The 124,240-nt window shown below is 46.1% G+C and overlaps 1 protein-coding gene and 3 long non-coding RNA genes across 4 annotated transcripts; 1 reads left to right on the forward strand and 3 right to left on the reverse strand.

The window, feature by feature from the left end:
• The first annotated feature begins 21,846 nt into the window (after positions 1-21,846).
• CDHR3 (cadherin related family member 3) lies at positions 21,847-79,471 on the forward strand. Its single transcript, XM_027123885.1, has 18 exons — positions 21,847-22,677; positions 28,772-28,937; positions 32,353-32,450; positions 41,879-41,973; positions 42,750-42,854; positions 47,551-47,699; positions 49,619-49,808; positions 59,351-59,522; positions 60,776-60,878; positions 62,101-62,199; positions 63,644-63,870; positions 66,176-66,347; positions 67,897-68,147; positions 69,864-70,045; positions 72,105-72,118; positions 73,306-73,337; positions 75,071-75,119; positions 76,642-79,471. Exons 1-18 carry the CDS (start codon positions 22,447-22,449, stop codon positions 76,944-76,946), a joined length of 2,640 nt encoding a protein of 879 aa, XP_026979686.1. The 5' UTR covers positions 21,847-22,446; the 3' UTR covers positions 76,947-79,471.
• On the reverse strand, positions 26,914-72,284 carry LOC113629459 (uncharacterized). Its single transcript, XR_003436551.1, has 6 exons — positions 72,139-72,284; positions 69,879-70,023; positions 35,912-35,949; positions 35,719-35,827; positions 28,868-28,991; positions 26,914-28,405 (listed from the first exon to the last, which is right to left on the reverse strand). It is a non-coding gene; the product is annotated as an uncharacterized LOC113629459 (long non-coding RNA).
• Positions 79,472-79,613: 142 nt separating the features above from the next.
• On the reverse strand, positions 79,614-105,546 carry LOC113629460 (uncharacterized). Its single transcript, XR_003436552.1, has 3 exons — positions 105,204-105,546; positions 89,355-89,522; positions 79,614-80,165 (listed from the first exon to the last, which is right to left on the reverse strand). It is a non-coding gene; the product is annotated as an uncharacterized LOC113629460 (long non-coding RNA).
• Positions 105,547-106,071: 525 nt separating this feature from the next.
• On the reverse strand, positions 106,072-117,867 carry LOC113629462 (uncharacterized). Its single transcript, XR_003436553.1, has 2 exons — positions 109,581-117,867; positions 106,072-106,377 (listed from the first exon to the last, which is right to left on the reverse strand). It is a non-coding gene; the product is annotated as an uncharacterized LOC113629462 (long non-coding RNA).
• Positions 117,868-124,240: the final 6,373 nt, after the last annotated feature.

The following is a 124,240-nucleotide window of genomic DNA, read 5'->3' on the forward strand; positions in this document are numbered from 1 at the left end:
TTGCCCACTGACTGTAACTGAAAGAACTACTAAAGGATATAAATAAGAAGGAAAATGCATCTAGAAAAAAAGAACTGAGATGCCAGAAGCAAAGATAGGCAAAGCAATCTGCAAAACATCTTGGTAAATATAAATATCGACAATGTTTATGGTTAAAAATCCAACCCTTTTTGATGTTTCAAACAAGGAGGAACTTAATTGTAAATAACGTGGAAAACACAGAAAATGGGAGGAGGAGTTTCAGATGGAAGTTAAAAACTAACCAAGGTCTCTGTTTTGGGAGGAGGAAAATAAAAATAATAATGATCTTAACATCTTTTTGAAAAATATGAAGTTATGTTTTCTGTTAAAAAATGTATATTACAGGGCTTCCCTGGTGGCGCAGTGGTTGAGAGTCCGCCTGCCGGTGCAGGGGGCGTGGGTTCGTGCCCCGGTCCGGGAGGATCCCGCGTGCCGCGGAGCGGCTGGGCCCGTGGGCCATGGCCGCTGGGCCTGCGCGTCCGGAGCCTGTGCTCCGCGGCGGGAGAGGCCACAGCAGTGAGAGGCCCGCGTGCCACAAAAAAAAAAAAAAAAAAAAAAAAAAATGTATATTACAAAAACAATAGAAATGGAATGTGTATCTTCCAAGTTGATAGAGAGAAGATAAAGGAAAATAAAGAGAAGAGTGTTAGAAAAAGAGAAAGAAGTAAAGGTTTGGTTAATAGTAAAAAAAGAAATGAGTAGAAATGAGACTAAATATCTCGTCAACCAAAATAAATGTAACTGTAATTATTTGTTAAAAAGAAAGGGACTTTTAGGTTGAATTTTAAAAATCAAGGTATAACCTATCAATCAAGAATCATACCTAAAAATTTACATAGAAAGTTTGAAATAGATAAAGACACACGAGGATAATTCTTATCAAAGCATATTTTGTTTTCCTCCTCCATAGCAGGACAGATTTGCATTGGGAGCTTATATCAGAGACTCTAAGCTAGTTTGTTAGCATCTCGAGAGCTTTTTCATTCAAGCACCTCCACGACCAGCACAGTGCCTTACACATAGTAGGTATCCAGTAAATGCTCACAGAAAGGGCAGATAGGAAATTTTGGAAAAGCATTTGAAATGATCTATCCCACCACTTAATTTTACATGTATTATGGGACATGTGTTAGTTTACATGTATTAGTTGACTTTCCCAAAGGTACACAGGTATTCCTACTACCTCTAGTAAATAAACATCCTATGCCCTACCGTTTACAATGGGCTTTTAACATTTTTTATTTAGGTATATTCATGTAAAAATGGACTGTGTACAACTTGACGAATTTTGACAACTGTATATGCCCCTGAAACCACCACAATCAGGATGCAGAACATTTCTATTACCCCAGGCCCTCTGAAGTTTACCCCTCCGTCCACCCCCATCCCTAGGTAACCACGGATCTGCCTTTTGACATTATAGATTGGCTTGCATTTTCTAGACTTTTATGTAAATGGAGTCAAACAATACGTGCTCTTTTGTGTCTGGCTTCTTTTGCTGAGCGTGACTTTGAGATTCATCCATGTTGTTGAATGTATCCGTAGTTCTTTTCTCCTTCTTCCTTCTTCTCCTCCTTCTTTTTTTTTGGCTGAGCAGTATTCCATTTTACGGATGCACCACAATGTCTTTATCCATTTGCCAATTGATGAACATTTGGGTGGTTTCTAGCTTGGGGTTGCTGTGAATTAAGCTCTAGGAACATTTATGTGGACAAGTCTTTATGTACACATGGGTTCTCATTTCTTTTGGGTAAATACTTAGAAGTAGAATGGCTGTACAGTAGGTTTACTTTTTTTTTTTTTTTTACCATTTTTATGGAGATATAATTCACATACCACACAACTCACCCATTTAAAGCGTACAATTCAATGGTTTTTAGTACATTTAGAGAGCTGTGCAGCCATCATCACACTGAATTCTAGAACATTTTCATCACCTGAAAAAAAGCCCTCTTAGCTATTATCCTTCCACCACGTCATTTCCCACACCCCCAACCACTAATCTACTTTCCATCACTAAAGATTCCCCTATTTTGGACTTTCATATGAACGGAACTGTATGACTTGTGGGTTTTTTGTGATGGCTTATTTCACTTACCATAATGTTTTCGTTGGTTCATATATCCTGTAGCAGATATCTTAATTCTTTTCTTTTTGACATTTTTTTTTTAGAGCAGTTTTAGGTTCAGAGCAAAATTGAGAGGAAGCTATAGAGATCTCCCATATACCACCCCGACACACACCACACATGCATAGCCTCCCCCATTACTGACATCCCCCACCAGATGGTACGTTTGTTATAGCTGATGAACCTACATTGATACATCATTATCACCAAAGTCCACAGTTTACCTTAGGGTTCACACTTGGTGTTTTTATGTCTGCATGGTATTTCATCATATGTGTACATCACATTTATCGATCAGTTCATCAGTTGAACATTTGGGTAGTAGGTTTATTTTTAAGAAACTGCTGAACTGTTCCCTGAAGTGGTCGTACCATGTTATATTCCCACCAGCAGTATATGAGAGCTCTGGTTGCTCCATATCCATGCCAACACTTGTTATTTTCAGCCATTCCTGCTGTTGAGAAGCAGTTCATAGCCAGAATCGCTAACTAGAGGGCTGTGGGTATAAATTAGGTCATCAGGCTCTCTGGTCTCTGGGCAGGTAAGGGTAATAAGGACATAGCTTCATGCTTAGGCAAAGGCAGGGACAGTAGAACTGTGTACTTGAGCCTCAAGAATGAGTCTCACTTTTGGTGCCCACAGGGAGTTAGTGACACTGATGACATAGTCTCTGTCTATTCAGCCCAGTGCTTTGTGTGGGACGGGATTACTATATACACAGCTGACAGGCACGGGACATTCAGTCGCCTGCCTCCATGCAAATGTGGGGAACGAGGCCAGGAAAAGCAAGTCATGGCCTGATTCTTTCATGCAGGGGGAAGTCCCAGTTCTTTCTTGAATGGCCTGTTCTGGGCTGGGGGAAAATCCCTCCCTCTTTTCTACCAGGTACAGTGAGGAACAGGCTAGAGGCACATTTTCTTGGCTTAATTGTTCTATCCTAAGCTTAACCACCCATTTGGAGATGAAGAAAAAACATTATTCCACTGTCCCCAATCTTGGAGCTGATCAGGACGGTTCTGGCTAAGCTGGTTAAAGAGAACTCTGAGACAGCTGCTGGAAAGCGGAGTTCCCACTGGATCCTACCTCATACCTGAAGGAATGTCTCCAAAGAAATCAGAGGCCCCCATTGGAAATAAAATCATAAAAGTATGTTTTAGTCTAACCAGGCTGCTGTAACAAAATGCCACAAACTGGGTGCCTTATAAAAAACAGAAATTTATTTCTCACAGTTCTGAAGGCTGGAAGTCTGAGATCAGGATGTCAGCAATGGTCAGGTGAGAACCCTTTTCCCATTGCATCTTCACATGGTGGACGGGGAGCTAGCTCTCTGGGGCCTCTGTGGTGTCTCATTTATAAGGGCACTAAGGGCTTTCCATGGGAGCTCCATCTTCATGACCTAATCAACTCCCAAAGGTGCCATCTCCTAATACCATCACATTGGGATGTCAACATATGAATTTTAGGGAGCTACAAACATCCAGACCATAGCAAAGTACTAGAAGAAAATATGAAATTTAAAAAATTATCTCAGAGAGAAGGTTTTGTGTGCTACTTAGCCATGGAATACAAGATGATAAATTTGACTATATAAGAATTAAAAATTTTTTACATGGCCAAAATTCCTATAAACAAAGTCAAAAATAAAATGATAAGCTGGGAAAATATTTGCAATGCCTATTACAGACAAAGTGTTAATTTCCTTAACATATCAAGACTTCCCACAAGCCAGCAAGAAATGTACCAAAAATGCAGTAGAAAAATGGTAGAAATGAACAGAAAAGCCACAGAAAAGGAAACAGTATTGATTCCTTAATATTGGGGAAAGATGTTCAACTCTACTCATGAGAAGGGAAATGCAAATAGAAAAGAGATACTGTTTTTTGCCTGGAGGTGGACACCACATCCAGACAAACTCTGTCACGAACAATCACACCTCCTCTCTATTCTTCTAAGGGCCCTTTCATCTTTCCTAAAAATCACTTTCTCTCCCCTAAGATCATGTACATCCCCCTTCCCCTTCCCCTATTAAGATGGTGTTTAAACCTGAATTCTAAGCCACCGTGGGATTCACTCACTTTCCCCTGGCTATCTCCCCTGTATCCATGAGGTATACATGTTAAAACTTCTCTTGTTAATCTGTCTTTTATTACAGGGGTCTCAGCTAAGGACTTAGAAGGGCAGAGGGAAATTATTTTTCCTCTCCTACAGGGCCTTGGCTTCAGAGGACCCCATCCGGGGATGTTCAGGACCAGTCAGGGAGTGAGTGTTCCTGAGGTTCCGGAAGGGAGGAAGGCTGTGGAACTTTATTTCCTTCTCTGAAAGAGCAGAGGGTCTCTCACTGGTTGGGTGTTCTGGGTGGGGGAGAGAGTGGCACAGGGCAAGGGAGTGGAAAGTAAATTTAGTAAGTTCGCAATATTTTGCTCAGTGTTACACGTGAAGCAACCAGGATGCAATGAATATGAGCTTCTCTGGCCTGGAAAGGCTTGCCAAGACTGGCTGGAGACAAATACGTGGGAGAACCATGGGAGTGGGGTGCTAAAGCCATGTGCGTGCTGGTCCAGTGGCCCACAGGGGAGCCACTGTAGAGAGCTGCAAGAAGCTTCATGCCATCAGCATGGCCGCTGCCGCTGGGAGCGTGAGCCGGGGCCCTGAGTGCTTTCTGCCCAAGGCGGGCCTGCAATGTACAGGTGCTTGAGTGGTGCGACCTGGGTGTCCCATCCTAGGGTTTGGATCCTAGAAGCCCATGGTTCCAGTACTGGATGAACAGGGACCATGGACAGAGCTTCCCCACAGACATAAAGATGGCTGGGTTTGTTGGCTCTCCCCTCACTGCCCATGGACCCGCTGAAGGAGCTGGACTCTGGAACATTCACAGCAATGCTTCTTCTCATCTTAAGTCTGTCGTGTTTCAAGTACATTATCGATAACGTAAGCGTTTGTAGGCTGCAAGCAGTCCATCCGTAGCTAAGCGTGTTCCAAGGTCCAACTTAACACAGCTTCAGAACATGATTCCTTTGCTAGCAAATTAGACACTTGCAGTAGCTGGATGCCAGGAAAGTCCCTTTAAATACTTTAAGGGCCTGAACCATTGCTGATGTGGGAGAAGACTCCCCGGGTCTTTCATGTGAAGCTGGAGGGGTGCCTGCCGCAAAGATTCTGGCCCTGCCCTCCAGCTACCTGATCCATCTCACCTGGCTGAGACCTAGGTGGAACCAGGATTCAGCATCTCAGAGGTCAGGAACAAGACAGCAAGGGGCATCCGGGTCCCTTTCAGGCTCTGTGTGATTCTGGCCCAGTTGGGTCCTTGGTGCCAGGACCACAGGCTTTCAGAAGGAGATTTGAGCTGACAAACGGACAACAGAACATCATAATGGCAGAAACAACCTCAGGGCTGGAAACAGACGCTGTAATCACAGGAGAAAAAACCCACAACAAATTCCAAAATCTGACCCTTAAGATCCCTGGATCAGGGAGGGGAAGGACGGGGAGATTCCCCTTATGGTAGAAACAGGGCAACATGAAGAACGTTGTGCAGTCAAGCTGAAAATTAAACAGACGTGAGTTTCTTTAATTCAAAGCCTTAATTATTCTGACGTCTTCCATAACTTAATCTAAGCCATCACTTCAGCTTTAATTATGCATAATGAAATGGATTACTTACAGTAACTAATACGATAGGAAAAACTGAGAGGTGAGAATTGGTAACTTAGCAACTGTTTATTCATCTTTTTCTTCAGCCCATGTTTATTGACTACCTACTATGTTGCAGCCTTTACTACAGTCCTATTAGGAAAAATATAGCATATACTATGGGCCAGTTTCTTTTCCTTCATTAGCTCATGGACTGCTTGTAATAATACTGCATCACAGGTATTATTCTCCCTGATTTATAGAAGTGGAACTGAGATTCTGAAAGGGTAAGTAATTTGCCTAAGGTCACACAGGAAAAACTTTTTTTTTTTTTTTTGCCATTTACCTATTTTAGAGAGAAACATACAGACTGACATTTTGAATCTTAACTCCTGGCTTTGTTTTTGATTTGGTCGCACCGCACAGCTTGTGGGATCTCAGTTCCCCAACCCAGGATTGAACCTGGGCTGTGGCGGTGAAAGCCTGGAATCCCAACCACTAGGCCACCAGGGAACTCCCTTAACTCCTGTTTTACACAGGAAAAGTCAACTTTCCCTAAGGGAAAAATGAGTGACCAAAATTGTCCTTTTGGGAAATTAACCTGACAGTTGCCTGTAGGATGCATCGGATGCTACAGAGACAGTCCAGGTCAGAGGCCAGGACCTAAGTCAGAGAGGTGGCAGCCAAACTAGAAAAAGAAGCTACATGGGGCACTGTGGAGGCTAGAAGGGGCTTGATGAAGATTTGGACATGATGGGCAAGTTACTCATCCTCTCCGAGCCTTAGTTTCCTTGTGCCCAGAAGGGGCTGTAACCGGTTTATTTAGCAGTTTCAATCCAGGGGCATATAAACAGAAATGGTTTTATTTTTCCTCCAGTCATCGTTTTTAATCTGCCTCTATTACATCTCCCTTTCTTGTTTCTTAATAGCTTGCTTCCTGGTCACTTGCAGTTAGTCATCGTCCTTGATAGTCACAGCTTCCATCTCAAACTCAGTTCTCATTTCCAGCCTCTCCCCTGCTGCACCCTTGGCGCCTGGGCGTGGGGTGTGGTCCGGCTCCCTTGCCCTGGGGGGGAAGGTGGAAAGGAGGGAGAGGAAAGGGGATGAGCGTGGCTCCCTAGCTGGCCGTCCTTGCTGTCTCCCTCCATTGGTTGTGGTAGCTCTCTGGGTTCATACAGACTAACTAGCCAGGGGTGACCTCTGTGTATCCAAATGCTGGTTCACTAGTGGGGCACACGTGCTCTTCAGAGCACCTGGGGGTCTCCCCGCGGCTCATGTCCCTGGTGGGGAGGAACAATGCCCCCATCCATCCCCTGCCACCAGCCTTGGGCTGCTGGGCACCCCTCTCCCAGCAGGCAGTTCTCGAGTGAAAGGAGCAGGAGAGAGGGTCCAAGTCCTGCTTCCTTCCACTCTGTCCACTGTCTTCCTCCTGCACCATGTTGAGGGCAGGGGCTGCTCCACCACCACCTTCCCTCTGCACGGCCACCGCTCCTTGTCTGGGTGGAGGCTGGACTCGAGCTGTGGTTCACTCACCGGGTCTTGTAGCCTGGCACAGGGCTGCATGAGGCATGAAAGCACTGCACAGGGCAACACCTGGCCCCAAGGGATAGGCCACATCACCCTGCAGTGGGCAGAAGCTTCCTCCAAAATCTTCCTCCACTGACATCTTTGAGGGCTGGAGGGGCGGTGGATGGAGTCAAAGGGCAGTGTCTACAGTTGCAGATCTGCCTTGAGGAGGGGTCTGGCCCTTGGTTCCTCTCTATATTTTATTTTTATTTTTATTTATTTTTATTTTTTGGCTCCTCTCTTTGGAATGAGTGCTTTAGTCTCCAACTCTGAGTCTGACTCATCAATTCAGGAGAGCAGAAAAATTCCTACTCGCCTACCCCTGTTTCCGAGAATGACAACGTGCCTGGTAACAGGGAGCCCATCATGGATGACTCTGTTTATGTCCAGCTTTTACCATCCACTCTTTCTTTGCTCTTTTGACTTTTATCCTGGGGCTCTCTGTACAGATGCATGGTGGGTGTGGACTTTTTTTTTTTTTTTTTTTGCAGTACGCGGGCCTCTCACTGTTGTGGCCTCTCCCGTTACGGAGCACAGGCTCCAGACGCGCAGGCTCAGCGGCCATGGCTCACGGGCCCAGCCGCTCCGCGGCACATGGGATCTTCCCGGACCGCGGCACGAACCCGTCTCCCCTGCATCGGCAGGCGGACTCTCAACCACTGCGCCACCAGGGAAGCCCGGGTGTGGACTTTTAAGATGGACTCCTAGCTGACCAGGGCTGGCTGGCTGGCCTCTTGGTACCATGCGGTCACAGAAGGGGGGAGTCAAAGAACAAACAGTCCTGTGGTGTTTGGAGTCTCCCTTAGTGACACTAAAGCCTCTGTTTGATTTCTCGCATGGTAACAAAACCAGGAGGGGAAGGTGAGTGGCACCTGGAATAGACTCTGTGTGTAAGGCGGGTTTCAGGTCCTGGATAACACGCTGGAAGGGTGCACAGAAGTGAACTAAAGATGCAGGAGGCCATCCTCTTCCTGCTTCTCCTGGGCGCCCTGTCAGGTAGGAACTCTGTTTTGCCACCTGTCTTGGCCCATTCAGTTTGCTTGATATCATTGTGTAATAAAGCCCCCAAAGAGGAAATTGCCTCTGGGAGGCTTTATTCAGGTGTGGGCTTCTCAGCATCAGGGAGCCCTGAGAGTCTGGGATGGTGTATCTGGAGAAGAGGGTACCCAAAAAGCCACCATCTAATCAATGTTCATACAGACTTCACTTCCCCTCTTGTGCTAACTGGCCTGTGTGGTCCTTTCAACACCTAAAACTGGGAAAAGAATTTTCCTAGTAGGGCTTTTTATGTACGTCAGCCAGTCTTTGTGGAGATTCTGGCCTTACTCTGGAGCCTTCTGGGGGCAAACTGAGGTTGCAAATCACCCTGTGGGAAAACCGAGGTACTGAGGGGCTAGTGTCTCAAGTCTTGAGCAAAGAAAATTTCAGATAGAAGCCAAAGATTCACCTCGTGCTTCTGGCACTCCCTCTTCCTAACTCAAGAGCTTCAAGAATCTTGGATGATTTTTCAGTGTTGTCAGCTTGGATTACTTAAATTGAGCCTTTTAAATTAAATCTTATTTTTGAATAGGTAGTATATGCATTATGTATGGAATTCAATCATGTTAAATTTGCAGATTAATTTAGGGATAATTTACATCTTTGATGAGTTATATAGTAAAAAATGCTTAGAGGAGTGTCTGGTACCTAGTAAATGCTTAGTAAATGTTAGTGATTATTATGTACGACACTGAGTCTTCCTATCCAAGAACAGGGCTCTAGAAACTTGTTCAAGTCTTCATTTGTTTTCTCAGGAGTATTTTGAGATTTTTTTCTTTCATATAGATCTTGCACATTCTGATTGTTTATTTCTAGTTCTTTTTCTTTTTAGCAGCTGTAAATGGAATTTTCTCTTCCCTCTTATCTTTCAGTTGATTGTTATATAATGTACGGAAGTTTTTTGATGAATTATCTTATTATTTGTAATGATGTTTCAGTTGATTCTCATGCATTTTCCAGGTTTGAAGATGATAAATATTTGTTCTTTTCCTCGTTTGTTTTTTTTTTTAATCTCTTATTTCTTTCTCTTATCCAACTACTGGGCCTGTATCTTCAGATTGCTGTTCAATAATGATGAGTGTATACTCTTGTCTTGTTCTCCATGAAGCATGATGTTAGCTTTTGGTATGAAATAGCTTTGGGTATGTTTTATATGTTAAGGAGATAGCTTTTATTCTTATTTAGGCTATTTGCTTGTAAGTCAAAATGGATTTTTAAATCAGATGTTTTTTCAAGATCTATAGAAAGGACCACTTGATTTTCCTCTTTGATCTGTTAATAACATAAATAAATCACGGTTTCCTAATAATATTGAAATGTCTTTAACCTTGGGCTTTTAGAGGGCAGGAGGAACTGTGAGTGTGAAGCTGGGCCTTGAGCTTCTCAGACTCTCACTTGAAGTAAACATTGGAGATTTTCCCAGAAATATAGGCTTTTAGGGTCATAATCATTTGAGTTAAGAGGTGACATTTATTGTCATTGGGGGAAGAGTGAGGTTAGGAAGAATCCAGCATCTTATACTGAAACATTATCACTTGGAACCTTCTCATCAGATGTGTGAAAGGAACAGATCACAAAAGTTTGCAAGAAATACTTGAGATTCTTTATAAAAACCACACTCCAATCCCTCCCTCTCCAAAAGACCATGCACTGTACTGCACTTTTGCTTCCATAGGTCAAATCCTACTTTTTGGAAGGTCTACTGTGACGCAGACTGTTTCTCTCTCACCTTCTTAGGTGAGTCTGAGAACCTGATCCTTACCCTTGATCTCAGAAACATCAGGGTCACAGAGGATTGGGGGAGGGGAACAGCCACACCAGTCCCTGCCTTTGGGGAATTGGAAACACGCATCACCAAAATAATCTCAAACAAAGTAACATTCTCCAGTATCCTTTTTCCTCTCATTTGGTCTAACTCCTATGCATCCTCCAAGGCCCAATCAGGCCCAACCTCCTCCATGGAGCCTTCCCAGATTGCCCTAGCTCTTGGTGCACACTCTCCCTGCTGCACCCTGGAGCTCCTTTTGTCTGCACATGGAATGCATTTTAAGGGTTTAGTACAGAGCCTAACACAGAGTAAGTGCTCAGTGAAAGGTAGCAGGAGTTATACTATAATTCATCCGTTATGTGTCTGCCCTGTCTCCTCAAGTGGAACGTCAGCCCTACAATAAGAGGTTTCACGTTTCTTCTTGCTCTGTGGTCCCTGAGTGCCAACACATATAGCGTAGCTAATAAATGTTGTTTTTGTTGATCATTATCCCTTTGGGGACCTGTTTTTTCCCCCACATTTACTGATATCCCCTAAATGCAGAAATTTAGATCATCTGCCTACTTAATATTGGAATTGAGATTGGCTTCTGTCTTTTTCACCTCCTATTAAGATGAGGGAAAGAAAACATTTTCTCTTTGGGATGCTAAAGTGTCCCATTCCAGTGACAACTTAGAAAGGAAGGCCCTAAAAGAACATAAACTACACAAGACTCCCAACTGTAGCAGGGGAAAGAGTTGAGATGAAACAATCTCTGGCTCCATCCGTACCAAAGGACCATGTGTCATTCGTGGGAGATAGAGGACTTAGCAAAGGCCCCTTGGTGTATTTAAATCCACTGCACACTGAAGTTGTCTCCACTTTGAGAAAGTCTCCAGGGAACTAGCTTTTGTCTGAGTCTCAGGGAAATGAAAAGTACCAGTGTGTTTAATGGAAGAAGGGCTCCTTGGTAGCTGGAAGACCCACAGGAACATGAAAAAGTTACCAGGCCCACTGACCTGAGTTTTGTCCACGGAGCACCAGGTGTGAGGCCATCTTGGTCTCTCTAGGACAATCCCCAAGTCTGCCATCTGGACCTAGACCCCTGCTAGGTGGTGTCAGGAATCAAAAGAGGCCCCAGGCTCAGTGTATTTTGCTGCTGAGGAAGCAGGTGCAACCCCTCCTGAATGCTCTTATTAATTTGAAAAGGCAGGAAGGTATAGTCCATTTCCAGAAAGTCTTTCTGTGGGTGATTAATCCTTTGTATGGGATCCAAAGAACATTATAAAAAGTTTCTACTTTTTCTCTCATGTCACTTTCCTATTCAGACAACCTCAGAGAAGCAAAAGGCCATCCCTCCTCTCAGTCCTCCCTCCCTCTTCCTTTTCCATGGCAACCCAGTTGTCTCCCCCTCACCTCCAGCTGAAACACTCACTTCCTGGAGTCTGCCTGCTTTTCCACCTCCAAGGAGCCGCAGGAGGTTTGCGAGAAGCCAGCCCCCCTCAGGCCAGCACCAGAGTGACGTGGCAAGACAAACAACCCCCTCTCTCGCTAATGATGACCTAGTGCCATTTACACTGTAGGTGTAAGTGCAGATTTCACAGAATCATTACAAGACTCACCATCCTTTCTTCTGTGTCCTACTAAGGGCTCTCTTCTATTAGCCTTTGCGGGGTAAAGAATCAGCCCCCCAAAGTGGGTGGGTGAGCATCCCATCCAGGAAGGCATACACTGTGGAAATGAAAGACATAGGATAGGAAGACATTGCATATAGTGAAACAACACTGTATAATGTTTTCTAGTATGTTGAGTGTATGCATTTTCTTATACAGTACCTGTGACAGTGAATTCCAGTAGGGCTGCAGTTAGTCTGAGTGGCTTTGGTAAAGTTCCTGCACAGAGCTGACTCCCGTTCGAGGCAGGAAGTCTGCTGATTAATAGCACTGCTTTGTAACCACGGCTTCCGGGAGTTTGGGGACAGTTTGCAGCGGCCTGGAAGCATTGTTATTGATGACGGTGAGACTGATGATTGGCACCTGGCCTCGGTGAGCTCCTCAGAGGGCTCTGCTCTTGGCGCTGGTTATGTAACAGGATGGTACCTACATAAGCATCAAAATAGAAACAGTTCCAGCAGAGACTCTAACTTGGGCTCACTGTTTCCAGGGTATCAGTGACTATGTTGGTGGTTCCTGATCTGAGCAAGTGCACTTTGCTCTGGCTCTTAGGGACAAGAGGACAGCAGGAGCTGGCACCGGGCCTCTCCCGTCCTCTTGCTACGAGGCAGTGTTCAGCTGGGATGCACATCCTTACTTTAATGTTGTTGCTATACTGTATCCTTTTTCTGTAATCAACTATAGATGTGGAACCATTCTCATTTGGGTCCTGTGTGTCTTCTTGAACAATTGAACAATTAGAAGTGTTTAATGGCTACTGTCAGTGTAGCAACACAGCCCTGAGAGATAGAGTTGACAGAGGGCCCAACAGAAGTTAAGGGATCAGCCTAAGGTCACATAGTCAAGTAGCAGCAAGGCACAAAGCAGCTCTGATTCCAAATACCTTTCTCTTTTCACAACACTCCTCTGACTTCTTTCACTACCATTTGGATTGGTTAATAGAGAGAATGAAGAGGTATTTATCACCTCAGGTGAGACCTGCCCTGTGTACCAAAAGCAGAGCTGTAAGTAAGAGCTGCTGCATCCCCGGAGGGAGAAGATGGCATTGCCCCACACTTCCTGGACCACGTCATCAACTTTGGTGTCCGAGATCCACATGGTCAGCTTCCTCCCCTGGAACTGAGGCTGCGGAGGCCTTCATTATCCCCACACGTGCTCCAGGGAGGGGGCCTCCTTGGTTCCTTTCTGGCAAGGCAGTGGTTTTGCTCATTTGGAAACAAGCGAGCCCATCATCCAGCCAGCTCTCAACCACAAGCTAGATGTTTCAGGGGGCTCAGTGACTGATACTAAACCTTTTTTTGTGCTTTTTCTTTTTCAAAGTGTACCCGTCAAGCAAGTATAATTTGCTTCTTAATTAAGATGCATGTGTAAGTCAAATTCCATTAAAGCCTCTTTCTTGCTCTCAAGCACTCAGACCACCAGAGAAAATTTGGAACATCAGTCTCAAAAGGAAAGTGCATGATGTCTTAGGGAGAGTGGGCCCCTGGCTCCCAACCTTCCCTCTGCCACCGATTAGGTGGGTGCCTTTGGACACATACCTTAAAAAAAAAAAAAAAGAAAAGAAAAAAAAGTTTAAAGTCTTTACTGGAGTATAACTGCTTTACAATGGTGTTAGTTTCTGCTGTATAACAAAGTGAATCAGCTATACGTACACATACATCCCCCTCTTGCATCTCCCTCTAACCCTCCCTATCCCACCCCTCTAGGTGGTCACAAAGCACCAAGCTGATCTCCCTGTGCTATGCGGCTGCTTCCCACTAGCTATCTATTTTACATTTGGTAGTGTATATATGTCCATGCCACTCTCTCACTTCGTCCCAGCTTATACTTCCCCCTCCCCATGTCAAGTCCATTCTCTACATCTGCATCTTTATTCCTGTCTTGCCCCTAGGTTCTTCAGAACCTTTTTTTTTCTTTTAGATTCCATATATATGTGTTAGCATACAGCATTTGTTTTTCTCTTTCTGACTTACTTCACTTTGTATGACAGACTCTAGGTCCATCCATCTCACTACAAATAACTCAATTTTGTTTCTTTTTATGGCTGAGTAATAGTCCATTATATATATGTGCCACATCTTCTTTATGCATTCATCTGTGAATGGACACTTAGGCTGCTTCTATGTCCTGGCTATTGTAAATAGAGCTGCAATGAACATCGTGGTACATGACTCTTCTTGAATTACGGTTTTCTCAGGGTATATGCCCAGTAGTGGGAATGCTGGGTCACATGGTAGTTCTATTTTTAGTTTTCTAAGGAACCTCCATACTGTTCTCCATAGTGGCTGTATCAATTTACATTCCCACCAACAGGGCAAGAGGGCTCCCTTTTCACCACACCCTCTCCAGCATTTATTGTTTGTAGATTTTTTGATGATGGCCATTCTGACAGGTGTGAGGTGATACCTCACTGTAGTTTTGATTTGCATTTCTCTAATGATTAGTGATGTTGAGCATTCTTTCATGTGTTTGTTGGCAATCTGTATATCTTCTTTGGAGAAATATCTATTTAGGTCTTCTGCCCATTTTTGGTTTGGGTTGTTTGTTTTTTGTTATTGAGCTGCATGAGCTGCTTATAAATTTTGGAGATTAATCCTTTGTCAGTTGCTTCGTTTACAAATATTTCATCCCATTCTGAGGGTTGTCTTTTCATCTTGTTTATGATTTCCTTTGCTGTACAAAAGCTTTTATGCTTCATTAGGTCCCATTTGTTTATTTTTGTTTTTATTTCCATTTCTCTAGGAGATGGGTCGAAAAGGATCTTGCTGTGATTTATGTCATAGAGTGTTCTGCCTATGTTTTCCTCTAAGAGTTTGATAGTGTCTGGCCTTACATTTAGGTCTTTAATCCATTTTGAGTTTATTTTTGTGTATGGTGTTATGGAGTGTTCTAATTTCATTCTTTTACATGTAGCTGTCCAGTTTTCCCAGCACCACTTATTGCAGAGGCTGTCTTTTCTCCAGTGTATATTCTTGCCTCCTTTATCAAAGATAAGGTGACCATATGTGCATGGGCTTATCTCTGGGCTTTCTAATCTGTTCCATGGATCTATATTTCTGTTTCTGTGCCAGTACCATACTGTCTTTATTACTGTAGCTTTGTAGTATAGTCTGAAGTCCGGGAGCCTGATTCTTACAGCTCTATTTTTCGATCTCAAGATTGCTTTGGCTATTCGGGGTCTTTTGTGTTTCCATACAAATTGTGAAATTTTTTGCTCTAGCTCTGTGAAAAATGCCATTGGTAGTTTGACAGGGATTGCATTGAATCTGTAGATTGCTTTGGGTAGTATAGTCATTTTCACAATGTTGATTCTTCCCATCCAAGAACATGGTATATCTCTCCATTTGTTTGTATCATCTTTAATTTCTTTCATCAGTGTCTTATAGTTTTCTGCATACAGGTCTTTTGTCTCCTTAGGTAGGTTTAACCCTAGGTATTTTATTCTTTTTGTTGCAGTGGTAAATGGGAGTGTTTCCTTAATTTCTCTTTCAGATTTTTTCATCATTAGTGTACAGGAATGCAAGAGATTTCTGTGCATTAATTTTGTATCCTGCAACTTTACCAAATTCATTGATCAGCTCTAGTAGTTTCCTGGTAGCATCTTTAGGATTCTCTATGTATAGTATCATGTCATCTGCAAACAGTGACACTTTCATTTCTTCTTTTCCAATTTGGATTCCTTTTAGTTCTTTTTCTTCTCTGATTGCTGTGGCTAAAACTTCCAAAACTATGTTGAATAATAGTGATGAGAGTGGGCAACCTTGTCTTGTTCCTGATTTTAGTGGAGATGCTTTCAGATTTTCACCATTGGGAATGATGTTGGCTGTGGGTTTGTCATATATGGCCTTTATTATGTTGAGGTAGGTTCCCTCTATGCCCACTGTCTGGAGAGTTTTTATCATAAATGGGTGTTGAATTTGGTCAGAAGCTTTTCTGCATTTATTGAGACAATCATATGGTTTTTCTCCTTCAATTTGTTAATATGGTGTATCGCATTGATTGATTTGCAGATATTGAAGAATCCTTGCATTCTTGGGATAAACCCCACTTGATCATGGTGTATGATCCTTTTAATGTGCTGTTGGATTCTGTTTGCTAGTATTTTGTTGAGGATGTTTGCATCTATGTTTATCAGTGATATTGGCCTGTAGTTTTCTTTTTTTGTGACATCTTTGTCTGGTTTTGGTATCAGGGTGATGGTGGCCTCGTAGAATAAGCTTGGGAGTGTTCCTCCCCCTGCTATAATTTGTAAGAGTTTGAGAAGGATAGGTGTTAGCTCTTCTCTAAATGTTTTATAGATTTCGTCTGTGAAGCCATCTGGTCGTGGGCTTTTGTTTGTTGGAAGATTTTTAATCACAGTTTCAATTTCAGTGCTTGTGATTGGTCTGTTTACATTTTCTGTTTCTTCCTGTTTCAGTCTTGGAAGGTTGTACCTTTCTAAGAATTTGTCCATTTCTTCCAGGTTGTCCATTTTATTGGCATAGAGTTGCTTGTAGTAATCTCTCATGACCCTTTGTATTTCTGCAGTGTCAGTTGTTACCTCTCCTTTTTAATTTCTAATTCTATTGATTTGAGTCTTCTCCCTCTTTTTCTTGATGAGTCTGGCTAATGGTTTATCATTTTGCTTATCTTCTGAAAGAACCAGCTTTGAGTTTTATTGATCTTTGTTATTGTTTCCTTCATTTCTTTTTCATTTATATCTGATCTGATCTTTATGATGTCTTTCCTTCTGCTAACTTTGGGGTTTTTATTGTTCTTCTTTCACTAATTGCTTTAGGTGTAAGGTTAGGTTGTTTATTTGAGATGTCTCTTTTTTCTTGAGGTAGGATTGCATTGCTATAAACTTTCCTCTTAGAACTGCTTTTGCTGCATTCCATAGGTTTTGGGTTGCTGTGTTTTCATTGTCATTTGTTTCTAGGTATATTTTGATTTCCTCTTTGATTTCTTCAGTGATCTCTTGGTTATTTAGTAGTGTATTATTTAGCCTCCATGTGTTTGTATTTTTTACAGATTTTTTCCTGTAACTGATATCTAGTCTCATAGCATTGTGGTTGGAAAAGATACTTGATATTATTTCAATTTTCTTAAATTTACCAAGGCTTGATTTGTGACCTAAGATATGATCTATCCTGGAGAATGTTCCATGAACACTGGAGAAGAAAGTGTATTCTGTTGTTTGTGGATGGAATGTCCTATAAATGTCAGTTAAGTCCATCCTGTTTAATGTATCATTTAAAGCTTGTGTTTCCTTATTTATTTTCATTTTGGATGATCTGTCCATTGGTGAAAGTGGGGTGTTAAAGTCCCCTACTATGATTGTGTTACTGTCGACTTCCCCTTTTATGGTTGTTAGCATTTGCCTTATGTATTGAGGTGCTCCTATGTTGGGTGCATGAATACTTACAATTGTTATATCTTCTTCTTGGATTGATCCCTTGATCATTATGTAATGTCTTTCTTTGTCTCTTGTAATTGTCTTTATTTTAAAGTCTATTTTGTCTGATATGAGAATTGCTACTCCAGCTTTCTTTTGATTTCCATTTGCATGGAATATCTTATTCCATCCCCTCACTTTCAGTCTGTAGGTGTCCCTAGGTCTGCAGTGGGTCTCTTGTAGACAGCATATATACGGGTCTTGTTTTTGTAACCATTCAGCCCGTCTATGTCTTTTGGTTGGAGCATTTAATCCATTTACATTTAAGGTAGTTATCGATATGTATGTTCCTATTCCCATTTTCTTAATTGTTTTGGGTTTGTTATTTTAGGTCTTTTCCTTCTCTTGTGTTTCCTGCCTAGAGAAGTTCCTTTAGCACTTGTTGTAAAGCTGTTTTGGTGGTGCTGAATTCTCTTAGCTTTTGTTTGTCTGTGAAGGTTTTATTTCTCCATCAAATCTGAATGAGATCCTTGCTGGGTAGAGTAATCTTGGTTGTAGTTTTTTGTACCCTTTTTTTTTTTTTTTTTCTTTTGTGGTACGCTGGCCTCTCACTGTTGTGGCCTCTCCCATTGTGGAGCACAGGCTCCAGATGCACAGGCTCAGCAGCCATGGTTCACGGGCCCAGCCGCTCCGTGGCATGTGGGATCTTCCTGGACCAGGGCAAGAACCCATGTCCCCTGCATCGGCAGGCAGACTCTCAACCACTGCGCCACCAGGGAAGCCCCTTGGTTGTAGTTTTTTCCCTTTCATCACTTTAAATATGTCCTGCCACTACCTTCTGGTTTGCAGAGTTTCTGCTGAAAGATCAGCTGTTATCTTTATGGGGAATGCCTTGTATGTTATTTGTTTCTTTTCCTTTGCTGCTTTTAATATTTTTTCTTTGTATTTAATTTTTGATAGTTTAATTAATATGTGTCTTGGCACGTTTCTCCTTGGATTTATTGTGTATGAGAGTCCCTCCACTTCCTGGACTTGAGTGGCTACCTCCTTTCCCAAATTAGGGAAATTTTCAAATATAATCTCTTCAAATATTTTCTCAGTCCCTTTTTTTTTTCCTCTTCTTTCTTCTGGGACCCCTATAATTCAAATGTTGGTGTGTTTAATGTTGTCCCAGAAGTCTTGAGACTGTCCTCAATTCTTTTCATTCTTTTTACTTTATTCTGCTCTGCGGTAGTTATTGTCACTATTTTATCTTCCAGGTCACTTATCCGTTTTTCTGCCTCAGTTATTCTGCTATTGATTCCTTCTAGAGAATTTTTAATTTCATTTATTGTGTTGTTCATCTTTGTTTGTTTGCTCTTTAGTTCTTCTAGGTCCTTGTTAAACGTTTCTTGTATTTTCTCCATTCTATTTCCAAGATTTGGGATCATCTTTACTATCATTATTCTGAATTCTTTTTCAGGTAGACTGCCTATTTCCTCTTCATTTGTTTGGTCTGGTGGGTTTTTACCTTGCTCCTTCATCTGCTGTGTATTTCTCTGTCTTCTCATTTTAGTTAACTTACTGTGTTTGGGGTCTCCTTTTCGCAGGCTGTAAGTTCATAGTTCCCATTGTTTTTGGTGAATGCCCCCAGTGGGTAAGGTTGGTTCAGTGGGTTGTGTAGGCTTCCTGGTGGAGGGGACTGGTGCCTGTGTTCTGGTGGATGGGGCTGGATCTTGTCTTTCTGGTGACATCCCTTACACTTATCTGTAGAATGAATGAACTGAATATTTGGTGAATTTTATATCTTATTAATTGCTCTATTTTTAGGGTGTGGACCCTAGCCACTAATTATTATTATTACTATTGCTTTAATACTGCTACTACTGCTTTTAACAGCAAGGAAGCTGGAGAAAGTGGGTGTTGGACTAAGAGTTGGGAGATCCAAGCTTGGCCACCTTTCTTATCAGTGTCCCTGGAGTGTCTGCCTCAAAGTTTTTAGGGTTCAGTTACATGACCCTGGCATACATAACTTTTTCCTGGGAAGAGAGGCCTCCAGATGAAGAGCAGAACAGCTCTGGCAAGAATGTCAGCAGAAAGGGCATATTCAAAGACACAGCCTGGTTTTATCCATACATGGAATAGGTAGTTCTCAACACAAAGTGCTTAAGGGCCACTGGATAGATCCACTTTTCCCTCTGAAATATTTCCCTCACTGCTATGTGAAATAGGACCACTCAGGGAAGAGCACAACAAGCTCTATAAGTGTAAGGAGGCAGCACGGAGCCATGCAAAGGAGTCCTGTCCTTGGAGTCAAAGACTTGGATTGGAAGGTTGGTTCTTCCATAGAATTAGCCTCTCAAACCTAGGGCTTATCCAAGTTATAATTAACGCAACAAGATCAATGGATACACTCCCCACGAAGCAAACTAGGAGCTTCGGCTGGAGATATCTGGGGAGCACGGCCTCTCCAGTTTGCCACAGGACCCGCAGCAAGGTTGGTGGCTGTGGTAATCTATCTGTTCAAGGTAGGCTGTGGGGAGCCCTGAGTAGGGCTTAGCAAGCCTCTCATAGCTGAGCCCATATCAAGCTAATACCCAGCACCATGCCTTATGCTGTTCCCCCAAATGGCCTCTTACAGATCACATCACTCAAAGCTAACATCTTGGTCATGTGTCCAATCTCTTACCAGCACCCAGCACCATCTTGTTACGCTGCTACCAGGTCATAGAATAACCACAGTGCATCCCACATGCAGGGTCACCTGATGAGCATGGAGCAACAGACTGTCCGTAGTGGGGGACATGCAGTCTGTTATATACAGACCCAGATGCATGAGCCAGAGCCCCCCATGGCCACTTACCGGGTGTGTAGTCTCAGGTGTGTGAAATCGTGGCAGCAATACCTACATCCAGGGACCACGGTTAAAATGGATGAAATCAGGCGCACCTAGCATGATGCCCAGTGAGTAGGTGCCCAGTGAAGGTGAGTGGTTACTAGTTTCAGTCTGTTCCTTTGGGTCGGGCACTACCTTACCCCAGGCTATTCTTGAGAAAAATGTAGTGAGTTACATCTTTGTTTAAACATGCTCAGAGGCCTCCTTCCTCGTTGGCTAGAGGGGCACGAATCACTGGAGTGAGTGGGAGGGGGCAAGATCAGGTCGGGGGTGGGGCCCTTGGAGACAAACTGCCAACCTTTCATTTTGCTCATGACCATCTTGCCCTGCTGAGCTGGGAGGGAACACACTTGTGAACAGCTTGGGGGAGTGGGGTGGAGATTCCAGTGGTGGGAAAGGAGGGCTTGAGGGAATTATACCCACAAAACCCAACCCACCACAGCAGTTGATTATTTTTCCCATTTTGAAAAACTATTTTGGGGAACTTTTTGCCTCTAAATACTCCAGGCATACTATTTTGCTGCTGGTTTTTTAATCACAAGGATGCTCTAATATTAAAGTCAATTTTAATAGATTAAAAAAATCCATTTGTATTCACATCACCCTAAACCTCAGCTGTTTTGACATTTCTGAGTCCTTGCACAGTCCTTGCCCATAAAATCGGGTAATGCCGCCAGCAAAAAATAACTTATGCATAATGCATTTTAGTCTCTAAACGAAATCAGATGATTTTAGATTTAGGAAAGCTTGTATCGGTGAATGTGTTTATATTTCACTTTCTCCTGCATTTCTACCTACCTCTCTGCATCCCCTCCCCCAAATTTGAAATAAAAACATTCTCTTATACAAGCCAACATTTTCCCATGGCTTGTGTGTTTCTAGAAATTTTGCACCTTTCAGATCTTTCTACTGTTCCCCCCTACCTCCTCCCATTCCAGGAATTTTTGTCCCCAGTGGCTAACGGTGGGCAAGGTTGGAAGCTGGCTGAGAAGCAAGACCTCAGTGTAAATTTTGGCTTCATTACTTATTATTCACCATGTGTCCTTCAGCTTGGTTTCCTCATCTGTAAAATGATGACACTAATATTTATCTGAGAGGATTATTCTGAGGAGTAAATGAGAGAAAGTATTTTACATGATGCATTTATTTGGACCGTTGGTTAAGTGGTAATTGTATTAATTTCCTAGGGATGCCGTAACAAATTACCATAAACTGAACAGCTTAAAGCAGCAGAAATTTATTCTCTCACAGTTAAGGAGCCCAGAAGTCTGAAATCAAGGTGTCAACAGGATTGGTTCCTTCCAGAGACTCTGAGGGAGAAGCTGCTCCAGGCCTACCTCCTGGTTTCTGGGGGTTGCTTGCCATGCCTTGGCTTGTAGCTACATCACTTCAGTTTGTGCCTCTTTCCTAACATGGGCTTCTTCCTTCTGTGTGTGTCTCTGTGTCCTATCCTGTTCTCATAAGGACACCACTCACTACATTTGGGGCCCACTCTAACCCAGCACGACCTCCTCTTAACTAATTACATTTACAAAGACTCTATTTGCAGATAAGCTACATTCTGAGGTTCTGGGTGGCCATGAATTGCGGGGGGGGGCACTATTCAACCCCTACAGGAACCATCATTATGGAAGCATAAAGAATATGACCCACTGCTCTCCTCTGTGCTGGCAAAATCCTGCAGAGTGTCAAGGAGACCTTAGAGTGTCCTAAGGCTTTCCTGGAAGAAACACATTTTCTCTGACATCATAACATTCCCTGTTTGTAATGCAGCCCAAGGTAATTCACGGGCCTGCCCTGAGTCTCTCACTACCTTCTCTGTGAAATGGGAGTCACTCTATCGAGCATGATGTACTGATCGACCCTCTCCATGATGCCCACAGCATCCAGTAATAATAAATCATTGTCCGTGAGATTCCTTAGGGATGTGGGGAGAGCTGGCATGATTTTGGAGTTCTCATGCACACTCCATTCTCAATGGCCTCTGAATCAAACACTGACATGGAGAAGGAAAATAAATTCTTAGAGACTCCCTGGCCCTTGTAAGACAGAGGATGCCATGGCCAGACTGGGTCCTCCAAGGGGTGTCTGTCTTCTAAGGCATCACATTTCCCTCTCCCTGGCTCTTCACAAAGGCTGGGAGAAACCAGAAAGGAAGCAGAGAGACAAAAGAAAGACAGCAGCGTTATTTCCAGAATGACAGAAGCAGATTTCATGGTTGTTTGCTGGTGGTTGTTTTCTTGGCTTTGAGATGATCTCGCATTCCTGTTTCCAGCTCTTGGCAAGAGTCTTCATTCTTGGGGAGTGACCGGGTTCCAGTGTTGCCCTGAGCTACGAGTTGAAGCCACAGATCAAGCTGCTAAGTCCTTGTTTCCAGCACAAGGCTTTGTGCTCATGTCATTTTGCATCCTTTTTAAATCCGCAGTGGGACATGCACTACACCTAATCCACTTACCTGCTACAAGCAACGTGGCAGAGAATTCTCCACCTGAGACTTCAGTGCACAAGTTTTCTGTGACATTATCAGCATCACTGTCACCTGTGATCCCAGGGTTTCCCCTAATCAACTCAAGTCCCCTCACTGAGGCCTTCAGGGTGAACTGGCTGTCAGACACTGACTTTGAGGTAAGCACCACCTTACTCCCAAAGCTGCTCACAAAGAGGGGTCCTGAAGATGGGGTGGATGGGATTCTGGATCAGTGATCATTTCCTCCTCTTTCCCTGGTTTAATCTCCCCTCTTGTAAGATCCGGGCATTCTGTTTGGGGTATTCTACAGCCCTCTGTGCTAGATGCCCCTATAGCTTTGGACTTTTTCTCCATTTAATTCAGTCCAAATGAACAGTATGTTCAATTTGCTACAAACAAAAGGTTTGTTTCTTATTGCCAACCACCCTCACACGATAACAGGTGTTAGAGGTGCTGACAGTAACTGAATTCTTTGGGTGGCACAGTTTGTGTGATGATCTCCTTAAAAACGAGGCCCTGATGAACTTGTACCTGGTGATTCTTCTTGTCTATGATTCTGTAATTTTTCAGAAGGAAATTTATGAGGAGACATTTCATATGGAAGAATGCACCCTTAACAAAAATATAAGTCTGGATGCCCAGCCATACTATGGGAATGTTTCCTCTTGGACAATCCAATCATTCACATTCAAGAGCCATGCCACTGCTGCTGTTTTCTCGTTTGTCATTTGGGTCTTTTCCAAAGTTTTCACTTCTCCTTAGGCAGGACAAACCTGCTGATTGCATGTCTACTGGTAACCTCAAAGGCCTTCTAAGGATGTCTTTAGGGTCTAGGTGTCTGGACCCGCTTGAACTGCATTATCCCTCAGGCCTACCTCATTCCTCAATGGGCGTAGGGACCTCCCACAGTCATCATCAGCTTTGCCCCTGCTCCCACCTGCCACTGCTCTGGGTTTCTGGTGGGACCCAGTGGGCCTGCTTGGTCTAGGCTCGGTTGCCTCTCTGAGATACATAAGGTGTTCTTAAACCCAGCTGATGATTAGAGCCACTAGGGGAGCTTTCAGAAAGTGTGCATATCTGGGCCCCAGAGCAGACCTGTGGAGCCCAGGACTTGAAGGCAAGAGCCCAGCATCTGGTATTCTCTGCACCCCAGGGGTGGGCCCTCTGGTATGCAAGGAGCACACATTCAGGAAGACTTCAACTCACCATCCAGGGTACATTCCCAGGGCCCACATACTGTTTCTGTGACTTCCCTGCCTATCTACCTGCTCCCTTGACTTCCGGTTCATCTTTAACAGCTGTTGCTTATCTGTGCCTCTAAGCCTTGCCAGTTGCTTACACTTACAGAGCACGTAGTATACACCGGACACTGTGGAAAGTGCTTGACATGTGTTTACTCTTGTAATATTCACAACAAGCCAACGATGTTATTTGTATGATTATCTCCTTTGTACAGGTGGGGGAAATGATGCAAAATTTAACAGAGAGGTGAGATAACGTGCCCTGGGTTGTACAGCTACTGCTGTGCTGAAACTGGAAGGCAGGTAGTCTGGTTTTAGAGCTCTCATTATTTTTTTAAACAGCTCTATTGAGACATAATACACATAGCATATAATTCACCCGTCTAAAGTACGCAAGTCAGTGGTTTTTACTCTATTCACATACCATCACCACGATCTAATTGTGGAATGTTTTCATCACCCCAAAACAAAACCCCAAGTCCATTAGCAGCCGCTCCCCTGTCTCCTATCCTCCCAGGCCCTGGGAACCACTAAACTACTTTCTGTCTTAATGGATTTACCTATTCTGAACCCCTTCATATGAATGGAATCATATTGTATTTGGTTTTTAATGACTGGCTTCTTTTCACTTAAGCATAAAATTTCAAAGGTCACACGTGTTGTAGCACGGATCAGTACTTCAGTCCTTTTAATGGCTGAATAATATTCCACTGAATGGATATACTACATTTTGTCTATTTGTTCATCAGTTGACAGATATTTGGGTTATTTCCACTTGAGAGCCCTCATTCTCAGCCTCTCATAGTCTATAGCCTTTAATGATGAGGATGACCAAGCTATTTCAGATTTTCAGATGTTCTAAAGCACATTCAGTGGCTTCCCTTGTGGTCCAGTGGTTAAGAAGCCACCTTCCAATGCAGGGGACTTGGGTTTGATCCCTGGTCGGGGAACTAATATCCCACATGTCACAGGGCAACTAAGCCCACACATCACAACTACTGAGCCTGTGCGCTCTAGAGCCTGTGCCACAACTAGAGAGCCCACGTGCTGCAGCTACTGAGCCTGCATGCTCTGGAGCCCGCACACCACAACTAGAGAGAAGACCATGCGCTGCAATGAAGAGCCCGTGTGCTACAGTGAAAGATCTCGCATGCCACAACTAAGACCTGACACAGCCAAATACATACATACATACATAAACATTAATTTAAAAAATGAGGGCTGTTTAAAAAAAAAAAAGCACGTCCACATCCTGGTCTCTTAATTGTTACTACTAACACTGATATTATCACTATTAAAATTGCAAATCCCTATTCTAGAAATAACATCACAAAGAGACAGCAAGGTTAACTGCTGATTTGTCTGAGATCACAGAGCCAGAAAGGATGAAATAAGAACTTGACTCAGGTCTTCCCGTTCCCAGTGTCAGGCTCTGTCCCCTACACTGCCCTGCACATCTACTCCTGCTTGCATGAGCCCCCAAATCCTCCGCTATCATACCTGCCCTTCCCACATTCCATGTGTGATTCAAGCAGGGCTGTCAGTCAAGGAGGAGTTCCATCCTGTTCCTGACCTCTAGAAATGGAGGATTTCTGAGCCTCTCCACTGATCTAGGTCACGTGTTCAGTGTACAGTCCCAGTCCTGGTGCCCTCCTGGCACCACAGCCAACAGCTGCCCAGGACCCCGTGTCGGTACTAGGATGGGCCACAGGTTCACACGTCCTGAAGCTGTTCTCAAGAATTTGTTGCTGCTCTCCAGAAACTACCCAGTATTATCAACCGTCCCCTGCAAGAAGTCGCTATTCTCCAACCCAAACTGCTCACAAGGGCTGTTCCCACAGAACACAGCAATGCCATCTCTGTGGCAGAACCTGGCTCCTCCTTGACCCTCTCTGCAGGGTGACCTAGCCATAAGGTTCTGGGGTCTCTGGCCCAGAGGTCTGGTCACTGTTGGCCTTGGGACTCAGTCATGCAGGGCTTTCTGAGGGTGACGTCCAATCATGCCAGAGGCAGGCTGCCCTACTTTTAGACAGAGCTGCTGAGACTTCAGGGGTGGGGGGTTAGGTGGATTAATAACGCTGATGGTGATGATGATGACGACAAGTCACATCTATGGCGCATTTACCATATGCCAGGAATTCCCCTAAACATTTTGTGAACGCGTTCATTTAATCCTCATAACAATGCTATGAAGTGGTACGCTATTATTACTTACATGTTAAAGGTGGGGAAACTGAGGCATAGAGAGGTTGAGCAACTCGCTCAAGTTCACACAGCTAACTGGTGGCAGACTTGAGATTTGAGGTCAGGCAGGCTGGCCCCAAGAACACTTGCTCATCGCCCCCAAGCCGCTCTGCCTCACTGTTGCCTCCCAAGAGGGATATCCAAGCCTCATCCAGCAGCGCATGTGGCTCACCTCTGGAGCAGCACCAAGAAGGAGAGCTCCGAGGAGTCAGGGAGGCGGGACTAACGGACATCCACGAGAGCTGTAAGGGCAGGCGCTCTCTGAGGCTGCGTGGCGGCCGCGCTTGCCCCCCTGCCATTGGCCCATCTCTGAGCTTAACACCACTCTGTCCTCATCTGCTGTCGTGAGCTCTGTGGACCTTGTAAATTTGGTCAGCCTTGTCCAGAACAACCTCAAACTTAACACACCTAAAACTAAACTTATCGTCTTTTAGCAAAACTCTGCAGCCAGATTGCCCACCATCAGAGAGACTCCACCACTCCCAGCTGTGATCTTTGGAGTTCCTTCTCCTCCCTGCTCTGGTCTCCTGATGTGTGAAAGGGGGAAGTTTTTCCAACCTATGGTTATTGCGATGATTAAATAAAATACTCCACAAAATGTCTTGGCCAGAGCCTTGCACATGAACATTTAATTAATGCTGGTAAAGACAACAGCAAAAGCAACTTTTCCATGTGTTGGCAGCAACCTAATTCCTTTGGTTCCAAGATATAACATTTTAGACCTTTTTTTTTTGATGGTACGCAGGCCTCTCACTGTTGTGGCTTCTCCCCTTGCGGAGCACAGGCTCCCAATGCGCAGGCTCAGCGGCCATGGCTCACGGGCCCAGCCGCTCTGTGGCATGTGGGATCTTCCTGGACCGGGGCACTAATCCATGTCCCCTGCATCGGCAGGCGGCCTCTCAACCACTGTGCCACCAGGGAAGCCCTAGACCTTTTTTTGACTGTTCTATTTTCTTCCTCTAGGGTGTTAGAGCCAGGCCCCAAGGAGAAAGGCTGTCAATAGGTAACATTGGGGTGAAGGATCTGCAAGCATGGAGTTCAGGAGAGGACTCCAGGCTTAGGTAGCTGGAAGCTAGGGTGTAAATCAGGAAGCACAGAGGACCGTTGTGACGGGGGCAGCTCTGGTGGATACACATTCACTGAACAGTTTTTGACATCTAATGATAATAAAACTCAGCATTTGCTGGGTGCTCGCTCAGCACCAGACAGGGATCAAAGTATTCCATGGATTAGCTCATGGAGTCCTCCCAGCAACTGCAGAAAGCAGATGCCATTAGTATCCCCACTTTACAGATGGTAAAATTGAGGCACGGAAAGGTTAAGTAATGGGAAGGCTGAGCTTTGAAGCCAGTCAGTCTGGCTCCAGAGTCTACACTCTTGACTCCTATGTTATGCTGCCTCTCACCTCCCATGTGCCAAGCAGAGAGACAGGTCATCTCCACTTGTGTGGAGCCCAGGCTGACCCTGTTCATTGGTGGTGACAAGATTACTGTGTTTTCCCCTCTCAACCCTCCTCCATACGTGCCCCCTCCACTGCATGTGCTCATTCACATCTGTGGCCATCCTCTCCTCTCATAATCAATCCAGATCGTACAAAGTCAAACACAATGCCCACCACCTCCTCCATGAAGTCCTCCTTGACTAAACACATCTCACAACGAACTTTTTTCCCCATGATTTTCCATAGTACCGTGGTCTAGCTCTTTGTTATAATACCTTGTATTATACTTCAGTTGTTTAACTAGGGCGAGAATTATTTACCTAATGATAGTCGTGTGGAAACAAAATCAGGGAAAGGTCAGGTAACTTTCCCAAGGTCACAAAGAAGTCCAGTGGTGGAAACTGGATAGGAGCGAAGTGCTTTTCTCAGTAGAGGATACTGAATGCCTCCCTGCCTGGCCCCAGTTGTATTAATAACCAAAAGGTTCTTCTATGAGCATAAATTAAGATATTTATGAAATTTAGTCCTTGATATCTCAAAGGGCTCTGGGCCTTCTGGGAGCTCCACAGGCTAAGCTGGTGGCAGGGATGTGCATATAGATGTGCAAGGTCACAGACTGGCCTCCAGTTAACCTCAGCAGGGCCCTTCTACCATGGACCACAGGGGTTCCTGCTGGCAACAGTCTAGATTCTGGTGATATGTCTCTGGCCCTGGTGCTTGGTGCCCCTTCCACATCTCCACTCCAAAACACTTGTCTTGCACAGGACACATTTCTGACAGTGGAAGAATGTGTGGAAATGTACCAAAAACCCAAAGAGCCTGTTGGTGTAAGTAAATATCATTTCTTATTTCTGCAGATGTATCCTTCTCTTGTTTATTCTTAGATGTGGCCTTGGGAAACTTACAGGGGAATGATGAGTCAAGACGTAACTTAACAGCAATCCCAGGGAAGTGCAGCATCTTAAAGACAAGAAAATCAAACTGTATTCAGGGTAGCTAAGGGACTTGCCTAGGAGCCTACCCCAAGTAGTGACAGGTTTTAAATTTTTCGGGCTTTCCATCTCCAGTAGATGGAACTAGGATGTCTCCTGAGTATTTGTCTTTCCTAGGAAGAGCAGTAGCCCACAGAGGAGTCCATTTAGTGAAGTGTCACGGGGTTTATGTCGGAAAGACACAGGCAAAACAACCAGTTCCCCTGACAGTGAGTGAAAGATGGTTTCCAGGGTGCTGGTTGCCTCCTTCCTAGTAATATCCCTCTGCAAAACGTGTGCATACAAAACAGATCTTCTTTCACATGGTTACTAAGAATTGTGCATTTGCTTTTAGGTTGTCACCACCGGGAAGGAACAACTAGATTTTGAAACAGGACCACACATATTTGATTTGCAGATTTGTGTGAAGGATGACATGGGTGTCACTGACCTGCAGGTCCTGACGGTCCAGGTAACAGATGTGAATGAGCCGCCTGAGTTTCAAGGCAACTTGGCAACAGGTAAGACACACTGGGGTGTGCGATGCAGCCCAGACGGTGGCATCAGGCAGGACGCTGGGTGACAGAGTGAAATAGAAAAGTAAATAAACAAGCAGCTGTTTCCCTGGAAAAGGCAACTGCTTAATGAGTGGGGAATAAGTGAAACGTCCGCCAGCCCAGGACTCCCAATAGCAACACCCAATAATTTACAAAGCCCTTTCCATCCATGGCTTGGGCCTCTCCTGGGGAGGAACCTGGGGCTCAAGGACCTCAAGTGGATCATGCTGGAGGAAACTGGGCTGAGCCCGTTTACAGGCTTAGCACTGGATACCGGCCATTGACTGACTGGTTCATTCTCCGCATGGATGCTGACCCCTCGAGGGGACTGTGTATTTGGGGTCTGCTACAGGGTAGGGACAATACAGGGGACCGGAGCATAGGGTAACATCCTGCGTGATCTCTCCCTGGCTCATGGCTTTGAAGGCCATCCATACACTGACAACTCCCAAGTCCACTGTTATTTTTGTTTGTTTCCTATTTTTTGGACTCAATCATCTTTATTAACCTATCAATGTCACATTTTATATCAGTACACACTACCTTGTTATTTTTTCAAAGAAATCTACTTTAGTACATCATATTAATAGTAAAAACTCAAATAAGATGGCTAAACATCAACCTAGCGTATTAATGTCCTCTGGACAAGGCAAGCTAGAAACGCGTTCACTTTACACACATGTAAGGGTAGTGTTCCAAATTAACTAAGAAGCTGCTACACCAGCTTCACCCTTGAACTCCTGACTCAGATAAAAACTGTCCTACCCAACATCTCCATTTGGATGTCTAATGGACATCCATGATATTGTGATTTATAATAAGAAACATATCTTTTGTCTTTGTCCCCTCCTGGCACAGATCCTAAAATCGTTGGAATGTCCTAAGTGATGAGTGATAAAGGTGTTTTTTCTTACATTAATGAGGTGACTTTTGGACCCCACCTAAGGATGGGTGTTGCCCACTAGAGAAACCAACCATACGATTAGAAGGTTGGACAGTAGAGGGGGGGGAGGGGCTGGAGATTGAGTTAAATTGGGTTCAGTCACTAATGGCCAATGATTTAATCAGTCGTGCCTACGCAATGAAGCTTCCATAAAAGCCCAAAAGCACAGGGCTCAGAGAGCTTCCGGGTTAGTGAACACGTGGAACCTGGGGAGAGTGGGTGCCTGGGGAGGACGTGGGAACTCTCTGCCCCTTTCCCATACTGTGCCCTACGCATCTCTTCCATCTGGCTGATCCTGACTTATACCCTTTTATAATAACCCAATAATCTAGTAAGTAAAATGTTTCCCTGTGTTCACTAGACAGCAAACCCCTCTAGCAAATTATTGGAACCCGAGGAGGGGGTTGTGGGAACCTCCCATCTAGAGTCGGTTGGTCAGAAGCACAGGTGACCACCTGGACGTGTGATTGGCATCTGAAGGGGCAGGGGCTGTCTTGTATGATGGAGCCCTGCAGCTGTGGAATCTGACGCTATCTCTGGGTAGACAGTGTCAGAATCGAGTTGAGTTGTGGGACACGCAGCTGGTGTTGGAGAATTGCTTGGTCGTGTGGGAACCCCCCTAGACACACACTGGAACTGGTGTTAGAATCTGACACCTCAGACTTAATGTGCCCCCAAACCACTCTTGACTCCCGTCTCCCTCCCCACCATCCCAGCCCAAATCTGCCTCTCTCATCTTTCCCATTTTAGTTACTGGCAACTCCATCTTTCCAGTTTCATGGGCCAAAACCTCGCAGTTACCCTTGATTCCCCTCTGTCTTTCACACCCAACATCAAACCCATTAGGAAATCCTGCCAGCTTCTAAGTTTATGCAGAATCCAACCTCTGCCCAGCAACCCCAGCATGGCTCGCCGGGATCACGGCAGTGGCCACCTAATCGGTCTCCTGCTCTGCCCTTGCCCCCTCTAGTTGATTCTTCTTACGACAGCCAGAGGGATATTCTTAAACATCGGTTAAATCAAGGCACTCCTCTGCTTAAAACCCTGCAAGAACCTCCCATCTCCCTCACAAGGAGAACCAGAGTCTCCCTAAGGTCCTATCAGATCCGATGAGCCCCTTCCAAACCCCATCTCCTCTCCAACACATCTCCCCTTCACTCCTCTGCTGCCGCAGTCCCGGCCTTCTCACCCGTCTGTGAATATCCCAGGCACGCCCTACCCCGGTATCTTTGCATCCACCGTTTCCTCTGCCCCTTCCCCTGCATCTCTGTCTCCTCCTTTAAGAATCTTGACTCCAATGTCAGTGAACCTTCCAGAAGCACTCTATTTAACATGGTAACCCAACTCACCACATGCCTTATCCCTGATTCGTCTCCGTAACATTGCTCAGTAACATTCATGTATTTCATTCATTTATTTTATTTTCTATATCTCCCCACTAAAATGCAGGCTTCATGACAGCAGGGTTTTGTGTTTTGTGAATGGCTGTACTCCCAACATGTAGATCCGCGTTTGGTACATAGTGAGAACTCAGTCAATATTTTTTTGAATGAAAGCCTGAGCAGTGATCAAAGCAAATGTACGCTGGAGCTTGGATGTAAGATGGCCTGGGTTTGAATTGTGATTCTATTACTTAGAAGCTGAGACAACCTCACAAATTCTCTGAGCCTGTGTCCTTGTTTGTAAAGTGGAGATAACTACAATACCTACTTTACAGGGCTGTTGTGAAGACGAAAGGAGGAAACATAAGTCCTCAGCATAGTGTCTCCAAAAGAGTGAGTTAATGTTAACGTTCTCAGTCATCTCTCAGAAAGCTTCTCAGAAAGAGATGCCAGGACAGAGCATGGCGGTCCCTCGGGCAAGGCTGGTGGTGCTAGTGACCCTGTCTGCTCCCTCTTCACCCTGCCGGCCGAGAACTCTGAAGTAGACGGAATCCACGTGTGGTCCCTTTCCTGAACCTTGGTAGCCCTCCCTCTCCTTTTTTCCATATTCTCTCTGTTCCACTATAAGGCCTCTCACTTCAGGGACTCATTTCTGCTGAGATGCTAAGTGCACTTGAGGGGTGACCTAGGCTCGGTTTAGGAGGAATTTGCACGTGAAAGTGGATCTGGAACTCACACTGGAGGTTCCCACTGGGTTACTTTCCACCTCTCTGTCCTTATCACTCCCCTCCCCCACAAACAACAGTACCCTAGTTACCTCTCAACCCGGGAGATACATAAAGACTTGACACCAGCTTGGTCAATCCTAGCTCTTTCTTAATTCCCATAAATGGATCCACCCATGCAAGCTGGTCAGTGGTCTTACTCATGGCCTTAATCACTGCTTTCTTCTTTCCCCCAGTGCTTGGCTCGATATGGCTGTCTTGGTTTGGGAATTCCTTGTTTGTTTTATTTAATAAAATGTTTCTTTTTTCCCCTTGGCATGCTGGTATAGGTCTAGACCTCTACATAGTGGAAGGAGCAAAGCCTGGATTCATTTACCAGGTGGAGGCCTTCGATCCAGAAGACACAAGGCAAAACACACCCCTCGGTGTAAGTCTCCTTGCTAAACTGCAGAGGGGCTTTTCTGGGTGGTCTTTGACACAGGAGCCTGGAGTCTCAGCGGGGTGGGCTGGGTGGGGGCAGTGGGAGGAATCTGCTGTCCACTGCCAGGCACAGAGCCCCGGGGAGGCTGGAATGGGTGAGGGGCTTCTGGGGACAGACACCCCACATTGGATCCATGGCTCTGTGTGATCCTGGACAAGTTCTTAATCTCTCTGAGCTTCAATTTCTCCATCTATAAAATGGAAGAATACTAGTATAGCACCTACCATAGTAGGGGGATGGTTAGTATTAGATAACACACATAAAGCCACTTAGTCCAGTGCCTGGTGTATCAAAATTGTTCAATATTTTTTTTAATTCTAAGGTGATAAAAAACCAGCTATATTATTCTAAAAATAAGCATAAAATGTATACCTCAAAGGCAGGCATTAACACTTCCTTTTCAAGGGATGAAGACAAGCTGCTTGCAGCCTAGTTTTAAAAGAAAATTAGAGGACAGTCCCAGGAGTTCCGAAGAAAAGGAGGATTTCCACAGAGAAAAGCAGGAGACTGAGTCCTGCAGCATTGCCTCGTGGTTCAGTCTGAGACTGCTGATCCCCACCTTTTTAATCAGTTTCCTTAAGGGGGCTGCCAGTGGAGCTCTTGTAACCACTAACACTCAGGCCAAGAAGCCGCTTAGCTTACCCCTGGGCAAGGATGCCTCAGCTCCCAGCTCTGCCCACCGATGGGTGGGTGCACAGCTCCCAGCTTGTGTACCCAACGCAGCTGGTCAGCCCAGGCTGGAGAGGAAAAAACCAAAGCTAACGCCACCTGTCTAATCTTGGAGCAGACGAAACTCCAGCAAACCCACCGTGCAGAGAAGAGACTTCTTGAACTATGACACCTGGGGAATCGGCAACGCCAGGAGGCTGTCTCTGCCTTTGCTGCATGGTTTGCAGCTTCAACTGGACTACTTTCTCTAACAGGAGGGAGCTTTGGGAATGAACTCCAGAACCAATAGAATATGGTTCTACAGGGTTCGCAACAAAGCTGTTTTAAGATTATTGAACATATCTTAAGTTAGGGAATAATCTGTTATCATTGGAAGACAATCCTTCTGTCAAAAAAACAACCAATCAACCCATTCGTTCATCCAAGATTCTATCTGCATGAATAAGTGATTAATATGTAGACACTTAGTGGGTCCCTACTACCTGCTAAGAGCAATACTAGGTGCTTTAAATGCGCACTTATTAATAACACACTTGTTCTATAACTTACAAATGTGTTTGTCTGAAAGTAACAGAAAACTTAACCACAGTGGTGGATATGAGATTTGTTTTCCTTCCATAACAAGAAGACCAGAGGCAGGCACGCAAGCAGTCCAGGGCTGGCACAGCTGCTACTCTCAGCAACCTTGGCTCTTCCTATCTTTCTGCTATTTCATCCAGTGTATGTTGGCTTTGTTCTCCCTTTGTTAACCTCATGATTACAAGATGGCTGCTGTACCTCCAGGCTTTACCTCTAAGTTCCAGGCAGGAAGAAGAGAAAAAGAAAGCAGGATGGGGTACAGGATAAAGGAGGCAGGCCAACCCAGTTTGTCCCTTTTTTGGTGGGGAAACCAAGACCCTCCTGGAAACCCTACCCAGGGGTCTTCTGCTTACTTCTCAATGGCCAGAACTGTGTCTTATGGCCACTGTTGCTTGGTGGTGACCAGGGGAAAAGGGATTCTGGATGGACATTAAGTCAGCAACCCAAAGCACAGTACCACACTTATACATTTAATTCATTTCAACATTTACCAAGAATCCACTATGTGCCAGGCTTTCTATTAGATGCTTTGGATACAAAGACGAATAAGACACATCTTTGTACCTCAAGAAGTTTACAGTCTGGATGGGAGACATTCATGCATACACCAAATAATGATAATTCAATAAGATCATTACTATAAAGTTTGTACAAGATGCAGTGGGGGCAGAGTGGAAGGAATCTCAGCTGTGAAGAAAAATATTTATTTTTAAATCTCCATTTTAATATATATTTCGAAAATTAGGCAGAAGGAACAAGGTCATGGCCCTTTCAAAAATACCTCCTAAGTCAGGTTGTTACCCTTTCAGATGAAGGGAAGCAGCCCAGGTGGGGAGCAAATACAGTAGGTGTTGCTCCCTTAAAAGAAAATGTAATGCCATCCAAAGATATCGGAGAGCAGCTGCAGGCCCTTGGAACCTGGAGCCGGGTGGCTGCAACTGTGGCTTCTGCAGTGAGTTTAGGATTGTTTGGGGAGGGGGCACTGCAGCAGAAATCGTTAATGAAGTATTTAACACCTGTGCTGGAACTGACAGCTGCACAGAAAGTCAACAGCCAGCCCTCAGGAGCAGTGAACATAACCTAGAAGGAACCTTTCTCAGACTAGCAAAAGGTAATAACAGTTCAGGAAGTAACATGCCACGGCCTTTGTACATAGACATTTTATTCTGCCCGCTTGGTGGTACTAAATGATATATTTTGCTCCCTACAAGGAGAAAGGAGATGGGTTAATTTGCTATTGACCAAACCTGTGCTTCTCAACCTTGGCTGTAAATTGAAACCACCAGAGGAACTTGCAAAAGCACAGAGATCTGGGTCCCACACCCTAAGAGTCTGATGTGATTGACCTGGGGTGTGGCCAGGTTTTTAAAGCACCCCACCCAGTGATCTCTTGTGCTGCCAGGGTTGAGAACCGCTGCTTTTTTTTTTTTAATCGAAGTATAGCTGATGTACAATATTATAGGTTACAGGTGTCCAATATAGTGAATCACCATTTTTAAAGGTTATACTCTGTTTAGAGTTATTATAAAATATCAGCTACATTCCCCGTGTTGTACAATATCTCCTTGTAGCTTATTTAATACCTAATAGTTTGTACCTCTTAACTCCCTCCCCCTAAATCGCCCGCTCTTCCCTCTGCCCACTGGTAACCACTAGTTTCTTCTCTATATCTGTGAGTCTGCTTCTTTTTTGTTATATTCACTAGTTTGTTGTATTTTTTAGATTCCACACTAAGTGATATCATCCATTACGTGTCTTTCTCTGACTTATTTTACGGCTTTAAGACACAGTTTCCCACACTCCCCAGGTCTCTCCCTCGGAGTTTTGGATTCTGTGGGTCTGAGATGGGGCCAGGAATCTACAGATTTGCCAGATACCTTGGGTGACTGTTCTGGTCAGAAAGGCTGGGAACACTGGTTTATGAGTGCTTCTCACTGGGTGTTCAAGCCCCTGCATGAGAACATACCTAGGATGCTTCAAAAACGCAGATTCCTAGACTCTGCATCGGAATGCTGAATTGGACCACAAACTTCCCAGGTGATTCTGACGCATTCTGCCCTTGGAGAACCACTGACCTGAGTAAACAAGCACAGACTTTAATAAGATACCAAAGCATGTGCAGGAAGCCACCTGGGCTTGGTTTGTGCCTGTCATCTTACCTGGTGGGTTCCAGGAGTCACCTTGCTCATGGCAGCGACTAGAGGAGGAAGGATAAATTAAATATTAGCTCTAGGACACCTCCGGAACCTGCAACTCTTTTACAACAAATCCTCCACCCTCATCCAGCTTAATAAAGTGAAACTGTGTTTGTCACAGATTGTGCAAAATTGGGGCTAATACAGAAACCACTGGTATTTGCTCCCTCCCTTTTAAAGAAAGTTCTAAAGCATGTGGTTGTACATTGTTTGGACCCGCACTGACCCATAGAGCTAGACTGTGAGCCAGAAATTAGTGCTGTGCCTTTAAATGTTCTAGTAGGCCCATCAAGAAGGTAAAACAAAACAGGTGAAATTCATTTTAATAGAGTTGAACTCCATATATCCAAACTATTATCATTTCAACAATCATCAACATAAAAATGACTCGTGAGATACTATACATCCTTTTTTTCATAGTATCTCTTCGGACTCGTGTATTTTACACTTAAAGCTCATCTCCTTTTGGACCAGCCACAGTGCAGATGCTCTGCGGTCACAGGTGCCCGTCGCTGGTGGCCTCTGTGCTGGACGGTGTGGCTGGGGCCCAGCATTCGCTCCCCTGCCGGTGCACCTTCTGTGCTGTGATGGGTGCAGATGGAGGAGGCTCAGAGGCAAAGCATCAGGACACAGAGACGCGCAGGACGGTCCCTGTGTGAATAATTAGATTTACTGGCATTTCTGCCTGCCCTTTCTCCACCTCCTGAAGGAGGCTCTCTGGGGCCCACTCCCTCCCACCCAACTCCCACACTCCCCGCCCCTCATGCTTGGAAATGGCCACCGTGACTGCAGCAGAGCTTCCTTGGAGACTCGAAGGACGTTAATCAGTTTCGCAGCTGGAGGCAAAGTGATCTAGTGCAGCAATTCTTCCATTAAGGGGCTTTCTCTTGGCCTTTCCATTAGGGAAGGACTTTTGCATAAAGTGAAATGTGCTTTGTCTCCACCAGGGTAGACAAAGGATGAAATTAAAAGAGCAATAACCTTGCTACCAGCTGGGCTACCAGGAGGGCAGCAGGGGAAGCAATTCTCTCTCCACCTCCATCTTGCTCATGGCTCTGAGAAGTGGCATCACCTTGCAGTCTTCCTGAGAGTAGAGTGATCAGCAGATGACTGTCAGTCCCACTGGATGGAAGTTTTCAGGTCCCCTGAGCAGCCCCCTATTTCCTGGCGAGGGAAGGATCTGAGGCCCTCGCCTGGGCCAGGTAATGCCAGTGAAAATCAAGGGATTCTCCTCATCGTCTTCCACCCACCCACCCACACCCCTACTATTCACTGCCCCCCAGGCATCTGCCTAACTCAGGAGTCTCCGCTGGAAGTCTTTACAAAACGCTTTATACTCCAGGTCCTCGTGAGAATGCTTGAGAAGGGAACAAGCAGTGCTATTTGAAAATTCCCACTCCAAATACACCACCACTGATGATTGTTCATACGTCGGGAGAAATACTTCCTCAAATAGAAGGGCATCATTGTTCTTAAGATTAGTGACGCCTGAATCAAAGAACAGGACCCAGGCTGATCACGGAAAAAGACTGACAGAATACAGGAAGATCTGCAGCTTCCTCAGTAAAGGATTGCATCCTTTACATATCTATAGCATGTTGCATTTATACATGTGGCTCTTCTTAAAAACAAATATTTGTCTATAACCCATCTAGCTCACCCTCATGATAATAACACACACAAGCAGAGCCCAGTTGAGTTAAGGGCTTGCAGTAGGTTTTTTTATGGTAGCTGTTTTTTTCCTCCTAGGCGCCCTTCCCTCCCACTCCCGTCCCCCACCTCCCACCTCTGAGCTGCTTTGGGGTGGAATAGGGCGAAAAGAGAGGAATTGAGGCTTTTATAAAACATTCAGCTTACACTGAAAAATAATTGGACCGTGGCATCATCTTTATAACTTGCCCTGGCCCAGTAGAGAGATGCTGCCTGTCTGGGCCCTCTGGGTGGGCTTGGGGGCATGTTCTCAGTGGCTGGTAGGGTCATTGGCACTCCCCGGACTTGGGAGGAATAAAGGTCCTGCTTCCCCCTGGAAACTTGGCCCCTGGAAATTGACTGCTCTCTTCCTATGAGCTGGGAGGCTGAATTCTTGTCGCTTGATTCCACTGCAGGCCCGAAAGCAACCGAGGGCTGCAAATCAGCACAGGTTGGATCATTATTCGCCCGTGACTCCAGCTGTAGCGGCGGGGGCGGGTGCCGGCCCGGAGGTGGCGTGCCCTCCCCAGGGAGCCTGACATTTCAGGAAACTGGGCCAGCTCCCTCGCAGCCTTTTTTCTCTCCGCACCGGTGGCACAATAAAGGATGAATGGGGCAGGAAGCCTGCTCATCGTTCTCCACCCCGAAGCTCTGTGTCCGTGAGCAAAACATTGCCGCCAAGGGGCTGCAAAGAGAGAAACCTGGGGTGACGGTAAAGGAATATTCCCTGCGGGGACGCTCGAGAGCTTGTCTGACAAGCATTTGTTCACAGAATTGATCTGATTACTCAGGACTTTTCTTAGCCAGTATTGGAGCAGAGAGGGGCTGCCGTTGCTTTTCATCCTATTTAATTTCTGTTTTCCAAGAACGAATATCAAGGGAGCAGCTTTGATTAAACAAGCCTTTAAAAAGGGAAGAGAATGCCAGGTTTTACAGAAAGCTTTGCTGAGTCGCTGGCAAATGGCCACATGACATAATATTTTTAGTCTATGGATATTATCTCCTTTCTAAGTACCAAACTGCTATTCCCATTAACAGAAGCTCGTAGGTTCAGGGATAAAGGAAATTAGCCTGGCTCTAAAAGAAAAAATAAATCGGGATTCCAGGAAATCAGCCTCTTAATAAAAATTTAAAAGAAATTCCCCGTGTTCTAATCCTACAGCTCTCTCCCCTTTCTGTCTGCTGCTGTTGCTTTTTTCTTGCTTGCTGAGACTGGAGGACGATTTCATACCCAAGCCCAGCATTACCAAATTGAAACAGACTTTTTATAAAGGTTGGCAACGTTTTTGTTGTTGTTGCCTTTTTAAGATCCTTTAAGGTGGGAATGGGGGTCTCAGATGGGAAATACGCGAGAAGAAAGCCCCAATATTGAACATTTAACAAATATTTATTGAGCACCTAGTATGTGTTAGGCATAGGGATAGAGCAGTGAATAAAATGAAGCCCCTTCCCTCATGGATCTCACATTCTAACTGGACAGTAGTAGTTAACATACATGGACAGCTTCCCTCTGCTAGGCACTGTTCTAGAACTTTACGTGATCTCCCCATGGGGCATGCCTTATTATTATTCCTCTTTGTTGCACAAGCTCTCATAAAATGGTAGAACCAGGATTCAGATTCAGCAGTCTGGCTCCAGCCTGGATCCAGAGCCACTTCACGACTCAACTGCCCCAATGTGTGACTCATGTTCCGGATGGGTCTAAGAGGCTGCCTTCTCTGTTGCCCTAATATCCTATATTTATCCCTTGTGGAGCACCTGTCCCACATCTTCTCTGTATGTTCCTTCGATTGACCATCATCTTTGGCAGAGCAGGGCTGTCTGTCATCTCCATATCCCAAGACCTTGCACTGTTTGGGAAACAACCAGCTCCTATCTCCTATCTCCTAGAGCATTTTAAAACACATGTGGAAAGGCATCCCGATTCAGGTGCATATAGTAAATGCCTTGCCGGGGTCTCTGAACTCTGCCATTCCAGCACATCCAGCTTGAGCCTCTGACATGTGGATATGTGAGGATTCTCTGCAGGAAAGGCTCTGCTCACAGAGCCAGGACAGCTCCACACGCTGCCAGCTGCAGGCCCGGGCAGTGAGCTGGAGAGTTGGTGGGGGGCTTGGGATTTAAACATCACACCTCTGAGTGCTGTCAAGGTGCTTATACAATTTGGAGGGCGGGGTAGCTGGGAGAAGGGCACTTCTTGGCATTGGCCAAATATTTCCTCTTAAAAATGGGTTGGAAGCACCTAAGTAACCAGCAAGAAAGACTTAGTAAAATAAGCCCTTACAGTAGAAGGCCATATCATCATTAACCAACCAGTCTATAAAATGAGACAAGAATATGGGCCAATGCTCAAGCTATAAATAAAAAGAACAAAATATTATAATTGTGGTTAGAACATCATCTCAATTTTTTGGAGGGCGTATGTTTGCATAGAAAAGAACAGAAGACTTCATGAAAACGATGAGATTTTACAGGTGATTAATATTTTCTTTTTTAGACTTTTCGGTCCCAGTTTTTTGGTTAAAAATATGTTCATTACAATTAGAAAAATGTTATTAAATAATAAACGGACAGTAAACACTTTAAAAAATCGTTTAAAAATCTTTCATTGGCCCCAAAGGAGAGCTTTCATCTATTTTCTGTGCGTTCTCTCTCCTCTACGGGGAGCTCAGCTGCGATCACAACACAGCAAATCACTGGGTTGGAAAGCTCGGCTGACGTTTCCTTTGATTCTAGACTTCAGGGGCTGTGGCTCTGGTTGCATAACCTCCACTTATGATCTGATCCAGAGATCATCCCTCACCCTAGTGGGAAATAATGAAACCTTCTGCCCTTAAAGCCCTTTGGAACAGATGGCTATAAATACGTAAGCCTCACGTGTTGCCGCGCAGCCCTTCACATTTTCCAGTGTGCCTTCCGATTTAATCCTTACCATAATGCGGACGAGCTGTTGGTGGACTCAGCCCTAAGTTACAGGCAAGGAAGGGACTTGTCCCAGGTCCTGAGGTGAGAACCAGAGCTTGGACTCAGCTCTTCTGATCCAGGGTCTTCCCCTGCTTCTTGACTCCACGATGGGAGCAAGGAAGCTATTCTGACAAGCGCCCGTGGACGGACAGGGGTGGGCCTCCTATGGGCTGGCCCTCAGTGGGATGTGCAAAGAAGCCTGTGTCCTTATCAGAGCAACTGGTGCTGGGCAAGGGGTCCTCAAGACAGCTGGGCTGAGCACTGGGAACCAAGGAGGACAGACCCTCAACTCCCCAGGATGTGCAAAGGCTTGACCAGAGGCCATAGCCCTGAGATGGGATGTTAAAAAACGCGTCTACATCCCAAACCAGCTTCCAACTTGGACTCTAGTACCTGCTAAGGTTCATTCTCTCTAACACTTGTCTCTTTCCTTTTCCCTGCCATCATTGTAATGAATGATGCTTTGTGAACATTTTCACACCGCACCGTATCCTGAGTTCTTTTAAGGAAAGAGACCAGATCGTATTTGCTTTAGTACTGTCCTATTTCCTAATGCATGGGAGCTGTGTTGAAAGAGTGTTGGTTAAAGCCAAGACACCAAATCAAAGCCAGAAGTTGTCCTGGGAAGCAGAAGTGAGAATACAGTGATGGGGATAAGTATGCTGGACTCAGAAGCAGGGAGCTGTTTATGTGTATTTTCTGTAATTGAAGCAGGATCCAGTGACCAGCTTCTCAGGGTGTAGCCGATCAGGGTCAGAGGCTCAGACCAACTGATCCAGAGCCTTCTTGAATCAAGAACCATTAAGCCTGAGAACTGCCCATTTGGGCCTCATCCTGATACATCAAAAATGTTGCGCGAGGGTTTCCCTGGTAGCGCAGTGGTTGAGAATCTGCCTGCCAATGCAGGGGACACGGGTTCGAGCCCTGGTCTGGGAAGATCCCACATGCCACGGAGCAACTAGGCCCGTGAGCCACAACTACTGAGCCTGTGTGTCTGGAGCTTGTGCTCCACAACAAGAGAGGCTGCGACAGTGAGAGGCCCACGCACCGCAATGAAGAGTGGCCCCCGCTCGCCGCAACTAGAGAAAGCCCACACACAGAAACGAAGACCCAACACAGCCAAAAATAAATAAATAAATAAATAAATAGCGTGCCCTTTAAAAAAAAAAAAAGAAAAAGTTGCACGGGCCAAGAATATAAAATGGGAAGTGAACAAACTCATCTCTTGGGGAAAGCTACGTAGGTGTGCTCAGTAATATTTTTTTCCTTGTTTTTTAGTATTTCCTGATTTCCCCTTCAAAGAGTTTCAGAATGTCTGCTAATGGGACCCTCTTCTCCACAACAGAATTTGACTTTGAAGCAGGACACAGCAGGTAGCCTTTGCCAATGACTTTGCTTGAAGTACCTTTTATCTGAGTGTCTAAGGAACAGGCCTAGTGCAGACTGAGGGCAGCTGCGGAGGCCCTGAGTGGTCTGTTGCCTTGCTGCTAGGTTCAGAGGGTAGTGAGCTCCAAAGAGGGATCAGGAGTAAGGCCATTATCTGAAGGCCTCCTTCCCACCCAAAATCTACATCTCTGGATCACAAGATCGAAGGTGTGGGAGGGGGCCCCTGAAGCATCCGGAGGACTGCCTCAGATGCCCTTCTGGCTCTGGAGAGGCAGCTGTCAGAGCTGTTCGCCGACATCAGAGCAGAATGGTGGAGGTGAGCAGGCCTCTGGGGAAAGAGATGAGGAGTAGCCAGGGCTTGAGGGTGAAAACACACAGGCCTTGGGGTCCACACAGGTTTGGCTCTGGGATTTGCAGCAGGTGTGAGAAGCAGGGCTAGTTATCTAATCCATGGCAGCCTCAGTTTCCTTATGTGGGTGGATGAGGCACTTTGCCAAGATAACGGGAGCGAGGATGGAGAAAGGGTGTGCAACGTGGCGGGCAGGAGAAGGCAGCCGTCAGTAATAACTATAGGATGAGAAATGGAGGGGTGGGGTTTTAGAGATGAGGAAAGAAGGGTAGACCCAGCAGATCTGACTCTGCAGGGGGATATGGAGGGGGGTGGCCAGAAAGGGGACGGACACTTTCCTCCCTCCCTCCCCCTACCCCATTTGCAGTCATGTCAGCAAAGCTTGACTCCCTGACTTGGGCTGTTTCCTGACAGGTACCATCTCATCGTGGAAGTGAGAGATAGCCAAGGGCTCAGAGCCTCCATGGAGCTGCAGGTGAACATTGTGAATATCAATGATGAGATCCCTCGCTTTACCAGGTAGGCCTGAGGGCTTGGGAGGGGGTCTCCGTGGGCCGGGGGGTACCATGTCTCTTAAGTGGCTGAGCTGCCTCAGACACACTTCATGCAAGGCAGAGGGCTGCCCTTTGCTCTGGCCTGGAGGAGAGGTAAGAGGCTCATTTACCTGGACCTCCAGACTTAACATCTTCCACCTCTGTTCCCCCCGTCTCCACACCCCACAGACGTGTGCACCATGGGATTCTGGGTATGGTGGAGAAGGGGTGGAGGCCAGACACCACGCCCCTGGTGCAAGGCTTGCCACTGGGCACATGCAGAAGGCAGAAGGCGGGTACTCGTAGGATAGGAGGCTCACCACTAATAACGGCAGAATCCTAGAGCACGTCATCAGTCCAGGCTCCATAAAGCCCACTGTCAGGAGGTCATCCTCTCCGACTGAGGAAAGGGCTGTCTCGATGGTGCCTAAGGGGCCTGCCCACTGCTGGGTGCTCTAAGTTTCCTCCTGTTGTGGTGGATTCAGAAAGGAGATCTGCCTTGTCTGGCAGCTCCTCCCTCCAACAGATGTGAGGAAGGTAAGTGAATCTGGTAGAGGCAGCCTGTGGGAATGTGCCCGGCACCAGCCCAGGCACAAAGGCGAGACCAGAGCCTGTCACAGACAAGGATTTAGGAGGGGGAGATGGGATTCTGAGCTGGCATGTGACCCTGCAAACAGCCTGGTTACTGGTTACAAGACTCCACCCCCCACTGTACCCCACAGTTGCTGAGCCAGGCTCAGGAACCAGCCACAAGAAAACTGGCAAACTCCCCTGCCTGGGTTCACTGTATTCATGGAATACATTCAGCTCGGGAGACTCCACCAACGAAAAGCCACTGGGCCCCAGACCTATGTAGAATGCTTGCAAAAGTATTCCGAGATTGAGGTATTAAAGCAACTCCACTCACAGGCTAACCAAGTGCCTTTTGGCAAAACGCACCACAATTGTGAAACTTCTGGACGTTATCACAGTCTACAGCCCAGTTGCTGAGTGTCAACATGGAGGGAGCAGCAGCAGAGGCACTCCCACAAAATGCTTGTTGCCAGGTTAAGCTCAGCAGGACGGTGCAGTGCATTTCTGCTGACGGGCTCTTCCAGGAACACAGTACAGGCAGTTTATAAATAATTGTGACATCCCAGCCTGGATTCGGACTCAAGTATTGGCCAACACAGCAATGCGGATTCATCAGCGATCCCCCAGAGGAAGGCGATGGCGGTGGGGCTAGAGCTGACACGTTCTGCGATGCCCTCTCCACACCCCCAGTCTGTGAGGTGGGAAAGCAGACTAATGGGCCTGCAAAGGGGAAAATAATCAGTTCGCCCAAGGGGCAGAACGTGTAGGCCATCTGGTTTGGACTACATCTTCCAAAATAAAGCAATTGGCCTCAGCAGAAAGGGAACATGACCCTGGCTGTTTATTGGGGTCCCCCAGAGATTGCTCTGGAACTCTGGTTCTCATTTTTGGTTTGAGAGATGAACCTCCATCCCAGACAAGGAAGCATGACCTCTGTGACTGTCTAACCATTTTTAAAAAAAACAGTCGACTTAATTTCAAACAGTGTTCCCTGGATGTTGGTAAGGATGGGTCTGGGAAAGCCTGTGATCTAGAAGGATGTGAGGCAGGATTTGGGGCAGGATGGCTGCCCTACTTTGCCAGGGCTGCTCAATTAGAGCCAAGCTAGTCCCTCAGCCATCCTCACTTTCAACAAGTTTGCTCAGTTTCAAACTAGGTACTAACTTTGAGGGTTTCCTGGTTCCCTTGAACCATCATCCTTCTTTTCTCCCAAATCAGTGCTAGGACTAACCATAAGTTATTTAATTCAGGATGAACAAAATTAAATCCTCAAATGGACTCAAGTAGACTGAGTTTGAGTGTGAAGTTAGAAATGCAAAATGTGGAAACAACTCTTCTATCTCTACTATTTGTTAAGGTCCTGCAATGAAATACAACCAAAGCAAGTACTATTTCTGCTGTTGAAAATGCCTCACCATTTTTCTCCCGGGTGGTGACAAATGCTGAACGTTTCATGTTCTCGTGATGTGCACTCCAGGATGCTGCCATTATGAAAGTCGGGCAGTTTATTATAAGAGTACCCGACTTACATTCACCCTCTACCTCGCAAACAGTGCTCACTATTCTTGCAAAGAACTTTGTTTTAGAGTCAGGCAGGTGGGTCTTTCTCCCCTTCTGCCCATTTCTTTTGCATTCATTCACAGTCCTTTTCAACCTGGCGCGAGGCAGTGTAGACACACTTTATGGACTTACAGAAGCCATCCCAGGTCATCCTGGATTCACACCCTTTCCCCGGAGTGTGGCCCTGGGTCCAGGCTCTGGTGAGCCAGTGTCAAGGGGAGAAGAGTGTGGGAATTAGTGATATCAGAGCTTTCCCCTGTCGGGGGGGCTGCAGGGGTCCTGGCTTCACCGCATTTGAACAGATTTCTACTGTGGTTTGAGGATAACACTTCTAAGTTAAGTGATATTTTATACATACTTGGGTCTTGGATCCCCAAACCAAATAAACCACAGATTTTATCTTCTGCCAGGCTCAATATCAAGTCAGCCAAGGACAGGATGTTGTAGCCGGGGAGTTGTGTCTTCACCAACAGCCTGATCAGTCCTCTTCACGAGGACCTGATTTCCCGGAGCGCCCAGTGTGGACTGGAGGAGCCCGCAGATGAGGGTCCTAAACAGCTGCACTCCTGACGTTTGCAGCGGGATACTTCCTACGGTGGGGCTGTCCTGGGCATCATAGGCTGTTTAGCAGCATCCCTGGCCTCGACTCACTACACGCCGATAGCAGCCTGCTCCTCTAGTTGTGACAAACAACATAATCATCTGCAGCTGAGAACCACTGTCTTCGAAGGGAAGAAGGAGGGTGGGAGGGAGGGAATTTCTCTCCCAAGGTGTCCTCTGTCTGTCCTATGAGAGGCTGGGAGCCTCTGGCTGTCACCTCTGGTGACTCCTCATAATAGTCCTTCTCAAACTTTAAAGTGCTACCCCGCCCCCGACCCCGCACATCTGGTGAAACTCTGGCTCCTGATTCAGTGGTCTGGAGTGGCCGGAGGACCCAGCATGCTCAGGAAGGCAGTTAGGAATGCGGGGACAACCCCTGGGGTAGCAAAGGCGAGGCTGTGAAGGTCGCACAGTGTCTTAGTGTCTCTGTTGGAAATTAACGGAAGCCCCTCAATGCAGCCAAAGGAAAAAATCCAATACGTGAGAAAAAGGGTCTCTCACACAGTGGAATAAGGGCTTAGTCCAGCCTGGGGAGCCAGGGCTGTCCCCCTCTCTCCTCTGGCTCTGCTTTTGGTTCCTGCCACCCCGCCTCCTCGGCTGCCTCCCACTTTGTCCATCCCTGGACCCACTGGTGGGCGGCACGGATTCCCTGACAACGGTGTGTGCCAGGTAAGTAAATGGACAAACGGCAGCTTCTGTGGGACCCCTGGTAGTGAGAGGTCCAGAGCACTGAGGTGGCTTCTTGGCCTGAACAAGATTACTGTCCCCCATCAATGGAGCGAGCCTACAGGAGGTCGCCCCAGGGGTGGGGGCCGGCCCAGGATCCCGAGAGCAGCCTGGCTGGGCAGGCCCTGGTTCCAGCTGTTCTCAGCCTGCCTCTGACTCCCCCGGAGGTCCCCGCCCCTTTCTCCTCCCTCTGGCCCTACAGATGATGGGACAGAACCGCAGAGACCTTCTGAGCTCATGAAATGAACGCAATCCTTTAGATCCGAGGTAGAGTATTCATTCCCCTCTTAAAGACAATCCCACATGGGAAAACCCAAATTTAGGAAACTGGTAAATTAAAGATGACTATTTGTCCCACTGAAGTGATTTTCCCTCCACAAAAGGACTTCCTGCAGAGTTATTTTAAACAATAAGCTTCCTTTGGTACATTCAAAATTATTCAATTTACGCAGGTTGTGCAGTTAAAACCTCAAACATATCTGTCTGGTTTCGGGCCTTTTCCAAGGCAGCAGAGGTCTGAGGAAGGTGCGTAAGTTAGCAGTTTGGGCTTACTTTGTAAGAAGTCATCCTTGGAGGGCAGCACGCTGACCTTAGCTTCTGCCAGTGGGGCTCATTTCTCCCTTCAGAGAGCTGACCTCACGGTTAACGCAACTTGGAAAGGCATACACGTTCTGTGTGTAAATTCTGCCTCCTCAGAACAAAAAAATAAGGGGGGGGGGAAGAAATAAAAAGTGAGCAGAGGCCCTGGGATAGAGAAGGTTCACAATGTAATCAGCTTCTGGGGGCAGCCATGGTGTGGGCATCAGGAAGTTATAGTTTTGGATATTGTGTCCAGAGGGATTTTTAAAAGAATTCAGGAAAATTCTGCACACAAACTGGGAGAAGAGAAGACAGCTGGACAGGCCGACTATCCTTATTTTAAAAGATGTTAATGCCAAGGCTGACCTGAAATGGCATCAGGCCTGCGTGGAGTCAGGGACCGTGGCTGGTATAAATCGTTGCCATCGCAGCATGGCAACTTCTTTGCATCCACAGGGATGTGATCTGTGGCAACACAAAAGCCAGTCACCCCTCCTTTCAGCTGCTGAGCTCTCCCTCCCCAACACATTGATGCAACTCCAACAGCTCCGCGCTATATTTAGCACGAACTAAAATACCCACCTCCCAGACTCCACCCTCCTGTGCCCCTGAAATGAGCTGTGTCTGCTGTATTTCTGTTCCAGCCCAACGCACGTGTACATGATTCCCGAGGAGCTGGGTCCAGGAGCAATTGTGGCCAATATCACAGCTGAGGACCCTGATGATAAAGGTTTTACCAGCTTCCTCTTCTACAGCATCACTACTGTCAACAGCTATTTCATGATCAATCAGTGTAAGTCACACACACACACACACACACACACACACACACACACACATCCTTATGTGCATCCTTTAATTCAGCCATTTGGATTGTTTTACAAATATTTTCTCTGTCTTCTGGTCTGGGGCATGCCTTTCCGTCTAGACTATCGTAAGTTATCGGGGTAACAGGTGTATTTTTTCTTTTGGCTGCACCTCATGGCTTTGGAGATCTTAGTTCCCTGACCAGGGATTGAACCCAGGCCCCGGCAGTGAAAGCATGGACTCCTAACCACTGGACCACCAGGGAATTTCCTGTAATAGGTGCATTAAAAGCAGCTGGCATAAGGTTTGGGGACATTGAACAGGGCCCTGTGTCGACAGCTGTATCACCACTCCACCTTTGAGGCAGGTGGCCATCTAAGGATGGATGAGTTCACTATCCTGAGGGTACCTTGAAGTCTCCTGAACAGAGGATTCAGACCAGCACTGTCCAGAAGAAATACAGTGGAAGCCACACATGTAATTTTAAAGTGGCCACAAAAAGTAGAAACAGGTGAAATTAATCTTAACAAGGCATTTTATTTAGCCCAATATATCCAAAATATTATCACTTTAACTTGTAATCAAGATTTTAAAGTTACTCATGAGATATTAATTCTTTGAAATCCGTTGTGTGTTATACTTACTGCATCTCAATTTGGCCTAGCCACATTTCAAGAGCTAAAGAGCCACGTGTGGCTAGTGGTTACCATATTGGATTGCGTCAATCTATTGATACATCCATCTGCTGGATTCCTGGGAGATTTTCCCATCTAAGTATCTTGGTGCAGAGAAGGAGAGTTTCTCCCTCTTAATGACCATCTTTTAGTCCATACCAGGCAGGATGCTGCGTGATCCACATGCATTCTATCTTAAGTACCCAGCAGAACAACCCAATGAACTACCATAATCCACATTTTACAGATGAGGAAACTGAGGCTTGGAGAGAAACTCGGACAGGTTAAGTGACTCATCCAAGGTCTCACAGCTTGTAGGCTGTGAAGCAGCGATACAAATCAAAGCTGCCCGACTCCAAAGGCTGCGCTCTTCCCTACTCCTAGACTATACACCTCATAAATCCCTGTCACATCACCCAAAAGGACTTAACTTTACATAATGATTTTGTGGAGGCCAGCACTGGACAATCCCAAAAAGACAATGTGTTACTCGTCCCATAGGCTTTAGGGCAAAGTTTACCTGTGCCCAGGAGAGGCGGGCAAAGGCGGTGCTGTCTGTCATTGAGGACCTCACTCCAGTGATCATGGCAGGATGGACAACTGTGGTTTAGAATTCTGTTCATTCGAGTATTGCAAATTGAGCTTTTAACAAATACAGTGGGTTTTTTTGTAGTATATTCATTAAGACTCTTTGGTTGCAAGTAACAGAAACTAAGGCCAGCCAAACCAAGCAAGAGAAAAAAAAAGTAGGGGACACCTATCACCAGGATACTGCATATCTCATGAGAAAGAGTAAACAGTCAGGGCACAGGAAGGATGGGAAGCAGTGCTGCTCCAGTGACCTCAGCAGCTAGAGTTCTGGCATCTTATCTGTAGCTCCACTAGGAACCTGACTTGTGTCTCCCAGTTACAAATTCTCCAGAAAGAGAACTCAGGGGTTGGAGTCAGCTGTCTATCAGTCCAATGACAGGCAAGGACAGCTGCCAGGGGGCCTAACCCTGAGGGATGAGGTGCAAAATTCTAGAAGGATCAGGCCAGACACCCCAGTCAATGTCCAAGACAGGAACTTACATGAGGTTTTTTTTTTTAATGTACTTGTATAAAGAATATTCTCTTTGTAAGCCAGTCCTCACATCAGAATGTTCTTTTCAAATGTACTCCAAGTCTCCACCTACCTTTGACTCTTCATTTCTCTCCAAAGAGCCATATTCTGACCTTTGCTTTCTAACAGTGACTGGGACCATCCAAGTGGCGCGCAGGATAGACCGAGATGCAGGTGAATTAAGACAAAATCCCGCCATATCTCTGGAGGTTCTGGTGAAGGATAGACCCTCTGGGGGTCAGGAGAATCGCAAGCAGATAACCTTCATTGTGGAAGACATTAATGACAACCCCTCGACATGTACCAAGTTCACCTTCAGGTATTTGCCTTCTGAGACACATGTGGGCATGTCACCTCTTTGGGGGTGCTTGGTTTTTCTGGTATAGTCTGGCAGGGACTGAAGGATTGTGGGCACCTGCGACACAGCTCAATAATATAAGTAGATTTGAACTGTCCCTTTAGGTGAGAGATTTTCCTTCCTCATCCTTTTTCTTCCCTCTCTTCCATTTTCTTTCCTCTTTGTAATCTCCCTTCTCCACTTTCTTACTCTGTTAAAAAATATTTTTATTTTGCTCTCTTCCAAGAAGAAGATATAACAATTATAAATATATATGCACCCAACATAGGAGCACCTCAATACATAAGGCAACTGCTAACAGCTATAAAAGAGGAAATCAACAGTAATACAATAATAGTGGGGGACTTTAACACCTCACTTACACCAATGAACAGATCATCCAAAATGAAAATAAATAAGGAACAGAAGCTTTAAATTACAAAATAGACCAGATAGATTTAATTGATACTTATAGGACATTCCATCCCAAAACAGAAGATTACACATTCTTCTCAATTACGCACTGAACATTCTCCAGGATAGATCACATCTTGGGTCACAAAGCAAGCCACAGTAAATTTAAGAAAACTGAAATCATATCAAGTATCTTTTCTGACCACAACGCTATGAGATTAGAAATGAATTACAGGGAAAAACATGTAAAAAACACAAACACACGGAGGCTAAACAATATGTTACTAAATAACCAAGAGATCACTGAAGAAATCAAAGAGGAAATCAAAAAATACCTAGAGACAAATGACAATGAAAACACGACGATCCAAAACCTATGGGATGCAGCAAAAGCAGTTCTAAGGGGGAAGTTTATAGCTATACAAGCCTTCCTCAAGAAACAAGAAAAATCTCAAGTAAACAATCTAACCTTACACCTAAAGGAACTAGAGAAAGAAGAACAAACAAAACCCAAAGTTAGCAGAAGGAAAGAAATCATAAAGAGCAGAGCAGAAATAAATGAAATAAAAACAAAGATCAATAAAACTAAAAGCTGGTTCTTTGAGAAGATAAACAAAATTAATAAACTATTAGCCAGACTCATCAAGAAAAAGAGGGAGAGGACTCAAATCAATAAAATTAGATATGAAAAAGGAGAAGTTACAACAGACACCACAGAAATATAAAGCATCCTGAGAGACTACTACAAGCAACTCTATGCCAAAAAAATGGACAACCTGGAGGAAATGGACAAATTCCTAGAAAGGTATAACCTTCCAAGACTGAACAAGGAAGAAATAGAAAATATGAACAAACCAACCACAAGTAATGAAATTGAAACTGTGATTAAAAATCTTCCAGCAAACAAAAGTCCAGGACCAGATGGCTTCACAGGTGAATTCTATCAAACATTTAGAGAAGCACTAACACCCATCCTTCTCAAAATCTTCCAAAAAATTGCAGAGGAAGGAACACTCCCAAACTCATTCTATGAGGCCACCATCACCGTGATACCAAAAACAGACAAAGATACTACAAAAAAAGAAAATTACAGACCAGTATCACTGATGAATATAGATGCAAAAATCCTCAACAAAATACTAGCAAACAGAATCCAACAGCACATTAAAAGGATCATACACCATGATCAAGTGGGATTTATCCCAGGGATGCAAGGATTCTTCAATATACGTAAATCAATCAATGTGATAAACCAAATTAACAAATTGAAGAATGAAAACCATATGATCATCTCAATAGATGCAGAAGAAGCTTCTGACAAAATTCAACACCCATTTATGATAAAAACTCTCCAGAAAGTGGGCATTGAGGGAAACTACCTCAACATAATAAAGGCCATATACGACAAACCCACAGCCAACATCATTCTCAATGGTGAAAAACTGAAAGCATTTGCTCTAAGATCAGGAAAAAGACAAGGATGTCCACTCTCACCACTATTATTCAGCCTAGTTTTAGAAGTCCTAGCCATGGCAATCAGAGAAGAAAAAGAAATAAAAGGAATCCAAATTGGAAAAGAAGAAGTAAAACAGTCACTGTTTGCAGATGACATGATACTATACATAGAGAATCCTAAACATGCCACCAGAAAACTGCTAGAGCTAATCAATGAATTCAGTAAAGTTGCAGAATACAAAATTAATGCACAGAAATCTCTTGCATTCCTATACACTAATAATGAAAAATCTGAAAGAGAAATTAAGGAAACACTCCAATTTACCACTGCAACAAAAAGAATAAAATACCTAGGAATAAACCTACCTAGGGAGACAAAAGACCTGTATGCAGAAAACTATAAGACACTGATGAAAGAAATTAAAGATGGTACCAACAGATGGAGAGATATACCATGTTCTTGGATTGGAAGAATCAATATTGTGAAAATGACTATACTACCCAAAGCAATCTACAGATTCAATGCAATCCCTATCAAATTACCAATGGCATTTTTTATGGAACTAGAACAAAAAATCTTAAAATTTGTATGGAGACACACAGACCCCGAATAGCCAAAGCAGTCTTGAGAGAAAAAAATGGAGCTGGAGGAATCAGACTCCCTGACTTCAGACTATACTACAAAGCTACAGTAATCAAGACAATATGGTACTAGCACAAAAACAGAAACACAGATCCATGGAACAAGATAGAAAGCCCAGAGATAAACCCATGCACCTATGGTCAACTAATCTATGACAAAGGAGGCAAGGGTATACAATGGAGAAAAGACAGTGTCTTCAATAAGTGGTGCTGGGAAAACTGGACAGCTACATGTAAAAGAATGAAATTAGAACACTCCCTAACACCACACACAAAAATATAAACTCAAAATGGATTAGAAATCTAAATTTAAGACCGGACACTATAAAACTCTTAGAGGAAAACATAGGAAGAACACTCTTTGACATAAATCACAGCAAGATCTTTTTGGATCCACCTCCTAGAGTAATGGAAATAAAAACAAAAATAAACAAATGGGACCTAATGAAATTTAAAAGCTTTTGCACAGCATGGAAACTATAAACAAGACATAAAGACAACCCTCAGAATGGGAGAAAATATTTGCAAATGAATCAACGGACAAAGGATTAATCTCCAAAATATATAAATAGCTCATGCAGCTCAATATTAAATAAACAAACAACCCAATCCAAAAATGGGCAGAAGGCCTAAATAGACATTTCTCCAAAGAAGACATACAGATGGCCAAGAAGCACATGAAAAGCTGCTCAACATCACTAATCATTAGAGAAATGCAAATCAAAACTACAATGAGGTATCACCTCGCACCAGTTAGAATGGGCATCATCAGAAAATCTACAAACAACAAATGCTGGAGAGGGTGTGGAGAAAAGGGAACCCTCTTGCACTGTTGGTGGGAACGTAAATTGATACAGCCACTATGGAGAACAGTATGGAGGTGCCTTAGAAAACTAAAAATAGAATTACCATATGATCCAGCAATCCCACTACTGGGTATATACCCAGAGAAAACCATAATTCAAAGAGACACATGCACCCCAAAGTTCATTGCAGCACTATTTACAATAACCAGGTTATGGTAGCAACCTAAATGCCCATCGACAGACGAATGGATAAAGAAGATGTGGTACATATATACAATGGAATATTCCTCAGCCATAAAAAGGAATGAAATTGGGTCATTTGTTGAGACGTGGATGGATCTCGAGTCTGTTATACAGAGTGAAGTAGTCAGAAAGAGAAAAACAAATATCATATATTAATGCATATATGTGGAACCTAGAAAAATGGTACAGATGAACCAGTTTGCAGGGCAGAAATTGAGACACACATGTAGAGAACAATGGAATGGACACCAAGGGGGGAAAGTGGCTGGGTGGTGGTGGTGGTGGTGTGATGAGTTGGGCGATTGGGATTGACATGTATACACTGATGTGTATAAAATTGATGACTAATAAGAACCTGCTGTATAAAAAAATAAATTTAATTTAATTTAAAAATTAAAAAAAATAAATCAATGAAGTCCCTTGTGATTCTGGGTTAATATGACTTTTGGTAAACAGTACTGTCTTTCCACTAACTATTTTGTCTCAATGCCACAAGATGAATAATTCCCCAAGTTAGCTTCATCTCTGTGGTTTCTTAATAACTAGTCTCCAGTATCTTGGGAGTGTGAAGGTGGTTCCTCCTGGGGGTGGGGAGGGCATCTCTACAGTGACCCTTGCTGAGAGAATGTCCTGTGTCTGGAGCAAAGCTGAACACCAGAGCTGGTCTCACTTTCAGATCTCCCTAGGGAAAGAGTCTCCCTCTGAGATGATCTTTGGTTTTGCAAGTTCATTTTTTAAGCTCTAGGTAACTCTGGACATAGACCCGATACATAGTGTGGCCATGCAAAGGACAAAGGACCCTAGACAAAGATTATCTAGGATAAGCAGTACAAATACAAACTCCTGGGGCTTCCCTGGTGGCGCAGTCATTGAGAGTCTGCCTGCCGATGCAGGGGACACGGGTTCATGCCCCGGTCCGGGAAGATCCCACATGCCGCGGAGCGGCTGGGCCCGTGAGCCATGGCCGCTGAGCCTGCGCGTCCGGAGCCTGTGCTCCGCGACGGGAGAGGCCACGAGAGTGAGAGGCCCGCGTACCGCAAAAAAAAAAAAAAAAAAAAGAGATACAAACTCCTTTATTATGCTCTTCAATGTCCCCCCGTTTTCCCCAGTGGCATGCCCAGCATAGTGCTAAGAATCAAGTGGTCCCGAGCCTGGCATCAAAACAGCTAAACCCTGTTCTGGACATACCCTACTTGCCTCTTCAGATCTAGCTCCCAGCCTCCCCCACCCTGCTCTGTGCCCCAGGAGGCTGACCTCTATGGATATCAACTGCTCCCTTGCCCTGCACCTTCCCATTGGCCCACGGGAAGCCCTGGAATGAGGGGGAGAGAGAAGTCAGGGTATTTATCCCCTGGCTCCCTCCCTGTCAGCGGCATGAGCCCCTCCACCTCCTGAAGGTCTCAGCTCCTATTAGGCCGCCCTCTGCGCACAGCACCCTCTGTCCCTGGTTCCCGTTTCAGGAACTGCTCCCTCCTCTGGCTCCTTGAGGCCTAGCAGTGGAAAGGGAGGCCCACTCTTCCTAGACCTAGACCATCCTTTGAAGTTCCCATGTACTGTGTGTACACGTTGTAACAGTCCCTTTACTAAACCCTCCCGGAATTATCTTAATTTGCCATCTGCTTCTTACTGAGGCCCCTATCAAAGCAATAATGGCCTTGACCATGTGATAGGTTCCTATCCCAACCCCAAGAACAGAGTCTGTTTGATGGGTGAGAACAGTTGTCATGGACAGTTAGGACCGTGACTTCCACACCATTTTCTGCATAAATCAAACCCACCACTGTTAAGAGAAGTCTGGTCCCTGTGATGGAGCAGAGGTGATCCACAGAGTCACTCTTCCACTTTCTTTGAAAATCTAAAGCTATGCTAGTGCCTTTGGGTGGCTCCAGTGCATCTTGGGAAATTCTTCTCCTCATGTCCTGCTCTTCTAGACCCTCCTGCTTTCCGCTTTGTTCTCCTGCCCTAAGAGGTGGGGGAAGATAGTTGAAGCGTAAGAACTCTGGGTATCAATGATTGGAGAGGACTGTGCTATCTCCAATCTTCCTGGTCAATTTTCTCCCCTCAGTGCATTTCTGCTAAGTGTGTACTGTGGCTTCCTGTGGTCCAGAGTCCCCTGATGTGTGAGATGACAGTTTACAAACTGCATTCCGTATTAGCTAGTAAAATCACATTTTGATAATCTTCTCTCCAAATTAGCCTTGAAGGTCAATGCCAGCCAGTAACTGAACTAATTGTATTTATTACTAAAGGTAACTCTAAACAATGTTCCAGGAGAGCTCTGGGCTTTTCCAGTGGGAGGAACTTGCAGTTGTCCTGTAAAAGCCAAGATATGAGGAGGGGCAACAAAAGGGCTCCTCCCTCAGCAGTCCAGGAAGTGAAAGGTTTTATTCCCAAACCCCAGCTTCGTTTGCATACTCCAGGGAGGGGCTGGGAAACCCTGACCCTGCATCACCCACCACTCTCCCCCGCCTAGCATCTCGTCCATTCCCACCACACCACAGTGGAAGCACCCGGGCAGGTCAAAAGCAAGCCAAACGACAGCACTGGCGCTGCCATGGGCTCTGGCAGCCCTGTCCCTGAATATTTACTCTTTCTTCAGGGCTCTTGGCACAGTGCCTGCGGCAGAGTCTGGGGGAGCAGGTAGAATAGGCTGGGAGGGCGTCAAGCACCCAGTGGATCCCACGAGGCAGGTGGCTTTGTGCCAGGTCCCCTGCCATCCCCGTGGGTCCATGCAGGCTCTCAGGAGGCCGAGAGACAGAAACAGCCCCTGCGGCTTTCCCAGACTGGTGATGAATGAGCCCAAGGCCCTGATGGAGGCATCAAAGGCCCCGTGACAGAGCCGCTATGGTTGTAAATCGTCAGGCGCTTGGCTGAAAGCGCTTCGCAAGCTGTTTGTGAGCCAAAGGCAGAGGATGTCGGCTGTGCCTGTCACCTCCAAGTGGGGGGGGAACCGTGGTCAGATGGCTGGGAGTGAAAGCAGCCCGCCTTTGAGGCAGGGAGTGATGAATGGGGGGGGAGTCATTTTCCAAGTCATGCGTTTAGGGGAAAAATACCAAGTGGCAGGGGAAAATGAAAAGAACATGCCAGGTGGCCCTAAAGGGCCAAGTGTGAAGGCTCTTTTGGAGGGCGTGAAATGTCTGGCTTCAGGACCCTAGAGTCTTTGGGTGATGCAACCTTCCGGCTTCTGCAGACTTGTAATCAAGGCTCAGATCACTGAACCCTCTGTTGGCCTGGAGAGTCATTGATAGAACCGAAAGTAAAATTTACTGTGACTCTTAACACTGACAAGGGGATGGTGCCTGGATACATCAGCTTTCTGCGACAGGTCTTGAAACCACCCTGAATCTTTCTTCATCTGTAAAATGGGGACAAGAACACAAACCTCTAGGCGATGAGGGGATTAGAGATAGAGTTTTTAAAGTGTTTGGTAGGATACCACATATAGTTGGTATTTAACAAATAGTATCTATTCTAAGTATTTATGAGTAAAACCATGACATCGTGCCATCAAGACAAGAATGGAAATGCTCGGACTCCAGTCCTCCTGAGACACAGAGACATCATGGAGATTCAGTTACACCTGTGAGAAGGACCGCTTTCCCAGAACAAACCCAGTTATCCTCAGCAGCACAAAAACAACCTTGCCGTCAGACTTGGCTCCATGTTTGCTAAGCCCATTTTAGCTGCCATGAAGAGCTGATGTGGAATGTAGAAAGCAGCATAATTCTGTTTCAGAGAGATGTGATAGTACAGAGGATTAGAGACACGTGTTGATGCTCTGAGAACAAGATGCCAAGACAGGATTAAATGTGCGAGGCTTTTATTAGTGGAAATGCCTGTGGGAGAAGATGGGGAGAGAGCTAGGCTAGGCTGCGAGGGTCATCAGACCGTGATGCAAGTCTGACCTGAGTAAAGGAAGGAGGGAGGGTGCATGGGTGGGAATGTTCTAGTCTGTTCTGCAGTCCATGAACTTGGCTAGGGCATTGGGGAATCCTGGAGCCAAAGTCAGCTGTCACAGGACAGGAATGAGTCTGCCTTAGTATCTCTGCCCTCCTCTGTCGTTGGTACACGACCTCACTGCAAATACAGTGATGGATTTCATAGCCCAGCAGCTGGGGTCTGTGGTCATTCTATTCCTGCAGCTGTAGGTCTTCCAGGCACATTCTCCTGGCATCCCCAATATATTTTTGTAAGAAATCCTGCCCAAGGCAAAACATGATTGTGGTGGGCAAAGAAAGAAAGAAAGAAAGAGAGAAAGGGAGAAAGGGAGGAAGGGAGGAAGGAGAGAGAGAGAAAAAGAGAAAGAAAATACTAGCCACACAAATTCCTCTTTGCCTGTACATGAGCCCCTTTGCAGTGTGATTTTGCCATTCCTCCCATCAAGAGATGGGTATCTCTTTCTACTCCTTGAATCTGGACTTGACCAGGTGAATTGCTTTGGCCATCGGAACATTCACAAACATGGTGCAGCAAAGGATTGAAAGGTGTGTATGCAGTGGGACTTGCCCTCTCTTGCTACTTTTGGAAGCCTAAGATCTCCATGCAAAGAGCACAGACTAGCCTCCTGGAGGATGAGAGGCAATATGAAGCAGAAACCACCCACCTTCCCACCATACCTGTGAGTGAGGCCATCCTGGAGCATCCAGCCCCCACCGAGCTGCCAGTGACTGGAGAGACCAGCCAAGCTGGACTAGAACCAAAAGAGCGAATGGATAACCCTTAGTGTTGTAAGAAAGAATAAATGCCTGTTGTTTTAAGCCACTAGGTTTTGGGCTGGTTTGTTATGTAGCAAAAGCTAATCAACATGCCCATCTTATAGATGGAAAACCTGAAACCTGGAGACCTGTGAAGTCCCTTAATGGGTCTGGAGATGTTACCATGCTTCCTCAGAGTCTCCCACTCCAAGCTGGGCTTGACCAGATGGCTCTGAGTTTGGGGGCAGCTTTACTCATTTGCATACTATTTGCCTCCCTGCTGGAGTGAACTGAGATTGGGACCCAGAATTCAACCTTTAATAAGCCTCTATTGAATGAATGATGCTAAGGTGTCAGGAGGCCCTTCTATGACTTTGAAGCCATGAGAACACAAGTGGAGGAATTTCCAGTCCTCTAAGCAGGGGAGGGAGGGTGCAGGGGTACAGCAATACCCCCCAACCAGATTATCAATTCCTGCAGGCAGGGGCAGAATTTCTATTTCTCTTATATTCTTCTTCACTCCTGTGCTAGTCCCATAAGCTACCATTCATTCAACAAATATTTGTTGAGTGTGCCAAGAACAAAGCAGATAGAGATCCCCAGTCTTGTGGAGCTTACATTCTTGGGGGCAAACAGGCGATAAACAGGATATGTAAGTAAACTGTATTGTATATTGGAAAATGGTAAGCACCAAGCATTAAACCTACAGGGGGGAAGGGGAGCGGGAGCAATGGGCTGGGGGCGTTGACATTTTAGTTGCGGTAGCCAGGGAGCCTCCTGAGAAGGTGCCATTTGATTCGAGACTAAAGATAGGGAAAGAGCAAGCCATGCGGTGCGCAGTTAAGTGCAATGGCCCTGAGGCCAGAGCCTGGGGAGTGTCCAGGAGCACAGGGAGGCCAGAGTGGAAGGACAGTGAACAAGAAGAATTAGTAGGAGATGAGTTCAGACAAGTAAGGGGTGGGCGCACGTCATGAAAGATGCTGTAGATCAGAGTCACGACTTTGAATGAAATCAGGAGCCCTTTGCGATTTAGGAGCAGCAGAGCGACGTGATCTGACATTTTCACAGGATCCCTCTGGCTGCTGTGTTAAGAATCCTCTGAAAGGAGTCAAGGGCAGAGTGGGGACACCAGTTAGGCAGGTACTGCCTTAACCATGGACTTGCTTTCAATTGAAATGAAAGCCGGGGTGTCTAGCCTGGGGCCTGTGTTAGAAGGAATGTTCAGTCACTATTTGTTGGGGGAAAATATTGAATCGTGTCTTTTCGCCAGCATTATGGTGCCTGAGAGAGCAGCCAAGGGGACGTTGCTTCTGGACCTGAGCAAGTTCTGCTTTGATGATGACAGTAAAGCACCAAACAACCAATTCAACTTCACCACGCCATCCGGAGTGGGGAGCGGCAGCAGATTTTTACAGGATCCAGCTGGCTCTGGGACAATCGTGGTCAGTTAACGGTCATTGCATCATCGAAAGGGCATTGGGGAAGTTGGTCTAACAGGCATAGTGCTTTTGCTGCCCCATAGAGAGAAATTTCCAAAGTAACTCCCTCTCCAAGCGACTGTAACTGACAAACTTAATAGTGACTCTGTTTTCCCCATTTGCTCTTTATTTTACCCAAGTTCCAGGAATTATTTGTTATGCATGGTTATGCCTGGGGTGCTAAGGATTGGATTCTTTCTTGCATAGTTCGCAGTTTGCAGGCTGCCTGCCTGGTTAGCGTGCTTCCACAGTCACATATCAGTGCCCTCTGGGCTCAAGCACTTTTGTTTATTTCAGCGCTCATTCCTCGCCATAGAGGTGTGAGGTGAGAGAGAGCAGGGCCAGGGCCATGCGTGTGTCCTGCTGAATTCCGCAATGTAGAACCACTGGAGACCCAAAAAAGAGGAGCATCTCCACTGGGGCAAATATGTAATTGGAGAAAGAATGGGAGCAAAAGGCAGGTCTCAATGAGCTGTGTGAGACATTTAACAACAAGGTTCCCACTGGAGGGTTGGGGGGAAAGGAGGAGAGAGATAGAAGGGCAGGGTAAGGTGGAGGTCTTACAGGGGGGTGGTCTTGATGGGGGAGATCTTTGCATCAGAGATAAAGCCTCAGGAAGAAGAGCAAGCAGCCCACTAACCATCCTCTCAAACACCCCCTTCTCCACCTCCCATCCCCCAAAAAGTCGTACCAATTTTATTCACTGTGTCAACCAAAAATAACTTTTTTTTTTTCTGTTTGAGAAATTAATACATGTTCACTGTAGAAAATGTAGGAAACACAGAAAGGCATTACTATTCAGTAATAACCACTATTAACATGTTGATATATTTCTTTCTTGTCTTCTTCCCTATGCATAGATTTTATGTATCGTCTATATATATATGCATAAGTATTCTAAATGATGGAAATAACCTTGCATGTAGGATTCTGTATCATGCTTCTCTTTGACTTAACCTGAAATCTTGAGCCTATGCTGGGCAATAGTGCTTGATGAACATCTTTAAACAGATTCTCTCTCCTGATAAATTCTTTCAAATAAGTTCTCTAGCAGTGAGCAAAGGTATGGACATAACTTTTTAAAGCTCCTCCTATGCGAAAAAGTGCTTTCCAGAAAGGTTTTGCAATTTACATGTCCACTAACAGAACATGAAAATGTCAGTTCAATTAAAAGTATTGTTTATTCTGTGTAATCTGATGTCTCTGTTTTAATCTAGTTGATAGGTGATCTAGATTATGAAAATTCAAGTAATCTAGCAGCCGGCAATAAATACACTGTGATAATCCAGGTGCAGGATGTTGCCCCTCCTTACTATAAAAGCAAGTATCATTTTGGTTTATTTCATGAAGCATCTTCCTTGAGTAGCAGTGACTAAACTGTGCTGGGCAATGCTTGGGCTTGGGCTGGGGATGTATTTATGTTCAAAAGGAGAATTCCAAAAGCCCCAGTACTTCGGAATCAGCCCAGCCTCCTCCTGTCCTTCACCAAGAACAGTTAATCAGTCTCCAAGTCCTTTCTTCTGTGTCACCTACAACTAAAATCTAAGGATTTTAGTAAGGATCTGCTGCCTTCCCCCCAACTCCACTGCACCTCCATCCCACTAGTATTGCTCTAATGCAGAACCTCCTCTATCAGAGCTGAATTACAACACCAAGAGTGTTTCAAGAGTCTTTCTGCCCACCTTTAGTCTTGTCCCTTTCCAACGCATCCACCACATTTCTGACAGCGATTTTCAGGAAACGCAAATGCCACCGTATTACTTCTTGCTGAAAGCCCTTGAGTGTCTCCCCATAGCTGTCAAGTTCACATTCAAACTCTTTGGCTTGGCACAAAGCAATAAAGAGAGTCACGTGAATTTTTTTGGTTTCCAAATGCATATAAAAGTTATATTTACACTATATACTGTAATCTGTTAAGTGTGCAATAGCATTGTCTTAAAAACATAATGAACATACTTTAATTAAAAATACTTTATTGCTGGGCTTCCCTGGTGGCACAGTGGTTGAGAGTCCGCCTGCCGATGCAGGGGACACGGGTTCGTGCCCGGGTCTGGGAAGATCCCACATGCCACGGAGCGGCTAGGCCCGTGAGCTATGGCTGCTGAGCCTGCGCGTCTGGAGCCTGTGCTCCGCAACGGGAGAGCCCACAACAGTGAGAGGCCCGCGTACCGCAAACATAAATCGATAGAAAAAAAAAAAAAACACTTTATTGCTAAAAAATGCCAACCATCATCCGAACCTTCGGCGAGTCATAACCTTTTTGCAATGGTAACATCAAAGATCACTGATCACAGATCACCATAACAATATAATAATGAGGAAAACGTTTGAAATATTGCGAGAATTACCAAAACATGACCCTGAGACACAAAGTGAGCAAACGCTGTTGGAAACATGGTGCCGATAGATTTGCTCGACACAGGGTTGCCACAATGTTCAATCTGTAAAAAACACAATATCTGCAAACTGCAATACGTAAAACGCAACAGAATGAGGGATGCCTGTATTGTGATTTAATTATTTTTCCTATTTCCGTTTATAGATAATATCTACATTTATATTCTAACAAGCCCAGAAAATGAGTTTCCTCTTGTCTTTGATAGCCCATCCTACATATTTGCCGTGTCGGAATTAAGCCCATGTAAGTAACCGACGAGACACAGACTCCAGTGCTCTTGATAGACCCCTTCATCCGGAGGCACTTGGGTGGAGGAGGCTCCCCGTCAGAGGCCCTGGTGGTGTTGTGCACAGCGACTCACAGCTGATTCCTGGTTATTGCATGTCTTACTTCTTTTTAAATTCTCCTCACTGTGGAGGAGCCCTTCAGGTGAAATCCAAAACTGTTGATTAAACTGCATTTCTCTGAACCCCCTGATTGCCTCTTTGTCTGGGTGCCTGATTCCAACTAATCCTCTCTTTTTGCAGCCTAAGTTTTCCCTTGGTCTCCACTGTGATTTTTATCCAGCTCACTCAGAGAATTGAAATTTAAAAATAGAGAGAAGGCTTCCCATTTCTAGATTTCTTTCATTTAAAAACAAAATAAAGATGTTTTCTCTCTCCCTTTGAAGGATTCCCTGGAGGCCTCTTTTTCCACCCTTTAGGATGCCTTGATTTCTGCAGGTTCCTCCCCACTCCAGCTGGGTTTCTCCCCGTCTCTCCCAGTGAAGGGGAGACTGTTAACTCTAGAATAATCAGACCTCACCACAGTCTTTGAGACTTGGATTGTGTATACTTCTACACTAAAAACTAAACAAAACAAACCCCAAAATCTCCCTCTAAAATGATCTCCTCTTCATTTCGTTTTCTCTCTTGATGATGAGCTCCATTTCCTGACATTACATTTTAAACAAAATACAAAAAGAGGGTCTGAAGAAAACGCTGTCGATTCCTTATGCCTTATCCAGTGAATAATAAGTGCAACAGGAATAGGTTTTTTATGAATTCACAGATCTTGCTACAATTATTAATCACCTACTCTGGGTCAAGCACGTAGTGCTGTTCTATATAGTTGAATAAGAGAAGATGCTGCCCTTGAGGAGTATAATTTATGAGGAAGAACTTCTATAAAACAAGCAAGCCCGAAGTCCAGCAGCCCACCAACAAGACTTGCAAAATAAGCAAAATGGAACAGGATTTAAAAATCAAAAATATTCCAATCATCCTGTTGCTAAACCTTTAAAAATCATGTTTTTCGTCTGGTTTTGTAACAGCAACCCATGCTCGATATAGAAAATTTGAAAAATAAAAAAGACAACACTGCTGCAAAGATGTATATGTGAAGGTTCTTTGCAGCGTTAGGATCATGTAATAATTGGTGTGCTTGGACTCTATATGAGGGTATGAATTGTCTTTTAGACTTCGCAGTACTGCTTGAATCATACGGCCAGTTTCCTAGTGGGTGTCATTAGTGTAATTTGAATTTAAAAGATGTAAAACATACAGAGTTTGAACAGCAAAGAGGCCCCCAAAAGTCTTTCGCCCATGGCACTGATAGTGTCTGCTCCTGATTCCTCCTCTCACCCCCAAAGCAGGACTAGTCTCAGATATTATTCTCAGCGGTAATCGCAGGTACTTTATTCTTCCAGCTAGAACCCGGGTTGGACGGATGCAAGCGACAGATAAAGACTTCCCCCAGAGAGGCATCGTGTACTCCATCTCCACCGGAGGGGCCAGCCAGCACTACCCAAACATATTTTGGATTAATCCCCAAACGGGAGAACTCCAGCTGGTGACTAAAGCAGACTACGAGACAACTCCCATCTATATTCTCAGAATCCAGGCCACCAACGGCGAGGACAGCAGCTCAGTCACTGTGAGTGGGGCTGTTTGGTGCATTCACACCAGCCCAAGGGGTTGACTTCGGGTCTCCCTGGCACCCTCCAGGTGTGGCCGCAGCAATAAGGAATCTTAATAGGGCACCTCCTGCAGACATGACAAGAAATGGCTAGGGGTGTCCCAGACAGCACAATCGGACACACATAGCAGTGCCAGGAAGTAAAGATTGACATCTGTAAGCCCACGTTTATGGGTGACTGGGAGAAGCGCTGAGATGGATGGCCACCCTGGGGGACAAGCTTCCTCCTGTTGCCCTTAAATCCCCCCTTGCTGTTGAGGTGGGCTGTAGCTGTGCATCGCCCCCAAGTAGTTTTACCCTGTTCCTACCCTGAGACCCATCATACCAGATGGGATAGGTCTTAAAATGATCTGGCTTGACACAGCGCTATGCTGCTTTGTAACCTCTGATGTTGAGAATCTGGTTAAGTGCATTTCTGAGTCAGTAGGTCTGAGTAGGGCCTGAGAACCTGCATTTATAACATGCTTCCAAGTGGTGCCGAGGCAGCTGGTCCATGGCCGTGCTTTGAGGAGCCAGGCTTTGACAGGTCTGTGCTGCCAGTGGTCAGGAATATTTGAGCGTAATATGATGGTCACAAAGAGGAAACTATTTCTTGGTCTTTCCCGTTAGTAAAGTGAAAAAGCCTAAGGCAAAATGAACTCAGCTAGCGGCAGGCAGCCCTGTGTGATAGAATGACTGGTCCAGGGTCAGGAGGCAGAGTTCATTTCTCAACTTTGATCCCAATTTGCCAAGGGGGTCCGAGCAATGCTTATCTTTGTACCCTGATTTCTCTCTCACACATGGAGAGTCACCTCATAACCCAATGCCTGAATAGTCCAGTTCCTCTGATGACTTGCTTTGAATTAGTGGGACGATGTTTTCAATGATGTGTAAGGCTTGGCATTGCTAGCTGAGAAAAAGATGTGCTAAGTTGAAGGTAATTGTCGTGTTTGTTAGCTTGGGTTTTTGAGAGGAATGAATGGAGTCCACTTTGGGAGCTAACTAGAGAGAACATTTCAATTTACTCCTGGGCTCAGAAATAGCTGAAATCCCCAAATTTCAGAGGTAGAATGAATACGACTCTAAAATTCATAAGCTTTTAAAAAGGGTGATGATCACATAAGTCCCTTTCAGGGCTGACATTCTGTGATTCCGTGCTGGCAGGCATCCCAGTCCATATTCCAATTCACCAGGCATAAAAGACAGTGATGAAAGAGAACAGACTGGCCCCTGATTGTGGCAGGCCAGCGCCACCGGCTCAGTGCAGTGCTGAGATCCCGGGTTACACACAAGACCCCGGCTAAGCCAGGTCGCCTCCTTCTATCCCACTGGTTCTCAACCCTGGCTGAGTATTAGAATCGGCTGGGGAACATAAAAATCGTGCCTGGGGACTTCCCTGGTGGCGCAGTGGTTAAGAATCCGCCTGACAATGCAGAGGACACGGGTTCGAGCCCTGGTCCGGGAAGATCCCACATGCCGCGGAGCAACTAAGCCCGTGCACCACAGCTACTGAGCCTGAGCTTAGAGCCCGCGAGCCACAACTACTGAAGCCCGCGCGCCTAGTGCTTGTGCTCCACAAGAGAAGCCACCGCAATGAGAAGCCCGTGCACCGCAACAAAGAGTAAACCCCGCTCACCGCAACTAGAGGAAGCCAGTGCACAGCAACGAAGACCCAAGTCAGCCAATCAATCAATCAAGGAAGAAAAAAAAAAAATCAGGCCTGCGCCCCACCCTCCAGGGAGTCCAATTCATTTGGTCTGGAGAGGGCCAGAAAAAGTGGAGCCATGGTTGAGAGCCATTGTTCGATCTTCCAAAGTTAAAGACAGAACTTCCAACTCACAGGGGCAGCAAGCAAGGAAGCACAGGAGGGTCACCGTAAATCCATCATCGTTACCGGAAAAACAACTCAGCATCATCTGGGGGTGAGCGCATGTGTCTAGCTGCATATGTGTGTGGGGGTGTGGAAATGTATTATTACGTATATTATGCACACGTGCATGTACACACACAACACACAGTAGAGAAGTTAATAGCATAGGACTTGGAGTAAGACAGACCTAAGTTCAAATCCCAGCTCTGCCACTCACCAACTGAATGGCCTTAGGTCAATTACCTAATCTCCCTAAGCCTCAGCTTCCCCATCTGTAAAATGGGAATAAACATATTATCGATCTTGGATGAGGTTAAACCTCACTAATTCACAAAAAGCACACAGCCCAGTGCGTGGCACACAGTAAGGGCTCAGTGATAACTACTCAGTGAGACCACTTTCCTGCTGCTCTAGGTGACTGTGAACATCATTGAAGAAAATGATGAAAAACCAATCTGTACCCCAAACTCGTACTTCCTGGCCATCCCAGTGGATCTGAAAGTTGGCACAAATATTTACAATTTCAAGCTCACGTGTACTGACCTTGATTCCAGCCCCAGGTCTTTTCGTTACTCCATTGGCTCAGGTATGGTATTGATGTCAGTGGTCCTGGACCCTTGCTGAGGGCTCCTGGTGTTGGGGGCTGTAGCAGCTGTTTAGGAAGAAGGGGTGGGGGTCTGAGCTCACACACTGATCTGGCACAGCGTGTAGGGGGTGGGGTGTTTTGAATGAGGAAACCAAGGGTGAGGAGTCAAATGGTTCTGGAATTCCCAGTCCCCGCCCCCCGCTTGGCTTCCCCTTCTCACCTAACTCTTCCCAGACTCCCATACCTGGCTGCCCAAAGGCCCAAGGAACAGTGAATCCCATTGATGGTGACCCGCCCCCCCCACCCCCAATTCCCAGCCTGTCGTAGGATTCATGAATCAGATTAGTGTAGTTTAAAAACATTTTTTTAGTCCAACTCCTCCCCCACCTCTTTTCCTGCAAGCTTGTTGGTGGGGGGGGGGGCAGGGGAATCCCAGTCCTCTCTCTGAATAATAATAGATGAAATAGATTAAATGCATTTTGAAACGCGTCCTCAGGAATTCTCTTCTGCTCCATTGATTTTCTCTCTTTAAAAATATACCATAGTGGGAGGGAAAGAAAAGAGCACCCCTCAATGGAAATGAGACCAAAATAGTTCATCTAATGAAGTGCCGGGGCCAGGGATTTAAACCCAAACAAGCAGAGCAGTTTCACGTGAAAGACTGAAAAGCCAGCTCCGCCGCCTGCTGAGCCCTGGCAGAGCCGGAACTGGAACAGCAGGAAGCCTCTCGAGCAGGCTGTGTCACAAAACCCAGGGGCAGAGCCCACCTCAAGACTGCAGTGGCCGGAGATGGGAACAATCCATACTGAGAACCCTCAGGCCTTTATGGGGCACTTCGTTGCTCGGGAGTAAAACTGCATCATCCCCTGGTCCATTTACTGGTTTTTAGTTGGTAGTGAGTCTGCAGCCACCGGGGGAATGAACAAGAGCTGCTTGGGCGGGCAGCTTCTCTGCTCTGGGCTCCCTAAGCTGTGAGCCTGCAGCCCCAGACGAGCCGCTGGGGAGGTGGGGGTGGGGACTACTGTCCCTGCCAGCCCAGGACACACCTTCCTTTGGGGGACTCCAGGGACATCCGTCACGGGTGTGACCAGCCCGGTTTCATGAAAAGCGTGCAATGAACTTGGCCCATGGCTAGGGACGTGGCCCCCTCTTCCCTCTTGCCGCCCACTGATTGGTCTGAGCGTGACTTACACATTGTTACCAAGTTAATGCTGACGATGAGCATTGGCCGCAGCAGGATTGCTAGCTCCCTGCCTGATGCTCAGCGCGGTGGCGGCCATTCTCCCTGGACACCTGTGCTGGTGCCCTTTTCTACTCTCATTTTCATTGCAGCCACACTGGTTGTAAGCCAGAGTCTCTCTGTACTCATGAAATCTCTGGTGCTGTTAAGGCCCATATCCTGTCACTGCCCCCACCCTGGTACATCAGAAGTAGTCTACACCTGAGGTGGGATGTTTAAGAAAAAGACTGAATGTAGTTTTCTTCTAACCCTTATTTCTCATGCTCTTTTCTTCCTATTCCCAAAATCCTTGCATCGAATCTCATTTAGGGAACATCAACAGTCATTTCACCTTCTCTCCTAACGCCGGGTCCAACGTTACAAGCCTGATCCTCGCGACTCGCTTTGACTATGCTAGTGGGCTTGATAAGATCTGGAACTACAAACTACTTGTCTACATAACTGATGACAACTTGCTGTCCGACAGGAAGAGAGCTGCAGCTCTTGTTGAAACAAGCACAGTGACCCTGAGCATTAGTGTCATTCCTTACCCAACCACGACTGTCACCACAACCCCCAGGGTAAGGGTTTTGGGAGATGGACTTCCCAGTTACATCCCTTGTAACTGATGTTGATGGAGCCCCTTGACCTAGGAGAAATGTGGGGTGGACTGAAAAGAGTTGAGGTGTTAGGATGTTGCCAGAAACGCCAACCGTGGGCTGGATCGGAATAGTCACTGGGTGGTAGAAAAAATCTGGGTGAGACCTTGGGCTTATAGAACCACTGACATTTCCTAGTCTGGTAAAGAAGGAGGTACACATATGCACAGACTTGTGATAGATCAGGCATTGCCCATCCAGGGTATGGACATGTTGCTGCCTTCACAAGCCCTTCTCTGCTTGCTCTTAAGAGCCAATACAAGTCCGTGTCCATGAGAGCAGCTAGCTGCCAGATGCTCTTCTCTACTTCTTTTCAAGAGTCACCATTTGTCAGTCTATACCCTACTCCCCACCCACTCCAAAAAGAAATCCATTTATTCAATCTGCAGATATTGATTTAATACCTATAATATGCCAAGCACTTTGGTGAATAAGCCAGAAATTATCTCTGCTCTCTCATGGAGCTTATAGTATAGGTTAGTGGTTCTCAAGAGTGGTCCCCAGACCAACAGCAGCAGCAGCATCACCTGGAAACTAGTTAGAAAAGCAAATTCTTGAGCCCACCCCGGAACACTAAAGTTATACCTCATCCAACCATGATCATCACTACGACTTCCAGGGAAGGATGTTGAAACCTGGAGTCCTCACCAAATCCCCAGACCTACTGGATTAGAAACTGTGGTGTGGGACCCAACCATCTGTGTTTTTAACAAGCCTTCCAGGCCATTCTGATTGCACTAAAGTTTTAGAGTCTCTGATCTAGAGGGGGAGACGGATTACAAACAGGTGTGCAAATTAGTAAACTACCTACAGACTGTCATAAACAGTAGGAAGAAAAGCAGCCCCATACTTGGAGTATGCCAGAGGAAAAGGAACCAGAACCTCAGAAAGCCACCTGTGACAGGTGGTCAAATCCTGCTTCTCAGAGTCTTACCAAGAGCTGCTTAATATTCCTTTCCTGTGGGCTGGAGTCAATATTACCCCCAATGAATGGAGGCATTAGGTGACTTGAAGGGCTTTCAGTTGTGGTAGGAGCCAGTAGGTGCCCCAAGTAAGGAATTGCCACCTTTCTGCAACTTACAACACAACCCAGCTCTGACATCTCCAACCTGGAAATCTCCATAACTTTTTGTTATCAGTCTCCCTCTCTGGGAAGCAAATGCTGAACTTGAGGTCTCACTGTGATAACAGCCTGCTCAGCTGGCAGCACAGCTGGCAGTGACTGAACACTGAGAAGCTTACAAAGTGTTTAAAAAAAAAGAAACAAAAAACCCCAACTTTCACGGCTCATGCCTTCCCAGTGAGAGACAATAGCTATATTAGTCCCTAGCTTATGCCATGATTTGGCAGGGAAAAAAAGCCAATGGAATTTTTAGCTTTGAGGAAGGAGAAGAAAGAGAATGAAATTAGGCCTAGAGTTGCTCTCCAGTTCCCTACATTTTCTGGGTTTTGGTCTAAGGACATCTGACAAGACTATAAATAAGGTGATGGGTTGAAGAGTGAGAACGATGAGCACACAGATGTCCGACCTTTAGAGCAAGAACAAAAAGCAGGATGAACATTCAACCACCCAACGTGAGAGGGTTCTGATGTCAAAGACTACCAGCCTCCACTCATCTCCCTCTTCTGTCATTCAAGCCCAGGATCACCTACCGGATCCTGAGGAAGAACGTGTATTCTCCATCGGCCTGGTATGTGCCTTTTGTCATCACTTTGGGCTCCATGCTGCTTCTGGGTCTCCTGGTGTCCCTGATCATCCTATTGGCCAAAGCCATCCACAGACACTGTCCCTGCAAGGCTGGGAAGCACAAGAAACCTCTGTAAGTTGCCAGTGGGCTGGGCCCTTCCCCCATTTCCTTTCGGAGGATACTGCCTCTGGTGATGCCAGGAGAAGGAAAAGGAGACAGTTGGGATTTCTCCACAGGGTAGAGAGGGTGCCTGGAATGAAGAAAGGAAACGGAGCTACCGGGGAGACGTCCCAGCTCCCCTTGTCCTGGTGGACCCCCTTCATCACCTGCCGGGCCAGGAAACTGTTCCTTTGCTTTTCCCTGGCACCTGCCCCATACTTGATGAGTTCTCAATGAAATCAGGGCTTCAGCCTCTTGGTGATCTTGTCCTGGATAAAAGCTCCAGAAACAAGGCCGGTTGTGAGTAGTAGTAGAATATGCCGTGCTGTTATTTGTGGAATATTTAAAGGATGGGATGGAATTAGAAGAAGCATAAAAAGGAATAAGGGAATTAAGCTTTTGGCTCCAGTGACTGAACTGGGCTCTGGTGTGACTAAATAATCATTGTTCTTTTGCGTGTGGCCCTCTCAAGGGCTGTAAACGCAGGCCTGCTTCCTCTCCCTGGGATGCTCACCTGCTCACTTATATGCCTCTTTCGGTGACGCTCTGCAGAGTGTCTTTTACTGGCTAAAGGGAGGTACTAGAGTAAAGTGGAGAAAGCATCAAATTGTTACAAGCTTCCCCAGAGCCAGTTTCTTGAGTCTTAGTAGCTCTCACAGTGAGAACGTGATGGTTCTGAGCCTGGGCTTTGGAGTCAGATAAGGTTGAGGTTCAAATCTTGGGTCTGCCATTTTCTGGGTATATGGCTTTGGGCAAGTGACAACCTCTGTGAATCTCAATTTCTTTATTTGAAAACCAAACAATTAAATGAGCAAATGCAAAGGAACCACTTAGCACTGTTCCTGATGTGGAGTAAATGCTTAATACACTATTTTTTTTTTTAATCTTGTTGCATGATTTTTCATGGCTGAGTCCCAGTGAGCTTAGGATTCTAGATTCTAAGTTTAGCTCTGTACACCCAAGTATCTTGAGGTATTGGAACTTGAATTTTGGAATTTCTCACCGGCAAAAAGAAGGGGTGATAAGACTCATGTGCCATTTAAAGGTATTTTGAAGATTAACTACTACTGTCAAATAATTTAAAATCTATGGATGAAAGGCTGTATAAAAGTATAAGTATTAGCATAAAGATGTGCATTGCATTTTGCCATATTTATTGGGGGCATTCGTTGCTATTGGCAACCTTGACTTCAAGGTAAGAAATCCTTGAGCATCTGCTGAAATTTAAAAAGGTCTTTTTATTTGGACTATACTCACAAATTGATTTGAGAAAAAAAAACCAGCTCCAAAAGAGTGATGCTTAAGCTTGTAAGGATGGCAGTGCTCTGTAATGGGATTTGGGCAGAAGTTCTTAAAGGAAGTAATCCAATACTGGACACTGCAACTCACATTCAATTTATAGTCAAATGTGCGCCTTGAACCTGGTGGCTTCAGTTACCTTCTACATATTGTTTTCAACGTGGTTGACTTTTAAAAAACTAGCTAGTGATTCAGACTCAGACCTGGCCTCTCTGGCAATTTGTTGTACCATATGGCAACCAATATTTGTCCCATAGCAGAGAATAAAATTAGAGTCACAGAATGAAGGGTCTTAAGAGTCCAGGTGTCCAGCTCTTCACATTACAGGAAGCCAGGGTTTAACTGCTAGTCATCGAACCTTCCCACTGTGGGTCAAATCTTCTGCTCAGATGGTTACTGGGGAGGAAAACCAGGCAGGAAGAATCGCTGGGCCGTCTGATGGGGTCGTCATGCCCTCACTCAGTGTTGTCAGAGAAAATAGGTTCCCTGAAGTTCTCTAAAGCAATAGTTTTCAAACTTATCAAACTCCTAAGCCTCCTTAGTCCCAACCCAGCAGTGATGGAGCAGGGCTGGGAGCCCATTCTGCATTTTAGTCCCCTGCCCTGGTCCCTCTTTCAATCGACCCCTGAATCCCGGGGAACACAGTTGCCCAAAGGCCCCCATGTTGTCACGTGTGTACCAGGGCAGAGTGCTCTCAGGTTAATTCTTGTCCATCCCTTCTCCCCCGATACAGGGTGAAGAAAGTAGGTATGTACGGTGCCGATTACCTTTGTTTGTTGCTGTTATTGTTTTTTGCTTGCTCTGTTGTACTACATAAAAGGGTTCCAACTCGGTGGAGAATCAGGGCACAGTCCTGTGTTGGTGGGTTTTCCGCCACATCATCTGTGGATGGAACGAAACAGAGGTCGGACGTAGCTGGAGGAAGGGGAGGGCAGGGCAGGGTGCATGGGACCGTTGGCCCGCTTGGGTCTCATTCGGTCCTGCCTGTTCCTTACTGAGTCACCTCCAATCAGCTTCACATCAGCACCTAAAGGTCTGCTCCCCACCAAGCGGGTCAGGAATGGAGAATTCTCCGTGAGTTAAACACAGAATCTACTTGCTGCTACACACAGAGGGGGTGACCCCTCCTGAGGACAGCTAGTGCCCTGTGTTAGACAGATGCCTCTTTTTAAAGAACAAATGATACTTTATTCTCAGATTGTGATGCATTTGAACATTCTCACATGTTACTTAGGTTAGGGTAGTTAGAAATCGGGGCTGGGTGCAGTCAGATGGGCTGGGAGAGCTGAGTGATTTCAGGGCGTTGGTGAAATGAGCAAGGCCTATCTGAGGAGACATCACCACTGTCTCCAAAGCTGTGGTCTCAGGGAGACTCCAAGCTATGGGGAGAGACAGGACAAAGAACCGGAAAGAGTGTTTTTGAAAAATGATTGTTCTAATCACTCCAGCCATAGGTGTGTGCATCTGACATGCACAAGGGATATCTCAGCAGGGTTAGAAATTTAACTACAGTGGTTATTGATCATATCGAATGAGATAATTCTAAAAAATGAGATTTTTCACAAACTATCTCCCATCCTAGTTACTTTGTAAAAAGGGCATAAGGAATGGACGCAAAGAATCCTCAGATGAGAAACAAAGGTAGCAACCCCCTCTTTCTTTTTTACCTATAAAGCCATTTAAAACCTAGTTTCCAGTAATGACAATAAGCTGGAAAAAGAATTAAAAATTTTTAATGGTGTATTATGAGAGTGTGTGTGTTTCTGAGAAGGTGGAAGGAGGTCAACAAACATGTCTAGAGACAGAAAATTCTTTGCTATGCCTGCAATACTAAGCTCAAATCCTGCTTAAGAGAGATCTCTTTGTAGGGGTAAAATTTTAAGGTCAATTTAGTGTCCAAGAAGCTTAACTCTTGTCTGTCCTCTTGCCTGCAGAAATGAAGAACACAAAGAGAGAGGCGGTGGTGGTGAGGCTGGCTGGCCCCGGGGGCGCCGGGTTGGGGAGGGGCTCTGGTCTCCCCCCGGCCGTCTTGCCACAGTCCCACAGGGGTGTTTATCATTCAGGGAGATGCTTGTATCTGGCCACTGGAGCAGACTGCTGTGTGACGAGCTCCTGATAGAATTTGTTCCCTCCACTGAACCTGTCTGCTGCTATATTTGCAGAAGAACTGGATTTCATAAATATTGAATAGTGGTGTTTATTATCTACACTAGTTCTCCGGGAGAGTGAGTTAGGGGGAGAGGAGCTTAAAGACCAGAACTGGTGCTTCAGCCTTCAATGGGATTTACTTTTGCTTTGCTTTTCCACACCTTGAGGGAAAAGTGATAGAAAAAGAGCACAGTGGGAGACTGAGGCTGGCTCTGCCCTCTCGGCCATATGACCTTGACCTCAGGGACTCCCTCGGCCTCTTTAAGCTTTAGATTCCTCACCTGTGGAACGGGAGTGAGAACAGCTGCCCTGAGATAACAGGTGGGGAAATACTGGGAAAATTATGAAGAGTCATGTAAATGCAAAGTGTCACAGGACAGCTGGGGAGTTACCTCCTCACGTGACCTCCTGAGTTTTCTTTCACTGAACCTGATCCACCCACTGGAAGTGACGGAACTTGAAGGTGACCCCCTCCCAGGTCTCCCCTAACCCCTAATAATAGGACTTTGTTATGATCTAAGATCCATGAATTTGGGAAATGACAGGCAGGACGCGGACGAAGTATCGCTTCAGGCCAGTCTCCTAAGTGCTTATAAGCACTGGTCTGCAAACAGGAGGAAGGGGTGATCTCCTGTCTCCTGGGTCTTATTATTGCCTAAGGCAAGTACCCTTGATGATGACACTCAGAGACTGAGACATATGTAGAGTTAAATTCGTCGATTAAATAAATCAATCCCCCTGGCCGTAAAAAGTGCAGCTTCTGAGTTGATCAAGTGGAGGAAAGCTGTACATCTCGATTCCTTCTGTTTTCACAGAGGGGAGCTGTGGGCAAGTGAGTAGGTAACGGCTTATGTGATGCAAACGGGGGTCAAAGGCCCATTAAACTCCCAACACCGTCCTCGTGAGTGTGCTGAAGAACGGCGTCGTTGGAGGGCACCGTGTGAGGGAAGGGGGTGTTTCCAGGGGGCAGAGGTCAGGTCCTGGAGGGCGGCACAGAGTACAGGTCAGGAGAAAGAATAAGGTGGGGAACACCAGGCTTAGGTGAGGCAGGCCAGGCCCGGAGGCAGCGCTGCATTGGCCTAGGCTGACTCATCTGTGCCTGCTCTGCACGTAACATCTGCCTGGCAGATCCCGTGTAGGTGATGTCGATCTTGGCCGGTGCTGCGTGGCATTTCTGCTCTTCCTTCTGTGCAGCTTAGATGGCGTTTACTCAGGATGCTTTCCTACCCCCCAAGTCTGCATTAAATGTCCTTTTCCCACCCCTGTTCCCCCACGCCCCCGTAGCATCCTATATTCCCCCATCACAGGCTTTATCACAGTAAACTGCAGTGCCTCTTTGTCAATGGCCCCTGCTTGATGGCAAGCTTTGGGCGGGCGGTAACCAGCCCTGCCTTGTTCACCGATGTGTCCCGAGCATCTAGCACAGTGCCTACTGAATAAATAAATGTCAGGAAGGTCCTGGGTAAGGAACCTGGGCTGTAAGGAAGAGCAGCCTCTCCTGGGGGGAGGAGTGTAGGGCTGTGCTTGAAGCCGTCTCTTTCTTTTCCTTAGGAAACAATCCAGATGAACACTGTCTTTGATGGAGAAGCCGCAGACCCAGGTAATTAAGTGGCAGTGTCGTCCGTAAGGGCACTGATCATATTCCAGGCTGGTGGAGTCATGAAGGACCATATCCCACGTCCTGCTCTTCACTCAGTCTGCCAGTGCGTTTGGTTGTCGGGCCTACACAGTGCTGATACTTCCAGGCGGCACCGCAACGTGAGATCGGCTCAAAACAGAGCTGGCTTGTAGACACTCAAGCACATGATCACGTGTGAGGCCTCAGCAGGTTTCCACCTAAAGGGTCCCACTCAAGGGCCACGCCTCTGTCCAGCCTCCCTCCCTGAATCACAGGCCAGTTCAGGGAATTGGTGAATTCAGTAACCCACTGTGTCTTCTGCTCACTGGGACTCAACCTCCCCCCACCTGCCTCATCCTTTCTGAATGCTTCTAAACACCATCCTATTGGTAATGAGAGATATGGAGAAATGGCAAGCTTGGCTTCTTTTTTTCCTCGATCAGGGCCAAGAATTCCTTCTTGGACAGCAAGATGAACATAAGGTAAAGCTGGCCTCCAGAGCTCTCATCACCCCCATGAAATCAGCTCCAAATTTAGCTCCTTTACACACATCCCTTCACTTACAAAGGCTCAATTATAGACGTGAATAAAGGGAAGGAAACCAAATTCGGGAGGCAAGTGCGTTGGCTCCCTGCCACCCTCACATGCGAACGGCTCCGCTTGGTCCTCCTCAGAGGGAGGATGGCTCCTCTCCAGGACAGGCTGCCGCTGCTGCTGGAATTAAATTTCCCTCTATTATTAGGTACTTGTTACCATAATGTGCCCACATTAGCATAAGTGCTGGTGGGATCCTCTGCCTGAGAGGCCACTCATGCTGTAGGGAAACAGCAGGAGCAGGGGCACGCCGGAAACTAGATCTTCTGGGGCAAAAGCCAGGGAGGACCGAGGCTGTTCTGCGTCTGTGTGTTTGCGAGAAGGAAAAACGAAGCGATGAGCCAACTGGACTAATGTGAACAAACATCAATTAGCGTCTGCAGGCTCCGACACAATAAAAATGGCTCCCTTGCATCATCTCAACTGGGGCCAGATTTGTGTGTCTGTGTCTGCAAATCTCTGCTAACATAACATAGATAAAAATCAAAGTCTTTCCCTCCTTCCTTGGTGAACTCCTGTTTATATCAGGGATTCAGGGGATCTTTTTAAACAAACAAATCAGAATGTAACGGGTCACCCCATGAGAAACTGAGCCTAACTTATCTGAAGCTCATGTTGAGTTCAAGACTTCTGTGGCCTCTCATCTTGCCATTGAGGTGACCTTGAGACTCTCCTAAACCTTTCTTTCCAGGGAAGCGTGAGATTTGCTACCTGTGTGGTCACAGCCACACAGCTCAGCTCGTGGAAAGGGCAGGCAGGTGAAGATTGTGTTCTTCACAAGCCTGCTTTCAATCTTTCTAGCTGCTTCATCTTTCCCTGGGGGCGAGAAGAGAGCAGGGTGGAGATGGGGGAGCAGAGAAGCATTTGGATTCCTTTGTTTATACATTGGTGGTGTAATTTTTTTCCCTAGTTACTGGGGCAATATATGAATTCAACACAAAAACTGGAGCCAGAAAGTGGAAAGATCCCTTAACCCAAATGCCAAAATGGAAGGAGTCCAGCCCTCAGGGAGCTGCTCCAAGAAGACCTGTCACTGGGGAAGGGACCGGGCCACTAAGGAGCACCCACAAGGAAGGAGATGGGCTGAGAAACAAAGCACAGGCCAAGAATACAGTCCCACGGTCCAGGAACCAGGACAGCAAGCCAAGCACCCCAAAGAACAGAAACTCAGCCCTTATGGGTGGGGGGTCCCCCAAACCGCACCCAGAAAAGTGAACAGTGTCTGGCTGCCTGGCCCACAGCACAGCACAGGGCGGGAGCTTGACTGTCTGGGACGCTGCCTCACCCTACATTCTTCGAGGGCAGGGTCGGGGTGGAGGGCTGAAAATGTGGAGGATCCAGGGTCCCAGGTGGAATGTTTGACAGACTTTAAAATGAAGGCCTTTCATCTCAGAGTTGCCTTTTTCTGAGACAGCCCAGGAGAGATTTTGCCCTGGCCTCAGTACCTCTGATCAGCTGGACTGTAACTGGTGGGTGTGGACTTGTGTTTCTTCTTCACATTGACCTCTAGGAAGCTCTGTTCCGTTCGCCCCTAGGAAGTGCACGAGACCTCCTGCCTAAATTCTGAGGACTACCCTCCCACCTGGTTTCACCTTATTTTCCTGCCTTTATTTCAGCGTCACCCAGATTTCTTCAGTTATAAATACAGTTCAACACCGTATACCATTGTAAGTCACATCTAATCTTTTTCAAAAGAGGCAGAGCATGGGAAAAAAAAGGATGAATAATGAGTTGTTCACCTGGGAAGAAGAAAACACACTAAATACCTTTAATTCTTTTTCATTAAGGTAAAACTGATGATGCAATAAAGCGCACAGATCGAAGGCATTCAGCTCAGTACCATGTAGACTCTTCCCTGACGCAACCAATATTTGGGTCTTTATTGTCACAGATTACTTTTGCCTTTTTGAAATTTCCTATAAATGGAAAAAGAGCTCCCCATTTCTTTTGTATCTGGCTCCTTTGGCTGCGCACCATATCTGTGAGATTCACCCAGCTGTACTGTGAACCAGTCATGCAGGGCTCTTCACTGTGTCTCTTATCCCACTGAGGGAATCTACCACATGTCATTTATCCATTCCACACTTGGGTAGCTGCTCCAAGTTTTTTACTACTATAAGGTATAGCACTGTGTACTTCCTTGTACATGTCTTTCCATAGCATAAACACGTGTTTCTTCTGAGCCTCCTCCTAGGAGTGGGATTGCAAGAGCCATTGCTGGAATCTGCTGAGAATTCTGAAGTTGATGGCTCCAACTTATACTTTCAACGATGGAGAGTTCTGACTGCTTTACTCCCTTGTCAACACTTGGTGTTGTCGGTCCTTTTCATTTTAGCCATCCTGGTGAAAATTCCTCTTGAACTAAAATCACTGTTTTTCTCAAAGCTAAAACAACACCAGCCCTACAACCTACCTGCCCAGCTCCTTCTCTACCTTCTGTGATTGGTGGAGGGGGAAACCACAGGACTCAGAGCAGAGACACAGTGGGAAGCTCTAGCCATTCATACAGCTGGGACTTTCACCTGTGGCCACAAGCAGTGACCTGAAAATAAATCTCTCTGCAATGCAACAGGAAATGGAAATTTTCAGTGCGTGCCTGGTGAAGGCCGAGCAACCCTCACCTTTGCTCCATGTCCTGCTTCCCAGCTGCTGGGCCCCTAGTCCAGTAACCAGAAGAAAGGACTAGATGAGAGTCTACTGGAGCAGCACCCCGTTTCCCAGTTGGAGAGCCAGATGAGAACTCTCCAGGCCCAGGATGGCCTGTAGAGGGCAGGCAGGATCCATCCTGCAAATGCAGAACTTCGGAAGGAGGAGCTGCCCTTTTATTGTGTGCCCCTGCGTCCGTGTGACTTCTCAAGAAAAAGAAACATTTTTAAAATGCCCTGTCCTGGCCTAGAGCAAGCACAATTTATTAATAAGGCTTGGTTGCCAGGGAACTCCCTTGAATAGGTTTAAATTTTGCAAAGAAGGCAGAGCTGCTCATTTGTGGAGGTTAAAGTGGGTGAAGTGGCTGACTACCCATTTAAGACTCTGCAAGTCTGTGGAGCCCCAGGTAAAAGACCTTCCTCAGAAGCTCTCAGCCTCAATGCAAGTAAAATGAGGCTCCGAGAAGGCTGAAGAGGGTGCCTGATAACTGTTTATGAGCCCATTAAGGATGATTAAAAGGAGGGCGGTGAGCAGCTGTTATCCCTTCTCTGGTGATGACAGGGCAGGAGGGGATCATGCTTCTCGGCCAGAAGAAGAGATTTAAGTTAGGCACAGGGAGGGACTTCCCAAAGGCTGGGGTCTGTTTGAAGAGTCAGTTCTTTCCCTGGTGATGGGCAGGAAGAGCTGATTATCTTCCAAGCCCCAAGATGTGAACCTCGAGGAACCCAAGACATGGGTCAGGAGTGGTACCAGGAAGCTTCGAAACCACCTTTTCTTTTTGCATATTTGACTATTTGATCAGGGGAAATCAGAAATCTCAGGTCCAGGGCTGAGGCCATTTGGTTTCTAACATTTACCAGGTTTCAAAAATAAATTATCTGAATAAAATCAAGTCAGGGACCATTGGGGACCTTGTAAAAGTTTTCTCACATTTCTCTCCCAAGGCCTTAATCATATGAATTTACTGTAGCTAATGCTGAGTCATTAAAAAGTAAAGCAAAGATGTTCAGGGATCAGGACACGGAGGGGTCCACTGTTGAGGGATGTGGAACCCCGTGGTGAATTCTTTTTTTTTTGTTCACTTTTTTTTTTTTTTTTTTTTTTTGCGGTACGCGGGCCTCTCACTGCTGTGGCCTCTCCCGTTGCGGAGCACACGCTCCGGACGCGCAGGCTCAGCGGCCATGGCTCACGCACCCAGCCGCTCCGCGGCATGTGGGATCTTCCCGGACTGGGGCACGAACCCGTGTCCCCTGCATCGGCAGGTGGACTCTCAACCACTGCGCCACCAGGGAAGCCCCCGTTGTGAATTCTTAAGGTTGAGCTTTCCCTGTGCTCAGCAGGAAGCCAGGTCCGCATCGCTGTCCGCCTGTGTTAAAAGCATGTGTGGCTCATGAGCAGAAACCGGGCAATGATGCTTTTGCTCCATAGAGCCCTTGCTCACGTCTGTAGATCTACCGTTTGCCTTTTTATGTAATGTGTTTTGTAATGGCTGAGAAAATTAAAGCAACCAAGTGAGTGAATCTAGAAAATGATGGCTATTGAAACGTGGCATTTCTCATTTCAAACTTAGTGTGTTTATACCTCCCATTCATTCAGTAAGTACTTATGGAGTGACTACTGTGTGCCAGGTGCTGACTCATTAGTAAACACAGCAGCCCCAGGACCCTGCCCTTGAGGAGCTTACATTCTGTCTGCCGCAGCTGAAGGCGGCCTGCTGATACACATCCCCAAAGATTCTATTTCCACTTCCATCCTGGCCTCTGTTTCTTGGTTCCCTGAGTGTTCTATCTGAAAGATAAATTAACCCAAGTCTGGAATTTCCTTTCTGGAAGAAGATATTTCAGAAACACTTAAATATTGTTTAAAACTTAATGGGGAGGCTTTATCAGAAAATAGTTGAGGGGTCTTCCCTGGCGGACCAGTGGTTAAGGCTCTGCATTTCCACTGTAGGGGGCACAAGCTCAATCCCTGGTCAGGGAACTAAGATCCCACATGTGCACAGCATGGCCAAAAAAAAAAAAAAAAAGGAAAGAAAATAGTTGAGATGCCCAAGGAGGGGCCCCAGCCTTGGGTTATCTGACCAGCGTATGGCTTATAACCTCCGGATGGCAGCTCTGAGCAGGTGTGACTTCCTTGTGTGGAGGATGGGAGTATCCTGAGGCCAGTGAGACCTTTGATCTGGAGCCCAGGGAAAAGGTCAGACATAGGATGGGATGGAGAATCGGGGGGAGACCCAGATCACTGAGACCCTACTATGTGTCACCTGTATTGGGGGTGAGATGGGGCTCCTGCTCTAAGGAATAATCCCACTGAGAAGGTAACCAGCTCTTTGAAAAGACCACAGCCACCCCCCAGGCACTGCATGAGAAGTAAATGAGTTTCATAGGTAGTGGGTGCGGGAAGAAGCAGATGGAGCCCCAGCGGTCTCTAAAAGTGTGAGGGAAGACCTGGACGCTGAAGGGTTCTTAAAGCTAGCTATGTGTCCAAAGTGGAGGAGGAGAGAAATGTTGAGCAAAGGCTAAAGCATTCAGAATCCTGGTTGTCAATCAATTTTCAGCCAGTGCTTGTCCTATGTCATCTGGGGTGAATAACCACAGCCCATACAGAGCCTCCTGGGGGTGCAGCAAGCGCTCAAAAAACACTTGTAGAACTGGATTGAATTAAGCAAGCTGACAGTTGGTTTCCGACCCAAGTCGTGTAGCAGAGTCACAACTTTTCTAACTAGATCTACACGAACATTATGATGATCAACGATAAAAAATTAGAGTGCCGACTAGGTCCCAGGCACTGTTCTAGGCTCTGGGGAGATAGCCGTAAATAAAACAATGTTCTTAGTGTTTACATCCTAGTGAAGGACCAGAGATTGAACGTACAAACGGACAATGGCTGGACCATATATAAAAATAGAACTTGGACCTACAACCTACAGCAACCTGCCCAGGAAACCAACCCCCTTATCTACAATAAACAGCCCAGGAAGCCAGCCTGCCTAAGTCGGACTTGCAGGAAGCAGAATGGCTGTTTCTAGTAACAATCCAGGAAGCTCAACAATAACTTCTGTAACAATCAGCCCCAAATGGCCAGGACTTGATTAGTGACAGACAGCTTCCCTAATTTTTATCCCCGCTTCTAACTTAGGACCAGCCAGAGAAAACTAAATATACACCATAGGATGGACCGCCTCCAGTGAGCCCACCTACAGCTTCCCCAGGCCAACAGCCTCCAATCAGAGCACCCCGGAGCCTTCCCTTTGTTCCCCAACAAAGCTCTCCCACTCCTCTGCCAGCCTTTGAGTCTCTGACAAAATGGGAGTGATGGTGGCTGACTCACTTTCTATAGTAAGAGAAAAATAAATACCCTTTGCTTTTCCCATATGGTTGGTCTTTGTTTATTTCCACAGGAATGATAGATAAGCAGATTATACATATACGTGTATACATAGCATATGTATGTGTATCTCATATGTATGCATATATCGTAGGTATGTACATATATATATCTTATATGCACACATACGATATTTCAATGGTGGTAAATGCTATTGACGACAACGAACAGGGTCAGCGTTATGGAGGGTGGAAACGGCCTCTTCAAACAGGTGGTCAAAGAAGGCCGATGGTAAGATGAGAGTCAAGCAGCAGAAGTGGGGAAAGAGCCATGCAGGTCACGGGGAAGAGCCCCCAGGCAGAGAGTGCAAAGGCAAGGCCAGGTTGAGGATTAGCTGGAGGCGCGGAGCGATGAACATGAGGACCTGAGGAGACTCCTTCGCACAGGTGCATGTGGGGAAGTAGGTGTGTATTTGGGGGTGGCGGTGGGGACACGTGGCCTGCAGGGCGTGAACGGTGAGGCAGAGGAGGAGGGTATGCTCATCGTGTAGGGCTTTGTGAACCGCTGTAAAGACTTTGGCTTTTACTCTGAGTGTGATGAGGAGACGTTGCAGGGTTTGGGGAGCAACGTATTTTCTGTTTTGAAAGCATGTCTCTCTGAGTACTGATTTGAGAACAGATTTCAGGACGGCAGGGAGCAGGGGTGGAAGCAGCGAGACCAGTGAGGTGCTATTGGACTAATCCAGGTATGAGATGGCGGTGGCTTTTGGTGCAGGGTGGTGGGCACATGGAAACCTTGCAGGACCTTTTGGAAGGAGTGTCCCAGCTGCAAAAGAAGCCCTGAGTTCTCCTGGGTCTACTCCCATATTAGATAAAGGTGCCCCAGCAGGGTCTAGCCACTCCCTCAGAGGAAGCTTCCAGATACAGCTATTTCACATAACACCAAACAGTGCTTCCTGAATGCAACTGCCCCCTGCCTAGTCTGTGAAATCTGTTGCTATTGCTATCCAGCATGGTGGTGAGAGTGCGTGTGCGTGTGTGTGGTGTGCGCGTGCGTGTGTGTGCGTGTGTGTGTGTGGTGTGTTGGGGGAGAGAAGCCCTTAGTGTTTCTGCCACATTGAACTGAATCCTGTCAAGATTCCAAACAGGCTTCACGGAAGCAGAGCAAACAGGCCTGGACGGTGTTTTCTCTGTCTGGACTCTGTGCCTTGCTGTGCAAAAGGTCGCAGGTACCTCATTCATCCGTGACATGCATTAGATTATCTCTCACTCTGAAAAAGTACAGTTCTGATTAAAAGCCGTTCACCAGGAGACCTGAGTTGTATGAAAAAACTGTGGCCTGTGACTTCCAAGAGAGTCTAAGTTCTTAGGAAACCACTCTGTTTAGAGGGAAACCGGGAGGCAAGTGTGTCCTAGAAAACTGGAGCCTTACGATCAGATTTTTGGAGACAGTCGCTACTTAAAATGATATCACCTACTGTTCCCATGAGTACGAACCATAATTATCAGTCCTGATTCTGGGTTTGGAGAACATGATCCTTGCAAGTCTTAAGACCAAAGTAAAGCATGCTTGCGAGAGCTTTGCACTCTTCTGGGTGGTGCCTGCTAGGTTAGGCAGGCCCAGTGCTTGGACGAGAGCATCCCACTGCCCATTTGGGGCCCCAGCATACTCAGAAGCCCTGGGAATCTTGTGGTGTTCAGAAACAATCTGCGGCTGCTGTAGCCCCTGCAGACCCAGGCACAGCTGAGGGAGGGAAGCTGGTTAATCTGATTTATAGGTGAGGCTCACAAGAGCTCCACTCCCTGCACTGCCCATCTCATTTGCTCGCCCACAGTCAGAACACCCTCCAGCTGGTCTTTTTTTTTTTGGTAACATTTTTATTGGTATTGTGATTTAATTCACATACCACTAAATTCAGTGGTTTTCAAGTATATTCACAGAGCTGTGCAACCATCACCACTATCTAACTCTAACACACTTTTATTACCACCCCAATAAGCCCCATACCCATTAGTAGTCATTCCCCATCCCCAAGCCCTAGCACCCACTAATCTACTGTCTGTCTCTATGGATATTTCATATAAATAGAATCGTATCGTATTTTTCCTTTTGTATCTGGCTTATTTCACTTAGCATGTTTTCAAGAATTATCTATGTTGTAGCAGATATCAGTACTTTATTCCTTTTTATGGCTGAATAATGTTCTACTGCATGAGTATACCACATTTTATTTATCTACTCACTGGTTGATGGATATTTGGGTTATTTCTACCTTTTAGCTATTATGAATACTGTGCAGTGAACGTTAGTGTACAAGTTCTTGTGTAGACACATGTAATTTCTCATGGGTATATACCTAGGAGTGGAACTGCTGGGTCATATGATATTTCTATATTTATCTTTTTAAGAAACTGCAAACTGTTTTTCAAAGTGGCTGCACCCTTTGACATTCCACCAGTCTTTCACAAAGTTTGGTTTTTTTGTTTGTTTGTTTTGCGGTACTCAGGCCTCTCACTGTCACGGCCTCTCCCGTTGCGGAGCACAGGCTCCGGACACGCAGGCTCAGCGGCCATGGCTCACATGCCCAGCCGCTCCGTGGCATGTGGGATCCTCCCGAACCGGGGCACGAACCCGCGTCCCCTGCATCGGCAGGCGGACTCTCAACCACTGCGCCACCAGGGAAGCCCCACAAACTTTTTAAACAGAAAAGAGGTGCCCTCAGCCCAGGTTGTGGTGGTGTCAGCCCTTCCCAGACTGTGTCAGGCTCTGGCATATGGAGTCTGCCTGTGGTCTGGAGTGCTGGTCGACCTCACTGAGGTTCCTTTGCACCTGAGTGGTCTGCATATAGGTCTCTACAAACCTCAGGATTGCAACTGTGTGTCTAACATATGCTGGGCACACTAGCTACACAGTCTCCAAATCCTCACAGTACTCTTTTGAGGATGGTCCAGTTAGCTGCATTTTACAGATGAGAAAGCTGAGGGATGGAGAGATAAGGGAACTTGCCCAGAGGTCACAGAGCCAGGACACCAAACTGGGTCTGTCTCCTTGGAGCTTATGCCAAAGGGCTCAGTTATGGCCTTTGATTTGTGTTCTGGGGGAGCTTTCAGGGAAAAGATACTCAGTCAGAGGATGACTGAACCCTCCTCAGACGGATCCTCTGACCAAGTATCTCTTCCCTGAAAGCCCAAGGCTACTCATGCCTGCAAAAATCAAACCCTCACACGTGCAGCATCAATACCAGCTTCTGGACCAGCAGACAGGCTCTGAGAGCAACCTCTCCTGCCTGGCTTGAGCTGGGATCTGAAATAGCCGCCGGCCTCCTGCAGTCCTGCAAGCTCAGAGCGTGCGGCTTTGGGCTGTGTGAAAGGCACAGTCTATTCTTTTCTCGTTTCTGCACACATTCCCCACCTGTCTGCTGCTCAACAGAAGCAGTCTCATCTTGGCTATGAGTATTCAAGTGCCTTCCAAAGACGTTAAATCAAGGTCTGGGTCACTCAGAAACAGCCCCCTCCTCCCCAAGGGGAAAGGGCTGCAGTTACACATGTTGGCCAGCAGGGGCTCTTTTTGCCATTTGGCTTCCTCTGAGTGGTCCAGAAACGCCTCCAATAAACTGGTCCTCCTCCTTTCCACCTTTCCCCAAGCTTTTCAGGGTATGTGGCCGCGGGCCCTGCAGAGAGCAGCCGCAGGGCACCCATAGTCAGGATTCCGCCTTGTGGCCGCCCACAAAAACCCACAACAGCAATGTGGTTGCTAGAAACCTGGAGGGCCCTACCAAACTTTCTGGAGGAGGGAGTGAGTGGCCGACTCCACCCATGAGTAGCCTTTTCCTGGAAGACCCCTGGACAGTGATTAGGGCATTTTGCCAAGCAAGCTATGGCTAGTGATGAAGACAGCTCCCAGCTGGGCTCAGAACAACTTTATCACTGTTGACTTAGGAACAAAGGATTAGAATCAGCTGTGGGGCTTGGCATCTCTAAATAAATACCCCCAGATTTTGTTCCCTTAACACACCATCTTGCCACATGTTCCAGAGAATGAGGGTCCCAAATTCTATGCCTTTGTTTGGTTGAGTGTGTGATGTGTCCATGTAATAATAATTAAAATCAAATTTTGCATTTATAGAATGCTTGCAATGTGCAAGATCTTGTGGGGTCCTTTGTATTTATAGTTGTATTTAATATAATGCATCTGGAGGTACTCTAATTTACCTATGAAGAACTGAGGCTCAGAAAGGGTGATTTACCTCTCAAAGGTCTCGAGGCGAGTAAGTGGCAGAGGGAGGTGGAGTCTGAAAGCAGGTGTGGCTTCTAAGCCCCTTCATGCTCCCACCCCAACACTGCCTTCAACTTGGGGCTGTTTTAGTAGAAGGCGCAAGGCTGGGCATAGAATCAGAAGGGAAAGGTGTGGACAGAATTTACAAGCTAGTTTATGCTGGAGCTGGTCTGGGTGCCTTGAAATTCATCAGTGCTTGGACGAGTCTTCCAGGATGTGGACCCTTCCCATGGAGCAGCCAGGGGCTCATTAGTGTCACTGAGCACCGGGTGAGAAAGATAAAAAGGGAAGTGAAAGGCAAAAAGGGAGGAGGACAACAGGGCTGAAGCAAGCAATGAAGAGCAGAGAGAGAGGCGGCTGGTGGCCTGAAGACCCTTGACTGGGAGCCCCCTGCCTGGGGAGCTGGTAGAGCAAGAACAGCCTTCATTCTCTGCTGCAGGACCAACAAAGGGCAGCTGAATCACGGGATTTCTCAAGAAATAAAAATTCCTAGCACACCCCTGGGGCCTCGGGGAGAAAAACTGACAACGTGTTGATTGAAAACAGACCCAGCTGAAGTGTGCCCGCAGCATGAGGCCAGGCTCTTGCAGGTTCACAGCGACACCTAGTGGTCTCTGTGGGCACCTGCCGCCATCGTGGAAACGATGAGGCCCGTGGTCTGGTGAAGAGTGTTATCTGGGATCTAGAGCAGAAGTGTCTTCTTTTCCCTAGCTGCCAAAGGCCATATTTTGCTCTGTGTAATAGGTCAGTATTCTAATGGGAATTCCCAGGGATGGCAGGGGCACTGGTCAAAGACTGGACTTCCTACTATAGCCAGTTATGTATATCCAACAGACTGTGGCTAGATTTTCTGAAGTGGTCGTTATTTCTTCTAGTTTTATTCTTTTCATGTGTTAAATCTAACTGAATGTATTTAGTGGTGATACCTTTAGAAGACTTTTACACAAATGAATTGACCAATCCCAGACATTTCTTTGTTAGATTACGTGTTGAGAAAATATAACGACTATGCTTCTACATTAGCTCAAAGATCTTAGCTTCCATCATCACCCTGATCAATAAGTCTGCTTAAAAATGAAAACTATGCTTCTCTTTCTTGGGTAATGGCGCTTTAACATTTCGTCCCCTTCCTTGCCTCCCCTCGCTCCATTTAAGCTTTGGCTAATTTACTTGTCTGAGGGCTCCCTGGGGGCAGAGTATGTCCAGTGTTAGTACAAGGCCTGGGACATAGTTAATACTCAAAAACTCTCTCCTAATTGAATGACTTCAGCTGCTGATCAGGCAGTGGCAGGGCAGGGGAGGGAGGCCAGATAATCCAATATCCTGGGAAGCGCTGCTATAGGATTCCAGACTCCGAGGGGAATTTATCAGACCTTGGCAACTCAGCTTCCTGTCAATGGCTGGGGACAGTCTGTGGTTAAACAGTAGCCCAGGGTGGCACTTGTAGAGCTCTGTAAAAAGGCCTATTAAATGTTTGTGGGTTGGCACTCCTGGGAGGGCTCCTCGAGGCCATATTTAAAGGGACTGTCAAGAGACCCACTGAAGGCTTTCCTGTTGAATAAGAAACCATGAGCTTCTGCAATCCAATTTTACTGGGAAGGAAACACTCCCCCCAAGCTAAATTTTATCTAAATTACATTGGCCAAATTACCTGCATTAACTGGGTTCCATTGGTTGCAAAGATCAAAGAGACTCAGATTTACTGGGAAGCCGCTTGTGGAAATAAAGAGCATTGGCCCCATTGCTTGATCTCTCCAGAACCCAGAAGATGCAGAAGACCTGACTATTTGAAGTGTGGTGGCATGGATGGGGGTCATATTGGTGCCAGCCCAGCATCATTTGAATAGCCTTCCTAAATTAGGAAAACAGGCCATGTTAGGGTCATTACCTCACCAGGGTGGAGATCAGAACTCAGTTTCCCCGACCAACTCTGCAGCTAGGACACAGACATGTGACCTAGGCTCTGCCAGTTGGATGCAGCAACGTGAAATTTGCACAGAAGCGTGAAAAGCAACGAAGCAGCTGCTGCATGGGATTGCATCTTGGTGATGGGGGCCAGGCATGTGGAGCCCCCAGAGGAAGCAGCGGCAGAGACACTCCCACTAACATGAGCCAGAGGCAGTGGGATCAAGCCTGTGACTCGACCAGTGGGGATATGAGATGAGTATTGTTTATGGCTACAGAGCCTCAAGCCCCCTTCTCTAACTCTGCCAGAGATTCTGTGAGCCACTAATATCCTCTTACACATTCCTATTTAAACAAAGTAGTGTTTTGTTGTTTGTAAGTAAGAACCCAGATTGATAAACCCACCATGAAACTATAGTTAGCTTTCATGGACACTGGAATCAGAAAGTCATTCCACATTCAAGGCAGCCATAGGAGGTTCATGTCAGCAGTTCAAGGATCATTACCTCAGAGAGGTTGTACTCAACTATTTTGTTTGGGGCTGAGGTGGATATCTGTTGTGACTGCCTATTCAACATGCCTCCAGTTACAACCATTTTTCTATTGTTAATTTAAGCCTTGTCTTCTGGTGGTACTGACATCATGCCCTAGATCCAAAGCCGAGCACATGACCCAGGCCAGGCCAATCAGATTGCTGCTTTTCCCTAGCCTCAGTGATTGGTTCAGGGGTGGATACATGTCCCAAGGTGGACCAATGAGAGCTATCCGTGGGACTTGCGCTGTACCCCTAGGGAATTTACTCTTTTTCTGCTGAGGCTGCTCGGCTGGGAGGAGGTAAGCATGAAACATACAGCCAGTGTCTGCCACCATGTCAAGTGTGGGAGTTGCTGCCGACCAAAGAATAAAGCCAACTGGAGGAAAGCAAAAGTAAGAGAGAGGTGATAATTCCCAATGATACTGCACATTTGGATCCAGCCAGGACTGAAGTCAATTCCATCCTTAGATTTTTCAATTACGTGAGCCATCCAATTCCTTTGTAAGTTAATTTGAGTTCAGTCTCTGTCACTTAAAACCAAAAGGGCCCTGACTAATACCATAGTGCACGTTCAAATACTAGAGTTTTTGGCAAGGCTTCAAATGGATTAAATTACATCCCCACTTATCAGATCATTCACTTGATTACTCTTCAAGCCTGTGTTTTCGTTTGAGGATAACTGTTATGGCCCCAATTGTGCTCTCTTCTGTACTCACGAGACCAAGTTTGCACACATCCTAGGAAACACGTGGTTCCTTTGTACATGCTTGTCATTATACTCTACCTCTGCCATCCAATGTGCCCGTTTAGGATTCTCCCATTCTACATGAAGCACTCCTCTCAACATTCTGTCTGAGGAACACTGTTGTAACAACATATATCCTCAGTTACAACAAAAGGTACATCCTCCAGCTTGAACACAATATGGTACCCACCTGTGAGGGTAGCTTCCAGCCCGTGTGCACAGGTATTTGGGTTCAGAACCACTGGTCCTGGAGCTCCAGCATCAGTGTGATTCAGTGACTGCAATCTTCACGCCCCTCTTCTAAGTGTATCTTCATGATTCTTGTCCTGCTACCAGCTGGCTCATTTTCTCTTTATTTCTAAAATCAATTCCCAAAGAGAGAAAGATATAATTTGATTGATCTCATCTGGGCAGGGTTGATTGAGCTGGACCACATCAGACAATACCAGTCAGCCCATACGTGGAGGTCCTGCGCAAGGCATCCGCCTCTGTCCAATCACTGGCCAAAGGAGGATGCAGGTCATGTGGTCAAAACACAGCAAAGTTTGGATGAGCAACAGCTTGGGGACGCTTCTCTCCTTGGGAGCTATGACTAGGGCAGTTTTCTTAGTCAGAAATGGTGTGTTTGATAGCTTCCATGTTCAATGTGTCTGGTACCTTCTCCTGTCCTATAAATAATAGAATAAAATCATGATGAAGTTAGGGATGGGGATGCTAATAATAATTGTGAAGAGCTGGCTTCAGGTTCAATACCTCCATTCTTCCTGCGTCACACTTACTGGATGTCTCTGAAAGTTGTCAGTTTTTATTTTCCTATAAGCCAAAGGATTAACTGGGTTTATGTTCTTTGAGGGTCTCTGACGAGACAGCATGGCTTTAAATACCACTTTGTGAGCTTCCCTGGTGGCACAGTGGTTAAGAATCCACCTGCCGATGCAGGGGACAGGGGTTTGAGCCCTGGTCCAGGAAGATCCCACATGCCACGGAGCAACTAAGCCCGTGCACCACAACTACTGAGTCCACGTGCCTAGAGCCCATGCTCTGCAACTAGAGAAGCCACTGCAATGAGAAGCCCGCGCACCACAGCGAAGAGTAGTCCCCACCCGCCGCAACTAGAGAAAGCTCACGTGCAGCAACAAAGACCCAGCGCAGCCAAAAATTAAAAAATAAAAACCAAACAAACAAAAAACACCACTTTTCCCTGACACAGAGTACCCAGCTGCCACCCTCACTGTGGGTCAACTGCCTTTAGAGGTGGGAACATTCTCAACTGCTTTCCCTAAGCCTGATGAGAGCCTATTTCCCCTGTCACTGGGAGAGGGCTGTGAATATCCACATGCTGGCATCCAGCTTATTCCTAGTTTATTCTGTGGTATTGCATCAACCCTCTAAGGTCAACTCCAGAACCTCCAGCTTTAAGCCAAAGTACTTTCAACATAACAAGAAGTTCATACCTGGGAGGCCTGTCCCGGGCCAGCCACACACAAGGGGTGTTGGAAGCTCTACCATTAACTCATTGTGCAAGTTTTCAGTGAATTAAAAGATACTAGGATGCCTCCCCTGTTAGTAAAATAACCATAACCACCAGGGTTGGCAGTGGGAAGGAATCTGATGAGGAGGGTGGGCTGTACCAGAAGCCCACACTTCAGCTTGGAGTTTCCCCCGGTCAGGCACTGACCCTGGTTGGGCCAGGATGTTAAACTGGGGATGCACCCTCTCCCCCTGGGCTGACTCCTTCAAGGTCTAGAATGCCATCAGTAAAGTCTAATTCTCTTTTGTATTTGAAGGCGCCTAGAATCCTAAAGATAAAACTTCTCAAAACTCAGTAGCTAATTTCTCCAAAGTTGTGGGACCTTTGTTCAGGTTTATATATTTAATTCACCTCCTGAGGACTCTTTGGACTTTTGCTGCCAGACAGTGTCTCAAGACAAAAAATCGTCTCTAGTCTACGTGGACAAACCAAGGTGACCTGTTCCTGTTCTCGAGGTGACGTGGCTTAGTGGTTAAGGGTGTGGACTCTGATATTAAATACACTTGGGGTCAAATATTTGTGACCTTGAGTAAGTTATTTAACATCTTTGTGCTTTGTTTCCTACCGTGTAAAATGGGGATGATGATGACATAAGTCTGCCCCATGGTGAAGTGTGTATGTTAACTGAGATCATGTACATGTAAGTGGTAAACACCCACTGTTTTTTTCTACCTAAGTGGGATTTCCCAGGGACCCATCAGAACTTTCCCTTAGAAACCTGCTGGGGCTGCCTGCACTTTGGAGCCCTTCCAGGTGAGGGCGACAGAAACATCATAGCGGGCATATGGGGTCCTCCTCCCAGCTCTGTTCCTCCTGCCTCTCTGGGGGCAATGTCACTGGTTCCAGAGAAGACGGCCAAGGCTACAGCTGACATGGAACCTGCAAGTCTGGACTGGGGCCTCTCACTGCATGGAAAGTGTGTTGAGCACTGATGGGCGTGAGTGACCCACCACTCTTCGGTGCTAGATGTCCTTTTAGGCATATTGCTGCTAGATGTCACTGGGCCTATACTTCAGGTCAGAGGATGGGCGTGGGTGAGAAGCCCCAGCCCCTGCCAGCCTCCTGGTCTGTGAAGGTCACATGGCTCTTTGAAAGTGGCTCCACCGGACAGGATCTCAAGTCCTGGCTCCAAGAAACCTAACCTGGGCTCAGCCAGGCTTTTGTTAAATCGCTGATCTAAGAGGCTGGCAAATCCATTAAGAACAGTATCTGAGGGACTTCCCTGGTGGCGCAGTGGATAAGACTCTGCGCTCCCAATTCAAGGGGCCCAGGTTTGATTCCGGAGCAGACTTATGTGATCAGGGAACTAGATCCCACGTGCATGCCTCAACTAAGGAGCCCAGGTGCTGCAACTAAGGAGCCCAGGAGCCGCAACTAAGGAGCCCACCTGCCACAGCTAAGACCTGGCACAACCGAATAAATAAATAAATATTAAAAAAAAAAAAAAAAAGAACAGTATCTGGGAGGATTCCTGGACCAAGCAGGGCTCACAGACTCATCTTCACTAGAAGGGCTGGTGTGCCCAGTGCTTTTCAGTTTCCAGGAGCTTTCATGCACCTCGTGCCAGTCGCAGAACAATCCTGTGGGTTAGGCAGAGTTTAGAGGAGAGAAAACTCCCCATGGAGTCTTAAACCTGCAAATAGCTTTGAGGTCAGCTTCTTCAACCCCTCTGCCATGCAGATAAGGAGAGGAAAGTCCAGAGAGGGCTGGGTGACCGAGCTAATAGGAGCAGGGCCAGACCCACTGCCTGGGACCTCTGTCCCTCTCCCACACCAAGCTGCACCTGAGGCCAGGGAGCCCTTGCTTGGCTGGGAAGACAGCCTCCCTGAAAGCCCAGGCTGAGATTTAGGCTGCTTTGTGCCTGAGCCCAGGTCCCTGTCATTAGCACAGCTTCAGCAACAGTCCTTGGTCGGGGAGAGGGGACAAAGCCAGCCTGGGTGACTGCTCCAGCTTTCGGCTGCCCTAAGGAGCTTCTGTGAGTCTTTACAAGTCCCAGATTGGGAATGTCAGACCTCAGGCAAGAATTCTTCAACATGAGGATGAGTCAACCCGGGCTCAGGGAGCATTCCTTGGCCTGTCCTGCTGTTCCCAGAATCCCCTAAAGTGCTGGAACTTAGGATGGAACTTGAATGATTGACCCCTGGTTTTAGTCCATCAGAGTTGCTGAGCACAGACTATTTTCCCAGCACTGGACTGGTAGGTGCCACTCGAGGTCAGGGGCTGTCCCTCCCTCATTGAAGGACCCCGGAGTCCTCAGCACAGAGAGGAGTGGAGGGGGGAGGACAGGAGGGAGGAGGAGACTTCACGGAGGGGGCTGGGTGCCATTTACACTTTCAATTCCCCCAGAGAGGCAGCTGTGGGCACTCTCCTCCAGGGCCCCAGAGGCTGGCCGAGTCTGTGGTCTGTCTAGGCGAAGGGGGTGAGGTTACCCATACAAGCACATTTCCTCAGAAACATCTGCTCCACCGCGGGAAAAACAGCAACTCTGCTGACTTATTTAGCGTCCATTAAGTTCATATTCAAATGAACATGCAGGGAAGGAGAGGGGCGGGGTCACAGCAGCACAGAGGCTGGGAGAGGCATTTAAAACGTATGGAGATCTGTGTACCAGATGTTCGTTTCACCTCAAGAAAATAAAATGACGGAACAACACAGAACAAAACATCTCAACCAAACGTCTGACTCTGAGAGCAGCAAGGGAAAGTCTGCTCTGTCTCCTGTCCTGCCTTCTCCGGGTCTACTCCACGTTCACATGGAGAGGCTTCCAGTCACAGGGTTTCAGCTCTTGGTGTGAACGACACAGTTACGGCTGAGACCACTAGTGCACACACAAAATCTTGAACAACACAGACCCTCTTTGCACATGGAGGGTCTCAGACAGCGGGCTGGTGTCCAGTGGGCTGTGCCAGAGGCCCATCTGAATGCTAATGAGCATGCAGCTGCCCCCGGGGTCGCAGGGCAAAGGGCAGGAGCATCGGAATGGGTCCCTGGAAGCTCTCTCTGCATCACTGGGATGGTCAGCTAGCTGGGACCAGGTCCCCTCTCCCTGCAGGAGGGGCTGCACCCAAGCTCATGTTCCTGCAGACCAAGGCTTTCTCCCCTGCCCCCATCGGTGCCCAGGGAACATTGCAACACCCCAGGTAATGCCTGCACATCTCCTTTGCCTGGAGCCCAGTAGCCTGTGTGTTCCTCCAGCAACCTGGGGGAGGGTCCTCCACAGACATGAAAACCTACCCTGTGGGCCCACTCACCCTGACCCCAGGAATGATGACAGGATGGGGGATGCATGTCCATCTGTGTCTTGGGGCTCTCCTTTGGCCTTGTGTGTTCCCCCCCACCCCGCCCCGGTTTCCTTAACCCATGCTGTGTGATGTTATGGAATTGCCTCATATCTCATATCTGGTTCCTGAGGGGAGGAATTCAGATAGGACCACATGGCAGGACACCTGGATAAGGTATCTAGTCACTCTGCAGAGCTGCTTCCATCGCACTTAGAAACACAAAGGCCCAACACAAACGAACAGCACTTAAATGCCACCACCAAGCCTAGAGGCACAAAGCAAGGGAAGGGCAGGGTCCTCCAAGGAGCTCTGGGAAGGAACTTCTGTAAGCGTGACTGCACAAGGGAAAGGGCTGCGGCAGCTTCTGCCGATGCTCCTGGGACGGTCCTCCTCATCTGTCCCTTCTAAGAGCCCAGCCCTGCTTGATCTCAACACCCAGCCCATCACTGCCTGCTTTATGACTCTCAAAGTCTCCTGGAAATGGACGGCTCTGCAGGGTTGCTGGGATCTTTCTGAAGCCTTTGTAATAACCGGCATTTCTCACTGAATAAGGTGGATGGCGCTGTCTTCAGGCCAACCTGAGCTTGTGGCCCTGGGGAAATAAGCTTCTTTGCTCCCTGACAAACGGGGAGAAGAATGCTCTGCCCCAAAACCGACCAAGCCCTGATGCGCAGTCTGTGTAAGCTCGGGCGGGAGGGGTAGCTGCGAGAAGAGCCACTGAGGTCACTTTCACTGAGTTTCTTTCGGTTCCACAATGCCCTGTGCTTCCTCACATCTCAGAGCGCTCGGCCCTGCAACCCTGCTGTCTGGATTCAGTCACTCATTCATTCAACACACATCTGCGGAGATTCTCGTACACACCAGCCACTGTCTCCAAGGTGCGGGGTGAACAAGCAGCTGGTGTGGTGGGCTGTGGAAATGACAGCGAGGTGTGGCCTGTGCCTTTGTCATCTCTAGTACCCCGTGTGTCAAAGCATCACGGTGAGGTTATCTGACCTGTGGTTCTCAGGGTTGATCAACAAAGAAACCCACAGGGACACATGGGTTGAAAGAGAAATGCCAGCCTCTAAGGGTGATCCAGGAGGGCTGGAAATTCAACCCCTCTTTTTCCCCAATATTCATCAAGGCAAGTTCTCAACTTTTTGACCATGATCCACTAAGAGAACCATCTCTAACATTACAATCCAGTACACACATACGTATATGTGTATGCATATGAATATATACACAGCTGCAAAATGTTATATTATCAAACTTTACTATGTATGATGAATTCTGATATATTTTTTATTCATTCTTATCTTATCCTATCCTATCCTACTCTACTCAACTCTATTCTATCCAAAATGCTGGTCATGAATTTTGCAGCCCACTAAAGGATGACAAATGTCAGTTTAAAAAACACCAAAGTAGGGAAAGGAAGGCAGGCAACACTTCGTGTCAGGAAGAAGTTACAATCAAATCTTATTTTAAATGCCTTCAAGGAACCTTCGCCTTAGATTCTTCTATAAATCAAATCAATCTACTCTTAATTTGCATTGATGAGGACCCAACCTTCTGCTTTGGGGTTTGCTTAAAGCAAAGTATGGCCTACCAGCCAGATCCAGCCCTCTGCCTGTTTTTGTAGACCCATGAGCTAAGAATCATTTTAAATGGAAAAAAAAAAAAGAAGAAAATCAAAAGAAGAAAAATTTCCTGACACATGAAAATTACATGAAATTCAAATTTCAGTGTCTGTATTTGTTGGATCTCAGCCATACTCATTCGTTTGCATATCGTCTGTGGTAGCTTTTGCACTACAATGGCAGACTTGAGCGTGGCCTGCAAAGCCTAAAATATTTACTGTGTGGCCCTGACCCCTGGCTTAAAGCATGGTATTTCTCATGCTAGGGATGGGATTACCCCTAAAGAAATGGTATTGCTGGCGTGGGGCCTTTAAAGGAGCAGCTGAACGAGACAAATTTGGCTTTGTTGAGGCTGCCTTCTCTGATCCTCTCCTTGGCCAGCAGGAGCATCGTCTTAACCCCAGGACTGACTGATGGGTGAACAGCCATCCAGCAGCTGCCCAGAGGCCCCAGCTGCCCTCAGGCACTGTGTGGCCTGGCCCAGGGGGATGGGGCCAGGCTCAGGAAGGACAGACAGCCTTTGAAAAAATCAGCCAGCATTAGATTCAGACCTCTCTCTCCACTTGACCTTTCTTTTCCCTCTTGTCTAGCTAGCAACACTTTTCTCTGGTCCTTTTCTATTTTTCTTTGGGCTTACACGGACTCTGGGTCACACCTGCCCAGCAAAGTATATGGCAAAGTCAATTTTTTGAAATATTAATAAACACCTTCTTCCCCCCCTGGTCTTTTCTTTTTTAAATATCTCCTCTCCTCAAACTCCCTGCCACTCCCAAGAGCCAGGCTGTTCTGCGCTCCTCTCTCGAGGCAGCTGGGGTAAGGGGGACAGGAAGCATCTTTGGCTTTAACTTCAGGGCAGGGAGGCCTTAAGAGCTCTCAGCCAAAACTGTTTCAGGGGAACATTAAGGTAGAGATCGGGGCTTCCCCCACCATGTTCTCTGGGGTGAAGGGGGTGGAAATAGAGGGGGAGGCTCTGTGCAGAAAAATCAGTGGGGTGAGGAAGGGAGACATAGCCCCTGAAAATGCAGAGTCCAGCACTCAGGAATTGTCAGCAGACACCTTGACCATCAGCCTTCACTCAGGGCCACTGGCTGGCCTTCCCTCGTCTTGGTGGGAGTTTCTTCTACGGCAACCAGCATGTCCCCACAGGGCATGATACCATCCTAGCCTCCAGCTGTGGCTCTGTCCCCATCTGCCATCTGATCTGCCCTAGGAATTCATGCCCTGCAAGTTCCCGGCATCTGATTTAATCCCAGAGAGAGAGGGAGAGAGACTTGACATTTAGTGGATGGACCCACCTGAGATTCCTCTCTGACCTGGGACAAGCTTGGTGTGTCAAAGTGACTGATATAACAGTGTTCACCACGGGGTGTGTGTGGGGGTGTGGGGGTGTGGCTGGGTGTGTGTGTGTGGCTGTGTGTGTGTGTGTCTTCCTGAACACTCATGAAAGTTAGTGTGTCTATGAGGGTGTGTAATGGGATTTGGGACTTAGTGGAGGTTGAGAATGAATGGATGGAGAGCAAAGTAGCCAGACACATGTTGGGATGTTCAGAAGCAATTCCTGCTCTCCACAAGAGGCTGGGCCCCATGCTGCCACCCTGACTTTGGACTTTGGGACAGAGTCTCTGGTTTTTCTGCTCCATTCCTAATTTTTTTTCTTCCCGGGATGATCCCACAGTGGAGGGAGGAGTAGAGCAAGAAGAGGTTGAATTTTCTCATCTCCCCACATCTCTGACCCAACCCAGGACCAGTGGTAGCTTTGCCTAATTTCAGAGATGGAGACGCTTTCTCCAGCCCCTCTCTTGCTAATGGACAGCAGCAAACTTCCTTCCTCTCATCTGCCAGGGTTTGAAAGCTTGACCTTTCACAGAAGTCAGCTTGAGTTCATTTACAGTAGATTGCCTGATCTCATTTATTTTCTCCTGTATACTTGAAGTTAGGACAGCTATAATTTGAAATGGAAATTTATGCAAATACTATGTAAATCAGGTCATTCCCAGATTAACTGGGGGAAAAAAATCTGGTCGCCTTAGCAGGTACCATCTGTTCCCTCCTCATTCTTTCCATATCTGAACCCCAGCCCCCTCTTCCCAATCTACTTTGAAACTTGTTTTCCGTGGCTGAGAAAAGAGATCTTTCAAGGGAAGGACACAAATCACCCATCAGTGTCCCAGGTAGGCCGTTCTAATGTCCATTCAGTTGTGGGAAGAAGTTCAGGTGAGGGGCCAGGATGAGGTTTAGGGTTAGCCGCAGGCTAATGGTGCTTCCTTGAAGGAGAGAATCTCTAGGGCTGGCTGTGCTGGACTGCTCTGAGATGTCTCGGAGAGACCTGCCACACACCACAGGTCCATCATGTTCCCCCTCTTTCCTCTCTTTCCTCCTGGCCTCTGTTTTCCTTATGATTCTTCTTTCATCCTTCTCATTGCCTTTGCCCGAAGCCCTCTTATAGCACCCAGAAGCTCTCTTACTCAGTACTGTGGTAGTTGGAGAAGAAATGTTTAGGAGTTGTGCAATCCTGGGCACTTGTGGGTCCAGGTGTATGTTGGTTGGCAGTGCCAGGGGGGTGCTCCAGTGCCCAGGCCTCTGGTCCCTCCCCGTGGCTGCAGCCCATTCCTGCTTTGTGGCAATGACAGCTTCAGTCCTCCTCTGGGAAGGCAGAGCCTAGTATCCCTATAGCCAGAGGAAGAAGTTTCTATTCCACAACTCTTAGCCCTCCTTTTCTCATAAAGGCTGTTAATGTGGGGGAAAAGGAGGGCTCCTGGCTCCTTTGTTCAGTGTCACTTTCGCCTTGAAGGGGGTAAAAGTGAGAGACTGCCTGGCAGGTCATTAGCTCCTCCAATCTGCAATGAAGAAGCCTTGTGGAGCAAAGCCACAGCTGACACCCAGCAAATAGGTAACTTCAATGTAAAGACTTTTGTGGCTGTTAGCCACGGAGATTTTGAGGTTGTTATTGCAGCAAAACTTAATGAGAGCTGACCAATATACCCTCCATAATCTTCACTGACCTTTCCCCAAAGCCTCCTCAAATTTCAAAAAAAAAAGTGCTCGTGATATTTTCTCCGTCTGAGGTCAAATGAGAATAAAAGCGTCTTCATAGAGATTTGCTTTTTCTAGATTCGTTATATGACAGTACAAACCACATTTGCATAATTAGTTTCAAAAGCACACCTCCAGGCAGCGGGAACAGTCAGTGCAAAGGCCCTGAGGCCAGAATATAAAGAGCCCAGTGTGGTAAGATCAGAATAGTAGGAAATGAGGTCAGAGAGTTGGGGGTGGACGGTGGGAGGCTTGAGCTTGGCCCCAGAGGAGGTGCAATTTTAGAACAGAAGCACAAGGTGGCACCATGACATTCCTCACAGTCACGGTTGACCACACATGCTGGTAGCAGAGGAGGCGGACACCCCCCAGAAAGGTTCCGCCAGGGAATCAAAGTCCAGTGGGCACTAAGTAATCATAAAAGATTCTTAGAAATGGAAAAGTTTTTGAGATCTCCCCATCCAATCGATTGCCGTGTGGGGTCCATGATGCCTATGGAGGGGCTCCAGGATTCTGGGAACCCCTTGAATTGCAAAATTCACTATACAGGGGAAACCTCCAAAGCTTTCATGCCAAGGGGTCTATAACCCAAAGAGGGTAAAGGACCTCTGGCTCCAACCAATGTTCCTTCCAGGGTCAGACTTGATGAGAACTTATTCAGCTGCACTCAGCCTGGGCCAAATCCACATGTTACCAGGTGCCCTGGACCCAGACCTGGGCTGTAAGCCCTGTTCTTTCTTAGTGGAGGAACCCAGAGAACGCCCTGAAGCTCCAGGCCTGAGGATACCAGGGCCCCTTCAAGAAACTAGGGCTTTTGTGAGGCAGCTGCAGACTCTCCACTGACTTTCCACTGAACAAACAACAAACCCTGTACACCTAGGCACTGGTGGTTTTCAGAGGTGCCTAGATGTTCTTTGGATAAATGTCACTAAATGTGGTTACTGAATTCATAGTCGCTTTGATCATCAGAGAGTTTCTCACCTACTGGATGTTCTCTCTCTACATATCTTACAAGTCTAATATAAGTCTAATATATATTGTATTCCACATGAGTCTATTATAATGGGGGGGTTGTCTGCCAAATATTTTGAGCTAAATGGGAATCTTTACACTCAAAATGGCCCGTGGAAAGAGAGGGGAGACCGTGTGTGGGAAAGTCTGATGACTGGGGGGTGGCTAGGGCATGGACGCCCCAGTGGGAAGTCGTTGTGGGCGGCAGGCAGAGCGCGGAGGCAGAAGTGAGTCCTGAGCCATGGGACTGCTCAAATGGAACCACAGACGGAGACCAAGGCTCGCCCCTCTGACAGGGAAGATGCAAATTTTTAATTCAGCAGCTTGTTTAAAAAAAAAAATCCCCTGATACTACTGTATTTGCTATCAGTGTCTTAAAACACCAATTTAAATACCACATTTACTGGTGCCCCTTCTCAAAGCCCGACTTCCCCCTCCTTGCCTGAGAGCGGGGCTCAGAAAACCCAAGCATCTACCTCGGGTGGTTAGACCTGCAGGTGGGCAGTTCCCCGGGGACCCTTCCAAACCAAACCCAGAACAGAAAGAAGAGCTGAGGACTGGGGTTCCTTTCAAGGGCTCCAATCATCTTTTCTCCCCTTCACTGCCTAAGCATGTCCTCCAGATGTGGGCCCAGGGGCCAGAGCGACTGAATATTTATCAAGGGCCTTCTGGCGGACGTGAAGACTGAGAACAGGAAAATCAGGCCCTGGTGGGTGTCTACGAAGCCTGCCTGGGTGCTGGTCAGACTTGGCCAGGTTCAAGTTGCCCAGGTGACTGCTGAGTCACGCCCTGCCCCACTGCCCACCTTGGGAGGCACGCTGTGGACTTGGCCGCTGCCAGAGTTTGCCTCTTGTTGCCATTCCCTACACTGACCACACTGCTCGCCCAGACCCCACTGTGGCTCCATTGTCCACGGTGGCCTGGGCTGACCAGCTCAGCCTGGAGCCCTGCCCTGGGAAGATGCAGGCTACCACGGCGTCACAAAGCACTGCTTTGTGGCCCTGACAGGAGGAATTTGTCTTTAGCTGTGAGATGGCCCCTGGCAGATCCTGGCATGTGGTGAGCAGACAGCTCTGTGTTGGTCACAGTATTTTGAGAAGCCCCAGTCGGATGTGATGCCTCCACCTCCACGTGGACTCCTACAGCCTCGGGTCCACTGGCACCTTTTGTGCTGACCCAGAGTAGGGGTAGGGCTGGCACAAGAGCACGCAGTTTGTGCCCAGTGCCTACCGCTGTGCAGGTTTGACAGCAACGGCGCCATGAAGATTGTGCCCTGAAATGCTGGTCCTCCTGGCATCAAGGCATGCTCGGAGCCCGTCCATCCCCCATGGGGCCTGGGCCCGGCTTCCTCAACAGTGGCAGCGTCCCGCGGGTGCCATATGCGACCGGAAGAGAATGGAAGCGGGTATTGTGACGTAGGGAAGAATTTCTTAACCGAGACACACACACACACAAAATCACAAATGACAAAATTAAAGATGAATAATTTCAACTACTGTAAATTTGAGAACCTCAGTTCATCACAGGTGCTTTAAAGAAACTCAAAAGATAAGCCACAAACCAGGAAAACATATGCACACGTAAGTGACAAAGGATTCGAATATAGAATATATCAAGAGTCTGGTCCTCCTCGCGGGGTGGAGGCGGTAGGGAAGGGTCTAACAGTTCAGTAGAAAAATAGGCCAAAACGATGGGCATTCTACAGAAGAGAAAACACATAGGGCTAAGTAAACATGGAGATGCCAACCTTGTCAGGATCCAGGAAAACGCAAACCAAGACCGTGATGAGGTCTGGCTCCTCGGCTGAGGCATGAAGGGCTCCCGGCCTGGAGAGCTCTCTTCAGAGGGTTCTCAGTGACCCTGGGGCTTTCCCTCGGAGGGAGGCCTGGCCTGCGGGGCCCTGCAGGCCCTTTGACCTTCCCCCAAGTACCTTCCCACCCAGAGCGTGAGTGGGACCCCTGTCCTTTCCCTTCCTGTCCCCACCAGTGGGGGTATGGGGGTGAAGATCCCCCAGTCTCAGGCAGATCCCTCCAGCCCCCATTCTCGGCATCTTCCCTTGGCTCTCCTCCCAGGTCTCAGCCTGGCCACCTGAGCTGCAAAAACATCTTTTCAGTCTGAAATTCAGACAGACAATCTGTGCACGTCACCTCACAAGCCCATGGGGAACTCAGGGCAGACTATTTATGACAATGTAAACATGCTGACGATGAGCACCTTCTAGACTAAGTCCAGGTAAAAGAGGGCCTCCCTTGTAACCAAGCAAGACTCTATGGGGCCTTCCTGGGGCACCCCCACCCCACCCCATGTCCTCCGCCTGCCTCCTCTCTGTAGAAACACATGAGCCTCCTAGGCCTTCCCCAAGTTCCAAAGATTAAATTTAATCAGAGAAGTGAGAAAACGCAGAAAGAAGACCGTCAAGCAAGACAAAATGTAGCCATTAAACAAAGTCAAGGACCTTTAGTTCCTCCTCAAGGACTATAGATAATATTCTGAGCCATGTCCTTTGAGCTGCTCTGCAGATACTGAAACCCGCACCAGGTGGGAGAAGTTAACTGCAGGCTGCCCGCAAGCACGTAGACCCCAGACTGACTGGAACCGGGCTGATGGTGTTGACTCCTGATTCCCTCAGCACTGAGCAATCAGAAGAACGTCCACGAGCTGGTCACGCACCCGGCAACCCTCTCCCTCATTCTGTCTTTTAAAAACCTTTCCCTGAAAGACCACTGGGGAGTTCAGGTCTTTTAAGTTCTAGCTGCCTGGACTCCTTGCTTGGTGCCCTGTAATTAACACTGCATTTTTCATCACCGCAACTCCATGTCAGCAGATGGGCTTTACTGCGCGCAGGTGGGCAGACTGAGATTTGGCTGGGTGACACCCTCCGCTGTCGGTAACCCGCTCTCCTCCCTCGTGGGCAGCACTGCCCTGCTATTGGCTGAAGCAGAAGCCATGTGTGACAAGGAGCATGTGTGGACTTGGGCTGAATTTGAGGAGGCCCCACTCCTAACCACCGCTCCCTTGGTCTGCCCACTCCAGAATCTCACTTGCCCTTTTCATTTGGGGCTTGCCTGGCCAGCCTTTCCTGATCAGCCTTTAAGAACTAAACAGGCAGCTAAAAGAATATCCTGAAATCACAGGACCCGCACCTGTATTGAGAACCAGATGCAGCTTAGCCTATAGAGGACTTTTGCATAATTATGTGTCCAACAAATAACCACTGAGCAGTGGCGGTTGAGTGCCACTTCCAAACTCAGTGCTCTTAGGAATGGTGAGACGTTTAGTCACGTGTGACTGAGGGACTGTAATGGGTCGTGGGACTGCTCTTGGACATCTGGATCCCAGCTCCCCTCTCTCCCTCAGGGCCCGTGCCATGTGTATTCTGAGCCAGCCCAGGCCACCGTGGTTGCCATCCTTCGGCGTGGTCTTTACAAACACAGCAGGCAGGGTAGATCTTTGATCTGCAAAAGCTCCCCCTGAACAGAGCTTGTTAATTGTATTCCTAAGGAGATTTACTTCCTTCTTTTCCAGTCCCTCTCTTTTTCTTTTTTTTCTGTCTTTCACTCAATAAGCCAAGCTTTTATTAGGCACCAGATAGTCTTCTAGGCACTGAGGATACATGAGTGAACAACGTAATCACACAAATCCCTGCCCTCAAGAAAATGATATTCCAATTCAGGAGACAGGACATAAAATGAAAAGCGAAACCCATGACATGTGAAGCGTGGTAAACAGCCCTGAGAAGGATTTCTACGTGCCCCGCACCACAGCCATGAGAAGAGTTCACTTCACTGGCCGTTGAGTGACAGTGAACATGGTTTGAGCGACCACTGTATACAGGTATAGCGCCCAGTGATTTCCATGCATTACCTCATTTAAATCCCGTAACAACCCACATGGTACGTGCTATTACCGTCCCCACATGGGGAATCTGGCACACAGAGAGGTTCAGGGGCTACCTAAGACCACCCAGCTGCTAAGAAAGGGAGTCAGGATTTGAATCTAAACTCCGGGACTCTGCTTTCTTTGTTCTTATGCCTCCCAGCTCTGCCCTCACCCTATTCAGTGCTCACGCTGCAGCCTCTGGACGGCACCACAGTGAGGAGGACACCCCTGGACCACATCGCAGCTGGGAGGGGGTACATAGCCTCGGAACATGTAGGTGGGTCTCAAATGACCACTGTTTTCCTTCTGTGCCGAAGGCACTCATCCTGGCAGTGGCTGCCTGGCGGTGCCTTTAGAACCTGTGGGGTGTGTGGTCAGGCCCCCACCCACACCTGTCTGAGAGACAGCACAGGTCGGAGGTGCCTTCCATGGCTTCTTAGCCCAGGACCTCAACAAAGCAGGCCCTGAGCGAGCCCCCGGGTCTGGGGACAGGCTGAATGTGCCCGGGGCAAGACTAAAGGTGTTCTCAGACTCCAGAGGTGCCACGAGGCCTGCAGCCCCTACATACTGGTTTCTTAAAGTGGGGTCTGTAGTATGGGGTCGGGAGTAACTTTCCATGTCCCTTCCCTGCCCATAGTGACAGGACGGTGAACCCAGGAAAGAAACAGAACGTGAGTGTACGCGTGTATGCAAAATGTCTTCCCAAACTCAACACGTGAGGCTGAACAATGGCTCCCTCCTGCCTGGCCTGTAATAGAGGGAGCACTGAGTCTAGGGGGCATGAGTTCCAGTCCTTCCAGTAATACGCTGTGTGACCTTGGCCAAGTTGCTCAACCTCTCTGGGACTCAATGCTTTTGTCTGTAAAATGGGGCAAAGGACTCCTTTCCTGCCTGCCTCGGGATTTGTGGTGACGATCACAGGAAACAGCGTACCCGAGTGTGCTGTGTAAAGTGACACGCACAACCATCTTCCTCGCCGCTGAAAGGACTGAAACACCGAATTCCACCAGAAGGAATCGCGGTGAGGCTTGTATAGGTTTAGGCCAATCAGGGGTTAAAATCCCTGCTCCCGGGAACAGGCCACACGTATTGAAAACCCTCCACTCTGTTCCAGAACCATTACTGGCAAGACTCATCCCTCCCCTTCCTCCTCAGGGCCAACAGGTGAGAAACTGGGGAGGCGGGAGGAGTGGGGGGCGTGGAGGCGGGAGCTGCGAGAGGGCAGAAGATGCCTAAGGACGGGGTTGCAGGGAGGCCCTTCTGCAGGGCGCCGGGCAACAGCCGCGGCATAAGGCCTCTCCGCAAGCTAAGTGCCAGCCCAGCAGGTGTACCACGCGCTCTCCACGGTGTGACCCTAAAGCCAAGATGGTTCCTGCCCCGACAGGCTCAGCGGGCTTCACACCCTCCCTCTGGAGGTAAGGGAGCAAGGATTCCAGTCACTCAGAAAAAGAGAACTCTCATTTATCGGGCCCCCTCCTGCTTGCCACATGTTCCTAGGTTTAACGCACCCATCCGCTCTGGGAAGTATTAGCCACGCTTTACATCCGAGAAAGCTGAGCCCTGGAGAGGCGGCGACACCTCGGGCCTCACAGCTCCAAGTGCAACCGGGATTCGTGGCGCCCCGAGGCCCCCTGTGACAGGGCTCATTATTAATCAGGCAACGAATACTGCTTAAGTACCTGTTCGTCCGGGAACTGCTGAGGACGTGAACCTTGCAGGAGGCAAGATGCGGCCTCCCGGCGTGGGGCAAACCTAGGTAGGGGCAGCAGGGGTCCCGCAGGCGTGTTTCCCTGCGCCCAGGGCCGTGAGGGCCGCGAGGGCCGCGAGGGCCGCGAGGACCAGGGCGCTCAGGAGGCTCCGCTAGCAGAGCGGTGTGAGTCCTCCGAGCCAAACCCCTCCGCGGCTGGAAGCTCCTCTTGGGCCCTGGGGACCCTGAGTCACTAACTCGTGCTCCGGTGATGAAGCTCCTTAGCTGAGCCAGCACTTAAACTTCCAGCTCAGGGTTCTTTCTACACCCACCACTTGTGAGGTGAGGCTTGAGGCGGCGCTGTTTGAGGCGGCGCGGTGGGCGTGGCTGCGACCACTAAGGGACCAGAGCCTGGGGCCCCGCCTCCTGCCCTGGAGTCTGCGCAGATCTGCGCTGGCCAGCCGGCTGTCCGGCTGAGCAGCTGTTTCCACTTAACGTGCGGCCAGGGTTCTGGGAGCCCCGCCAGCATTCAGAGCCGTTTCCCTCCCTTTCCTTTGTGTAAAATAGAAAACTGCTCAAGGCTGCCAGAGTAGGCAGCTTGCTCCCGGGGGGCCTTACCCACCATTTGCCTGGACTGGAGGGGAGGCCTCTTGGGAGCCCTCTTTTTCTCTGGGGCTGGCCATCTGGGACCTTCCCATCCAGCAGCTGCTGGAATCCACTCTCCTGTAGCGCCTTCCCTCATGGGGCTCCCTTTTCCCAGTCTCAACCCCCGGCCCTTCGTTCTGAAATCAAGCAGTGTTACTGAACCAAACGTGGGTCCCATCACCTGCACACAGTAAAGCCAATCTCCTGATACCGGGTTGTGGTGAAGGAAAGGGCAGTAGTTTATTTTAAGGTGCCAGACAGGGAGTCCCAGGCATCTAATGCTCAAAAAACCCCCAACTCCCAGATGGATGTCAGGTAAGCAGTTTTAAAGGCAAGGTGAGGGAGTGGGGGGTCGCAGGGCATGTGATCAGCTTATGCACAATTCTCTGGTTGATGGTGAGGTGACAGGGTGGTGTCACAGGGGTTAACATTACTCATCTTCAGGCTCCAGCCGGTCTGGGGGCTGCATGCTCATGGTCATCGTGTAGTTAACTTCTTCCACTTGGTGGGGGTTTTAGCATCTGTAAAACAACTCAGGAAATGTGCATCAGATACTGTTATCTAAGTACTTCAGGGAGGAACTAAAGATTCTGTGACTGCAGTATGGCTGATATACTGTTTAAATTGTTACCAGTTCTCCTGGTTCAGTTGCTACTTTTGTCACTACATGTTCACATCCTTTCAATCATTAATTCTTGAGCCAGGTTTCTGTGACTCAGGGGAGGCCTGGGAGACTACAGCTTTTATACAAAGAAGAGGCAGGCAGAGGGCATGGGGGAAGGGGTCTGTCCCAGGAAGGGCCCATAGGGTTCTGCCCGGTTACAGCAGCTTGTTGTCAGTCTGACACCTCCAGTGGATGGGGATCCCCTTGGTGGAGTGTCCTGGAACAAGGTCTTGCTGGCCACGGTGACATGGGTGACTTAGAGGCAGCTTGACCTGGAACTCTGTGAGGTGTGTCTGAGAGCTGAGTCTGAAGCAAGGGGAGGGAAGCCTCATTCACCCTTGTCCCCCAGCTCCTTCCCCTTCCTCCAGGGCTGGCTGTTCCTATATGAAATCCAGTGTCCTGGGATGAGCAGGGCTCCTTTCCAGAATGATCTGTAGCTTGTTTTCTCACCCCACTGGAAGGCTTCTCCCAAACTCAAAGTTCCCCATGCCAACAGCAAATTATTCCACAAACACATGGAAGTTTCATTTACAAATCTCGTTTTCTTATGTGACTTTCTATCACTTTCCCTGGAGGCTTTTATCTACATAAGCTCTTTTTATAGGTAAACAGGAAGGGAGATTGATTCACTATCCTCAGAAATTAGGAAGAATGCAATTATACAGGCTCTGACACTCCCGCTGACACTCCCATCAGCGCTCAGCCAGCAACTGCCCTGCCCCAAGCTGGACTGTGCTCCCCAGCATCTTCCTGGCAGCCAGGCAGCTCCCTTGAGCCTCTCCCAGGCCCCAAGGACCCCAGCTTCCTTCATTCGTGACCTGGGACTAACCCCTGTCCCAGGGCCCCTCTGAGAGTTAAGTAGCATGAGAGGAATTTCCATGCCTTTGAGTTGTTCCCCTTTGGTCTTGCAGATTTCTGGAAGTCACCACGAGACGCTGGTGTCACCTTAAGCTTTTTAACACTGGGCTACATGTGATTCTGGGTTGGTGTTAATTTAGCCTCAAGACCTATGATTATTTTCCATACAAGAAAGTTATTAAAGGCAGTGGAATTCCACAGAGTCATTTGAAAGATAACACTTTTTTTTTAGACCCTAGAGACAGTGTGAGCCAGGCTAGGATGTCTACTTGTGCTTACCCAGTCTCTAAAGCGCAGTATGCTGGAGGAGAAAAAGTCAAACTATCTGAGATCAAATTCTGACCCTGCAGTGTGACTTAGGGCGAGGTGATTAACCTCTCTGCACTTCTGTTTCCTCATCTGTCAAAGGGGAATGACAATACCTATCTCACTGTGTTGCTGTGAAGATTAAATAAGGAAACAGATGTAAACTCCCTCACACAATACCTGGCACAAAGCAAGGGCTTAGTCAATGAGAATTCTCTTTCTCTTCTGAAATCTGGGGTTGCCTGAGAAGGAGTCTAGCATTAGAGATCTCGCAACATTTCAGCAGAGTTGCTTGAGAGATCAGAAATGTCTGGGAAGGGGCTTAGAAGGGAAAAAGGGTCTATAAGAATGTCACGTGGTCACAAGGAATCAAGGATGTGAGAAGTTCTTTAGCAGAAATTAGGAGATGACCTCTTTCATTTGAATCCTAGTGATGGATGCTTTATGGATGTAAGTATGAGTATAATTACACAGAAATGAAAACCTTTTCCGTTGTGATATAGGAAAACCATCTCCCTGACTTAGGGCCACAGGCTGTAGGCAGCTCAATGCCACTCTCCGGGTACATGGGACCAATCATACATCGTGGTTCAATCTCCTTCATCTGCCCTGGTCTTTGGGAAGTATGTAAATGTCTTCATAAGTGCATGAGAATAACTGCTCAAGACCACTGGTGTGTTTCCCCCAAATCCTCTTGCTCATTAATAAAACAGAAACAACTGAGGTAAAGGGATATTACCCAGGGTCACTGGGAATTGAGTTCCCGTCCAGTGCTCCTCGGACCTGCCAATTGCCAAGGCTAATTTAGGCAGAGACCACCAGCAGCAAGTTCAAGGCCCTGTCAAGAAGGTTTTCTTTTAATAACACCCATCCATACACATGAAACACAGGCTTCCCTGGAATTGTTGAAAGAAAGTAGAGATAAAAATACTTGAACAAGAAAGTTCATTGCAGGGGACTTCCCTTGTGGTCCAGTGGTTAAGAATCCACCTTCCAATGCAGGGGACAAGGGTTCGATCCCTGGTTGGGGAACTAAGATCCCACATGTTGTGGGGCACCTAAGCCCGCATGCTCTAGAGACCGTGCGCCACAACAACTGAGCCCATGTGCTATGGAACCTGCATGCCACAACTAGAGAGAAGCCTGTGTGCTGCAAGGAAGAGCCTGCATGCTGCAACTAAGACCGGATGCAGGGACTTCCCTGGTGGCGCAGCAGTTAAGAATCCACCTGCCAGTGCAGGGGACATGGGTTCGAGCCCTGGTCTGGGAAGATCCCACATGCTGCAGAGCAGCTAAGCCCGTGTGCCACAACTGCTGAGCCTGCACGCCTAGAGCCTGCAAGCCACAACTACTGAACCCGTGAGCCTAGAGCCCGTGCTCCGCAACAAGAGAAGCCACCACAATGACAAGCCCGTGCACCACAATGAAGAGTAGCCCCTGCTCACCGCAACTAGAGAAAGCCCACGTGCAGTAACAGAGACCCAACGCAGCCAAAAATAAATTAAAAAAACAAAAATCTGATGCAGCCAAATAAATAAATAAATATTTTTTTAAAAAAAGAAAGTTCATTCCAGCTTTATTCCAAACAACCCAAATGCCCATCAGCAGGAGAATGGTAAAAAATTGTGGTGTATTTATACAGTGGACTATTACACAGCTATAAAAAAGAGCAGATTTCTGAAGCACACCAAAGTGAACCATTATGCTGAAATAAGCTACATACAAAAAACATATACACTGTCTGATTTTATTTAAATGAAGTTCAAAAAAATCAGCAAAAATAATCTAAGATGACAAAATTGCAAAACAACTATACCACCCCCGCCCCCCCTCCCCCCCAAAAATCTAAGATGATAGAAGTCAGAACACTGGTTACCTTGGGGTGGGGATGGTTACCTTGGACTTGGAAGGGGCACAGAGAACTTCCTGGGGGACATGGGGATGCTCTGTATCTTGATTTGGGTGGTGGTTACATGGTTTATGCATAGGTACAAATTCATAGAGATGTCCACTCAAGATCTGTGCATTTTACTGCATGTAAATAAAAAACTGAAAATTTTAATTATATCAATAAAAATATTGAAAAAGAAAAGAGGAATTGGAGAAGAGTGAATACGTCAAGTTAAATGGGGGCTATCCATGCTGGAGCTGGCCTCAGTCATCAGAAAGCCCAGTAACCTGCTTCTCCGTGCGTTTGTGAGCCTTAGGACTGAGGCTGAACCACATTCCGACCCTGGCACCAGCAACAGACTACTTGCTATTGAATTTATGTCAAACAATGCTTCCAGGCCTTTACTTCAGTTTTGCAGATAATATTAAGCCAAAAATTTTCCCTTTGAAATTCTCCCCATTTCTCCTGAACTCCCTGAACCATTTACCTAGTCACCCCAATAGCCATCTGTGACCCCTACTTGTTTGCACCCCATCAATCACCAAGTCCCATCAATTCTACATCCTTAATAGCTTTAACACTCATCCATTTTTTTCTCTACCTATAATGGCCTAAATCCAGACAGCGTCATCCTCCTAGATTACGCACCAACCTCTACCTGGTCTTCCAGCTTCCCATGGTCTTGTTCTCCTTCAGTGAGCTCCCCACACTGCTAAAGGGATCATTGCCCTAAAATGAGAATCACAAAATACTTGAAAGGATCTCTAAAGCTGCCAGATAGATAGGATGGTCATAAACAGGATGGTCAGGGAAGGTAATATATGAGCAGAAGCCTGAAGGAAGTCATTGCTTGCCACCTCACACTGCACCTGTATCCCATAGTCATTCTCATCTCCTGGCAATTCTGATCTCCTAGAATAGGCTGTGATCCTCCAGCCTCAGGGCCTTTGCATATTCTGCTTCCTCTACCTGCAGTGCTCCAAGCTGTCAAGAACTGTGAAGGGCCTGCAATTTTACCCTACTCGTGGGCTCATAAGTTAACCTGCCACAATTCATGGATATTGGTGGAAGACATGAGACTCCTGGGTCAGAGAAGGACACTTTATTATCCCTAGAAATAGTAGTAGCCAGAGTGTCAGCGTTTTTTCACTGTTTTTCTGACCCCCAGATGACCCATCAGTCATTGGGTCTGACCCCCAGATGACCCACCACCATTCAGTAAGACAGATGAGGTCTAAATAAATAAGTAAACTGTTATGCAAGGAACTGAGACCATAGCAATTAAGATGATAATAGTTGAGACAAGAATCTTTGGAACTGACTGCAATCTTCACAGATCTTTGGCATTGGCAGAGGCCTCCTTAGTAGGTGATGGAAGCCCCACCCTGAACAGTTGCTGCCCTTGAGAATCTGCTCAGGGCCTGGTGGGGAGACTGACACATCTACAGATGAATTGCAAGGCTGTGCTCTTAAGCTCTGGTAGAGATGTGCACAAAGGAAGTGCACAGGATGGACAGGAGGAGGCCACTGGGGCTAAATCTTGACTGAGGGACAGGAATTCCTCCGAAGGACTTAAAAGACTGGTCTTGAAAACAGCACTGCTTATAGGAGGAGGGCAAGTACGTTTCTCAGGCAGGAGCTCCTTAAGTCTCACATTTATGCAATAACTTTGAGTGTTTTTTGGTGGGGCAGGGGGATATGAAATTCTCTACAGATGTGCCCTTGGCTACCTGCCCAGATGAGGTGAAATTCCTCTCAGGTACTGCCTAGCAACCAATGAACGGGAAGAGGAAGCTGCAGGGCTGGGGGTGCAGGGGGGTGCTCTCTGGGGTGGGGTCGCTGTGGTGCTCACAATTCCAGAACAAATCCTCGGCGCCTCTGCAACAGCCAGAATCGAGTCTGGCTCCTCCGGTGAGAGGTGAACATGCCCTGGATTCCGCCAGGCCTGTTCCTCACGCCCAGCTGGCAAGATTTCAGGACCAACGCTGCCACACACTACTCCCCGCTTGCCAGGCAACATAGGACATCCTGGGGCCGGCCATGACCATCTTTGGTTTCTGGAGTCAGGAGGAGCCTGACACATCCCAACCCCACCTGCACTGCCCTCGGGCTGGGCTCTGTCCCTCGACAGCAGAAGGCTCTGCAGAGGTGTGTGTGAAGGGAGCCGCAGACACGTCAAGCCAGCAAGGCCTCAGCGTCGGTCCCCGTCCCCTGCAACTCCTTTATCTGGCAGGTGAAGAAATGGGCACCTGGGAGGGCAGGGAACCTGACCAGGGCGATGTGACTGCTTGGTAGGGAGCTCGCTCATCACCCCAATCCCGTGCTTTACTACCTCTCTTTCTAGCTTTCTCCCAGGTCCCCTGTCAGGGCCCAGCCTTTCACACTGAAGACACCCATGAACTTGTCTCCTTCTCCCTGGACTTCGAGCTCCCTGAGGGAAGAAACAGCACCTTTCCCATCGGGGCACACAGTGAGAGCCCAAGGAAAGCCTGGTGAGGGAGGGGTTAAGTGGACAGAGGCTACAGGCTGGGGGCTATTTTGGGTCATTGCTTTTTAGTCACAAACAAGGGTGTAGCTGGACCCAACTTCAGAAAAAAAAAAAAAAAAGGGTTGTCTTTGTTTAAAAAGTAATGTTATCTGATTCACTTTGTTATAAAGCAGATACCAACACACCATTGTAAAGCAACTATACTCTGGTAAAGATGTTAAAAAAAAAAAAGTAACGTTATAAGTTTAACAAACTCCAATGTTTCCTTTCCAAATCTTTGAGTAGGATTGAGATGATGCCACTTTGATTCCGTGGCTCCTCTTATCCTTCCGTGGCAGCCCACTCCCCAGCTCCATCGTGGTCCTGTCCTCTGCATACTCCTACCCGTTTCAGAAGCAGGATTTGGGGAAGCTGGGCTGAGCGAGTGACTTAGTCACTGGCTGTCCCTCCTCTGTCTCTCTTTCCCTGCCTCTTGGTCAGAGTCAGTCTCTTTCTCTCTCAGCTCTTGGCTGGGCCTGTCCACTTGCTCTTGACGGAGGAGGTGCAAGTCAGACGCTGGGAGAAGGGCAGGGCACAGGACGCAGGGAAATCTCGTGCGTGTCCAGGCTCCCGGGAAGCCCTGCCCCGTGTGGTTCCTGAACGAGCTAGAACCCCCTGCTCTTTTCCACCCCTGAGGAAACAGCTCTCCTGGTGAGGGGGGGGTGAATGAAAAATGTGGCTGCCTTATCAGTAGACAAAGGACGTTCCAGCCATCAAGCGGCTACAGCCACCTCTACAGTGCATCAGGACATCAGGATGGGAAACCCCAGGATACTGGCCTTAGGTAGCAAAGGTGCACATCAAAGGAATGACGTCAGTGAACCCAGGCTCTTGCATCTTCCCATATGCAGAAAAGCACTGAATTCATTAACTTGAGATACTGGTTTTCTTTAATTAACAGAAATCTTCTGATGTTCCAGTTACCTGGTCTTTGTTGCAAAACTCCTATATATCCTGGCCCCTCCCTTACCTCATGGGAACAGTCTCTTAGAACTATCTGAGAGGCTGCCTCCTGGGCTTGGAGTTCTCAGAAAGACCGCCAGGTAACACATAATTCTCAAATTTTAGGTTGTGCTTTTTTTTTTTTTCTCAGCTGATCGGGGAAGGCAGGAGAGGGCCAGATGGAAGGGGTCAAGGCCTTGCCACGTTGCCAGTCCCATCCCTTTTTCATGCCTGAACCCTCTGCTCTGAGCTCTGCCCTCAGCACTGCTGTGTTAACTTTACAGGAAACACGGTTGAGCAGACATCCCCTTAAGACTCTACAGAGTAGCGGGCTGTGCTGCTCCAGCTCCGTGCGTGAAGCCCAGACTCTGCCAGGGTTCTTGCCCCAGAGACTCTCGGTGGTTGGTAGTTGATGGCCATTCGTCTCTTGTAAGAACCTTGTGTGTATTCTTCCCACCTCTTGGGAAATGACCTTTGTGGGCATTAAAAAGTAAAAGTACTTCCAGTTCCCTTCCTGAGCCTCTTAGGCAACATGTAGAAGCTAAATACCAGTTCTAGGGAGGGGTGCTGGTTTGGAGTTTGACCCACAAAGGGCAGGCCCTGTCATGCCCACCCAACTGGTGACATGAAGGTCCTGCCTGGAAAAAGGGAAGGATCAGCCCTGGGCAGCTCTGGGCCTGCAGCAGGCATGGTGTTCACGATCAAGTACCAAGGTAAACAAGAGCATAGCAGTGGGTTAAAGAGATCGTTCATCTTCCTGTCGATGACAGACGTGAGCTTTGGCCCAGGGCCCAAACTCCTTATCCTTGAAAAACACATTTTACATATTGCTGGCAAAAGCAGCCAACCCAGATTAAGCCGCCAGACCTGACTATTTTCGATCTTCCTCCTATTCCTCTTGAAAAATATGAGATAAAGATTTTCTAGGCTGCTTCTTCCCTCTCTCCCCCAAAAGACAATGAGAACCACTAAAAGGTAGGCAGGGGCTCTGTTGGGGGTTTGCTCCCCTCCAGAAAGCCCACTTCAGGCCAGTTCAATAAGGACGAGAGTATTTGCATTTCAGAAGGATTCTTCAGTTTCTAATAGGATTCCTTCAAAAGGCAGATTCCTGAGGACATTTAAGGATTTATTTACAGATCGTTAACTTACTCATCAGAGAGGCTGAAGGGCAGAGAGACTCTGAGCTGACATTTTGGAGGTGCCACCTCAAAGTGTGATCAAGCAGAAAGAAAGATAAAGTGCTTTTGAAATGATAATGTGAAGTAATGGAGACAAGGATTTGTTTCACAGGCACCATTTTAGGAAAACATGTACAGTATAAAGTGAAGTCCAGATGGATTGCTTTACACCGACTATGTAATTAATATTTTAGTGAGGGGGCAACCCTCAGCTGTTGCTATAAAAATTTTCTCGAAACCATCACATAAGTTGGAGCATCATAAAACAGGTTTCTGCCAAGTGCATTGTATTTTTTATCACGAGAACAAGGTTATAAACTTGGAGTTACATTCCTGATTAGGGATTTGACATCAAACATATCAGATATGATTTGATGATTTCTGTCAGAAATGCAAACTGAGGGCTGTAATAAGTTCTCAAGAAAATTTTAACCATGAATCACACAGAAGAAAAGTACAAAGCAGGTTACAATATAAACATGACCTAAAACGCTGACACTTGCAATACACATTGACTTTGCAATACCCTGATTTGTTTTCTCTAGAATTTAGACGAGCCTTTTGGAACCAGATTTTTAAAACAAACTAAGCACGGTCCCTGAGGAGCCTCAGGTGACACCTTTTTTGTTTCTTTCCTAAAGTTCCCTGCCAAAGTTTTCCAAATCATTCCCCTGACCTTAGAGCTGCTGGAAGTGGCACAAGTGGCTTGACAGTTTGTTGACAAGAACAGCAGCACTTCACACTTCATTGGAAACCCACAGAGGCACGTTCCAGGTCATTAACTGACACTTTGAGGAGGAGTTGCTTGCTGCACTGGGGTAGTGGGATTACGGAAAATTTCTTTTACCGTTTTCACAGCCTTTTTTTAAAAAAATTTTTTAACGATTTAAAAAATAGATTACAAGTGCACAGAATGCAAATAATAGAAATTCTTGATTCATGGCACACTCTCAGCATTGTTCCTTGCACGGCTTTATTTTACTTTGTTATTTTTATTCGCTAATGAACACCTGCTGAAACCAATGCCCAACCAAGAACTAGACCATCACCACCATTTTCCCTTGACCTCAGGGCACCCTCTCTATCCCTGTCCTCTGCCTCTCACATAGGTTGCTCCTCTCCTAAATTTGGTGTTTGTCATTCTTTTGCTTTTTAAAATGAATCTTACCAAATACGCTTATACACCTAAATAATATATAATTGGGTTTGCTTGGTTAATAAAATGATTATCACATTGTAGTTTGTTTTCTGTACCCTGTTCTTTTTACTCAACACTGATTCTGAGACATCCACGTGGTAACACCGTAGTTCATTATTTTCACCTCTGTGTTATAGTCCATTGTGTGAGTCTACCAAATTCTATATATATTTTCTCCTGCCAACAGATATTTGGGTCATTTCTATTTCTTTTTCTAAAACAAGCTTTCCTGCTATGAACATTCTCCTATCTATTTCATATTACACAGGTGCTAATGTTTCTTTTGGGTATGTACCTAGATGTGGAATTACTGGGTCTTAACGCGTGAACTTTACAGGTCAATGACAAATTATTTTCCAAAGTGGTTGTATTAATTTACACTCCTACCAGCAATGTGATCACACTGATTCACATTCCCTTCAAACTTGACATGTCAGACTTCTTAACTTTTATCAATAGTTGTAAAATGGTATCTCTGTATGGTTTTCATTTACATTTCTCAAATGTTTCTTTGCTCTATTTCCTTTTCTGTGAGATGCCTGTTTGAATCTTTTGTGCAGTTTTCTATTAGGCTACTTTTCTTTTACTTCTTTGTCTGTAGAAATCTTTATATATTCTGCATGGTAATTCTTTTTGTAGTAATAACTTCTCCCAAGTTGTAGCTTTTATTTTCTTTAAAGTATCTTTTGATCACACGTTTTGATGGCTCATTTTAATGAATCTGAATTTGTTAATATCACCTTTTATGATTATTAAACTTGTCTTGTTTAGAAAATTATTCCTTAATATCAGAAAGACATTCACTTATATTTTCTTCTAAAAGTTAGTGTTTGCTTTGGACATTTAAGCTCTTAATGCTTCTAGATTGGATTTTTATATATGAAGTAAGAGCTGATTTCAATTTTTTGGCCCCATTTGTTTATTAGTGTTTCCTTTTCCCACTACTTCCAGTGTGTCTATACGTCCAGTGTCTTAAAATCTCCCGTATGCACAGGTTTGATTCTGGGCTCTCTGTTGCATCCATCTGTCAGTTTGTTGGTGCAGTCCTGTACCAGAACTACACTACCTTAATTACTATAACTTTATAATAAACCATTGTATCTTCGAGGATAAGCACCCCCCCATTATGTTCCTTCTTCAGTAATATCTTGCTTAACCTTGGTCTTTGGCTCTAAAATTTTATAATTTTCCTCTGTATAAAATCTGCACAACTTTTGTTAGAGTTTTTCCCCTGGAATTTATAATTTTATGCTGATTGTAAATCAGTATTAATATTTAAAAGTAATATTTTGTTTGTGTCTGATATATAGAAATGAAATTGTATTTTTTGTATTCATCATATCGAAGTCTTCTATTAGTCTAATTTATTTTTAGATTCTTTGGGGGATTCCTATGTAGACATTTATCTGTAAATAATGAGTTTTATTTCCTTTTCAACCATTATGTGTTTAAATTTATTTTTCTTGACTTATTGTGCTGTAGAGGGTGTCTATAAAGTACTGAAGTGATGAGAGCACTTTTTTCCTGATTTTCAAAAGAAAACTTCCAATGTTTTCCTACTTAGCATGATTTTTGTTGTAGTAGTTTTATTTAAGATTGGATTCTAGTGAAATATTTGCCGTTTCACACAACATTCTGTTTTCACTCAGTTTGCGAGAACTTAGCCATCAAGCTACTCATAGCTGCAAGAGAGCTGGGAAATACAGTCTTTTAGCTCGTGGCAAAGGGCAAAAGGAGTTCTGTTCATTTGATATAGCAAGTCAGAATGGATATTTGGTTGGTAATGAGTAGGCTCTACCATATCTTGGGGATATTGCCCAGAAACCAAGATGGGCAATTTGGCTAGTATCACTTGGATATCTTGCAAGATTTTAAAATGTCTTAGGCCTTTCTGTGAAATTATAAAAACAAATAATAACATTGCAAAAAAGCTGCAAGTTACTTTCTTAACCCACAGGTCAACCTTGTGTACTTCCTGATCTCAGAGCTCCATTCTGGACCAAATCCAAGACTCTCCTCTTATCAGGGAGGGAAGAGTAGAAATCACATCACTGATCATTTGATTTAAGAGGCTCAAAGTGGAATTACCAGGACCAGAAGTATGAAAACATTCACGGTAGAATGCAAATTCGAAGTCTTAACGGTTGTAATCGTCGGTGTCGTTTGTTACCCCTGCACTTTTACATAACTGACTCTAGGGTGAGAAAACAGTTTACCTTTTGTAATTTCAAGACTCTAGGTATATATCATGAAATAGCCCAGCAAATACGGGCTCCTGAACTGCAGGAACAGTATATCCATCATGTTTGTATCCCTGCATCTAGCAGAGGGCCCAGCACTCAGCAGATCAATATTTGTTGGATGAAACTGTTTTCCAGAAATGTTATTAGCCATTTGTGTTTCTACTTTAAATGTTGTGCATTTACTTTTTTTTTTTTTTTTTTGCGATACGCAGGCCTCTCACTGTTGTGGCCTCTCCTGTTGTGGAGCACAGGCTCCGGAAGCGCAGGCTCAGCGGCCATGGCTCACGGGCCCAGCCGCTCTGCGGCATGTGGGATCTTCCCAGACCAGGTCACGAACCCATGTCTCCTGCATCGGCAGGGGGACTCTCAACCACTGCGCCACCAGGGAAGCCCGCATTTACTTTTTTAATCAATTTGAAATTTATTTGGGGGAATAATATTGAGAATCTAACTTGCTTTTCCCCTATATGTCCAGTTTTCTCAATACCAATTAGTGAATGATGCTTCCATAATCCACTGATTTCTGACATCTCCTTTTATTCTAAGTCACTGTTTATAAGATGGTATATTTCAGGGCTAGCTATTATACTGATATGTCATTAATAAACTGCCTTAGTTATTCCTTTTAAAAGTCAAAATTACTCCTAGGCTCAAAACCTGCAAAGGGTCCTCGTTTAGTAAAACCAAAAGGAACAGTATCCAGAACATTATAAAACTAAAATAAATCAATAGGGTAAAAATAGAAACAACCAAAACCAGTAATTTCACAGAAAGAAGAATATGAACATTAAAAAGTGATGTTTAACCTCACTCATAATCAGGGATATTAAAACAAGGGCGAAATATTTCACACTCACCAAATTGGCAAAAATTAAACAGTGAAGCAACTCCAAGTGTTGGTAAGACAAACAACAGGCTCCTTCATCCACCACTGGAGGGGATGTAAACTGGTGTAACCATCTGAGAAATGGTCTAGCATTACCCAAATTGAACAGGCATATACACTACAGCTCAGCAACTCCACTGTATTATTCGTAACAGCAAAAACTCCAAACAATCAAAAAGTCCATCAATGGGATGGATACACGAACTGTGGTATATTTATACAATGAAACTACATCAGTGAGGATGAATAAACTACAGCTAAATTCATCAACATGGATACATTTCAAAAATGTCAAAGACAGTGAGCAAAAAATACCCCCATGATTTTATTTTTATAAATTTCAAAAGCAGACAATCAAAACCACAAATTATTTAAAATAGTAAAAGCTAAAGGAAGAGATTGGTGTAATATTTACAACTGCAGATCCAATCACAGAGGGGTAGACTTTGAGGAGCATTGGAATGTTCTGTTTCTAGGTTGGACAACTGTACATTTTCATATACTTTTGTATATGTGCTGTATTTCATAACGATTATTTTTGAATGGTACAGTAGGTTGAATATCAAATACTAATCCTTGGAGTTTATAAACGTTACCCTGGAAAAAGGGTCTTTGAAGTTGTGATTAAGAATCTTGAGATTACTCTGGATTTATCCAGTGGGCCCTAAATGCCATCGTTAAGTGTCCTTATGAGAGGAAGAGGGAGATTTCACACAGACACGCAAGAGAAGGCAATGTGAAGATGGAGACAGACGTGGGAGTGACGTGGCCACAAGTCAAGGAAGCTGGCAACCACCAGAAGATGCAAGAGGCAAGGAGTGGATTCTTCCCCAGAGCCTCTAGAGGGCAGACACCTTTATTTCACAGATGAAAAGATTTTGGACTTCTGCCCTCCAGAACTGTGAGAGAATAAATTTTCGTGCCAAGCCATCATGTTTGTAGTAATTTGTTATAGAAGCCTCAGGAAATGCATACAAATGGTGAAGAATGGGAGAGCTGCCTAAGAAGGGTTGCTAAGGAGACCTAGTAAAATTCCAGACATTTATAGTAAGATCAATCTGCACAGCTGAATGGTTTTGTCCAGCAATATTCTGCAGTCTTAATGTAGGAACAGAGAAAGCTGAAAGAATGATCTGTGGTTGGGCTTCTGCTAGGCAAGGAAGTAGAGGATGCTGGCATGAGAGTGGAGTAGCTAGATAGGGAAGAAAGTGAAACCAGAAAAGGTGGCCAGAAAGTCAGGAGACTGACCAGCAATTCTGATAAGATCAAAGAACAGATGCAATAGGAATTAGAATGAGTGAACTAGAAAGATGGCTGGTTTGGTAAGAAAGATTTCAGAGGAGGGGCAATTAGGGTAAAGAGATCTAGTGTGTGGTTATGGAGCTACGAGAATCAAGTGTAATGGAGTCAAGGAAAAGCAGAGCACCGCCCAGGCACTTGAGAATGATACTGTGATTAAGGCCCTATTCATTCATCTGAGATCTCTACCACGGTCATATACCTCCCTTCTCAGTTCTGATGATACACCAACACATAGTGTAAAAAGACTTTAACTTAATGTAAATCAATTTCTCTAGTTCTTAAAACAATCTGGTAATGGTCAGGACAGACTTTACATTCCCCATGTGGGATAATGACTTGAGACTCCTTTCTGTAAATTATTGCCAAATCTAGTTTTTCAGCTCTGTCCAGAAGGTACTTTTTGTCAATAGGAAGCGATACTACTCAAACTTTAATATACATACAAAATCACTGGAGGAATTTGTTAAAGTGCAGATTCTGGTTCAGTAGATCTGAAGTGTGGCCTGAAATTCTGCATTTCTTCAGGCTCCAAATTGATGCTGATGGCTGCTAAACAGTGGCCAAATCAGATTAAATATTTCCCTCTCTAAAAAGGTGATCCTTAAAAGCATGGCCCATTTGGAAGTGATCTTCCCATCAAGGAAATGAAGCTTCAGCAGAACCAATGATGAATCTGTCACTTCAATCTCCTGGGGTTATGATGATGGTTAATGGGGTACTGTGAATACCCAAAGACTATCAGTGTGTGACAGGGAATCAAAGCTATCCCTTGGAAACACACGAAATAGTTCATATCCATTAGAATAAGTGAATTTAGCAAGGCTGCAGCATATACGATCAATATACAAAAATAAATTATATTTCTATATAAAAACATTGATTATAATGGCATCAAAAATATTAACTTCTTAGGGATAAATCTGACAAAACACGTACAGAATCTGTACACTGAAAACTACAAAACACTCCTGAGAGAAATTAAAGACCCATATAAATGGAGAGCTGTATTATGTGCATGAGTTGAAAGACTCAGTATTAAGATACCAATTCTTCCCACATTGATCTACAGAAACAACACAATTTCAATGAAATCCCCATGAGGCCTTTTTTGTAGAAACTGACAAGACGATTCTAAAATTCATATGGGGGCTTCCCTGGTGGTGCAGTGGTTAAGAATCCGCCTGCCAATTCAGGGGACACGGGTTCACATGCCGTGGAGCAACTAAGCCTGTGAGCCACAACTACTGAGCCCGTGTGCTGCAACTACTGAGGCCCATGCGCCTACAGCCCGTGTTCTGCAACAAGAGAAGCCACCGCAATGAGAAGCCCGCACACTGCAACGAGGACCCAATACAGCCAAAAATAAATTTATTTATTAAAAAATAAATAAAATAAAATTCATATGGAAATGTAAAAGACCTCAAATAGCCAAAACAACTGGAAAAAGAAAAACAAAGTTGCAGGGCTAGGCCTACCTGATTTCAAGACTTATTATAAAAGTTACAATAATCAAGACTGTGGTATTTGTATCAAGATATGGGTCAGTGGAACATAGTGCAAAATGACCCATATGTATATGAACAACTAATTATTTTACAAACATACAAAGGCAATTTGGTGGAGAAAGTATAGCTTTTCAACAAATGGTGCCAGTACCATCAGATACCCATAGGCCAAAAAAAAAAAGGAACTTTGGTCAATATCTTGCATCACGTACAAAAATCAACTCAAAATGAACCATAGTCCAAAATGTAAAACCCAAAACAATAAAACTACTAGAGAAAAAAATAGAAGATATTTATGACCTTGAGTTATACAAAGATTTCATAGATACAACACCAAGAGCACAATCTACACATGATCAATTTGAATTCATCAATATTTAAAACTGCCCTTCGAATAAGAATGAAATGACAAGTCCAATAATGGATTTGTATCTAGACTGTATTCTTTTAAAGAACTCTCAAAGCTCAATAAAAGACAAATAAAAGTAGGCAAAAGTTTTGAACAGGTACTTCACCAAAGATATACAAATGGCAAATAAGCACAATAACCATTACAGAAATGCAAATTAGGATCACAAAGATATACACACCTATTAGAATGACTAAAATGAAAAAGACTGACCATACCAAGTGTTGACGAAGATGTGAAGTAACTGAACGTTCACACTGCTGGTGGGAATTTAAAATGGCACAACACTGCAGCAGTTTCTTAAAAAGTTAAACACTTCAACCATATGATTCTGCAATCCCACCCACTCCTAGCTGTTTACCAAGAGAAGCATATGTTCATACAAAGACTTTTATATAAATGTTCGTAACAACTTTATTTGTATTAGCCCCAAACTGGCAACAGCCCAAATATCTACCAGCAGGTGAAGGTATAAACCATATGTGGTATATCCACACAGTGGAATAACAGCTATAAAAAGAATGAGCTGTTGATATACACAACATGGATCTAAAATAATTATGCTTAGTGACAGAAGTCCAACAAGAAGAATACATGTTGTATGAATCCATTTACATACAACTCTAGAAGATGCAAACTAACAGTTAAAGATCTTTGGTTGCTGGGAAATACGTGGGATGGATGGGTGAGAGGGATTATCAAGGAGAATGAGAAAATATTGAAGGGTGATAGATAATAGGTTCATTACCTTGATGTGGTGACAGTTTCATATATACATGTATATTTAAATAAAATAATACACATATACATATTGGGTTGGCCAAAAAGTTCATTTCGGGTTTTTCTGTAAGGTTACAGGAAAACCCGAATGAACTTTTTGGCCAACCCAATACTTATTGAATTGTGTTCTTTAGATATGCGTTTACTGTATATCAATTATATCTGAATAAAACTGTTTTTAAAGCTCTAAAGAGCTGGGGACTTCCCTGGTGGTCCAGTGGTTAAGACTCAGTGCTTCCACTGGAGGGGGCATGGGTTTGATCCCTGGTCAGGGAATCAAGATTCTGCATGCCACATGGTGCAGCCAAAAACAAAAAAAATCTAAACAGCTATATTTTTCAAATTTGACTAGCAAGCAAGGCTTCACTTGTAATTATTCTTCTTATACACGTAAAATCCAAATTGTAACAGTTAAGAAATAGACTCTGTATGACAATATTATAAAATATATTAGTATTATCTCAATCAGTTTAACTGATAAGTATTTTCCATCTATTTGTCCATTCCACCACACAAGAATTGTTGATATTGATCAAATTTTACATATCACTAGAATGACCAATATACAATATGGTGTAAATTTGCAGTTTTGTGGTTAAGTTTACTACACTGAAACAAAATGGCAGCTTTTATATTTTCAAGTGACTATATAGTTTTCTTTTTTTCATGGATTCCAATCACAAGTATAATGTAACTATAATTAGAGAAAGATAATAGGAGAAAAATGACTTACTCTAACTTCCAAACACAATGAAGAAACAAAACAATCATTGTTTGCAGATGATATAATTATCCACAGAAAAAGTAGGAGTATATACAAATTATTAAAATTACCAAGAGGTATAGAAAGACTGCCTTGTAGAAAATCAATAGATAATAGAAAAATCCTGTACACCAGCAGTAAAAGTTACAATTTAATTTAGAATATAACTTAAGTGTTACTATGTATAATAGTAACCAAGACACAAAGTAAATCTAGGTCTTTATGCAGAAAATTATACCTTTATTGAAGGACATAAAAGACATAAATGGAGAGAGATACTTTGCTCATAAGTACAAAGCCTTGGCATTATAAATATGACAATTCTCCCAAACTGATCTATAAATTCAATGCAATTCTTTTCAACTGAAACCCCAAAGGTTTTTAGGAACTTGCCCAGCTGATCCTAAAATTTCTATGAAAGGGTATAGGGCTCATGACAGCCAAGACCACTGTCAACAACAATAATGATGGTGCTGTGGCGCTTATCCTCTCAGATGGTAATTCTTTCCATAAAGTAACATAATTAAAGGGTGATAGAGCTGATATGATATTGGTATAGAACATAAAGAGCTACAAATAATGTGGAAACAATAAACGAAAGAGGGAACAGAAAGAACTTTTAAAAAAAATTTTTCTTTTTTAGGTAAGAAGTGGGTTTATTTAGAGAGAAACACTCCACAGACAGTGTGGGCCATCTCAGAAGGTGAGAAAGGCCCAAAAGATGAACTTTTAAATAAAGGGTACTATGAAAGCTGGGTATGAATATTAAAAATTATAAAAATTAGATCCCTACCTCAAACTATATACAAAAATATACTCCCAATGGCTTAAAAACCTAAAAACTAACATTTTCAGAAGAAAACAGGGGTGGATATCTTTGTGATGGTGAGAAGAGGACTTCTTAAGACACAAAAAGCACAAACTATGAAGAC

Source organism: Aethalodelphis obliquidens, unplaced genomic scaffold (genome assembly GCF_003676395.1).
Source record: "Aethalodelphis obliquidens isolate GAN/ISIS:26980383/991018 unplaced genomic scaffold, ASM367639v1 scaffold27, whole genome shotgun sequence".
Lineage (NCBI taxonomy): Eukaryota > Metazoa > Chordata > Mammalia > Artiodactyla > Delphinidae > Aethalodelphis > Aethalodelphis obliquidens.

Excerpts from the sequence above, each read along its gene's own strand:
- CDHR3 (XM_027123885.1), top strand. The coding sequence starts at position 22,447 with ATGTCATTTTGCATCCTTTTTAAATCCGCAGTGGGACATGCACTACAC. Across the intron at positions 62,200-63,643 it reads CGTGTCGGAATTAAGCCCAT|CTAGAACCCGGGTTGGACGG; the intron begins GTAAGTAACCGA and ends TTATTCTTCCAG. Across the intron at positions 68,148-69,863 it reads CTGTCACCACAACCCCCAGG|CCCAGGATCACCTACCGGAT; the intron begins GTAAGGGTTTTG and ends CTGTCATTCAAG.